At 46.0% G+C, this 144,179-nt stretch overlaps 1 protein-coding gene across 1 annotated transcript; it reads left to right on the forward strand.

Moving 5' to 3' along the window:
* The first annotated feature begins 50,750 nt into the window (after window positions 1–50,750).
* LOC140219556 (ATP-binding cassette subfamily C member 4-like) lies at window positions 50,751–107,485 on the forward strand. Its single transcript, XM_072289448.1, has 5 exons — window positions 50,751–50,811; window positions 51,495–51,661; window positions 57,030–57,196; window positions 96,040–96,234; window positions 107,057–107,485. The coding sequence occupies exons 1-5, from the start codon at window positions 50,751–50,753 to the stop codon at window positions 107,214–107,216; spliced, it is 750 nt and encodes a 249-aa protein (XP_072145549.1). The 3' UTR covers window positions 107,217–107,485.
* The last annotated feature ends 36,694 nt before the right edge of the window (window positions 107,486–144,179 follow it).

Below are 144,179 nucleotides of genomic sequence, written 5' to 3' on the forward strand. Positions count from 1 at the left end.
TCACGAAGGTACGCCTTGCGCTCAGCCTTAACCTTAGGTTGTTAGCGGGGGAAATGAGGTACTTGGAAAAATAATAAACTTGTACATATGTCAATGGCCTCCTGTTAGAATGCATCGTCCCGATGCAGCGAATAACAGAAAATGAACAAATATAACAGCAGAACCCCAGGTCGTAAGAAAATGACAAAGCAGCGACAAAATAAAGTTCCAAAGTTTTTTAGTGCGGGTGAAATTGGCTTGAGGTACACCATGTGTATGACTTCAGGACCCACAAGTCGATGTTGTGATCGCCTAACGCTGTCCGGCACTACCTCACAGTACGGTGAACCAATACGTCAGATGTTTCTCTATGGTCCGAAATAAAGTCAAACTAGCTTTTCACTTAGCCCACGCCGGCGTACTGGAGTTCAAACCCAAACACGGTCGCTGGGCTGGTATTCTTCACAGCTTCGACGAAGACTGTAGTGCCGGCTCTCCGTTGTTTACTGATTTGTGTCAGCTACCAGGCGTCTTGGGCGTGGAGCTGACCCGTGAACCCGCTTGAAGGGCCCCTTGTGCGTCGTTTCTTGCGCCGTCAAATTGTAAGCTATGGTTACGTAGAAAAGGACGGTATCCACGTCCTGTGTTTTTCATTGACGTACATTTATTTATTTATTTATTTATTTATTTATTTATTTATTTATTTATTTATCTGCATACTCTCAAGGCCCGAGAGCATTATAGAGAGGAGAGGATGAGCAAAAGAAATTATTACCAAAACAAATCGGCGACATTTTCTGAAGGCGATGTTGTCTGTGATGGCAGGGACAGAAGCCGGAAGGTGGTTCCAATTATTACTTGTGTGCCACAAAAATGAAGTAGAGTGCATATCAGTAAGACACCATGGAACATCTACTTTAATCGTGTGATTGTTGCGGGATGAAACGTATGATAGATGAACGAATAATCACTGTCTCAGACTGGGTCTCACGTACAAATTTTATGGAAAAGACACAGTCTGGGGCACTTGTAATGTTAAAACTAATGGAATGCTCATTGGCTGGAATGCTTGAATAACGAGAATAATAAGACAAGAAAAAACGAGTAACTCCATTTTGAATAGGACCGAAGAACTTTGCGGGTCGTTATGGGGTGCAGGCTGTCTTTTCGGCTCCCGGAAAATTTAGTGCTATTTATCCGGCGGTCGAAAGGCGAGCAAGTGGAGCAGAACGTGATTCTAATATAAGGTGCAAAGAGAATCATGTTAATAAGTATGTAGGCTGTACTACCAATGTGGTATACTCTTCCCCGCTCAAGTGTGGGCGAGTATACATAGGGTAAATCGGCCGGTACATCAATGTACGACGTAGGGAGCATGAATTGTCCTTGGACAAAAATGATTATGTACATATGTCTCCCCATTACCGACAGTGTAAGTGTAAGCCTCTGCTTAAAGAGATAAGTTTATTTAAGCATACTGAGGTATCCACCAGACTAATCGTGGAAGCATACCACATTAAGTGATAGGATACGTGGTGCATTAGCTGGCCTTCGATCGCGCTTTCTCAGCAATTAATTTACCTAGATAGCTCAGATAACTCAGAGAGCTCAGATAACTGGATACGGTAACAGAAGCCCTGTATGCACGTGGCCTAGGTGTGCGTTCCTCGATCGATCATGTAATCGCCCGTGACGCTTGTATTCCTTAATTTGTATGTTCCACTAAACTTAGCGGTGAGTCAGCGTTCGGCTATGTCCTTTCATTGCGCTGTCGTTTCGTTCGCGCTCTTACCATTATGAGTGCATACCAACTCGTCCAGCTTTCCACTTCAATATAACTTCTAGAGCCTGTGCTCGTAACTAGTTATGAGAATCCGAGATTGTGCACGCTTATTCAAGTTTATGTCAAACAAGAGATTTATAAAATGTAAGCTTATGCGGAAATGAAGCATATCAAATATACCGGCGCAGATGGCCTAGTGGGCGGTTCGCATTTTTGGATATGAAGTCAACGTGCTTGTTCCATGCGAAGTCGCGCGTTAATTCCGTGATATTTATATAAATCGACTAATAATAAATTGGTGATATTCACAGAATAAATATAATTACCGGGGTTAGCAGAATGCCGCCACATTCTCATTACCTTCCATTTGGATGCACTATATTTAGTGGACCATTTTTTACACCACATTGAAACTCTATTAGGATCGGATGGGAGTTTAATGGCATCATTACTGTTAGAGATTATTCGTTATAAAATGCAGTCATCGGCGTGAAGCCGTACAACAGGATTAATCAATGCAGGCAAATTGTTAATATACATAAGAAACAGCAGTGCACCTAAGATTGTACCACGACACACCAGAGGCTACTGAATTTGTCGGGCAATCAAAGCCGTTAGCAGATACCTGTTGTGAGCGGTTAAATAAGAAGCATTCAAAGCTGCCAAGCACGTTAAGGTCAACCTTAAGACTGCTGAATTTAAGGAGGAGTAAGTTATGTGAAACGGTGTCAAGATCTTTAGCCAAACTCAAGAAAAATGCAGTCGACAAATAATTTCTTATCAAGAGCTTGAACAAGATCATTAGTTAGAAAGAACAGCTGTTTCACACGACGAAAACTTCCCAAAAACGTGTTGGCACTCAACAAAAACGGCGTTGTATTCAAGGATTGGCATAAATATAGAGTAAATAACGTGGGCTACAAACTTACAAGGAACACTACTTAAGGATATTAGCCTGTTATTAAGGAGTGAATAACTGTTACCTGATTTCTGGAAGAGAACCACCCTCGCTACCTACCAGTGCTTCGGCAAGGAGCAACACTGCAACAACTGTGGAATTTGGAAAGACTGCGGCAATAATATTATACATGTATTCAACTGTGCTTTTTAAAAATGCAGCACAGTAGCACATTTTCAAGATTTCTATTTAACTTTTACTACCCAACTGGTCGAACACAATAACGTCAATAGAATGAAATCCGAAAGAAGAAATTATCGCTTCTGTATTCGTTGTGGTAGCAAAACTGCACGAGACGGACACGTCATTTAGTACCTCACGGCAGTCGTCTGTACGAACGGTATCACCAGAATGAATACACAACTGGATGTTTTTTTTTGCATGCGTCTCCACTTACAACAATCCAAAATTTACGGGGGTTATTTTGTAGTAGGAATGGTATTGTATGCCTAAAAAATAACACCTTAGCTTAAACAATCGCAATTTTCATATTTATTCTCACGCTAACTTAGAAGCCCAAAGTTCAGCGGTCTCATCTCTGACAAAAACGAAATAATCATTTCCTCTCTTCCGCAAACGTTTGAGCTTTGTGTTAAACCAGGGTTCCCATGAAGGATAACAAATTTCTCTTTTTCGGAATTTATGAGTCTATCATTAACGGAGTTTTTACAGGTCACTGTTCTCATGCACTGTGGGTATATGAAAACCAAGCATGTTGTCCGTGAGACACAAGGGAAGTTCTTTGTTAATAGTGACACAATCGGCGTTCTTGTCAATCAATTTTAAAGACATATTAGGAGGAACACAAGCGTTTAGATAAAGCCAAATAATAAAATAATCATTTAATCCTGGGAAACAAGCTCATGGCAAACAAGATGCGGAGGAATAGTCAGTTGCAGGTCTAAAACATTCGCGGTATTTGGTAGACAAATGTTAGACTGATAAACAAGCTACACGAGAATAAAATTCAGACAAAGTCGAAGGAACAAAGAGCGCTCAAATGAACGTCCGGCTGCAGTGGATGGTTCCACGCACCAGTCAATTGTAGGGAAATTAAGGCCACCTGTCAAAGACAAGGGAGTACGCGGAATCCACGCAAATACACAATTCAAAACACCATAAAGATTAGAAACCTATATAAATGTGGCGTTCTGTAACACACATGAAAAATAACGCCTAGGTGAACAGTATTCACGCACGCCAAACGAATTCAAGAGGAGACGCCAACATCACTGCATCACATTTGAGGCACTCACATACGGCAATAAGAACACCGCCACCGTCGCGTATGTCAGGGTCACATCGACGAAACTTCAGTGATTTATTTGCACTGTAGAATTTCGTGATCAAAAATTTTATCACAGGGCCAGTCCTCGGTGAGGATGACTATATCGGCAGAAAAAGTATCAATAATAGAAGACAACGCGTCATGCTTGTTACAGACACTGCGCACACTAGTGTAAATGAGAGACTAGTTTTACCTGATTCTTACCTTATGTAATTGCTAAGAAGAAGACAGTGGCGAATCATTACTGTTGGAAAGACTAAAAATGAGACTGTCAGCTTTCGCAAGAGTCCGCATGGAAGGCCTCTCACACACGTTTGGTAACAGGACAAACAATGTACTTTCTTTTACATATTGCACCTTCTGTGAAAGCAAAAAGTTTTTTGCTGAATAGTGTTTTCTGTATATCCCACAAGCATCTTGCTGACGTTCATCATCAGCCTGATTACGCCCACTGCAGGGCAAAGGCCTCTCCCATACTTCTCCAACTACCCCGGTCATGTACTAATTGTGGCCATGTTGACCCTCCAAACTTCCTAATCTCATCTGCCCACCTAACTTTCTGTCGCCCCCTGCTACGCTTCCCTTCCCTCGGAATCCAGTCCGTAACCCTTAATGACCATCGGTTATCTTCCCTCCTCATTGCATGTCCTGCCCATGCCCATTTCTTTTTCTTGATTTCAACTAAGATGTCATTAACGCGCGTTTGTTCCCTCACCCAATCTGCTCTTTTCTTATCCCTTAACGTTACACCTATCATTTTTCTTTCCATAGCTCGTTGCGTCGTCCTCAATTTAAGTAGAACCCTTTTCGTAAGCCTCCAGGTTTCTGCCCCGTACGTGAGTACTGGTAAGACACAGCTGTTATACACTTTTCTCTTGAGGGATAATGGCAACCTGCTGTTCATGATCTGCGAATGCCTGCCAAACGCACCCCAGCCCATTCTTATTCTTCTGATTATTTCACTCTCATGATCTGGATCAGCAGTCACTACCTGTCCTAAGTAGATGTGTTCTCTTACCACTTCCAGTGCCTCGCTACCTATCGTAAACTGCTGTTCCCTTCCGAGACTGTTAAACATTACTTTAGTTTTCTGCAGATTCATTTTTAGTCCCACCCTTCTGCTCTGCCTCTCCAGATCAGTGAGCATGCATTGCAGTTGGTCCCCTGAGTTACTAAGCAAGGCAATATCATCAGCGAAGCGCAAGTTACTAAGGTATTCTCCATTTACTCTTATCCCCAATTCTTCCCAATCCAGGTCTCTGAATACCTCCTGTAAACACGCTGTGAATAGCATTGGAGAGATCGTATCTCCCTGCCTGACGCCTTTCTTTATTGGGATTTTGTTGCTTACTTTATGGAGGAGTACAGTGGCTGTGGAGCCGCTATAGATATCTTTCAGTATTTTTACATACGGCTCGTCTACACCCTGATTCCGCAATGCCTCCATGACTGCTGAGGTTTCGACTGAATCAAACGCTTTCTCGTAATCAATGAAAGCTATATATAATGGTTGGTTATATTCCGCACATTTCTCTATCACCTGATTGATAGTGTGAATATGATCTATTGTTGAGTAGCCTTTACGGAATCCTGCCTGGTCCTTTGGTTGACGGAAGTCTAAGGTGTTCCGGATTCTATTTGCAATTACCTTAGTAAATACTTTGTAGGCAACGGACAGTAAGCTGATCGGTCTATAATTTTTCAAGTCTTTGGCGTCGCCTTTCTTATGGATTAGGATTATGTTAGCGTTCTTCCAAGATTCCGGTACGCTCGAGGTCTTGAGGCATTGCGTATAGAGGCTGGCCAGTTTTTCTAGAACAATCTGCCCACCATCCTTCAGCAAATCTGCTGTTACCTGATCCTCCCCAGCTGCCTTCCCCCTTTGCATAGCTCCCAAGGCTTTCTTTACTTCTTCCGGCGTTACTTCTGGGATATCGAATTCCTCTAGATTATTCTCTCTTCCATTATCATCGTGGGTGCCACTCGTACTGTATAAATCTCTATAGACGTTAGCTGACGTTAGCCCTACAGAAATGTTGTCCAACCGAAAGGCCGGAGCCACGAAGCTTTCCCCGCTCATAAAGGGAGCTTCTTTCCGTCTTCAACGAAGCAAAATAAATATGATAGGACGGCATTTAATCGCCACGACAGAACCAGGCCTATGGGCCCGCGATATGGGGTCATCCGACAGGTTGAAGTCTAGATGCTCAGAAAGATACTCCAGGTTTCCGTCATGCTGTCTGTAAGTCATAAAACAACAGGTTGTACCGTCCGGACCGGTCTTCAAGCTCATCTAGTCGACTGTTATTTGCCACGGTTTGTGCCCTCACCGTATCCGTTACCAAGCGCGATCAACAGCAATCGACAGGACCATTCTTGCGGAAGGATTTGTTGATTGCATGGAACATGATTAAGCATCTCAACTAGCTCCGTGGGTGGAGAGTGTGTTTTAGCCGACGGCCCGGCGTGGTTGCTTAGGGTCTACTATAGTGTTGGGCTGCCAAGCACGGAGGTCACGAGATCGAAGCCCAGCTGCGGCGACCGCATTGAGATGAGGGCGAAAGGCAAGAACACCCGTGTAGTTAGATTTAGGTGCACGTTAAAGGAGCCCAGGTGGTCCAAATTACCGGAGTACCCCACTATGGCGTGCCTCATAATCAGATCGTGGTTTTAATTTTTATTTCGTTTTATCCGGCAAAGCTACAATCACCGCAAAGTATATCTTTTTCAGGGCGGAGATATTTCTGAATGCCGCCCTCCAGAAGTAACAATATAATTACACGACTGCAGTCACATGCAGTTTCAAAGCATGCTTGCATACAAGGGAAGAGCACAAAAGCATGAATAGTATACTTTTCATAGAATGACTGCAGGTTACTAACCTCTAAAAGAAAGCAGAATGGATTGCCCGGTGACTGCACTGTGTCGGCTTTCTTTCCACATAAGCGCTGCGGTGAAAACCAGGCTCTAAAATCTCCGTTTTTCGTTGACGTCGTTGACGAGGAAGCCAACGCGCGGTATCGAGGCGCGCCGGAAGCAGAACAAACGCAGTCAATGCCTTCAGCAGCACAAGAGGCACCACGACCATGCATGGAGGGGATGTGGTGCCCAGCGAGGGACTACCAGCGTACGGTAATGTACATAGAACTGTGGATATGTGCACAAAAAAGCAGAACGATTTTCAAGTGGTTGCATTGTTGCGGCTTCATTTCCACTGAAGTACGCTGGTGAAAACTAGGCTTCTAAATCCAGGTCTGTTCACATTGCTGACCAAGAAGCCAACGCGCGGGCGTCTAGGCGTGTCGCAAGCAGAACAAATGGAATCGAGGTGTTCAGCAGCACAAAAGGCATCATGACAGTGCATGACAGTGAGGTGGTGAGGAATCACCGGTTAGCAGTAATGCGCATATAACGGTGAATTGGTGCACAAAAAAGCAGAACTACTTGTTCGGTTGCTGCATTGATGCTGCTTTCTTATTTATGCATTCTATGAGATTGTCTGATTACTACGATGATATAGATCGGAAGCACTGTCTTATATTTTACCTAAGTTGACTTGGACAATTGCGGGTGGCAGGTGGTTGCCGTTCTATGGCTTCTCTGGCTGTACTGCAGGATCGTTCGTGTAAGCTCCGCTGCAAGAGCCATTGATCTCTCGGTGAGAGAGAGAGAGAGAGAGAGCTAAACAAGTTTATTTATCCCATCTTATAGAGAAAGGGGATGCCAGAATAAGGCGAGGGAGTTTATTCTACTCGCGGTAGGCATACCCTAGCATCTCAGCCCACCTCAGGATAGCTTCCTGAAGTTCGGAGTTGTAGCTGCCCACTGCAGCCTCCCACAGCTCCCTACTACTTGAAACTCTACAAAGGTTAGAGAGAGGGGAGTGGTTCTTGCATTGCCACGTAATGAGGTCAAGGTCTCCTCTCCTAGCAGGGCGAAACCTGTGGGCAGAGGTAGGGTATATTCCCGGGTGAATTTTGTAACCTAAGGCAGGAGATAGAAAAGTGCGAGTGCGTAGCATACGTCATAGTACCTCTTGTATGGGCGACGACCGAAGCGTTAAAGGTCGGAGGGTTCGGCGACCTAGACGGTAATGTCCAAAAATGTCGTAGTATGTAAGTAATCTGACATTAGAGGTGAATGCTGGAAGCAGATTATTGGCGTCTGAAGCATCTCCTAGTCCAATGAAAGCTCGAGCATTTAGCTGGGTCCCTTCAGTTCCAACTAGGCCTGTGTGAACAGGTGTCCAGATTAAACTCAGAAGATATGCTGACGGATTATGATATAGAACGGCTAGGGCTGTCCTACAAATCCTATCCGCACCGAAGTTGTGCATGACAGTTTTGTAGTCGCTATGACAGAGTATTTGGGGATTCTTGCGGTGAGTGCCACCGCCGTCTCTTCCGCCTCCTCCGAAGAGGCTATAATGAATGGTCCTGTCGCAACACTGCCAGCGGAGTGAACGACTGATATAGCAAATTTGTGTCCACATGTTTACTCTTCGGCATCGACAGAGACCACATCTTTGTAGTTAAATAACTTTTTCTGCAGGGCTTTACCTTGTTGTTGCCTTCTATATTCGGGATGAACAGGACGCATATTCTTAGGGAGAGGAGGGATATGAGAGTGCTCATGCATTGGGTGGAGAATACTGAATTTCTCATTGGTCCTTGGTGCTGGGGTAATACTTAGGGAGCTTAGGATGTGCCTACCAGTGTGGGTGTTCGATAAGTGTTAGTATTGAGCTGTCAGGTGGGCTTCTGCCAGCTCACTAAAGGTATTCAAGATACTTGTAGCCAAAAGTCTCTCAGTGAAGGCTCTACTTGGCACTGCAAGAGCAAATTTGTAGAGCCTGCGTATAAGGGAGTTAACTTTATTCTCCTCGGCCCTAGTCAACTGGAGATAAGGAAGGAAGAATATGATTTTACTACCGGAAAACGTCTGTACCAGTCTTAGCAATTATGCCTCGCGGAGACCTCCGTGTTTATTGTATACCATTCCTATAAGCCGTGTGGTGTGGCCTACGGTGGCTGTAGCTGTTACAAGTGTGTAAGTATGCAGCCGGTTAGATTATATGTGCATGCCAAGAACAAGGATCTTATCCACTACAGAAACTTGCGTTCCGGTAATGTTAGTCTGAATGTGGGGTGCATCGCGTTTATTTGAGTATAGAAGTAACAGATCATATTTGGCAGCCGAGAACTCGAAGTTCGGGAACCCGGCACTGCATCTGCAGCCTCTTGGAAGCTACCTTGAATGTAGCCATCGAAGCCACCCTGAATCGATAGGGTAATGTTTTCTGTATATAAAGAACATTGGAGATCCAGTATTTGTGCAAGCGTCCCAGCAATAGGCCTCATATCTAGGTTAAATAGAAACCGCGAAAGCACAGATTCCTGAGGAGTGCCAAAGCTACCTAGGGTGATTAATGGAGAGATTTGATCATTGAGACTAATGACAGCTGAGCGACTGGTAAGAAATTCATGGATGTAGTTATAGATTTTTCTACCACAGTTACCAACATTCAATTCACGTAAGATAGATCCATATTCTATTATATTGGATGCACCACGAAGGTCGAGTCCTTAGATCGCTTGGGTATCTTTACTACGTGCAGGAGTAAGAAGGCCATGCTTGAATCTTTGCATGACATCCTGGCAAGAGAGCAACTAGCGGGAATAACTGATTGCCTTCTGCGTATTTATTTAAGCAATTAAGTATGACATGTTCGAGCATTTTGCCCAAGCATGACGTGAGGGAAATATATCTAAGATTAACTATGTCGTATGGTTTGTTTGGTTTGGGAATAATGATTAATTTAGCGGTTTCCCAAGCGTTCGGAAGAGAGCTGCTATCGGAGCAGTGATTATAGTATTCTTTAGGGTAGAGATGTATTTGTGGTCCAGATTTCAGAATAAGTTATTAGTTACACTACCTATAGCAGAAGGAGATGTAGTTTTCAGGGAAGCTAGGGCGTGTCAGACTTCAGTCGACACGCCCTTCAACCTCGCCTGTGTAGTCTGAATTCTCGTGAGTTGGGTTAGGCGGGAAGTGCAATCGTGCGAGCTCCAGGAAAAGATTATGAATATTATCCCTGAGTTTCTGCAATAGTTGAGTGATGTAGTAGCTGCAAGGGATACAGACCCGCCGTGGTTGCTCAGTGGCTATGGTGTTAGGCTGCTGAGCACGAGGTCGCGGGATCGAATCCCGGCCACGGCGGCCGCATTTCGATGGGGGCGAAATGCGAAAACACCCGTGTATTTAGATTTAGGTGCACGTTAAAGAACCCCAGGTGGTCGAAATTTCCGGAGTCCTCCACTACGGCGTGCCTCATAATCAGAAAGTGGTTTTGGCACGTAAAGCCCCATAATTTAATTTTTTTTAAGGGATACAGAAAATTTCACAGCAGTTGCCAAATCCTTTTACTAGTGAGATTACCATGCATTCTCTCACATGCTTTGCCCCATTGTTGATTAACTAGGTGGGTCACATATGCTTTGATGTCATCATCAAATCAAGCTAGACGGATGCGAAGGCTGCTGTTATGGCGGCGTCTTTTCCACCGCTTTAATAGTGATTCCTTCGCATTCCACATATGTAATAGTTTAGCATCGGGTGTTTGAAAGAGAGCATCAGGTGGCATATCTATGATGTCATTGTCCACGTTCGTTTGGAGTTGACAGATCCAATGGTGTAGATCAAGTATAGAATGGGGAGAATTATTTGCGCGACTTTTCCAAAATTTGTCCCAATCCGTAAGTTTAGGAGGTAGAGTGGGAAAGGGCTTGTGAGAGAAAGTAACACAAATTTCAGTGGCGTAGTGATCACTACCACATTTCATTTGAAGGTTTTCCCATTTAGGTAAGTTAACCCGTGAGGCGAGGGTGAAATCTAGTGATGCATCTTTGGAGACATTGTATACTAAGCGGCTTGGTTTGTCGAAGTCATTGTGGAGGGTGAGTTGATGATCCTGAATGTGCGTCCATAAAAGTCGTCCTTAAGGTGTGAATGTAGTGTCACCCGATAGCGGATTTGAAGAGTTAAAATCCCCAACAATGAGGAGCGGGTTTCTCCGAGCTTCTTGTTTAACACGAGAAAAAACAGTAGTGAAACGGTGGTGTGTAGGAGCTGGGGCTGCTGTAAACGTTAAGCTTGTAAGGAGGAGCCTACCTGGTCTTTTCAGGAAGTATGTCTACGAAGTCGTGATCACTGGCGATACCCTCAAATTGGGAACAAGTAATAGTCAAGCGCTTTTGTGCCAGGATCGCGGTATTGCAACGTTCGCATCTTCTGCACTGGAATGCGTTGTATCCAGACAATTTAACGTAACCATGCGTTTCTTGTAAATCAATCACTGTGGGCGGTTGTGTGAGATTGGCTATGTATTGGGGCACGCTGGCCTTCTTTTTCGAAAAGCCCCTACAGTTCCACTATCGCACACTATTTTGCAGCGCTTAGGGGACGTGGCGATGTAGCCGATCGAGTCTTTCAATAATATGATTGAATGTCCAATTAATTTGGTAAGTCGCGCGTCATCCTGGCTAAATTGAACGTTTAAATGGGTACTAAGGTTATGAACGCTAGTCATAACGGATTCAAGCTTGGCTTCTATGGCATGCATGCGTTTCTCAATGGCCTGAAAGCAATTGTTAGAGCTTCGAATGTGTGCAGCAAGTTTACAACTTAGCTTATCGTGTTCCTCCCAAGCGTCTCTAGCGTCATCAATAGATTTGCACTTTCTGGTGGTTATGGTAGTGGGAGGAGAAGTGTCCATGGTTAAAGTGTGATCGCCATTCTCACTGACAGGGGAAGGATTTATACTGGGTTGTTCATCAGTAGATGGTTCAGATAGAGTGCTGGTAGTTGTACATAGAGAACGGGTTTGGAGGTTGACAATTTGCTTACGCAGAACACGATTTCCTCCGTGATAATGCTGTAGGAGGCCATAGATGGGGGCTATAGGATGCTTTGGCTTAGGTAAGCTGTGGGAAGCTGCCGATGCCCAGCTTACCTGAGAAAAGCTTGATTTGTTGTTAGAGGGAGCAGCTGATAAAAGAGGCCAATTCATCTTGCTTTTTCTTAGGTAGAGGTCCCAGCTTCTTCGGCAAAGGAGGAGACTTAGTCTTGGACGGAGGAGGAGGTTTGTCAGCCTTGGGGAGTGACATTTTGAGCTTATATCCAAGTGCACAATTAATGGATCCAACGTCATGACTTCCACTACGCAGTAAACACTTGGGAATGCACACATAATAAGTCGGAGGGTTTACAGTTTAGCATTTATGGCAAACATCCTCAGTGTGCGTAGGGCACAAGTGCAGTTATTGTCCAACTCTGCAACAGCGTGCGCGGTCCTCCATTCTTTGTCGGAAAGGCTTGCACTGGAGCATCGCGATTTCACATTTCACCTAAAAAAGAACTTTCGTTCCCAAGAAAGCCACGAGGACTTCGTCGGAAGTTCTTCCCATTCTTCTGGCTTCTACAAAATGCATGTGTGGGTTGCACTCACGAAGCATGGGTAGAATGCCGTTTTCGTAGATAACTTCTTTCTGGCATACTCTGTCGATGTAGATAATATCCTTGCACGTCTCGGAGTTTGGAACGCTGTGCGACGGGGCTTCGTGCTCTTGGCCGTCGGCCGTGAGCGACTTGATGAAGAGATATTTCGTGAGGTGATCGTAGCTTATCCTAGGGGTTGATGGTAAGGACGTCTTGGCACCGCTCCACAGTGACTCGAAAGCCTGCTGCCGTAGAAAGAAGCTTGGGGAGTTAGAATTGGCAGAAGCGGTAAGCGTGTAAACCTCTGCGAATGCGAAAAATAGCCTTGTATGAGCCTTGGATACCTGAATGAATGACACATACCGAGTCCTGCAACTCGTTATCAGAGTTTGTTTGAGCAGTCACGCCTAACCAGTCCCATATCTACAGGGACACATATTGACGTGAAAGAGCTTCGTCGTAGAGAGGCACGTATGTATACTTTGGCACATAAGCGGTGACGAAAGTTCAACCCATGGTTGAGCGCGGTTAGGGCGGGCACATCAGTCCGATGTGCCTGCCATTCCATCACAGACTATCTAGTGGCCCAACTACGCGTGAAGATGGTTAGATGGGTACATAGATACATTGATACAAGCATAATATGACACAGCAATTAACAGCACCTTTAATACTCCCCGAAGACGCGTGGCGGGCCGATCAAGCTCAAGGCAGAGATTAATCCCAAGATGATTCCCCGCAAGCGATGAAGACGTATCACTTCATGCGATGATGATCATGTGCAGACGATTAACAACTGCCTAAGAAGTGCGCACACTAATTTCCCATGCGCCCGAGCTGCCAGCCGTGCCACAATTTAAAGGAACGGAGGAGGCCTTGTGAAAGGAATCAAACGTGAGACGTGGCCAATCACGGCAGCGTGACATCAGCGGCCAATTGGAAGAACAGCAGGTTGGAGGCCATGAATAACGGGATAAGGCTGTGGCATGATTTTGCATGTTCCTAGGAACCGAAACTGTAACCTGTCGCACAAGCCAGGACTGCGAACTGGTTTCCGGAGTAGCACTTTATCGCCAGGGCGGAAGAACTCTGAGCGTTGAGATGCGTCAAAGAGGTTTTTGAGGCCCTGTTGCCTTGGTTCAGTGTTGGTGCGAGCGAGCTCGTGACAGTGGAGGAGGCGGGATATATATTGTTCACAAGACGATGCAGCTGGAGTGACAGGGGCGTAGAAGAAAGAGGCGTCGACAGAAGAAGTCGGAGAATGGTCATGGACAAAGCAGAATGGCGAGTAACCTGTAGTGCGGTGGAAGGCCGTAGTATATGCAAAATTCACGAATGGCAATATGGCATCCCAGTTTGTATGGTCTCATGGAATGTTTACGGCTATAATGTTGGAGAGCGTGCGATGCAAGCCTTCACTAAGGCCGTTGGTTAGACGGTGGTAACTAGAGGTCGCCGGGTGGGTGGTGCCGGAAGCTCCGAGCAATCAGTATACGATTTGGTACAGGAATGCCTTGTCATGGTCACTCTGGATGACATGAGGCACCCCGGGGCACAGTACTAATGCTTGAAGTATAAATGATGCTACTAGAGAAGCGGACGGCAAAGTCACACAAGCTCTTTCGGCGTATTGTGTCAAGTGGTCGACTGCTGTCGCTTTCGACCGGCTGCTGGTGAGAGTCCAGGGAAGAGGACCATACAGGTCAATATCAAGGACTTTGAATGATGCCGATGGACGCGGGAGTGGTGGCAGATCTCCACTTTGAGCAGATGTCGGGAGCTTTCGGTGCTGACAAAGGTGCAGGAAGTGACGTACCTTGCTACACTAGCGGATACGTCACGCCAGCAGAAGCGACCTTTGATGTGTTCGTACGTTTTCTGGAAACCAAGCTGACCAGCAGACATGTCGTCGTGATAGGCCTTGAGAACATGAGCGCGAAGAGAGCGAGGCAGAAGAGGCACCCAGTGTTGACCGTTAGGCTGATATATATCGCGGTACAGGGTGCAGTTGTCACGCTTGAAAAGCGTCAGCTATCGACGAAGGTGGGCGTTGAGTGCGCGCAAAGCTCCCTGAAGGTGGTCTATGGTGCGTCGACAGTAAGAGTCAGCGAGCTGGTGAGACATGAGCGATACATGGTCATTAGAAGGAATGCGGTCAATAGTAGTAAAGGAAAACACAGGTGTGGTAGGACCGGCCGAAACCTTGTCGCTAAAGAAATTAGCGGAACCATTGCGTGGCGCCGTAGGCAGCGGGCAGCGAGAAAGCACATCTGGTTCCAGGTGCTTTTTACGAAACTTGTAGATAGTAGTGAAATCATATTCTTGCAGCCGATAATCCAGCGACCAAGGCGTTCAGCCAAGTTCTTGAGCGTGGAAAGCCAACATAAGACATGGCGGTCCGTAACGATGGTAAGATGGCGGCTGAGACGCTAAGGTCGAAATTTCTATAGCGGCCAAATGACAGTTGGACACTCCTGCTCAGTGATGGTATAATTTTTACAGTGTTTGCCAGTACATGGCTTGCGTACGCGACGGCCCTCTCACGTAAAGGCATATCTAGCTGTAGGAGAATACCACCTATGCCATGACCACCAGCGTCCGTATGTAGGAGGGTGGGTACTTTTCGTTGAAATGGCAAAGTACTGGCTCAGACGTGAGGGCAATTTTTTAGATTGGTAAGCGCTTGTTCGCACTTGAGAGACCACTCAAAGGAAACACCAGAACTGTAATTTTTGCAAAGGTGCAACTATTAAGGCGAAGTCTAGTATGTATTGACAAAAATTAGAAGCTAGATTAAAGAAACTGCGCTAATCATTGGCGCTTTTAGGTCGAGGGAAGCAAAGAACCGCTGAAACATTCTCAGGATCAGGACTATTGTCGTCCTTGGTCACAATATGACCCAAAACCTTGATTGTCTTCTTGGAAAATTACACTTCTTCGTGTTCAGTTGTAGGCGAGCATTGGCAAGGCAGGTAAGAACATCATCCAGACGTTGCAGGTGTTCAAATAAGACTTCCATTTTACGCGACGCCGAACGGTGTCAATCATGTGTTCGAATGTTGCGGGAGAATTGCAGAGGTCGAATGGCATCACATTCGTATAGCCCATCTCATGTTGAAAACGCTGTTTTTGATCGTCATCATGCATAAGTATCTGCCAGTATTCCAAACGCATATAAAGGCTCGTGAAGTACTCGGCATCCTGCATGGAGTTCATGGCATGATCTATGCGCGGCACAGACGATGCTTTACCATCTTTGCGCATGATCATGTTAAGTGTGTGGTAATATTTGCAGAACTACAAACCTTTCCTTTTTCCGAGCTATAGTGACGGGGAATGGCGAAGGACTAACGCAGGGTTTTATTATCTTCCGTTGCAGCATTTCGTCGACGTTTTCTTCAATGACTTTCCGCTCGGCTAGATATACGCGATATGGTTGACGGCGAACGATGAACCTGACATCTGTCTTCATCCGATGCGTGGTGACGGAAGTCTGTCCCAATGAAGTAAAATACGCATCAAAGGAAGCTACATGCTCTATTAGCAACGCAAGCAACTGTTGGGACTGGGAAGGGGTCAGGTCGGAACTGATTCCAGATGCAAAGGCAGCGAGAGATGCAGAACGTCCTACAGAAGGAGCTACAGAGGAAGCCGTCGCCACTGAAACAACGAGAGAGGCTCTCGTTTAGTGACGCAAGCTAACGTATGGCCCTTGGGAATGAAGGTTTTTACTCGGATCTCGAATTTGTAGTGCATATGAATGCGAAGCCATTGGGAAATTGGACCAGCACTGTTGCAAAGGCTATCTCTCATTGTAGACCGCATGCAGATGGTTGTACGAGAACATCACCACGGGCAATGACAGACGTTATTGCAACATATCGCTTATGGAAAGGGTGAGCTCTGTGTCTTCTCCAGCAAACAAGGGATTGGTGTGTCATCTGCATGACGCGAATAAGCGCTATCGGTCATGTGGAGAACACGTTGTTGACACCAGATGAAAACGGCGGGCGTAGAAATAAAGTCGCGTCCTAATATTACTTTGGGGCACACGAACTCAGCTCTGTTAATTTACATAAACCAAAAGTCAATCAATGCAGACACGAGCCGTGCACATGGCGGACGGTCTAATGGCGTCTGCTTGAGCAGCAAGTAGTGTACATCCATTATAGGGGTTGTAACTTTGCAGAGACGCGAACACAAATCACGGTGAATCATTGGCAAACTAGCACCGGTGCCTACTAATGCTTCCACGTGTACTCCTTCTACTAAAGCAGATATCATGTTATACACACGCACTGGAGGAACATTTGTCCAGTCGCGCAATGCAGCGCTTACTCCTACAGCTGCATAGTTTAGTTTTCCGAGTGATGGTCGGTGAATTAAGAGGCTGGTTGAAGTGGCGACCTAGAGTCATGAAAGGGTGACGGCATGGCAGCGTGGTAGCTAGGAGCCGACTCGGATGCTGCAGCTGGTGATGGAGAGTGGCCCCGACGCAGAGCATAAAAACAACGCTCGAAACCGGTCTCAGCTGAAAGGTCGTCCAGTTCAAGTGTGTCAAATCCGCGACGCTCCGCTTGCTGACGCTTATGACAAACACGTCCGATGCGGCAACAATATCCACATAACTAATAGATAGGTGAAGTCGGAAGCCATTGCAGATAGTAAGATTTGTTAGGTGCGTTGGTAAACATCAACCCAAGTGGGCCAGCGTCGGTTTCGGAGGCGTCAATGGAACCATGGCAGGCGTAACAGCAGGTACGTGCGCGTATGTTGGTTGGGTGCTAGAGGGTCTGTATACGCAGTACCAGCCGTGGACGCCAAATCCTCCGTGATAACGTCACGCAAAATGGTACTGGAGGTGTGGAAAGGAATGGGACATGCGGAGGAGTCAAGAGACTGCAGCTCTTCTCGTATGATTGCGCGGACCATTGTGCGCAACAAGAGATCGGCGGTGCCGTTGTTTTCAAGGGTGTCCGGGGGCAATCGTAAATATTCGAGTTCGTGAAGGCGTTGGCATGTAGTTACAGCATCAGCGACGGTAGCCCGATACTTGATGGCCAATGCATTGAAGGTGACGGTCTCGATACCTTTGAGTATGTGGCATACTGTGTCTGTTTCCGTCATGGAAGCGTTGACGCATTGTCAAAGAGCGAGTACATCATCTATATAGCAGGTTTAGGAGTCACCGAGTAGTTGCTTGCGAGTATAGAATACCTTCGCGATGTCGGAACGAAACGCTGGAGTACCGAAAATTTGTCGCAGCTGCTGTTTAAATGTACTCCAGTCGGTGCAGTCAATCTCGTCCAAAATCTTCGATACGCCCGTAAAATACAAGGAAACATGGCGTAGCTTCAAGACCTCGTCCTAACGGTTAGCAGTACAGACCCGGTCATAGTTGTCACTTCGATCCTCCACATCTTCACCGCGAAGGCCAGCTCAATAGACGGGGATCGCACTGGGGCCTACTGAAAATTTAAGATGGAGACGCAGTGGGAGACGGAGACGAGATTGTATATGTAGAAGAGCCACATGGCACGTTCTGCAGCATGTTGGCGGACCGCTGCCACAAACGGCGACCTGAGCGAAGCTCCAGGAGGTAGAGCGGGGGAGCAGAGGATGGGGGAACAAGGAGCAGGAGCAACTTCCACCATGTGTTTCGTAGCAGTTAACAGGACCTTTAAAAGGCCCCGAAGACGTGGCAGATGGATCACACTCAAGGCTCTGATAAATGTCAAGATGAGTCCTTACAAGCTATGAAGTGAAGAACCCCCATGTAATGATGCTCATGTCATGTGCCGACGATAAAGTTCGTAATAAATTCCTACAACATATATATATATATATATATCTACGTGCGTAGGGTAACCAAAGACTGCTAACACATTGAAACGAAGGCAATCCGCGGCTAAATACGCTTGGGATGAAGTCGGCCTTTCCTTCAAAGTACTAAGTAAGGGTTCTAAGCTTCTATTCCGCTACTGTTGCTAGGCAAAGTCATCTGAATTCCTCGTGTGACGACGAAGATCCGAAGGGTAAAGAGCCCCGTTGCCATCGCGTGGCTCGTACCTAGTTCACTTTATGGCTGCCCCCTACCTGCTGGCGCTGCGTTCGTCGCTGCTGCTCTACGACCCGAATAGACGCCCTTTGCAATATGTGACGGTGCTGGGTACAACAAGAAATCTGGAACTTCGCAATCGGACACTGCAGCCCGTCTTCATTATGGTGGAAGAAGGACCACCACAACCAGTTCCCCGGTGCCTACCATTGTCTGCCCCAGCCCATTGCGTCAACGCGACCCACCCATTTTCAGCGGTACCGAAGACCAAGACGTAGAAGTCTAGCTTGCTGACTACGACAGGGTGAGCAGCGACAACCACTGGGACGATATCAAAAAACTGAATTGCGTACGTGTCGTTTCACTTTAACGGTGTTGCCAACACGTGGCACCACAACCACGAACGTGTTCTGCAGACGTGGATGGCCTTCAAAACTAGTGTGGCGGAGGTATTCGGGCGCCCCGCCATTCGCAAGCTTAGCGCCGAACAACGTTTGCGTGGTCGTGCGCAACAGTGCGGGGAGACATTTACTAGTTATATAAAACATGTTGTCGAGGTCTGCAGCCACACTGATATCACAATGGCTGATGCCGAGAAGATTTACCATATCTTAAAAGGCATTGAAGGCGACGCCTTCCAGATGATGGTGGCTAAAAATCTGGCGACGGTCTCTGAACTCGTCAGTCTCTGTCACAGCTTCGACGAACTACGCCACCAACGCGCATATAATCGCCAGTCTCTTCCTCAGGTCACTTTAATGTTGAGCTTGGCTGTTGCCCCGGATCACACTTCGCTGCTGCTACAGATCAAGGAGTTCGTACGTGAAGAGGTGGCTCGTCAGCGTTCTCTTATTCCACTTACACACGGCCAGTCGAGTTCTCCGTTGGTGGCCGCTCTCAAATATGTCATCAACGAGTAGGTAGCCGAACACATTTCGCCTTCTCTCCAGCAGGCTCCCACTGCCGCTCCCCTCACGTACACCGAAGTCGCTACGAGGCACGCACCGCACACCTACGGTCCCACTCGCCCGCTTTTGCGCCCCTCCCCGTTTCCCCTCCAGCCCAGCCACAATACCATTGTGGCTGGGCTGGAGGGGAAACCTCAATACCATACCTCAATACCATTGACGCACGGAAAACTATCCTCCAATTTGTTTTTATTGTGACCGTGCTGGACACGTGGCACGTAACTGTGGCCTACTTACACTGAACGTCCCCAACAATGTGCGTCCATATGCGCCAGGTCTCCAACAACGCCGCAACTATTGAGACACCTTTGAACCTGCATCTGCCGTCGAGACTGCATTCTCCGCTCGCCGTTCACCCTGTCCTTACCGCCGCTCCCTCTTCCTATTGCACTTCTGGAGGAGCCCTCTGCGCCAGGAAAACTAAAAATCGCTGTTCAGGAGGCGAGAACTGCGGTGCCAGCGAAATGTATAAGGCCTTACACTTTCCCGAAAAATATTATTGAAGTCGCAATAGAAGGAACATCAACGATTTGCTGAAAGTACTCTTGTCGACACCGGCGCTCCACTTTCAGCGATATATGCCCGTATTTGCAGCAAGATATGAAAAGTGACGACGCCGCTTTCTGGACTGTCCCTTGGACTGCCAACGCGCAGCACGTCGAGCAAACCGGTGCGTGCACCGCTCATGTCGTAATTCACGAGGTCCTTTATCTCATAGCATACATCATGTTGCATCATGTTCACGAGATGTCATATTAGGTTGGGTCTTTCTCTTCACACATCATGCTAAAAAGCCCTGCTGCCCATCGCGTGGCTCGTACCCATTTCGCTCTCTGGCTGCACCCTACCTGCTGGTGTTGCGTTTGTCGCTGCTGCTGTACGACCCCAATAAACCCCCTTTACAGAAGGAAGGCGTCGTCGACTTGCTCGTCTTGTGGCGGCAGGTCGATGGGGGCGTGACACTGGCAGTCGGCATCAGATTGGTGTCGTCCGAACTTTCAAGGTGATGTCCGCTTCTTTCATTCTTACGCTGCACCGGGCTAGGCGTCCTGAAGGTTCCTTTATGTTTGCCAGTCAGCACAACGCGCTGCGGTCACTTAGTACGCTCAAGTGTCTGCCATACACACAGGGGCCAAATTTCACACTAGCCCAAATTATGGCAACATTCCTTTTCTGTCGTCAAATAACTTGCTTGCACTTTTGAGGGCGACCGGCTAGCCTTAGCTCCGACTCTTTCAATTCCGCCTTTCCTCTTGACTAGGACGGCACAAAGGTCCAGGCTACTTGTGTAGATATTAATTTCAGTATTTCGGAACTTGACGTCTGATTTTACGAGAAAAGCCAATGGTTCAGCGATGCGTGAAAAGTTCTTGAGAAAGTCCTTTTAGCGGGCACAAAGCCCAAATATTCTACGCATTGCCTAATTGTCGATGAGATGCTAAAACTTTGCAATGACACCGGCCTTTTGTGGCTCGGAGCGTAGTTCATACTTTTGGATTACGTTGCCCAGAAACAACAACTCTTCGTACGCAAAGCGGCACTTCTTCGATTTCAAAGCGACTCCGGATGACCCGTTTCCCTCCATAACAGTTCCAAAGTGTCTCTTGTGCTCACACAAGCTTGTAGAAAAAAAACGATGACGTATTGCAAGTAGGCGAGGCAGCTCTGCCATTTCAAGCCAGCCAACACTGTGGCCATCACGCACTAGAACGTTGCAGGTGCCGAGAAAAAGCCAAATGGCATGACCGTGTATTCTAAGAGGCCTTCTGGCGTAATAAAGACCATCCTTCTTCGGTCCTGCTCGAAGGCTTCAGTTTTCCAGTAGCCAATCTTGACATCCATGGACGAAAATAATTTGCCTTGCAGAGTCGATCGAGTGCGCCACGCATCCATAGGACGGGGTATGCGTCCTTCTTGGTGGCTTTGTTGCGGCAATTTCGACGCTAAACCAGCGTGTTTCGTCATTCTTCGGCATAAAGATCACGAGTGGGTCCCACAGACTTTTGGTTGGCTATACAATCTTGACGCGAAGTATTTTGTCGACTTGTTGCTTTGTGGCCTCTCATTCTCTTGTCGAAACTCGGTACAGGCTGCCTTTCCAGAGTGGTGTTTGGTTTTCCCAGTTCATCATCATCATCATCAGCCTGGTTACGCCCACTGCAGGGCAAAGGCCTCTCCCATACTCCTCCAACTGCCCCGGTCATGTACTAATTGTGGCCATGTTGATCCTCCAAACTTCCTGATCTCATCTGCCCACCGAACTTTCTTTCGCCCCCTGCTACGCTTCCCTTCCCTCGGAATCCAGTCCGTAACCCTTAATGACCATCGGTTATCTTCCCTCCTCATTACATGTCCTGCCCATGCCCATTTCTTTTACTAGATTTCAACTAAGATGTCATTAACGCGCGTTTGTTCCCTCACCCAATCTGCTCTTTTCTTATCCCTTAACGTTTCACCTATCATTCTTCATTCCATAGCTCGTTGCGTCGTCCTCAATTTAAGTAGAATCCTTTTCGTAAGCCTCCAGGTTTCTGCCCCATACGTGAGTACTGGTAGGACACAGCTGTTATACACTTTTCTCTTGAGGGATAATGGCAACCTGCTGTTCATGATCTGCTAATGCCTGCCAAACGCACCCCAGCCCATTCCTTTTCTTCTGATTATTTCACTCTCATGATCCGGATCAGCAGTCACTACCTGTCCTAAGTAGATGTATTTCCTTACCACTTCCAGTGCATCGCTACCTATCGTAAACTGCTGTTCCCGTCCGAGACTGTTAAACATTACTATAGTTTTCTGCAGATTAATTTTTAGTCCCACCTTTCTGCTCTGCCTCTCCAGGTCAGTGAGCATGCATTGCAGTTGGTCCCCTGGGTCACTAAGCAAGGCAATATCATCAGCGAAGCGCAAGTTACTAAGGTATTCTCCATTTACTCTTATCCCCAATTCTTCCCAATCCAGGTCTCTGAATACCTCCTGTAAACACGCTGTGAATAGCATTGGAGAGATCGTATCTTCCTGCCTGACGCCTTTCTTTATTGGGATTTTGTTGCTTTCTTTATGGAGGACTACAGTGGCTGTGGAGCTGCTATAGATATCTTTCAGGATTTTTACATACCGCTCGTCTACACTCTGATTACGCAATGCCTCCATGACTGCTGAGGTTTCGACTGAATCAAACGCTTTCTCGTAATCAATGAAAGCTATATATAATGGTTGGTTATATTCCGCACATTTCTCTATCGCCTGATTGATACTGTGAATATGATCTATGGTTGAGTAGCCTTTACGGAATCCTGCCTGGTCCTTTGGTTGACAGAAGTCTAAGGTGTTCCTGATTCTATTTCCAATTACCTTAGTAAATACTTTGTAGGCAACGGACAGTAAGCTGATCGGTCTATAATTTTTCAAGTCTTTGGCGTCCCCTTTCTTATGGATTAGGATTATGTTAGCGTTCTTCCAAGATTCAGGTACGCTCGAGGTCATGAAGCATTGTGTATACAGGGTGGCCAGTTTTTCTAGAACAATCTGCCCACCGTCCTTCAACAAATCTGCTGTTACCTCATCCTCCCCAGCGGCCTTCCCCCTTTGCATAGCTCCCAAGGCTTTCCTTACTTCTTCCGGCGTACTTGTGGGATTTCCAATTGCTCTACACTATTCTCTCTTCCATTATCATTGTGGGTGCCACTCGTACTGTATAAATCTCTATAGAACTCCTCAGCCACTTGAACTATCTCATCCATATTAGTAATGATATTGCCGGCTTTGTCTCTTAACGCATACATCTGATTCTTGCCAATTCCTAGTTTCTTCTTCACTGCTTTTAGGCTTCCTCCAGGGTTTTCCCAGTTATTATGCGTTATTTTCCAACTGGTGTTTGTCAAATAATGGATGATATCGACAACAGTCCTGGTACTGCTGGATGATTCCTTTAGCTGTTTTTGCGTATTCCTGGGAATACTCGGATTAATGAGGAAACCTGATTTAGGCCTGACCTGTCTTGATCTTCAAGTAGGCTGATGGCGTGGCGACTGAACACCATATCCAGTGGTAACGCTTGCTTGGTGGACAGCGTTATCTACTTGGTCTTTAGATTGATGACTGTGCCCTGTACGCTCAGGAATTTCATGCCAGGAACTACGTCACGCTAACATTTCTCCGGGATTAGAAAGAGGCAGGGTACGACCTGCCTCTTTTGGTGGGTGGTGTTTGGTTTTCCCAGTTATTATGCGTTATTTTCCAACTGGTGTTTGTCAAATAATGAATGATATCAACAACAGTCCTGGTACTGCTGGATGATTCCTTTAGCTGTTTTTGCGTATTCCTGGGAATACTCGGATTAATGAGGAAACCTGATTTAGGCCTGACCTGTCTTGATCATCAAGTAGACTGATGGCGTGGCGGCTGAAAACCATATCCAGTGGTAACACTTGCTTGGTGGACAGCATTATCTACTTGGCCTTTAGATTGATGACTGTGCCCTGTACGCTCAGGAATTCCATGCCAGGAACTACGTCACGCTAACATTTCTCCGGGATAAAAAAGAGGCAGGGTACGACCTATCGCGATCAGTAATTCTGGCCGTCCAGATTCCAATTGGCGTAATGCGGTGTCCTGCGGTCTCAGAAATTGGGGGCCTTCCCAGGCAGCCGTAACTTTCTTCAACTTGTCGGTGAAAGATACACTAATGACGGAGCAGTTAGCTCCTCTCGGGGACTCGGCACTCTGTCGAGATGAACGTTGGGAATGGTGGTTCTTGATATTTCGCTCCATGTCGGTCGCGGTGTCGGATCACGGCTACGTCGCGTCGTCGCGCTCTTAGTACGTTGGGCCGTCACCTCTTGCATAGGCGCCATCGTCTGTCCTTGAGTGATATATGTCGATAGCGGATAGTCGTCGTTACGTCATCATTATGTCTAATGCGGCGTCGGTGTCAACGGCGGAATGTCTTCAGCATTTGGACGAACGGCAGCCACATATCCATAAGTTGCTGTTCCAGATGCAAGCTGGCGGAGTGCCCACGAATGGGCGAGTACGCTTTCGGTACAACGACGGCAAGCATCATCCTGGCGATGGCGAAAGGAATGATCGTCAGGGTTTCCACTGCGTTGCGACTAGGTAGACGGCGATCTCACGAGGTCGCTCCTCCTGCTAGTGCGGAGAGTGTTGAGGGCGAATTTTTGTAGTCCTGTCTCATGGTATAGGCATCACCGCTAGACGTGACTTGAATCTCCACGGTATAGCAGAGTGGGCAATGGACGGGAGCGTGCTGCACAGCTGTCTTTTTCAGCGCGTTGCGTGGACTGATAGTTGTACGGGCTTGCGACAGCGGAGGTGGCTCGCGACGGAACTGCGGCGTTACCAGGCCCTTACCTGAGCACTGAGAAGTAACGCGAAGGCGGGTGGCCGCGTCGTATCGTGTTTCTTTCGGATGCGGCTGCGGCGGTACTGGTACTGGCATTGACTGCTTAGTCTCTTCAGGGATGATGTGGACAATCGAGGCCACTAGAGACTGGGACGAAAAGATCAAACTTAACAGCTCCTTCCGCGCCAACGCTCTGATGATCTAACAAAGGTCGTTGCGGCCAAGAGCTTGAGCGTCGGCATGCATTGTCGTCAGCGCACGACAAGTGTGCGCCTTGTTACACGTCTTCAATGTCTTTTCAGTCTCTGTAGTCTCCAAGGTAAACTTTTGAACTGTAGGTGAGTTCCGATTTGGTTATGTTGATCCATATTTTGGGAACTAAACCATATCAAAGATGAAGAACAGAGGAGAGACGCGGCACACACAACCACTTATTTCAACGCAGGGGCGTCTGCGTCAGCAGGCGTTTGGTGCGTTACGACACCACGTACCCGAGCACACGAGGGTTCGACCCTCCCGCGTGTAGCCGTACGCGGCTTAGCCGTGTCCGGGGAAAGGGGAATCCTGGGGTTTGAGCCGATGCCGGGTGTTCGGACCTTTAAGGTACCCGGGCGGAGGCAACACACCTCTTTGGCCTCTGCTTCACGTAGGCGGCACCCCCGGACTGACCCACCCGGGGGAAATCGGCAGTTGCCTTTTCCTACTTCTCTCTCTCCCTCCAATCTTCATCTTTCTCTTACTTTTCATCTTTCGTGTATTCTCCTAGCTTCCGCTCACTTCCAATTTTTTCCAGGCAGCAAGGGTTAACCTTGTGTGAATAACCAACCTCGGTTATGTCATATTTGGCTATGTGATAACGTACAGCTGGCGTTTGCAGGACCTGTTTTTACAGTCCCTGTAACGTCCCCTTGTAGGGCTGCACGGTGGGTGGCTGGCGTTATTGCCGAAAATTCAATTCCTTTATGGCAACCTCCTTCCCTCCGCTTCCTGATCCCTCTCAGAAAAGAGGGCGCACCGATGAAGTATTCCAGTTTTTTGGTCGGCAAAAAGAATCTTTCGTTTTCACGTGATCCACTCCGAAAAACCAGCTAAACCAGTACGAACAATCTCACCATTCCTTGTTTCTAAGACACTGAGTGAAGTCTTTGGTCCATGTTATAAGGCGTCGAGGATGGCAAGCGGTGATCTCCTCTTGGAGCTCCGCGATCAGAAACATTATGAGAAATTGACAAACTAGTGTCATTTGGGGAAACCCAAGTAATTGTAACCCCGCACCGTACGATGAGCACAAGCCCCGATGTTGTCTCGGACGATGACTTGCTGGAGCTCACTGAGTATCAACTCTTGGAGGGCTTCAGTGACCAGAATGTTATAAATGTTAAAAAAATAAAGATCAGGCGTGACAGCAAAGAAATCAAGATCAAACACCTTATATTGACTTTCGGCTCGAGTATTCTGCCCGAGTCTGTAGAGGCCGGGTACATCAAGCTCCGTGTTAGGCCATATGTGCCAAATCCCCTCAGATGTTTCAAATGCCAACGTTTCGGCCACAGTTCGCAGACCTGCCGAGGCAGTCAAACCTGTGCGAAGTGCCGTGCCCACGAACATACTTCTGAAGCTTGCCAGAACAGTCTCCATTGTCTAAACTGTGAAGGGGAGCACGCCGTATACTCGCGGTCGTGCCCATCCTGGAAAAAAAAGAAAGAAACTGCCACGATCAAAGTAAAGGAAAACATAACTTTGAAGGAGGCACGCAGGCGGGTATCCTACCTGCCAAAAAACACATTGGCCGAAGTGGCGCGTCAGGGGGCTGTGCCACAACGGTCTCCGGCGACTGTCCGACTCACACCCAGTGAGGCGGCAGTGACGCCATCCGCCCCCCTGGCGCCTGCAGCTAGCGCTGCTATGCCAACACAGCAGAAAGGGCCATCTACCTCCGGGCAGGTGACCTCAAAGACCTCGTCCAACATGCCGAGGCTTTCACGCCAAACAAAGCGGTCGGAAGAGCGCGTGCTCAGCGCCTCGCAAGAGGCGATGGACACAACCACCAGCAAGACGGCGCCACCAGCGCCTAAGGAGCGGCGAGGCACTCTCGATCGCTCCAAAAGAGACAAAACTCCCGTCACGGCGCCTGAAAAAGGCCCGTGAGCTAATCCTTATCTCTTAAACACACAGCACCCAACACACTATCATAATGGAAACACAAATACTACAGTGCAATTTACGAGGACTTTCACGTAACCTCGACGAGATTAAAGAACTCTTACACAAACATAATCCAAGGTTGGTGTGTGTTCAAGAGACACATCTGAAACCCACACAGACAAACTTTTTACGTCAGTACATAATCTATCGCAAAGACCGCAACGAGGCTAACGCCTCCGGCGGTGTTGCAATATTTGCGGATAAATCTGTAGCTTCTCAACAGATTGCCCTCCAGACGCCCCTTGAAGCCGTATCGGTTCGGGCAATCCTTTTTAACAAACCGGTGACTGTGTGCTCTTTATACATACCGCCTAACTCTCACCTGAAGAAAACCGATTTCCACACCATAATTAATCAGCTTCCTGACCCCTTCATACTCGTGGGTGATTTTAATGCCCACAACACGATGTGGGGAGATTCGCGATGTGACGCGAGAGGTCAATTAATTGAAATTTTTCTTTTGACCTCTAGTGCCTGCCTTTTTAACAAGGAGCCGACGTATTACAGTGTCCAACACAACACCATATTCAGCAATAGATTTAGCAATCGGTACTTCTTCTCTTCTGCCTCACCTAGAATGGTCCGTGATCAATAAATTGTATGGAAGTGACCACTTCGCTGTGATTTTAAACCTGATAGCTTTGCATGAGAACGCTCCGCATATTCCTCGATGGAAATTAGCATCGGCGGATTGGGAGCACTTTAAGGAATCATCTTATTTATCACCAGATTTTATAAATAATTTTACTATAGATGATGTCATTGCATATTTTACTGCTTTTATTATTGATTTAGCCGAGAAGTTTATTCCACAGACGAATGGTGGTTCACTAAGAAGACGTGTTCCCTGGTTGAATGAAGACTGTAAAGAGGTGTGAAAGAGACAGAACAAGGCATGCGGCGTATTGAGCAGATCGCCTAATGCCGGAAATCTAATTCACTTTAAACAAATTAAATCACAGGGAAGGTGGACCCGACGTCAGGCAAAGAGAGAAAGCTGGGTGAGGTTCCTCTCCGGCAATAATTGACACACGCAGGAGGCAAAAGTGTGGAATGGCTTGAGAAAGCTACAAGGACAACAAACCCATCCGTTGCGTCTGGTGACTGACCAAGGCGATACCTTGCAAAACCAGGCAGACTCTCTTGGGGAACCCTTTGAGCGTGTGTCGAGCTCAATGCACTTTTCTGAATCATTCCTTAAATACAAAGAAATAGAAGAACTTAAGCCATTTGTACGTAAATGCAGATGTGACGAAGCGTATCACCGGACATTCAGTATTGGCGAGTTAAGAGCTGCCTTGATCTCATGCAAGAGCACCGCACCGGGACCTGACCGAGTCATGGATGACATGATCAAAAACTTGCACACTGACACACAAGTTACACTACTCGCACTCGTCAACACTTTTTGGGCTGCTGGATACCTTCCACACACATGGAAAGAAGCAATTGTGGTCCCTGTTTTGAAGCAGGGGAAAGACACATTCCTGGCGGCAAGCTATCGCCCAATAGCTCTTACAAGCTGCATGTGCAAGCTTTTTGAAAAAAATGATTAATCGGAGACTCATGCATTTCCTTGAACTAAACAATTTACTTCATCCCTATCAGTGTGGCTTCAGAGAAGGCCGGTCGACAACAGATCATCTTGTACGAATTGACGGATATATTCGTGATGCATATGTACATAAACAGTTTTTTCTATCAATATTCCGTGACATGGAGAAGGCGTATGAAACAGCATGGCGTTGCGCCATCTTGCGAGACTTGTCGGGAATCGGAATGTGTGGAAATATGTTGAAAATAATTGAAAGCTATTTGTCGAATCGCATCTTCGGCGTGAAAATCGGCAACGTATTGTCCCGGCCTTACATACAAGAAACAGGTGTACCCCAGGGAGGCGTGCTTAGTTGTACGCTCTTTATCGTGAAGATAAACACGCTTCGCGCTTCATTACCACCTGCCATTCTTTATTCCGTCTACGTGGACGACATGCAAATCGGCTTCAAATCCTGTAACCTCGCAGTATGCGAGAGACAGGTGCTGCAGGGCTTGAACAAGGTTTCCAAGTGGGCAGAGAAAAACGGATTTAAAATCAACCCCCACAAAAGTTCTTGTGTTCTTTTTACTAGAAAGAGGGTCCTGGTTCCAGATCCTTGTGTTCAACTGTGTGGACATCAAATACCTATCAACAAAGAACACAAATTTCAAGGTATTATACTTGACTCCAAGCTTACTTTTACTCAGCACATTAAATATCTTAAAGAAAAAGGTGCCATCGTGTATAACTCTGCCGCTCCGAGCGCACTAAAGATTCTAGATCCTGTCTACCATCTAGGTATACGCGTAGCCATTGGCGCTTTCAGAACAAGCCATATTCAAAGCTTATACGCGGAATCAAATGAATGGTCCCTCCATCTACAGAGAACTTATATCAGCCTTACATATTTCCTGAAAATACATTCCAATCATCAACATCCATGTTTTAACACTGTCAACGATATGACATGTACTACACTTTTCCATAACCGTCCCTCTGTAAGACAGCCTTTTTCGCTTCATGTGAGGGAGCTTAGTGATGAAATGCATGTCCCGCTCCTCGAGCTTCGCCTAATGCATCCAACCAAGCTGTTACCACCTTGGGAGTGGCAGTTGATAGAATGTGACATATCCTTTTTAGAAGTAACAAAACACGCACCAGAGATCGAAATCCGAATGTATTTTCTAGAGCTCCAGCACAAGCACTCCTGCGCACAGTTCTACACAGACGCTTCGAAGTCAAATGCCGGGGTGTCCTATGCTGCCGTCGACCCATCCTTCTCCGAGTCTGGTGTACTGCATCCGGAAACAAGTATCTTTACCGCCGAGGCCTACGCATTACTGTCTTTTGTGAAGCATATAAGAAAATCAAAACTTCAAAAATCCGCGGTATATACAGACTCCCTAAGCGTCGCGAAGGCCTTGATGACACTATATAGAAACAAAAATCCAGTACTTAATGAACTCTATTCCGTCTTGTGTAAAGCGTACATATCTAACCTGGATATCATTATATGTTGGGTGCCTGGCCATAGGAGCATCGAGGGTAACCTTCTGGCGGACGAGATGGCCGCGTCAATCGTATCGCGAGCCGCTAACCCTACCGCTGAGGTGCCTGTCACACATCTGAGGCCTTTCTTGCGAAGTAAGCTGCGAGACCACTGGCAATGCATGTGGGACGCGGACATGGATACGAAGCTCTCCACCTGATAAAGCCACAGCTAGGATTCTGGCCCTCTACTGCAAAATCCTGCCGAACAGATGTCCTATTCTGTCGTCTCAGAATAGGACACACATTTGGCACCCATAACTTTTTACTCACAGGAAATGAACCTCCATCCTGTGGCAGATGTGGGGAGAGGCTGACCGTACTCCACGTCCTCCTGGTGTGTCGGTAAGCCGAATCTGAGAGAAAGAGACATTTTGTCCTTAGCATACCGACAGCACATTCCTCTCCATCCTGCAATATTTCTTGGTCCAGAACCGCTTTTTAATACAGACACAGTCCTACGTTTCCTCAGAGATGTGGTCTTACATGTAATTAGTCCCATACATTCGTAGCGCTTCCTCTCTTTAGAGGATGCCGCTGGGATAGTTGTACTGTATAGCACATGCCTCCAGGCCCTTGTGTTTCAAGGGCTCTGGTGAGGCAGTTGTGCTCTATCTAATTTTTGCATCTCACATGTTTTGCATATCATATTCTTCTGCACTCCAGGTAGGGCTCATAGTACTGATCATTAGTCATCACCATAATCTTATTGCAGGTAGAATTTACGCACTTTACAGTGACTGTTTTTAGGCTCCTTTACAGCCTCGTCATATCAACTTCACAGAACTCATCATTGCACCGCGAAATCAATAGCAATGTCTTGGCGCTCTTTGACCATATCTGGCCCTTGCGCCACTAAACAACACATATTCATTCATTCAACCACTTATTTTTTTAAACCCGCCGTGGTTGCTTAGTGGCTATGGCGTTGGGCTGCTGAGCACGAGGTCGCGGGATCGAATGCCGGCCACGGCGGCGGCATTTCGATGGGGACGATATGCGAAAACAGCCGTATACTTAGATTTAGGTGTACGTTAAAGAACCCCAGGTGGTCTAAATTTCCGGAGTCCCCCACTACGGCGTGCGTCATAATCATAAAATGGTTTTGGCATGGACAACCCCATAATTTAATGTTTTTTATTGAGAAAAAAACCTGCCTCAACTGTCTTTGGCGGCTTTCGCATTACTTCGGGTAAAGTTCTTACATCACTCCACACACCAAGAAGCAAATTTTCTTCGGTTCAGACATCTCGCGGGTGGCACAGGGGAAGAACCGAGTTATGTCTGTGAAGATCGGCGTATTCTCATTCGGTAACTGCAGCCGGGTTTCCAGCAGAACTTATAATGGCTTCTGGAAGCGGCTGCGAATGAAGTCCCAAGCTGTTAGAATGGACTCCCAAATCTCGAATCATGTCGCGAATTCTTTCAATGGTGAAGATTGTCTTCAGAGTTTCAGTTGTTGTAGGCTTACATTATTTTTCAAACATCTCCAGCCAGACATTAGGGTCATACCATGGAACTCATGGGATGACATCCCATGGAAGCTACGTGACTCCTTATCTTCTCAAATTAGGATAACTGCTGACGATACTGGGTCCGTCATTGTGGTGTCTGTCTTGGTCACAGTTTTCGAAGTAGTATCAGGCATGAGTTTGCGCCCCGGCTGCAGTTTTCACAGCCTGTGGCAAGCTCGATGGTTCGTGGAAACGTTGATGCTGCCTTCAGGGCTTAGGGTTTACGGTGACTTGCAGTACAGGAATGCAAAAATACGTCCACCAAATGTCATCACCCTCCCCCTACCCCATACTATTGACAACAAACAACCAAATGGCACATCGCAAGTCAGAATGAACTGTTTTTGGACGCCATACACGTAGCACTCAGCATAAGAAAGCAGCGAGCATACTTGTCCATTTTCGATATCTGATCTCCGTTTGGAGCGCGTCGGCTTTTGTGCGTGGCTCGTCAAAGGTTGCAGCCTAATCACGGGTGCTCGCATACCTTCCAGAAAGTACAACACAGTACATGCCGCACAGACAATCTGATTGCAGACTGTTTGGCGAGAATATAGAAAACAGATAGAATCAACGACTCCAACCGAGTAAGTTCCAAATCAAGCGCGGGTGTCTTGCACTGAGTGCTAATTTTAGCTTTTTAGGGGTGAGACTCCACACAGGGGGAAAACTATGAATCAGATACATGTGTCGGTGCTGTTATTCGTTTCATTTCATTCATTGCATTGATATCTAGTTGCACACCTGTTTTTCCTTTGCCATAGAATATTTTTAAAGAAATGTTCGGCTTCTGGAGTCTTCAATATTGCAGTGATATGCCTCGATTGCACCTAACACGCTTTTTTGTAGTACTATCAAGTTTTTATAGTTCATTTTCAAAGTAATTCCTAACAATGAAATGCGATAAGTTATATGCCAGAAATAAAGTGCGTAGTATGAGTAACATTTCAGCCATGTAGAAACAAGAGAACTCAATTGAAATAACCAGCCAACAGTTTTCCTTATTTGTACAGATATTTCAACGATGATTGTATTCTAGACTAAATCCTCCTGTAACCTCAATTTCAGAAGCTTTTGACGTTTAACCCACTCTAATACACTATCCTCAAGAGGAATAGCTACGCTGACTTAACAAACCTAAGAACGGCTATACTTTCGTGAACGCGGGTGACCCGCAAACGTACAGGCGCTTTGGCGCACACGGTGCTGTCGGCCCTCGGATCGCCTACACGCCTACACTGTCCGCATCGCAGACCGTATTAAAGACAGGACTCGTGCGATTGGGCCTTACGCAGCAGCTGCCGGAGTAGAAGGTCCCGTTGTACGCATTAGCTCACTACTTAAATTACCTAGCATGGTATGAGCGCGCAGAGGCATACATTAACACTTCACACTCGATGACCGCGGATGGGGGCTGTCTAAAAGCTCGCGTGAGAAATCGTGGAAGCAGCATCGAGCGAAGCCACTGTGATGCCTAACCGCTTGAACGCCAACTGAGGGGCGAGAACACAGCCGACGCGATGTTCCGAGCGGTCGGCCCACGTACGCTGTACCAACAAAGCAAATCGCTTTCAAGATAAAGCCTGGGAGACCGCGTGCAACAGTACAGTGGGACAGTGTGGTGGTACCCCTGGCAGGCTAATAACATTCAGTGCCGCATAGTGGCACGGTAGTGAGGACGGCGTTCTACACTCGCGGCCAACTTCTTGTGGCTATGAAGGGAAAGCTACGCAAGCAAAGCGCACACAAGTGAGAGTGTTTCTGGAACGAATCCCACGTTTACGTCCACTTTAGTTTAAGCTGGGGAAGAGAAAACATATGCAACTTATTACGAACAGTTAAACAGGACAAAACACACCATTGAATGTAAAAGCTTTCTTATTCTGCGGCTTTTCCATCTGCGTGTAGGCAAACGCGACACCTTTGCACATGGAAGCTGTGCCGCTTGAGCCTCTGTTCCGAGAAACCAATAGCACCGTCAAACGCTGGCGTACTCCTTGGCGCTGTAACACAAGTGCAGAATCTGTGACCCCGTAGCATTGCCTTCATAGCCACAAAAAATTGTGTGCGAGTGTAGCATAGCTTCCTCTGTACTGTTAGCCTTTGAGACGCTGTCGTTAAGACGCCTCTGGTCGCACCGTCTGGCGGTGACAGGCGCTGCACGGCGTTTCTAACGCATTCCTTGAGGAAGGGGCGCTTAAAACACCGCTTGGCGTCAGCGTACGGGTAAGGCACGGTGGTAAGAGGGAGCACACAGTACAACAGAGTGAAATGAGGCGGCACAAATAACCACCTGCCAATGCACGCGGAACGGATTTTCGCTTAATAAGTGGGGTCGGTTTTCATAATATCTGAAGCTAAAGCTTCACTGGCCGCGAACTTGCGATTTCGCCGTGGCGGTGCTCCAAGGAGGCACATGACGTCACAACGTGCGCCTCGCCGCGCATATTTCTCTCTTTCACTCGCTCCCTAGTCACTACTGTGCGTGGGCCACTAGTAGTACCGAGCCACAGGTGTTCCGCGGCTGCGCAGCGCAGCGCCTTTCCGCCGCCGCCGTTTGGTATGACGTCACAGCGCGTTCGTCGTTGCGCTCGCTTCGCCAGCTGCGTCGCATGCCTGATAACGTGTCGGAGGATTGAAAAGGAGAGCTCGCGTGCGCCGCAACCGCCGTTGAGGCGGCAGTATGGACGGCGACAATTCTGATAAGCAGGAGGAGGCCTGGAAACGACATCGGAACAAGATGAAGAGGAAACAAATCGCCCAGGAAACAGACGAACATCACGCCGAACGACTGGCTAAACACCGCAGCATAGCTAGACAACCAGACTAACCTTGACTTGCAGTCAAGATTAACCAAGGCTAACCATGCTGTCTTACCTTTCGCTAGGTATATCCTGGCATAGCCGAGCTAAGCCACTGCCAATTTTTTTTGTTATCCATTCCTAGCTTACATTTAAGCAGCGGAATTTCAGACATATGCGTGCCATACTTTCTGTTCAAAGTGTTAGTTTCAAGGATATGAAGGGCGCTTAACGATTTTTATCCCGTTATTTCTGCACTGTTGTTGCCCTTAATACTACCTTAATGTGCAGACGAAATTTGCCGACTTCGCGGAGCCAGCACGGAACCTTAGGTGCCTTCCTCGTTTGCTTGCTACGCGGCTCCGCATAAACATAGACAATTTCCCGAGCTGGCCTGTTACGCTTGCTTGCAATAATGCCACTGCCAAATGACACGTGTGCACCTTAACACAGGCAAAAACGTTGCATGTTCTGTCAAGCGATAAACCACCCATTTAACCCCACATGCGTGAATAATGTACCACTTCTAGGACTATACATCATACACGCATTCTCTTCCTCATGTTACTGAGCTTCCACATTACTTTAATTCTTTTTGCTCATCATCTTACGATGTGCATTTCATTTATACCCTTCAGGGGGGTCGGTAGGCGTTTGACATAAAATATTTTTGCAATTTTTTCACTCCCGTGAAATAAAAATTTCTAAGATTAGGATGTGCTAGATAAAGCGCAAGAAACTCAAACTCAAGGTAATTTTGCTTTATTCGTGCAAATGTTTATTATAAGATATTGAGCATAGTTTGAATTCGAAACTTTTATATATAGCTGTTTTCGTGATTGCGCCAAGGAATATTTAGAAAACAACGAATTTGTTTAAAGTATTGAAATCCTTTAAAATGTTAACAATGCCACATTTTCATTGAACTAAATAAAACCGATTGAAATTGCAATTTTCTTTAAATAAGTCAACATTAACATCAGAATTCGGAAGCAATTCGCCAAGGCGCCATTTAAAAGCTCAGAAGATGCATTGGACACAGGGCAATAATTCATCAAGCTTTCAGGAAGTTCAAGATATGTGGATGTTATGTTCTTTGTCTGAGCAAAACCAATGTATTCTAAAAGTCACACTTATGTGCTCAGTTGTGAGCCATCGGGCTTAAAATGCACCAGGTGCTTAATGTCCAGCATTATGTAGCCGGTAGTACTTTGAAAAACGCTCCCTGGCAGTGACCAGTGCTCGTGTATATCGTCTCCCTTATCGAGTTTTTAAGAGCTGTTGCTGCGCAGAAGTGTGGAACAACCGGCCCAACACAGTACACTCTAGAGTCACTAGAGCATTTCTTTTCGACTTCTTTCTGAGTAATTGAGTGAGGAAGCAGGAATCTTTACAATCCCTAGTCACCTTCGTTAGCGCTGGCTGACCACGTTGTGGACTGTGATTTGCGTGGGCGTTTACGCAGAATATGGCGTCTTCGTCGCGTTTGATGCGAAACGATGTATCCCTGTAGTATTGACACGTGCACGTATTTGCATTTTTTGTGTCTCCGCTTTGAAACACCTAACAAATGTTATCCGTCAGCGCGTCCGAACTTAGAGGAAGTTAGGATGGATAGTTGGGCGTGTTGGTTAAGCATGATCTGAAGTGAAGGTGCCAAAACGACGGTGGACGAAGAAGGAACACACACGCACACAGGGCGCCTTCAGAGGCACCTACTAGAGAAAGTTTCTCGATGGTTCTTTTTGCTGTCTTTTGCCACCAAACCTTGAGTATTCTGATTTCATGTATGCATGACACGATTGGTGTAGAACTTTCTGGAGGACACGCGGGCATCAGCTATTACTCTGGAACCTTTGATGACGGGTGTATAAAAACCGACGCGCTTCACCCGTTGATCAGATTTTCGACGATCGCCGACTGTGTTCGCCGCGGTCGCCGTTCTTTGAGTGTAGCCTGTTTTTGAGGGCCCAAGTTCGCCCAACGAAACGCTAGTGTCATCGTTTCCAGTTTTGCTGCTTTCTCCACCGTCACTACTATGTTACAATATGAGCCTAGCTTCCGAAAATTACAGCTTTGGTCAGATTATAAACCTTTAGATTTGGCACTTGCATGGTCTACATCGCTCACGTACAAACACATAAGCACCATTGCACTTTGATACGAATATTAAAACGTGAAACACTAAAGTATGGTCTGAACCCACATCCTCAGTTGTAGGTGCAGAAAAAAAAAAGAAATATTGTTTGCAATTCACTAGCTCTTTTGAATAATTTTTATAGGCGGTAGGCAACGTTAGTACGATTTCTGAAGAACTTCTACTGCTTGTTTCCGCGTGCCATTTGGAGAATATATTCTCCATAAAATCAATAATCTTTTTGGAAGAAAATTGATGAAACACTTCATTAAATGCATTACCTACAATAGCTCTTTTAGAGGAAGTTTAACCTCAGGAGTACCAGTCTGTATGCAAGGCACCGATGCGATCGTCTTTCTCTCAAACAGATTTACCGAAGATGAGGGGGTTTCTTCAAAAAAAATAAAAATTTTGAATTTAATGTTGCTTAGAAACAGCGCTATTCAAGCCGCATGTTTTTAATACAAATTTCGAATATTGCGAAATTGTGAAAAACGAAACTACCAACTTTACAACTGCATAACGCAGCAAGAACTACAATTTTACAATTCTGTGTATTGCAACTAACGCCAGGTTTGAATCGAAAAGAGAACTGATGCCTTTTGCAGCCTTCTGTAATAGATCACAATTCTGTGAATAGGAATTTTGAAAACCGTTGTAATGCTACAGGAAATTAAAGGCTGTAATTTGGTTGTTCACATTTTACCGCTTCGCATGCTCTAACAGATGCTGATTAGAAAACTCCAATACCTAGTTTGGTTTCTGAGTTACATATTTACATGTATTTGCAAACCTCGTACATATATTTTATTGTATTTACCGTGTGCCATCGAATTTTACAAAACATTTTACGCTATCAGTAAAGACGCTGCTTTTTGCAGTCATAATAATTATTTTTTATCTCACATGCAAGATATTTCGTTCAAATTCACCAAGTGGTTGTCTCCATAGAACGTATCTGATTTTGACATGTACTTAATCGCAGAAACAGAGTTGGCACTGGCCTGAAGCGTTCTCTTTACGCCTTTCACCTTAGTCATCAAAAAACTGGATGAGCATTTGGCTATTCTTGTTACTTTTACTACTTTCTTTGCCCACCCTGTCTGTGTCTCTTGTGCTGACGTCTATTCTATAATTTTCACTATAGGCAGAACTACGCACTATTGCGAAGTTCAGCACATTAAGACAATGTGTATCAATGGAAAATCCTGGCAACTTCATTCTAATGTGTGCATTTTAACAGAATGGTGCATCCTGGTATCAAAATTCTGAGGAAGGAAAGAAAAGAACGTCTCAGAATTTCAGCACCACGATCCCGTACACACCCGCACTCGACAAGGGAGACTGGCCGTCCAAAGGAAAACTTCATTTTGACGGCTACACAGCATCCTACCTACCCGGAATTTCGCCAGATGTACTGGTCAACGTGTCTTTCAGGGTGGATTCGCGTGAAAAGGCAAGTACATTTTTGCGGCCAATATATTTATGTGTAAGTAGAACTGCTGGTTCGAATAACAATATGTAAACAAGTAAATACGAATGACAATAATATCGATGGATTCTCCCAACACTTCTTCAAAAGCGCAATTTTTTCCACAAGCGGGCTACTTTGACATCTGCGAAAAGTTAGATGAGTTCTATTGTACGAACACAGGTGCGAAACATAGGCATCTGTTTTCCATGTTCTTTTATATTCTGGATATGAGGAATATTACGTTCGACGCCTTTAGCGCAACGACGCCAGGCCTATCCATGTGCATTCCTCGGCTCACGGTAATCCCACCGTTCAGACGGCTGAACTGTGCACCATGCATATCGACTTTAGCTAGTAAACATATCGATCATATTTCAGACACTACGTCAGCGCTGCTGCTGCTACTTCTATCATCTGTAACTGCAGCAGCAGAGACGCAGAGGTGATACAGCAATAACTAGAGCTTCTATTCACACGCGCGCGCGGTGACTTCGTTGACTAGTGACAAGTGTATGCTTAATTATTAACTTACTCGCATTGTTACGGGGATGCTGAGAGTACAGAGAGAGTGTATTTACAATTTATATACAAAATGAGTGTTGGAGGCTGACCACCAACAACACGCATCAACCAGCGTCCCACTATCTTCTTCCCCTCTCTTGTTTTGTGCTTCCGTAACAAGGTGGTGAAGCGCTGTCTCGGTGCATAGTAGCCGAACAATTGCGAGAGAAGTGTGGCTTCAGCCGTGAGACGTGCACAACGTCAACAGGCGTCGCACTTGACGACACATCAAACTGTAGTGGCGCAATCCTGTAATTTACGTCGTTAACTTGATGCAGGACTTCATAAGGCCATGTGTGGCGAGAGAGAAGCTTCTGGGAGAGGCCAAACCGACGACATGGTGACCAAAGGAGCACTCAAGCACCTGGCGCGAACTTAACATCGTGATAGCACTGGTCACAACGCGCTTTTTGTGTATGCTGCGAGGCTAATAAACGAGATCGGGCGACTTGACGTGCCATGTAAGCGCAATTCATGACTTCAGAGCATACTCAGTTGGAACACGTGGCACAGCAGGGAGGACGGCGTCAAAGGGCAGTGTGGGGGTTGTGACCATACAAAAGTTAAAAGGGAGAATATTCTGCGGTGTCATGTCGGGACGAATTGTACGCGAATGTCACGTAAGCCAGCATGGCGTCCCAGTCGCGGTGATCGATAGAGACGTAGATCGACAGCACCTCCGCGATTGTCCGGTTGTGGCGTTCCGTAAGACCGTTCATTTGTGGGTGGTAGGCGATTGACAGCTTGTGCTCAGTGGCACAAGAGCGAAGGAGGTCGTCGACAACTCGAGACAAGTACGAGTGGCCGTGATCTCTAAGAGACAGTCGAGGTGCACCATGGTGGAGAATGACGTCGTGGATGAGAAAATCGGCGGTCTGTAGCGCAACTAGTTCGAAACGCCTCTGTTATCGCGTAGCGTGTCGCGTGATCAGTAGCGACGGCGATCCACTTTATTCCCTCTAGTCGTTGTCGGAAAAGGGCCAAGCAGGTGAAGGTCTACGTGAAAGAACGGTTCAGAGGGAACTTCAATTGAATGGAGTCATCCGACAGGTGGCAGGAGAAGTTTCTTCCGGTGCTGACACAATTCGCAACTTGCTGCATAACGACGCACAGAGCGGTAGATACCCGGCCAGAAGAACCGGCGTCGTACGCGCTCTTATGAGTGCAAAACTCCAAGGTGTCCCGCCGTCGGTGCATCATGAAGGTGTTCGAAAGCGATGGATTGCAGTAGACGAGGAAGGACAAGGAGCGACTCAGGATCATCAGGGTTGATATTGCGGCGGCAGAGGATGCCGTGGTGAAGCCCGAGCATGCGCCACGTGCCGTCAGTGCTGCCAGATTTCACTCAGGCGATGATGGACTGTAACGATTCGCGGCGTTGTTGTTCAGCGCGCATGTCGGTAATTTTAGTAAAATCCATCACGCAGCTTCCCGGATCCTGCGCAGCAGGGTCAGGGGGATCCACGGGTTGACGAGAGAGGCAGTCAGCATGATTGTGCATGCGTACAGACTTGTAATTGTCAAGAAAGAAAAATTCCTGGAACCGCAAAGCCCGGCGACCAAGCCGATCTGTCAACTCCCGGAGGGAAGACAGCCAGCAGAGTGCGCGGTGGTCTGTAACGACCGAAAACGTACGGCCGTACGAATATTGCCGGAACATGGCTAAGCCCAAACTAAAGCCAAGCACTCCCGCTCGGGGATACAGTAATTTCTCTCGGCAGGTGACAGCAGTCGGCTCGCGTATGCTATGACGCACTCGGTACAATTCTGCTGTTGGGCGAGAACAGCAACGATCCCATGGCCGCTTGCGTCAGTGTGGACTTCGGTCGGTGCATATGGATCAAAGTGGGCAAGTATCGGAGGGATGGTCAGAAATGTGATCAGAGCGGAGAACGCCTGAGCTCACTCAGGGCCCCATGAGACTGGCGTGTTCTTCTTTAGAAGATCTGTCAAAGGGGGAGCAACGTCGGCGAAGCTTTCACGATACGGCTAAAGTAAGAACACAAGACGACGAAGCAGAGCACGTCAGAAGAAGAACGTCGCACAGGGAAACTGCGTACGGTGCGACCATTTTCCGAATCTGGTCGGACACCGGATGCGTCAACAAGGTGTCCTAACATGGTAATTTGACGGTGTGCGAAGTGACACTTCGTGGAGTTCAGTTGGAGGCTGGCTTTTCGGAAGACCGCATGAATGGCAGTGAGTCGGGTAACGTGGCTGCCGAACGTGGGAGAAAAGCAATAACATCGTCAAGGTAACAGAGACAGGTCGTCCATTTGTGGCCTCAAACAAGAGAGTCCATCATGCGTTCAAATGTCACAGAAACATTGCATAGGCCAAAGGGCCTATGCAATGCCAATGCGAGAACTTTGAACTTATATAAGCCATCCGGCGTGATGAAGGCCGTCTTCTCGCGGTCAATTTCATCAACTGAAATTTTCCAGTAGGCGGATCAAAGATCGACGGATGACAAGTATTTTGCTCCGTGCAAGCAGTCCAAATCGTTATCGATGCGTGGTAGTGGGTAGACGTCTTTTTGGGTGATCTTGTTTAAATGGCGATAATCGACGCAAAGACGCCAAGTGCCATTTTTTATCACACGGACGATAGGCGAAGCCTAAGGGTTGGTTGATGGTTTTATGACTCCTTTGCGGAGCGTTTTGTCCACTTCTGATTGGATGACTCTACGTTCAGCATGCGATACACGGTAGAGACGCCGACGAGTAGGGTTCGAGTCTCCAGTGTTGATACGGTGGTGAAAAATAGAACTTTGTCCTAAAGTCCTGTCGCCGAAATCAAATATGTCACGGTAGGATTCGAGGAGGAGACGTATGTCCGTTGCCTGTGCAGAGATGAGATCAGATGCAATCATCTTCGCGAAGTCATCCGTTAGGGAACCAGAGTTGTGAGCTGTAATTGACGCTAAGAAACCACTTTCCGCAACCAAACTTTCAAAGTCAGATTTGGAAGTATTAGAAGCGCTAGCCAAGAACATGCCGGCTGGAAGCACTTGAGGGCACAGGCTGAAATTCAGAAGCGGAAGAACGGCACCGTTATAAGTCATCGTCACCAGCGTATGCGGAAGAGCAACGTTCCAGCTCAAAAGCACGTCGATGATTAGGAGAAGGGCATATTCACCGTCAGGAATCTGTGTCTGTGCGGTCAAGGCGAAGTAAGTAATTGCCTCAGGGGAACATACGCACATCCTGAAGCGAACACAAGTGCGGTGGAGCGATGCTCGGAGCATCGGCGACGTGAGGCAGTTCCAACTGAAGAACGCCGGTTGTGCATTTGAAGAAAGCGGAATCATTGGATAAAAAGTGCAATCCAAGGATAGCGTCGTGAGGGCAGTGGTCGATCACAGGAAAGAGAACAGAAGTAGGGCGGCCGGCTATACTTAAACGTGCAGTACACATTCCAAGAACAACGAGCACGCCCCGTCGGCCACACGAAGTACTCGGGCAGCTGCTGGGGTGAGGACCTTTAAACGTCTACGTAGGCTAGCACTCATCGCAGACACTTGGGCTCCAGTGTCGAAGAGGGCTTGGATAGGTACGCCCTCTATTTTAACATCAATTACACTTCTCTTTGTGGCTACAGATAGAGGAGTGGCTGCAGTAGTAGGCAATGCAGCCCCACCTCCGAGGGCTGCATTTCTTAGTTTTCCAAAAGGGTGCGGCCAAATGCCACAGGGGACGAAAGGCGACGTGCCTGCGGCAAACGGGAGCATTGGTGACGCATTTGCGGTGAACGACAGTGCTGTTCGCGCGGCGATGGTGAGCGACTGTACCACGTGTTCCTAGCCGAGTTGTTGGCGCTTTTAGACACGCGGTGAGCGAAACATTGCGGTTATTTCCAAATAAACGGCTCACGTTGGTCGGCGTGCGAGGTGTTGAGGGCCACGAGCTGCGAGAGTATCGGGCGACATGACCACTGCGGCGACATGTGAAACATATCATCTGGTCATTCTCATTCTCCACTCAGTCGGGTTGCGATAACGTGAAGAGAAGCGTCGGGGTGGAGCGAAAATAGTAGAAGGGCGTTCGTTAACTCTGGGATTGGCGACAGCACAGGCAGAATGTAAACCAATGTTTTCAAGTTCCTGGTGAACGATAGCTTATACGCGGAGAACGGAAAAAGTGGTAGCATCAGGGCTGTGCGAACGGAAAGGTGCGGGCGCCATCGCATCAAGTTCACGTTGAACGATTGGCACCACGTCCTCTGATGGCGACGCATGCGGCTGTGCGGGTTGACCTTCACACGTCGACGTTGCGGCAGTATTCGGAAGTATGGCGAATGGTTGCAAGACGCGGCGTCTTTTGACCTGCTCGAATTGTCTGCACTCTTTAATGATGGCATCAACTGCAGAGCAGCTTTTGCACATGAGCAGATTATACGCGGAGAACGGAAAAAGTGGTAGCATCAGGGCTATGCAAACGGAAAGGTGCGGGCGCCATCGCATCAAGTTCACGTTGAACGATTGGCACCACGTCCTCTGATGGCGACGCATGCGGCTGTGCGGGTTGAACTTCACACGTCGACGTTGCGGCAGTATTGCGAAGTATGGCGAATGGTTGCAAGACGCGGCGTCTTTTGACCTGCTCGAATTGTCTGCACTCTTTAATGATGGCATCAACTGCAGAGCAGCTTTTGCACATGAGCAGATTATACGCGGAGAACGGAAAAAGTGGTAGCATCAGGGCTATGCAAACGGAAAGGTGCGGGCGCCATCGCATCAAGTTCACGTTGAACGATTGGCACCACGTCCTCTGATGGCGACGCATGCGGCTGTGCGGGTTGACCTTCACACGTCGACGTTGCGGCAGTATTCGGAAGTATGGCGAATGGTTGCAAGACGCGGCGTCTTTTGACCTGCTCGAATTGTCTGCACTCTTTAATGATGGCATCAACTGCAGAGCAGCTTTTGCACATGAGCAGATTATACGCGGAGAACGGAAAAAGTGGTAGCATCAGGGCTATGCAAACGGAAAGGTGCGGGCGCCATCGCATCAAGTTCACGTTGAACGATTGGCACCACGTCCTCTGATGGCGACGCATGCGGCTGTGCGGGTTGAACTTCACACGTCGACGTTGCGGCAGTATTGCGAAGTATGGCGAATGGTTGCAAGACGCGGCGTCTTTTGACCTGCTCGAATTGTCTGCACTCTTTAATGATGGCATCAACTGCAGAGCAGCTTTTGCACATGAGCAGATTAGACGCGGAGAACGGAAAAAGTGGTAGCATCAGGGCTATGCAAACGGAAAGGTGCGGGCGCCATCGCATCAAGTTCACGTTGAACGATTGGCACCACGTCCTCTGATGGCGACGCATGCGGCTGTGCGGGTTGAACTTCACACGTCGACGTTGCGGCAGTATTGCGAAGTATGGCGAATGGTTGCAAGACGCGGCGTCTTTTGACCTGCTCGAATTGTCTGCACTCTTTAATGATGGCATCAACTGCAGAGCAGCTTTTGCACATGAGCAGATTAGACGCGGAGAACGGAAAAAGTGGTAGCATCAGGGCTATGCAAACGGAAAGGTGCGGGCGCCATCGCATCAAGTTCACGTTGAACGATTGGCACCACGTCCTCTGATGGCGACGCATGCGGCTGTGCGGGTTGAACTTCACACGTCGACGTTGCGGCAGTATTGCGAAGTATGGCGAATGGTTGCAAGACGCGGCGTCTTTTGACCTGCTCGAATTGTCTGCACTCTTTAATGATGGCATCAACTGCAGAGCAGCTTTTGCACATGAGCAGATTAGACGCGGAGAACGGAAAAAGTGGTAGCATCAGGGCTATGCAAACGGAAAGGTGCGGGCGCCATCGCATCAAGTTCACGTTGAACGATTGGCACCACGTCCTCTGATGGCGACGCATGCGGCTGTGCGGGTTGAACTTCACACGTCGACGTTGCGGCAGTATTGCGAAGTATGGCGAATGGTTGCAAGACGCGGCGTCTTTTGACCTGCTCGAATTGTCTGCACTCTTTAATGATGGCATCAACTGCAGAGCAGCTTTTGCACATGAGCAGATTAGACGCGTCGTCAGCAATGTCCTTAACCACGTGCCCGACCTTTTCAGCTTTTGCCATGTCGTGATCGGGTTTACGACAAACTGGCAGCACGTCCTGGATTTACGAGACACAGGACTCCGTGGGGGATTAGGCACAGGACGCCAGTCCCTGCATTGGGGCAATTTTTGTCCCGCTGGTTTGCCAAGCAACTCCGTCAACTTCTCTTTGCATTGGCCCAGCTGGTTAGCTCCTCTTCGTGGTTTTCGTACCATACCTTTGCTGTGCCTCTTAGGCAGAACAACAGGGTAGCTAGCATAAGCGTAAGGTCCCATCCGTTGATTCCACTCACGCGTTCGTACATGGCCACCTAATCTTCAACCTCAGTGCCATCTGTCCCGCTGAAAGTTCCAGGTTTCTTGCGTTGCACAACCCCAACCGAAGGTGACAGCGACGTAGCTGGCGACATTGACGTAGGAGGCTGTAACCACGTCGATCCCGCGTGCTCACGATCATTCATGGTGCAGACGCTGATGCGACGTCCCATGCGGAGCTCCGTTTCCAGCCGTGGTACCCCGAAGCTCTCACCGATATGTTACGGGGATGTCGGGAGTGTAGAAAAAGTGTATTTACAATATACATACCAAATTAGTCCGAGTAGTTAAGATGGCTGACCAAGAACAACACGCCGCAGCCAGCGTCCCACGGTCTTCTTCCTCTGTCTTCTTTCATCCTTGCGCAACAGTATTATAGTCTTCTTGAGGTGACTTGACGGCATTCATTCGGAGAAGTCATGCCAATTTATAGTTATCAAGATCACTACAATTTTTGCCAGCATCACGCCGTGCGGAATTATTTGAAACAAATGTCTCCAGTTACGACGTGTGCCCATTAATAAGGTGCGCAGCAGAAATAAGGCAAAGGCAGAATGAAAATAAAGCAATTGAGAGATCGCATTTGTGAACGAGAGCACAAGTGAACACGTGCTGCACTTCGCACAGCTGCGTTTCGTTGCTCAGGCGTGAGGGGCACACCTTTGCCTTATGCAGACTGCACTTTCCCTAACTGCAATAACATCGTCTAAATTTCTCCTCTCATAAGGGCGCGAGCTTTTTCCGTACTTGTCATGACTGATGTATGCTATTTGGCATCCGAACAAGGAAATATTGCCATCGTGAACTTCATTCATTATAGCTGGAAGGTGCAAGCTGTTGTCGTATGCTACTACACTCCGAGCTTATTTCAAAGGCGCGCTGATCTAACATTGCGTAGCGCCTTTATAGGCGGTGCATTACTCGTATAGATCGAATTAGGGGCCGCACCCACTTTTTGGGGAAGCCCAACAATGCTGACGCCAGCTTACCTATGATCATCAGCTATTGCCTGGAGCGCTTCTTTGTCACGGCGAGGAACCGCAAAGCCGACGTTTAGGCAAGTTGGTGGCAAAAAGTCTTAGAACTTCAGAAGCAGCAGAGAGCCCGCGCAACAAAATTGGAGAGCAGAAGATCTGGTGAAACACTTGTGTATTTCAGCGGGCGCTATAAATTTCGCGGAGTGTCGCTTTGACTGCTGTTCAGATACTCACATTTTTCAGCTTTTATTCCCCGTAATCTCATACGTCTGATCGAGCATCTTTACAAAGCTTGGGTCTTGTGTGAGAGTAGAAATACTACAATGGGTTACACGGATTGATTTATGTGCATAAAAAATGAAAGAATTACTTGCCACGAAAAATAGAATTTTCAAAAATTCAGTTCTGCTCTTAGGTAAAAGTAGATATGATTAAATGATATTGAGATGAATGAAATCTATCCTGGAGATCTAGCCACTCGTCGCCTTCCAGCCTAGCAAACGGTGCATTTTAGATAGACGTACAACTTTCGTTAATACATATGTTCATTTAACATGTTCATTTATTGTTCATTGGTGCACATGTCCGTTTTGATAATAGTCATCAATGATGATGTTCAATAATTGATTTGTTTAGCGCTATTTAATGAGAAGAGTTGGTTGCTCGAACATTTCATTGATCTTTACGACCTGTTATCATGGCACGAAAAGGAAGCATGCAGCATTATGAACGGATTGCCTCAAATACCAAAAATCAGTGGCCTTTTACTCCGCAAAGAAGGATCACCAGCGATACTGTGCATGTGGGCCCTTTAATGGTGAACAGCAAGCCGCGGCGGGTTGTCCCGGGGTTGCACTATCTTCAGGATCAGCCCACGTATGGGGATTGCTCAACGCTTGCTTAACCTTCGCCGTGGATTTTCCCGGCATTTCACTCTCTTCGGGATCGGCCCATGTATGGGGAGTTTTGTGCTACGAACGGACATGATCCTGGGCGAACTACCCTGAACAGCTTCGCTACGAAAATTACGAAATGGGCGAAAGCTAGGACGGCAAGGGACGACGACAGGGCTGAGTTTTGGCTCTTTTCCTAATGTTTTTAAAATGGCGGAGTTCATGAAATGTGGATACAGTGCTCTATGAACCTATGTATAGTTTCATTTAGAATTCGACGTAATATTTTTAATATGGATGAGCAATGTCGACGACCATGCGACGAAAACCAGCATATCTGTCTGAAGCGGTCGCGGGAATGGAACAACATTTAGGTGTTATAGAGCAACCTGTAGTCAAAATGAAATACTTCAGCACTGCAATAACGTAGCTAACAAGAAGAAAATCATGGGCTGGATTTACAAACTATTCTTACGCTAAAAGAGTTCGTGTCAGCCACATGTGATGTAGGTTATATTATTAGCGAAGGTGATCAGCTAATAAAAAAGAGCGCTTACGAACGAAAAGCTTTGTGAATTCTGCCTCACTTTCTTACTCAGAAATGCCCAAGTCTAGAGTCATGGCCTGCTGAAATTTATGCGAACTTCATTTTAAATAATTAATAACAAATAAGAACAGAAAGCTTTTCTAGGTTCGCATTAAAAATATAAGTACTTTTCCAATTTAAAATTTTAAACACTTGGGCTCACTTAAAAAAAATATAGGGCTTTACCAGCCAAAACATCTTTCTGATTAGAGGCACGTCGTAGTAGAGGACTCCAGAAATTTGGACCACCTGGGGTTCATAAACGTGCACCTAAATCTAAGTACACGGGTGTTTTCGCATTTCGACTTCATCGAAATGCGGCCGTCGTGGCCGGGTTTCGATCCCGCGACCTCAGGCTCAACTGCCTAACACCATAGCCACTGAGCAACCACGGCGTGTGGGGCTCACTTGACATGCTGGTCTACATGAAAATGCACGATAACTTATTCAGAAACACTTCGATGACATACTGGGTCATTTTTACACATACTGCAATCCAATACTCATGAGGAGTAACAAAATGCTCGGATGTAAAGAAATAAGTCTTGTTTTACGAGCCGATTGTTCAATGCTGCGGTGGTAGAGGAGCCGCTTCCTAATGGCGACCGTGGTCCCATTTACAGGTTGGCGTTGTTGGGCGCACCGGAGCAGGAAAATCGTCGCTTATGATGGCACTGCTCCGTGTCCTGATACCCTCTGCTGGATCTATATTCATCGATGGAGTCGACATTCAATCGGTCCCGCTTCGGACTTTGCGGTCGGTCATCACGGTTATACCACAGGCAAGGAAAGAAATGACTTTTTCTTTGCCACTTTCACCAGCGCTGCACCGTATGCGGGCCGCGACCAAAGTTTGACTTCTATGGAGGGCTTATGATACAACTGGCACATAGTCATATGGCGAAAAATACACATATTTTGTTGTCAACCACGACACACGGCATAATTAATCGTTGTTTCCAGTAGCATTATTTACGTATGGCTGGTGGCATCTTTTCTTGGAAACAGAAAAGAAAGGGACGCGACTTCGAAATAACTGTGTGAAATTTACGACTTCAAATGCGCGAATCCGCAAAGCGCTCATTATTTATTCGAACTCGCGACTTTGCCATACTTTCACAAGCAGATAACACACGGAAGCGGCTCAAAAGCGGCGCTATTGTTTTGTGTGTTGCGCACGTTCATAAAGATTTCCTCACACGGCAGCGCATCGGGAGTAAGCTTCGATCAAGATTTTTGGGTGAATGATTTTCAAATGATTTTCTCGCAGCTACATAACAGACTGGTAGAAATAAGATGCCGCTCATAACCATCAATGAAGCAGCTCTTATAGGCAATATGTAACCAAGGCATGGCGGGACAATCTGTTGACATGCTGCGAGCCCGATTCAGAATATCTGTATGAGGTACAGAAATCTTGTCCATTCTAACGGTGTAATTAGCAACGTTTTCGCCCTTCTCATACTTCAAAAGTGAAAATGGTGTCTTTTCCGATAATTTACGGCATCAGGTGATATCTACGAAAGCCGAGTATGGTCAGCAATGACCCTCGTGGTATTTCAATTCTGAAGACAGGCGCGAGTGTGATGACGCCAAGCAAATGCCAGACTAATTTTTCGCAAGCAAGAGATCCAACGTATCGACTAAAGCGAGGTTCGCGTTTGCCTGGAGAAGTCCGTCCTGGTTCTCTATATTATTGAGTTGTGCAGCCCTGAATTACACTTCTATGGGAGATGCCGCTGCCAATTTATTCTCTATAAGAACAATGAATCAACATTTATTCACAAATATATTAGCATCACCGAGGAATACACTTGTGTAAAAATTTGGTTTCGCAGATTATGAAACTGCGTCTAACATGGTAATCATTCATCTCTTCAAGGACCTTTAGCTTAAAATATATAACTTGAACTTCTTGATCTTCGGCCACGCGAACGTATAAGGGAAACCACAGAATACTACAGCTTCCAAAAAGCACGTTCAGCCATTATCAGCGCCTTCAACTACCACTGCCAGAAATCACGTCCAAAAATCCAGGAACAGAGGCGCGCGAGAGGCCTAGCGCCCTTTCCTGGTGGGTATCTCCTTGGCGCTGCATAATTGAACGAACGCCGCAGTTTACAAATAAAATATATCGAAAAAATGTGTTCATAAATATGTTTGTACGGTTGCTGGAAGAGTATTGATTCGGAACACCTCTGGAAAGTTGGACAGAGTACTCTGTCAAAAGCGATCAAGGCCGCTGAGTGCTTTGGTTTAACGGGACGTAATTGAAATGTTCAGGCTGCTGAGGAAGGTACAGCGATACCATTACATCAGCAAAGCTTTCCTAAAATATTCCCAACGGATCATTTTCCAATTTCAGTGAAATTTTAGTTGATAACTATATTTTTTCTTATCACTATTCGTTTTATACCTGCGGTGCCCATTCACTTACGCAGCGCTAAGCGGACGCCCACATCGAGAGGACGCCCCGCCTCTCGCGCGCCTCATGTCGCATTGTTCCAACGGCAATCTTCCGTGGCACTTCGTCTATAATGCATCTGCATTTGCAGGAGACTGAGCTTCCATATGGGGTGTACTCATTTTATAACAAAGCCTCTCAACTATGGTTATCACTTTGAGCAAAAGGCTGATAACTAGAAATAATTGTTCCAGTACGTAGCCGTAGCTCATAGGAAACACGCAGATGAAACATAGTTGATGCGGGCAAGTTTAAATATACGCGTAACAACAGTTCTCAACGAAGGTCAGCCAGAAGAAACATAGTATTTTATAAATCGGCTGTATTGGCTTGAGGATCAGTCTAACCGCACAGCACAGTCAACATACGCCAGCTCAAAGCAATGCGAAGTAGAGAACTACTTGCATCTCTAACACAACACAACATAGCGTAATACAAACTATTTTAGAAATTCCGAACTATCAATCTTCCCTAAATCTTCGATGTAGAGTTTGTTTTATACTCTCCGACGTCTTCTTATGATTCTCGGCGGAAAATCGCATTTTGTGGAGAAATCTAATGATCTTCAAAAGAACAGGTGCCAAGGAGTCCAAGGACACCATTCTGTACCAGGTGGGCCCGTTTTTCGGCCGTCAATCGTTCCTTCCTCTCGCTACGCGTGGCGGGAGATCTACACCTAACTAGAACGCCTCGACACCTCGAACGGCTCCGCCGCAGCGGTGGCTGAGAGAGCTCGGCCTACCGACGGAGATACCCAGGCCCTGCTCCATAATGGAAGTCGTGAGCGTGGAAGGCGAAGAAATGCAACCGGAGGAGTTCGGAAAAGAATCAGGTTGGTGCGAAGTTAGAAGAGGCACAAAGAAGCGATGCAGCGATGGGGCCGGATTGGCGGGACACGAGCAGCAGGGAAGAACCTTCGTCGGGGAAGCAAAAAATAAAATCAAATGGAAGAACGAACGCAAGGTGCGACAAATCATCAAAGCAAGTTGGCTGCCTAACCTGCCAAAAGAAGACTACAGGGTTATCGTGCGTCCACGTGGTGGACTTAAGGTATCAGACTACAAGCTGGATCGCATTTACTACTGTCTGCGCAACGCTGTCGGGGTCGGCCGAGAGACAGCGGAGGAAGACAGCATATGCATAAACAGCGAACAAAATATAGTGGTGCTCAGCACGCCTTCCGAGGACCGGGCCAGGAAATATGGGGCTATCAATAAGCTACGCCTTGGAGAACAAGAATTTGAAGCAAGTGCTTACAGAGCAGCTCCTGATAATACATCCAAGGGTCTCATCAGAGGAATATCCCAGGAGGAGAGTCCAGAGGACATAGTGACCAGTCTGGTCACGCCACGCAATCCTGGAGTCTTGCACGCCAAGAGAATGGGTAACACAGAAAACGTGATCATTTTATTTGAAGGTTTTCACGTCCCAAGATATGTGAGGTATGGAGCGATGCTTATCTAATGCTCCTTGTATAAAAACACATCGACATATGCTATGGATGCGGAAGAACAGGGCACAGGGCTGACGTGTGCCCCAACACTGAAGACAAGATTTGCCGGGGGTGTGGGTGCAAGAACCCACAGCAGGATCACAACTGCGACGCGGAGTGCCAACTGTGCGTCAAAGACCACCTCACGGGAGACAAGAAGTGCCAAGCAAGGTACAAGATACCGTACCTGGTCAGGAGACGCCGCCGGGAGCGACGGAGGAGGGAAGAAGTAGAGGCCGAAGAGGAAGAGTGCTACTACCACAACTACAAAGAAAACAGAGGGAGCAACAACAATAATCATAAGACTGTAGCGAGCAAGCAGCCCTCAACCGACAGAGAAGAAACAAGCAGGAAAAACTATGGAAGACACCGCTCCGGTTCCTTCCCGAAACTGCCAGGGGAAGCCGGTCGCGAACCCTCCAGGTCCAGGTCCAGGACCAGATCGGGGACGAGATCAAGGTCGAGGTCCGGTTCGAGAACTAATCGAGGTGGAGACGGGAGCAAAGCACAGGTGAGCTGGGCAAGCGCGGTCTCCGGCACTGCTACTCAATGGCGTAAAGTTAAGGGGTCCGCCCTAGAACAGGAAATGACACACATTAGAAACATGTTAGAACAGATTACTCGAGAGGATGCAACGCTTAAAGATGAGATCAAGCAGCTTAGGGCAGAAAACGCGAAACTTCAGCAACAAAAGAATGGCAACGCACCCTCCGCCAGTACGACGTCGACGCGTAGTCGGGCTCCAACGCCCGTTCCCACGCAAGCGAACGGAGAAGCTCCACCACACAAAAGGAGGCCGCAAGAAACGGCTGAAGAAAAGAGTGTCTTTGCAATCAGCGAGGTTATGGGAACGTTTAAAGGAATGTTCGATGGGTTACAGCAACAAATCACAAACATGTATGTAGAGATTAAACAACGATTCGATGGATTAGAGAATAGAGTAGCGGCACTAGAAAGCACACCAAAGGATATTAGGCCGGCAGGCGCAGGACCGGTTAAAAGAAAACCGTATAGCAGGCCAAATGCGGTAGAAAATAGCAAGGCCACCGGGGAAGAACAGATAAATCAACATGGCGCCGCGTAACCAATACGCGATTTGGCAATGGAACTGCCGCGGGTATCGTCGCAAGCGAGGAAACCTGCAGCAGTTCGTAACAAGTAAGGAGGCGTTAGATGTAATCGCCCTGCAGGAAACCGGGGGGATCGCAAAATTATCGGGGTATAAATCGTACAGTGCTTCTGGCGAGAAGGCAACCGTCACGACGCTGATACACAGAAACCTCTCGGCTGTCGAGCACGATACCGGTGTGCGCGGCATAGACCACGTCCTGATTGAAATAATCCCCTCCTGTAAAGAAGAGGGAAGTCTATTTATTCTGAACATATATAGTCCATCCCGGCACAAGCCCAAATTCGGCCCACTCTTCCGCAATGTGTTGAGCGTAGCGCACAAGCAGGCACTAGTCGTGGTCGGCGATTTTAACACGCCACACGCGGCTTGGGGATACAGCATAGAGAACATTAAGGGCCGAAGCCTATGGGAAGACGCTCAGCACGAAGGACTAACGCTCATAACTGACCCTCATGCACCAACCAGAATAGGAAACAGCGTAACCAACGACACGACACCAGATCTCACATTTACGAAGAATGTAGCAGTTTCTCAATGGACAAACATGCAGGAAAGCTTAGGTAGTGACCACTACATCGTCGTCACATCGGTACAAGCAGGCCCAAGGAAAAAGAGGGGGACAGAACTGAAGCTAGTAGAATGGGACTCTTTCCGCAAAATCTGACAAGATGATGCGGAAGACACTATAACGGACATTGAGAAATGGGCAGAGAAACTGCAAGAAAACATTAAACGAGCCACCAAAACTGTTCCGGAGGAGGCAGGTATAGAGGAGATCGATAGCAGATTATTGCACATGTGGGAAGCGAAAGGTAGCATGCTGCAAAGATGGAAAAAGCAAAAACATAATCGGAAATTAGGGAAGAGAATTGTGGACTTAAACAAGGAAATCGAGATATATGCAAATAGGTTAACCCAACAGAAGTGGGAAGCCACGTGCGACTTGATGGAAAGGCAGATAGGAATGTCCAAGACTTGGAACATTCTCCGATGCCTCTTGGACCCCGGAAGTACAAAAACCATACAAAGACGCAATCTACAGAAGGTTATACACAGCTACAACGGTACAGAAGAAGAGCTCTTTCGAGAGCTCCAAAAGATGTCCGTTGGAGATGCGGATAGAGAACAACTTCCGGATTACCTAGGTAACGAGAATCCTGATCTTGATACCCCTATTACGGAGGCAGAAGTCAGATATTAACTTACCAGGCTCAACTCGAAATCTGCACCAGGGCCTGATGGGATAAGCAACAACACACTCAGGAGCCTCGACGATGTATTCATCCGAGCTCTCACGGACTACATAAATAACTGCTGGGAGCAAGGCAGCATTCCAAGTCAATGGAAAGCAGCCCAAATCATTTTTATACCAAAGCCTGGAAAGAAACCACAACTGACGTACTTAAGGCCCGTATCACTGACATCCTGCGTCGGTAAACTAATGGAACATGTGGTTCTCACACGTCTCACGAGATACATGGATGATGGAGCACTTTACCCACATACCATGGTTGGATTTCGACCAATGTTATCGACGCAGGATATTATGCTCAAACTAAAACATCAGACCATAGATGCGGGTGAGAAAAGTGTAGACGCTAAGGCAATACTAGGGCTCGATCTAACTAAGGCCTTTGACACCGTCACGCACAAGGCCATACTACAAAATCTCCAAAAGCTGGATGTAGGACGTAAAAGATACGCGTACATCAAAGATTTCTTGACAGATCGTACCGCAAAGATTTCAATTGGAGAATCCAAATCTGATGCGCTCAGGCTAGGTAATAGGGGTACCCTGCAGGGTTCAGTCCTATCTCCCTTTCTATTCAACGTGGCGATGATCGGTCTTCCTGCGAAACTCGAAAAGATAGAAGGACTCGGACACAGCCTCTACGCGGACGACATCACCCTTTGGGTGGCGGGTGGAAGCGATGGGCATGTGGAAGAGATCCTTCCAACAGCAGTAAACACGGTGGAAGACTACATCAATGACAAGGGACTGAGACGCTCCTCGCAAAAATCAGAACTTCTGATCTATAGGCCCACATGCCGGGGTCGAAAAAGCATTAGGGACAGGCCGGGCATTGTGGTCACAGTAGAAGGCACCACGATACCGATAGTGGAGAGCCTGAGAATACTGGGACTCCGCATATCCGAAAACGGCCATAACGGAGAAACCATTAGACTACTTGACAATAGTGTCACGTGGTAGTGGCGTTCAAGAACACAGTAGCAATACTGTGATTAAGGAAACGGGCGTTTTATTGGGCGAACCTGTGCCCACAAAAAGAGGCTACACTTATAGCACAACGATAGCGGCGAACACGGTCGGCGATCGTCGAAAATCTGATCAGCGAGTCAAGCGCGTCGGCTTTTATACAGCAGTCGTCGAATGTTCCCGACTAATCGGTCGGACCCGCGTACCTTCCACAAAGTTCTACACCATTCGCATCACGCGATGAAATCAGATAACATAACGTTCGGTGACAACAGACAGCCGGGTAGAAGCATCGATAACTTTCCAGAAACTTCGGATACATGCAGGCGCGTCCCGCGCTGTGCGATTACATTTGTTAGGTGGCGAAACGTGGTCGCCCGATAAAGATAAGTACACGTGTCAATAGTGTTCAACAAACAATCAGACTAATAAACCGGATATCCAACAGGCACTATGGCATGAAAGAGCACAATCTCATCCGATTAGTAGAAACATTCGTAATCAGTCGTATTGTATATGTGGTTCCTTACCTCAAGCTCTACGCTGCGGAGAAAGCCAAGATAGACTGCATTATTAGAAGGGCGTTTAAGCAAGCCTTGGGACTTCCGGCAAATACGTCAAACGAGAAATTCTTGGCGCTCGGCGTGCACAACACATTAGACGAACTTATTGAGGCCCAGAGAGTAGCGCAGTATGAAAGGTTACACAGAGTTTGACGGGGAGACACATCTTAGATGACATCGGAATAACCTACGAAGCACAGCACGGAGTGCGGAGAGACATCCCAAGGAAAATAAGGGAACATCTATCAATACCCCCAATCCCCAGAAACATGCAGCCGGAGTTTCACCAAGATCGAAGAAACGCACGAGCAAGAGCTCTCCACAAAAGATTCCGTAGTGCCAGGGACGTGGTCTATCTGGACGCGGCGGAGTACGCAAATGGACAGAGTATGTCGATAGTTGCTACGAGCCTAGAGGGTGACTGCAGAGTTAGTGGGACGGTAAAAACATGGAGGGCAGAGGTGGCGGAGGAAGCTGCCTTAGCACTGGCAATAGCCTCCACGGAAGCTAACATCGTAGTAAGCGACTGCAGGACAGCCGTCAGGAACTATGCAAACGGAAGAATCTCACCGGAAGCACTGAGAATTTTAAACAACTTTCCTGAAGATCGCGACATTCACATTATATGGGCACCCGCACACTCCTCCCTTCCCGGGAACGAAATAGCGCACAACCTGGCTCGAGAGCTGACAGGCCGAGCAGGTGACACGCAACAAATACTGGGAACTGAGAGAGACCGGATGACCAGCTTTAACGAGATCACCAAACACTATAAATTGGGAAGGGCCCATTTCCCCCCGGCACGCTCCTCGTTAAATAGACGGCAAGCGACAGCATGGCGCCTCTTACAAACAGATACATATCCGAACCCGGTGGCCTACCACCGCTACTACCCGGACCTTTACACGGATAGATGTAGATTCTGTGAAGAAAGGGCGGACCTACAACATATGGTTTGGGCTTGTTCTCGTACACCCATACAGAATAACATAATTAAGACCAGAGAGCAGTGGGAGACCGCGTTGCTCAGCTGTGCACCGGAAGGCCAATTCAAGGCAATCCAGCAGGCCGAAGATGCCGCCAGGGCCCAAGAGCTCGAGGCCATTTAGGTAGAGGCCTAGGTCTCAAATCTGCTGTGCACAAATAAAGTTTATTCCTTCTTCTCCTCCTCTCCGACGTAAGACTTTGATGATGATGACGATGATGATGTGGCGGCATCCGCTTTGAAACAGGGCGTTGACAAATAGTCAGCTAGCCTGCTTGATTTAATAAGGTATGCTGTACATGTTTTTCTATTTAGCATTGCGGCATCATGGTTGTAGAGAATCGACATCCACTAGCAGTTTATTTTGAAACCTCAATCTGTTGTGGCGAATCAGTCGATTATCCGTTGTATGGATAGGTTTAACTTCCTGCTGCTAAACGTCTTGCCCTGGCGGCTACATTCCGGGGGGAGGGTGGAAGATTTGATGCAAAAGTGTCAGAGACAAGTGTATATTTTTTTGATAACTCAGAGGATCAATGTCATTCCGCAGCGTTTTGACAGCTGTTGTACTATTTTGTGACAATATATTAAATCATTTGGCCGTTCAGTGACTTCGCACCCTTGGATGTGCTTCGTTTTTGTGATCTTTCGTTCTCCTAGGACCCATGCTTGATGCGAGGACCGCTGCGGGAAGTCCTGGATCCCACGTGCACTTGCTCCGACGAGGAAGTCAGGCAGGCGTTGGTGAAGGTCCACCTGGCGGACCTAGTCGCACAACATCCGAACAACATATTCATGGAAATGGGTGAAGGCGGCAGCAACCTCAGGTATTGAGCCACCTTGCTTTCCTCTCACGTACGCAAAATACATTGCTGGAACATTCAGGGCTACCTTTAAAGCACAGTCGCTGGTACACAAAGGACTAGGCTCCGTATTGTTCCCGGACTCGCCAATCAATAGCACTTTTTTTCTGCGCTTAGGCTCTCACTGCAGTAGCTCCGCGGCTATGTTGTTGCACTTGCAGAGAAAAATTCAAGCTCCTGTGCTGTTTGTGCGTTATTTTTGTTGCAAAACGTCCTTAAAGTAAATAAGGTCTCAGCGGAAGTGGCAGTGCACTTACGGCGTCTATCAGAGTGGGAATGAAGCGCGCTCCGATTAAAGAACAAGGAAACAAAGAAGCGGAGTCCACTGACATGATCGCCCATTATGCACCTGTAGTTGAGGCCATCGCCTATACCGCGCCTACAAGCGCAACCACGCTCGCCCGTTCGTCGCACCTCCATCCAAAGGACTGATGGACACATGGCGACATATTTGGCGAAGAAAGAGACGGTGAAGGAGAGAAATTACTGACTAGGTTTGGCTTGCTCCCCCCTTGTAGCAAAATCACCACCGCAGCCGCCACATTAGACACCGACTATCTGTCATTTTGAAACTAATTAGGAAAAAGAAAGCTGCAGTAGAAATTGTGCATATGGATCCAAGGCAAGGTCACCAGCACCTTTGGGTGCATCAGTGTGGTATGTCATCGCACAGCACACTGTTGCACGTGCGGTTCACACGCAGCAGGCGTGCGGTTCACACGCACGTGCGGTTCACACGCAACGGGTGGCTCGGCCTCCCTCGGAGGCCGGAGCCGCCCACAAGGTGCTGGTCGACAATGTTGTCTACCACCAACCGACGACGAAAGGTGCGCTCGCTTCACATAGCACCTCCGCCGAGGGCAGAGAGACCTACGAAAGCAGCCATGGAAGCCAAATGGTGAAAGAACGCGTGGCTATTGACACTGTCGCACGCATGACAGTAAACTTCGCTACGCCCATCCGCACACGGAGTATCGCTGTCTATCTAGCTTTTACGTCGCATAAGCGTTCAGCGCTTCTCCACGGATTCTACTGCGCTGATAAAACTAGACGATGCTTCCGACCAAGTACGGAGTTCAAACTCAAGTCAGAATACTGTTCAGAACCACACACAAATAACAGAACGTTCACTATACGAGCTGGTTTAGAAACAAATCGGTTTAGGTTGCCGATATTTCCACGCAATCGCACATTATTCGCAACCGGCAATGCACATATCGTCCGAGGACAGGGTGGGGTGTTGGTATCCAGGAGGGGGCAGGCACCGCTCGGTAAACACGAGAATGCGGCCTCAAAGTAAAAAGCGAACTGCGACTTAAGTTTAACAGCGCGTTAAAATTCCGATCGAATTTAGCATATTGTAGAACGTCGGCCTATTTCAGCACACACCGCACTACGAAGGCTTCTCTCGACCTTCTCCATAACCTCTCTCCTGGAACAGCTCGTTCCAAGTTGTGGCTGCAGATTTCCTAATTTCGTCATGCCATTCAATTTTCTGAACTCGCCGACAGTGCGTTCTTTCTCTTAAAATGCAATCTTTATCTCTAATGGAACACCATTTTGTGCACTACGAAATACGTTGCCTGGTGCAGTTCCACCTTTTCTTCCTAATGTCAACAAGAATATCGGCTACCCCTGTCAGCTCTGTGATAAACACCGCTCTCTTCCTGTCTCTTAGCGTTATGCCTAACACTTCTGCTATATTCGCTCGTTTCGTGGTCCTTAACTTGTTCCCGAACTCCTTTATTCACCTCCAAGTTAACCTCCCCCGTATGATACCCTACTAGAAAATCCTATTCGTTTTTAAACAGGTTTCATCAAATAGGGTTATGGAACGGCACCCCGTTTGAACCTGTTCCGTCCTGACCTGTTTAAATCCTGTTTAATCCTGACCCGTTTATATCCTGCTTAGTCCTGTTTAATCCTCACCCGTTTAATCCTGCCCTGTGTAACCCAGACCTGTTTGGCCCTGTTCAGACCTATTTTTTGCTACATTCGTACCAGGTCCTTTCAGAATAGATTGATGTCGCTGAATATAATTTACTCTTTAAACGTGTTTTGTACGTTTGTGTATTTGCGATCAGCATTGAAGACAAGTATGTCTTCATTATGTTTGCTCCAAGAATGCCATTTTGACATGTACGTTTGCCTGGTACATTGCTTGATAAAAGATTAACACAATTTTCGGCATAAATTGATTAGCACTACCAACAGTGATGTGATACATCACGAACGAGTTATGTATGACCCACGAGTACGTTCTCTATGTGAGACATGCAAGAAAATACACCCTGAAAAAAACTGTACCTCATTTTCATATTTACTAAAAGTATGTAAATGTAATTCTTGCAAGTCGAGTACATGCTTGATTACTTGTACTCGTCTTACTGCAGTGTTATATTGCTGCAATGGTTTGTTCACAAATCTACAGTAAAGGGTTATTTTGGGGTGGAAAATGTCAGGCAAAGTGTTGGCATGTACTTGTAAGTGAAAGAGATATGTATAGTTTGTGTAGGTATTTCTGAACACCCACTTGAGCTTTCATTGAGCCTGAAGTCCTCCGGTTTCAGCAAAAGCATGCCAAACATGTCACAAGCACTCTTTATTGGACCTTCTTATGGTACTTCGATGCACCCAGTCTGCGGAGAGACGACCGCTGGAATGTGTTGTTTGGGTGAGAGCGAGCAGGGCACCTCAAAAAGTCGAGCCAATAATGTATCTTCACTGATGCAACAGGTTAACACATAGGCAAATTCTTCGTTTATGTTCACCCAGATAAGCAAGGCTCAGCATTACGTACATAGGAGATAATGAACAAATCATATTGAAAAATATGTGGTTTATTGCAATGCCTATGTTTCAAGGGAACATGGATTACTGTGGGAGAAAAAGCTTTCATAATTAGCAGGCAACTGGAACAAGTGTTATAGGAAAAAAATGGACACATTGCTTGATTAACAATAACTACTAGTATTGAAGCAACAGAATACAAGCATGAAATAACTTTAAAACAACACCGACAGGTTGAGATAATAAATATTCAGAAAAAAAAACCCTTCAGCCAGCAAAGTAAATACCGTAGTGTACTGGCTTTGGCATTGCGCTGCTCAGGCAGAGGGCGTGGTATCGAATCCCGGCCACAATGTTTGCATTTAGATGGCAGGGAAATGCAAAAACCCCTTTGTAAGGTCCATTGGGTACACGTTAAAAAAGACTACGAATCCTGTCAGCTTGAAGTTATAAAAACCGAGGGAAATTTCGAGATAAGCAAACTCACAAAAGTAGAAGGCCCTGGCCTTGCGAAGACCATATAAAGCCTTACATGGTTGGTGACAGCAGCCACTAAAGTTCTTGCAACAGCTAAATATAGCTCAAGCGGTATTTTCCGGGAGATCACTTTTGCAAGGTATTGTAGAATTTGGCACCCGACATGTTGAGCATCTACGGGCAACATCAATTCTTGCACAGATCATAGCAAACACTGTTGCACACAGGTATTGACACGTCTAAAGCCTATAGTCTCACAAAATATCGCGGAACTGCTAGTATGACTAAAAAGAAAAGTAGTCAGCATGTCAATCAACAGTCAACTGTACTCACGTAGCGCCTTTGATACATGAGCTATTTTTTGTGAAATGTATATATCCCTCGACAACTGTTCTAAGAACACGCACGTGATAAAGGTTTTTAGACATGTAGACGATTTTGTAGTCGTTTTGGACAAACAGTGTTCTTCAATTGACGATGATGAAATCAGCGCTGTTTTAAAGCTTTTTAAACTTGAGGGTAAGTGCCTATGTTTTACCCATGAGATTCCGTTGCAGAACGTGCTTCACTTTTTAGTTTTAAATATGACGTTTTTAAAACAACGTGTTTGTTGGTACTACTCACCATGTTATAAAAATGGGCTGTTACCATACGATTCCGCCCACTCGAAAATTGTAAAACGAGGCATTGCGACAACCTGCCTGGGGTCTGCGTTTAAGGTATGTGTGTTCATAGGATCAAGACGAGTTCTGAAAATCAGATCGAGCGCCTTTAAAGAGCCGGCGACCCTCGCTAGGTGTTGACGTCAGTGGCGGAAACATTGCTCTGTAAGCTGAAACGCAACAGAAAGCCTAAGGAAGGCGATGAGGTTGAGCATAGTGCTCAAAAAAAGGCACAAGTGGTCCTGTACCTTCACAGGGTTAGCCACAGTTTCAAGAAAGTGGCGAACCAGGTATGCAGTACCTATGGTCTTCTCTGCCCGAACAGGATGGCTCATCTGTGCCCCCGAATCACGGGTGGCGCTACGAACGGGTGTACAGTACAGCATTAAAGGAATTAAATTATGGGGTTTTACGTGCCAAAACCACTTTCTGATTATGAGGCGCGCCGTAGTGGAGGACTACGGAAATTTTGACAACCCGGGGTTCCTTTACGTGCTCCTAAATCTAAGTACACGAGTGTTTTCCTATTTCGCCCCCTTCGAAATGCGGCCGCCGTGGCCGGGATTCGATCCCGCGACCTCGTGCTCAGCAGCCCAACACCATAGCCACTGAGCTACCACGGCGGGTTACAGTACAGCTTGTTAGAGGTCACGTGCATTGCTCCACTAGAGTGGTTTGCCTGATTCCGCTCAGCTTGGGCAAGTGCTACATTGCGCAATCTGGGCACTGCGTCAACGACGGAATGAGAGAACATGCAAATATTTTAAAGAAAGGTACGACTGCACACCTGTCTGCACATTGCAGGTCTTGTCACGACTGTGAACCACGGTGTTTTTATGTCAGGATCCCAGGCAGAAGCAAAAACATAACTCCACGTGAACTGTTAGAGGCCGTCCATGTCCAGACCACTGGTCTAGCTTGCCTAAGTCAAACTTCTGTTACGCTTTATGGTTCGAAATTAAGATTGCTCAGCACATAAAAACTGATGACAATGCCTTCGGCTGATTGACGTGATGTGTTTGCGCAGGTGCATTTCTGTGTATATATAAGATGCTCTGCTTTCGGGATAAACAGTTGTAAGTGTAGCGCTCATATTTCCTTTTCTTTCGCCTGTGTCTTCTTTTTTCGAGTTGCTTGCGCTATAAAGCAGCACACAAATTCTCACAGTGCCACTACGGTCTCCTAGAATGGGCTACAGCGTGCACAACCTAGCTTCAGAAACTGTGACATTTTTCTCCTCATAAGAATTGAAGATTTAGCTGCGTTTTGCAAATTACAGAAGAAACTTCTGTTTGAAAGAAATGTACCACATTTCAATATATTTAAAGCAGCCGAGTAGTCGCTTACACTTACAGAAAGTCACATAATACGGCATCGTATTTGTTGTCATGCTTTTGCCACAGGTCATTGTCATGCTTTTGCCAAAGGTCATTATCCGCTATTTGTCAAGTGTCAAAAAAACAAATCCTTGTCTAATGAGAAAAACAGTGCTCGTTTCAGACAATATGAGACGCGATTTTCCCATCAGCGAGGCTATCTCGATTTACGTTCTGAATGGTTTTCTCCCTTTAAGAGAAAATTGGTTTCATGACCTCAATGGAAAAAGAAAAGAAAGCTCCTGATGGGGCTCAGTATGGTGCGACATCAAAATCTTAGCAAGTGCCTATTCAGCTTGCACGTATCCCAGAAGCTCGCTAATGGCATAAAGCTCCCTTTGTGCCACAATGGTGTGTCTACGACAAAAGGAGCTAAGGCCAGAAGTTAGGCAGTCACACACATTTTAATCGTCAAATTAAAGCGTGTTATGACCTTTGTTTGCCACTTTTAATAGCATGGTTGACACAACACGCTATAATATTATTTTTAAGAAAGCATGTCTTGACCATGGCGTGCCTAACCAATTTTGTTAGGTGAGGAAACATTACTTCTGGGGCCCTATAATGTAACAGTATTACAATGTGTTTTTATTCCGATCTCCTGACGTCAGATGTGCGTACCCGCCGACGCAAGCATTGGGCGGTCACCCGCAGGGTTGTCTGAACAGACCAATCAAACGCTCTCCTCGTTCATAGGAGGTCACCTTTGTTTGCCACTTTTAATAGCATGGTTGACACCACACGCTATAATATTATTTTTTAGAAAGCATGTCTTGACCATGGCGTGCCTAACCACTTTTGTTAGGTGAGGAAATATTACTTCTGGGGCCCTATAACGTAAAACTATTCCAATATGTTTTTATTCCGATCTCCTGACGTCAGATGTGCGCACCCGCCGACGCAAGCATCGGGCGGTCACCCGCAAGGTTGTCTGAACAGACCAATCAAACACTCTCCTCGTTCATAGGAGGTCACATTTGTTTGCTTGAAAAACGAATAACATTGCCCGCACTAAGTGGCTTGTCTTATATAATTGGCTCACAAGAGGCGAGGAGCACGCTCAAGTGGAGAGGAATTCAATAGGGCCGAGCCACTGCACTGAAAATCGATAATCGGATGAAGAGGGTGGTGCCGGCGTCTGCGATTGGTCGGCTTTCCGTTACTTAGCTTGCGGTGGCTAGTGGACAATCGCGGCGGCATGCAATGGAAGCGTAACAATGACGCTAAAACGGATCCTCAGCAAATAGGAGTTGGAAGAACGAGGTAGTAAACGTGCCGAAAGTGCTAGAAAACATTACACGGCCACGCAAAAAGTTTCATTACACGCAAATAAGCCCATCCTCCCCGGCAGTTGCGAGTAGCCAACGCCTGAGGGATCGGTGGCAGCCATCGTTTATTCCTTTTGGCACGGGGCAGCCTGTGGCTATTCAGAAGAAAATTCAGTTTTCTTCGGCATATTAATGCATCTCTATTGCGTACACGTCACTTTGACGCGGTGAGTTTTTGCGGTTTTATGACGTCGCATAAGAGGCAGGTGAAGTAGGCGCAGCCCGAAATCTTTTGACCAATAGTCGAGGGCTAATGTTGAAGAGGCGTCGAATCAGAAATAACTATTTTTCTTCTGTTCGGTCAAATCATGAATAATCCGTGTGTACACGTTATATAAGATGGAGAGCTATCGCGGTTTTCGTGAAGTCGCGTGACGGACAGGTGAAATGGGGGTGGTCTAAAAATTTTTTGACCAATTGCGAAGGGCTGATTGCAGAATTGGAATAGAAAAGTTTGGAATAGCTTTAAGTTATAGCGCCCCTGGGCCGTTTTAGGGATCTGGTTACACATTATTCACAGCACAATACGTTGTTCCCCTAAGTATGTCACAGACAAATGCATATTTTAGGTTGACCATATTAACATGCGCGCAATGTACAGCATTCCTTCAAGGGTACCACTATTTATTCAGGCATACATAGGCGAAGTTCAGCAGTCAACCTTATAACCACGCCTCTATAAGTCATGCATATTGGCAATTTGACAGAATAATGAGAAGGGAAGGTGAGAGAGATGCCCCTGTTTTAAGAAAAGAAATAGCAGAGTTGAAGCTTTCATCATCATGATCATCATCAGCCTGGTTACTCCCACTGCAGGGCAAAGGCCTCTCCCATACTTCTCCAACTACCCCGGTCATGTACTAATTGTGGCCGTGTTGTCCCTGCAAACTTCTTAATGTCATCCGCCCATCTAACTTTCTGCCACCCCCTGCTACGCTTCCCTTCCCTTGGAATCCAGTCCGTAACCCTTAATGACCATCGGTTATCTTCCCTCCTTATTACATGTCCTGTCCATGCCCATTTCGTTTTCTTGATTTCAACCAAGATGTCATTACCTCGCGTTTGTTCCCTCACCCAATCCTCTCTTTTCTTATCCCTTAACGTTACACCCATCATTCTTTCCATAGCTCGTTCTGTCGTCCTTAATTTAAGCAGAACTCTTTTTGTCAGCCTCCAGGTTTCTGCCCCATACGTGAGTACTGGTAACTTTTCTCTTGATGGATAGTGACAACCTGTTGTTCATGATTTCAGAATTTCAGTTTTTTATTTCAGTCTTATGATCCAGATTCGTGGTCGCTACCTGCCCTAAGTAGATGTATTCCCTTACCACTTTCAGTGCCTCGCTACCTATCGTAAACTGCTGTTCTTTTCCGAGACTGTTAGACATTACTTTAGTTTTCTGCAGATTAATTTTCAGACCCACCCTTCTGCTTTTCCTCTCCAGGTTAGTGAGCATGCATTGCGATTGGTCTCCTGAGTTACTAAGCAAGGCAATATCATCAGCGAATCTCAAATTGCTAAGGTATTCTCCATCAACTTTTATCACCAATTCTACCCACTCCAAGTCTTTGAATACCTCCTGTAAACACGCTGTGAATAGCATTGGAGAGATCGTATCTCCCTGTCTGACGCCTTTCTTTATTGGGATTTTTTTGCTTTCTTTATGGAGAACTACGGTGGCTGTGGAGCCACTATAGATATCTTTCAGTACATTTACATATGGCTCATCTACACCCTGATTATGCATGTCCATGCATCCATGACTGCTGAGGTTTCGACTGAATTCTTATTCTGCGTCATATGCAAAAGGGTTGAGCATGCGAAGCTTTCGGTTACATTCTCACTTGCGACCCCTGCAACAGGCTGACTGACAGGCATAACTAGCTGAGGGTGGGACCACATTTTCGTAACCTGAACTTTTTTTTGTACATCTGAAGAGATCAGCCGCAAGCTCTATGCTGCGCTGCACTCGAGAAGCATTATAAACTGGCAACATTTGAATGTTAGGCTGCATGGTTTGTTGCACGCTTCTGGAATTTACTGATTTATTGTACACGTATTTCATAGGCTCCATTTGGAGTGTTCCCTGAGCTGGCATGAAAACAAATTCTGAACTAACAAGGAGAACATTCAACAGAACAAGTCAGAAAAAAGAAAAAATAGAACACTCTCATCATGGGACTAAGTAAGTGGCAGCGTGCTTATAAAAAAACTCAATTGGAAATGTTTCACTACTGGTAGCGCTTTAGGAGATGGAATGTGGAAATCCAAGCTTTATACACTTTTAAGCCACCTTTCGTGGCTTTTTGTTTTGAGGTGCCTTTCTCTGTAGTATTATAGGAATGAATACCCCCCTCCAAAAAACAAAGGCATGTAATACACAATAGGGAACACTTAGGAAAATGTAATTAAGAACGTAGAGTCTGTGTGGGCTCAGATGTAAGAAGTCTACATGAAAGCATAATAATAAAGGTGGGCAAAGCTTTTCTGCTTTTGTCGGCCAACCTGTAGCAAGACATACAGGTAAAAGGACATGCATGCCTCACAGCACAGTCCCTAAATATATCTGTCACAATACAGTGAGTAGGTATACCATGCATATCTACAATAGCCCCTAATTATAGTTAACTCAGAGGGGACTACCTATGAAATTTGATCAAACTGGAGGTGGTAATTCTAGCTGTACGATTCAAGTAGACCGATAAGGGACATTATCAATATGGCATGTACAGCGAGAGTGTTGTACATTATTGTTGTACATTATGTCATTCCTGCCAACCTGTGAACATATTTTGTAAAAATGCTGCAGACACTAAATTGTTTGTTGGGAACACAGCACACATTTTTTAAAGCTTGCTCTTAGCACCCACATTGTCGCATACACACACATTATTAATAAAGGGAAAATCAGACATCCACCCGTTCGTAGCAGTTGGTACAACGGAAACCCGTACGGGTTCCTCGAAAGGAAAACCTTACAGTTGAAGAAAAAATCGTACTGGTCTGGGACTCGTACCCGGAACCACCGTTTTTGCGGGGCGACTGCTCTACCATCTGAGCTATCCAGGCGGCTAGCAGATGGCAGGGCGAAGTCGAATTTGTCGACAACACGAAGCAAAGGCAAGGGTCTGACGTAATAGTGCAGCGGAAACCCGCAAGGTGAAGAGAAGTAAATAATGAAGGGAAACAATTACGCCAAACCATTCCCTTTGCTTCGTGTTGTCAACACATTCGACATCGCACTGCCACCTGCTAGCCGCCTGCTTAGCTCAGATGGTAGAGCCGCTGCCCCGGAAAGGTGGTAGTCCTCGGTTCGAGTCCCGGACCAGGGCGAATTTTTCTTGAACTACGACGCTTTTTCTTTCGAGGAACCCTTATGGGATTCCTTTATGGCGATTGCTACGAATGGGTGGATGTGTGATTTTCCCTTTAATAATTATTTCTCTCCACCTTGTGGGTTTCCTCAGAGTCATTACGTCACACAAACATTATCAACCATTATTTAACTTAACGTGCAGCACAAAAAGCAGCAGCGAACTTGAAACCAGTAACTGACAACATTGTTTGTCTGATTACAGATCTTTTTCAGTGTGTTTGCTGCTGCCTCTTTAGGCTGCTTCAGGAATTTATCTGACCAAGCTTCCCTATAGCAAGTGCCCCTTTGATGTTCCCGTTAGAGATATTGCGTTGCTAATAATAGAGCAGTACAAGTACCAATACAAATAATTTTTACATGCATTTTAACAATGTCACGCCACCTATCTCTTAATAGCTTTTAAACATCTTAACCAACACAACTTCATTCTGTTTTTGAAGTGGCATTCATAAAATTGTAAAATGAGCCCACAAATGTAAACACACGAAAAATTCAGAAGAGTTTCCAAATATGGAATGATAGCAACAAAATCTCCAGCTCGTGTAAGTGGCAGCGACTGCTTTGTACACACCTTGTCGCACCATGCCAATCAGATACTTTGCCGTGCTGTTGAGGCTGGAGAAGTGCCGCAGGTGCATATGTGGAAGTGCCTCTGTTTCACAAAATCTTGACATCCCTAAACAATAAGGAATGTTTAATTTATTGTAATTCCTGCTGAAACTGCAAACTTGTGATATCACAAGATCACGTTACATTTTGAAAAGTCTCGTACCACCATTTAGATGAAGCTGCATCTGGTTGTGCAAATATGTGATTGTTATATCAAACGCGGTTATATAACACGTAAATTGAACTGCAGCAAACATGAATCAGCTATGAAAAGCTTCACACAAACGTACACATGTATAAAGTGATATGTGAATTGTACTGTCAAGAAAATTCCTTAGGACATGAAAAGCATTCGAAAACCTAATTCGTTTATGCGGCGGAACAAAGCACTGTCCCAAAGGACGATGTGCTCAAAATTACAACAGTCCACCTGTTTTTCTGGAGAGACAATACAGAAAAGAGAAAGATTTTTTGATTAAAAAGAAACGTCGCTGTTGTGATTTCGGCTTCTCTTCAAGATCGGAACCCTTTACAAACACACGAAAACACACAGGACACTAATACACGCCATCTGACGACCCTCTATAAACAGAAGAATTTGCATACAGCCTAAAAATGTGGCCATTCGTCGACAGAGCAATCGGGTGCTATCTCGCGGAGCTGTTAGCTGTGAAGACACATCGGCGTACTACTTCTAAAAATTCCTATACCATTTCTCAATGATAAATTATGTACACAAGCAGTAACTTTCCTTCCTAGAATTTTTGTGCCTATTTATATCAAAGAACCACCCGCGCTAGCGTGCTTCATAGAAGAAAGCAAAAAATCCATAGATAAAGCTGTTGGCACTATCAATACGTTTTAGGGCAATTTTCATGCAACTTTTTGCTAAATATGTACTGCGACATGAATAACGAACATTTGAAAAGCACATTTATAATTGTTGTTGCTTTACTAATCTGGATTCGGTTGTTTTACGGATCTTGCGATCCGTACAAAAACGCACACTTTACGAACCATAGACTAGAAGAATGCGCGCAAGCGCCGGACTTGCCTTTCTAGGCCTACTCGGGAAACGTTCCTTTTAGTGTCACAGGTGACGCGGAATCGACTGCACCGACGGTCCTGCATCGATTGCACCGACGGTCCTGCGACGGTCCTGCACTGACGACAGGACGTAATAGCACAACTTTCACGAAATTCTTCCGTACAGTGTGATACGATGTGAGAGTGCCAGAGGAGGAGGTCCTTAAGACAGAGGCTTTTCACGAGCCCGGAACAAAGAAAGCGTGAAGGGTAATATCTACAATATTCAACATAGGCGCCTCGCACGAAAGATATTGCGAGCTACATTACGCAGTCCCAGGGGTTTTGTGATTCTCAATGCATACAAAATGCACCACAATATCTCTCGGCACAGCGTACAGGCGATTAAACAACCACATCGACCGGCGTCAATGCAGCGCGCACTCACATGTAGCGACAGCTGAAGACGGGATCACCGAAGGTCACCATGCTTTCAGTGATCTGATGGATGGTGACGGCGTTGTATTTTGATGTTATGCGAGTCGTACAACGTCTTGTACGGCAGGTTTCAGCAACATTGCTTTTAAGAGAGAGGACAGCGATCTGCGTAGCGGCCGTATAGACGTGTCAGGAACGGGAATCAGTTTGGAATTCGCAGCATATCGTGTTTGGTCTGTGAATGTTCCAAGGTATTCCTGTTCTTCTGAGGCGTAATTAACGACACATTTGGAGTACAGCAGTGTCATAGACGCATTGTGTCGCCTTGTTTTTTGTGCATCGTTCTTCGGGTGTGTACTGTTTATGAGTAGTGCCCTCCATGTATCGGACGTTGCTGTCACGGTGGCTTGATTTCTTGCTTTATTGTGAACGTGTTGCTGATCTACGGGTGTCACACGGCGCACTTTTGATCATGATCAGGCGCGATCCTGATCGAATTTCTCGTTTGTGATTAGCTCCTTTGCGCATGCTGCGCGCGGGAGCCAATAGCAGTCGAAAATTACGATTCGGATCGCGCTTGATCGCGATCGAAATGTTCGTGTGACACTGGTATAAGAACGTCCGTAGTGCCTATCGCGGGCGCTTTCGTACACGTCTTGCGTTGCTTGCATGTGTGTACGTGTGTACTCGACCGCGTACTGTATGCGTTGTTAGTGTGTCAGAGCTTTTTAAATGTCTGCGTGTTAATAAAGCACACGGCTAGCGAAATCGCTTTGTTTGTGTTGATGTGTGCGTACATGCAGCTTGATTTCAAAGCTACAATGCCAGCCATTGATCAAGTGATTACTGTAGAGCTTGAGAATGGTCCCAATTTAGCACTAGGGGCTAAAGTGTCAGGATATAGAAAAAAAGTTCTGCCCCAGTTCTGTTTAAGCATTAAACTGGTATGCATAATGCCATCCAGTATGGTTGCCACAAAGCTCCAGATTAAACCAGCTTTCGTGCCAAACAGGCGCCCCTCTATGGTGCCAGTGCGTCCAGTATAAACCAGTTTAGTTGCAAACAGGGCGCCTGTTAAGACCTATTATTGTGTAAACTGGTCGTGCCTACACCTGTTTGCATGCCAAATGAGACCCCGTCAGACCTGTTCGTGTGTAAACTGGTCGTGCCTAAACCTGTTTGCATGCCAAACAGGGCCCCGTTCAGACCTGTTCGTGTGCAAACTTGTCCTGTTTATACCTGTTTGTTGCTGAACAGGTCCCTGTTAAACCCAGTTCAAACCTGTATAACCCAGTTTTAATTTAAGTAGGATACAAGGCACACATTGTTGCAACGATAGCATATTTGGTGGTATCGGCGGTATGTGCTCCGACACATTTCGTTGTCCTGTAATTTCGTTCCGATGAAAAGGGCCTGCGCTGCGCTCTAGACGCGCTGAAACCTGCGCTGACTCTAGACGCTCACTGGCGATCATGAATTCTTGTTTCCTTTCCAGGCTATTGAACATCGCCGTTGTCCTTGGCCTATTATTCTTCAGCGCTACTGTTACATTTTCTCGGTTAAAGTGCAGAAACATTTTTTTGATAATTATCTCTATTTTTGCTGAGCACGACAATGTCATCTGCAAACCGAGGCTGATTGAGATATTCGCTGTTGATCCTCACTCCTAAGCCTTCCCGGTCTAATAGCTTCAATTTTTCATGTAAGCATACAGTAATTAGCACTGTCGAGATTCTCTCCTTCTTCAACTCATTCATGATAAATATTTTTCCACTTCTAAAGAATTACAAGTTGTGAAGCCGGAACTATCACAAATGCTGAGTTGAAGTGAGTCTGAGGAGCTGCGCACAGGTACACGTTAGGTAAACGTAAATTTGTTTTCGGTCGTCACCCGAGTGCTACAAGCACCACGGCCTTGATGTGAAGTTCGTTTAGACCTTCACTGCAATCATTACCGTATGCACTCATTCCTCTTAATAGAAACAAATGTCATAGCTTCGCCAAATTGTCCAGATTGAATGATCGAGCTCTTTGCCGCCAGTAGAGCACATAAAACCACATGATTCGTGCGGTGCAAATACTTTGCTGATATGAGGCGTTTTGGTGGCCACGTTCAAAGTCGAGCATGCTTCACGATGTTCACTACGCGATACCAGGCCACTCTGGCTGCCTTTCGCATGCCGCCCTGTTGACTTTACCACTCCGCAGTAGGGGCGGAGGACCCTAAGCTGGCCGCCGGTTGGCAGAAAACTGTTGCGCCAAATTCACAAACCTCTGTGAAAGCTTTCCTAAGTGAGAGAAGAAGATAGAACAACACGCGATGCGACTTAAAGACGTGAGTGACGTCATTTACCCATGACTGATGTTAGTCTGGCGTTCAGAATAAGCCTCTCCAGCTAAGAAAACAAAATCTGCCGTGTGTTGTCGCTTTTATTTCTCATCTGCTATTCTCATGGCCGTGGCCGTGTTACTCGCTGTGCGCTTGCAAATGAAAAATAACGTAGTGACTGCTTTATGTGCTGCATACTGCCCATTTTTTTTTTACCAGAACGACGTGTCTCCGGTGATATATCTCACTGTGGCTGTAGAAATAAACGTGTGCGCGGGAGTGCTTGTCGCTGTGTGAGCGTGTGTTTTCCCAGGGCCTATGGACTTGACGCAACCAAAGCCTTACATATTGCTTAACTGTTAATTATTTAATACCTTAAGAGTGAATCTTCTATGCATTACTACATAAAGAGCCTGAATGAGGGAAATATTATGCGTCCTGACAAGCACGGGTAAGTGCCGCGGTATGCCGCGGAACCCTGAAGGGTGTAGTTCATTTTACACCGAAGGCACGCTAACAATTTAGTGCAATGAAAGTTGCGCGTCATTTAACATTCTATATATTGGATCGCAGGCGCGTGTGGGAAGACACACTGCTGACCTATTGCACGATGCTGCATGGCGGCATAGATCTTTGTGGTCCATTTGAATAGAGAGGTATCGTATATACTAACCCGACAGATTTTGTCTTCTCAAAAGTTCCTACCACACAGAACAATATGCTTTTGCTTTTATTTAATACAATTCGTTACAAGACGATTCATACGATAATTTATCGCTCCGTTAATTAAATCTTTTTTTACACCACCACGCTTGTTTCAGCTAGGAACTTTCACAACGATGCTGGTGCGTGTTTTCTTCGGCATCATTGGGTATTTTCGATCATCGTATTGACTTCCCGCTTCGTACTGTAGGATTCTCGTTTGTCTTACTCACATGTCCGCTCACACCGCGAGCTGCAAGATGAGCAACACCGTGGGTACATACACTACGTCATTTCGACTTAGTGCTGAATTGAAACTATGAACAAAATAATTGCAGGCTAAGGCGAGCAGTACGGCAGTTGACACGATTCGTCCAACAGCAACAAGTTTTGGTAATTAGAAACGTTCAGTCGTTTTTTCGTTGTTTCATCTCGAATGGAGTTGTGGCTTGTGTCCTATCGGCTGTAGAATCCTGTTACAAGGAATACACGCTATATATATAAAAGGTGCAGTCGACCACTTCTTGAACAGTACCGTGCGGGGGCGCCGACTGGCCGGCCGTTGAGCGCTTTCTAACATCGCAAGGTGACGAGATCAGCAAGAGTAGCGCATGTGCAGAAAGTTCACTGGAAGCCGCTATCCTTTAGCTGAACTGTTAGCGAATTTGTATAGTTTCCGTTTGTTTGTTTTGTTTGATTGTTTGTTTTGTATCGCTTAACCATTGTTAGAGACTTGATCTCTCATCTTCCCCAGCTACCATTTGTATAATTTCTTGGTACTCCTCTTTTGCTACTTCACAGAGTCGTTTTGTTTCCTTTATCACGGTATTTATATGGTTATTTGTTATTTCATTTTTTTTTTTACTCACTAACAATGTATAATTTCTTTTTACTCATTTCTTTTTTCCCCGCAGGGGCGTCTGCGTCAGCAGGCGTTTGGTGTGTTGCGACACCACGGACCCGAGCACACGAGGGTTGGACCCTCCCGCGTGTCGCCGTGCGCGGCTTAGCCGTGTCCGGGGAAAGGGGGATCCTGGAGGTTGAGTCGATGCCGGGTGTTCGGACCTTTAAGGCCCCCCGGCGGAGGCAACACACCTCTTTGGCCTCTGCTTCACGTAGACGGCACCCCCGGACTGACCCACCCGGGGGAAATCGGTAGTTGCCTTTTCCTGTCCTTCTCTCCAATCTTCGTCTTTCTCTCTAACTTTTGATCTTTCCTGTCTTCTCTTCATTTCTTTTTTACTTCCGCTCTTCCCGGCAGCAAGGGTTAACCATGTGTGCTGCAATCAACCTTGGTTGTACATATCTGGTTATAGCGGAAACGTACAGTTGGCGTCCGCAGGACTTGTTTCTTTATAAGGCCTGTGGCGTCCCCTTGTTGGGCTCCATGGTGGGCGGCTGCCGTTACTGCCGAAAACTGAACATTCCCTTATGGACTATTCCTTTCCAAAACTCCCTGATCGCCCTCAGAAGCGAGGGCGCACCGAAGAAGTATTTAAATTTTTTGGCCGACACACTGAAAACTTTCCCCGCTATCAAGTCATTCATTCTGAAAAACCCGGACAGACAACGAGAATGATCTCGCCTTTCCTGGTTTCCAAATGTCTAACGCAAACAATTGGCCCAGGCTATAATGCATCTAGGCTAGCAAGTGGCGACCTCCTCTTGGAACTGCATGACAAAAACCAGTACCAAAAACTAAGTAACCTAGTGTCTATTGGGGACAATCCTGTTTCAGTAACCCCACACCGCACCATGAACACCATCCGTGGTGTGATCTCTGAGGACGACCTAATGAACCTGACCGAGGCTGAACTTTTGGAAGAATGGAAGGACCAAAATATTATCAACGTAAAACGAATTAGAATCAGGCGCGACGGGAAAGAAATCGATACCAAACACCTAATTCTCACGTTTGGCTCCAGTATATTACCAGAAACAATAAAAGCAGGTTATATTAAGATCCGAGTAAGGCAGTACATTCCTAACCCTCTCCGTTGCTTCAAGTGCCAAAGATTCGGCCACAGCTCGCAAAACTGCCGAGGCCGATTGACCTGTGCTAAGTGCAGTGCACACGAACACCCCACTGAATCCTGTGATAAACCTCTACACTGTGTAAACTGCGATGGGGACCACGCGGCATACTCGCGGTCTTGTCCATCCTGGAAAAAAGAGAAAGAAATCGTAGCAATTAAAGTAAAGGAGAACCTTTCATTCAAAGAAGCGCGTAGGCGGGTGTCCAACCTGCCAAACAGCTTTGCCGAGGTGGTGCGTCAGGGGGCAGCGCCACAACGGCTTCCGGCAGCTGTCCGACCCACAATCAGTGAGTCGGCAGTTATGCCACCTGCCCCCGCGGCGGTTGCAGCTAGCGCTGCTCCGTCACCCCAGCAGAAGGTGCCTTCCACCTCCGGGCAGGTGCCCCAAAAGGCCTCGTCCAACGTGCCGAGGCCTTCTCGTCAAACAAAGCGCTCGGAAGAGCGCGTGTCCAGCGCCTCGCAAGAGGCGATGGACACAACGACCAGCCAGACGGCGCCACCAGCGCCTAAGGAGCGGCGAGGTACTCTCGACCGCTCCAAAAGAGACAAAACTCCCGTCACGGCGCCTGAACAAGGCCCGTGAGCTAACCTCAGTCTCTTAAACACACAGCACCCTACACATATAGCATAATGGATACACAAATACTACAATGGAATGTGAGAGGACTTCTCCATAACCTCGACGACATTAGAGAACTCCTACGCAAACACAATCCCAAGTTGCTGTGTGTTCAGGAGACACACCTAAAACTAACGCAGGCTAACTTTCTAAGGCAATATGCCACTTTTCGCAAAGATCGCGATGATGCACTCACCTCCTCGGGGGGTGTAGCCATAATAGTCGATCAGGGTGTTGCATGTAAGCAATTAAGTCTCCGGACTCCCCTCGAGGCAGTTGCAGTACAAGCTGTGCTATTTGGTAAGCTAATAACGGTTAGTTCGATTTACGTCTCCCCATCTTGTCACCTTACTAAAACAGACTTTGAAAGCTTCATCGATGAACTTCCTCCACCATATATAGTCGTTGGTGATTTAAATGCACATAGCCCCCTGTGGGGCGACACGCGTTCCGATGCACGTGGACGCCTGATAGAAAACTTTCTATTTTCCTCAGGTGCATGTTTACTGAATAAAAAAGAACCGACGTACTACAATGTTACACATCAAACGTACTCGTCCATTGACTTAAGCATAGCTTCCAGCTCACTATTTCCGTACCTGGAGTGGTCTTTTCTCAAGAACCCCTATGGGAGTGACCACTTCCCAATTACATTAAATCTAACAAAATCAGATACATGCTCGCCCCATTTCCCTCGATGGAACGTCGAAGCAGCAAACTGGGAACTGTTTCGAGAACTCACATATTTAGGCGAGGATGATATTTCTGATTTTAATATAGATGATGCTGTGGCATACCTAACTGGTTTTATTATTGACGCTGCAACAAAATGCATTAAACAATTTAACGGACTGTCAAAGAAACGCCGCATCCCTTGGTGGAATGACGAATGCCGACAAGCACGCAAAAATCAAAACAAAGCTTGGGGATTGCTTCGCAATTCTCCAACAGCTGAAAATCTTATTAACTTTAAACAGGTCAAATCACAAGGCAGGAGAACACGTCGACGTGCAAAGAGAGAGAGCTGGGAGCGGTACATATCAGGGATAAATTCTTACAAAGACGAGGCAAAGGTGTGGAATAGGGTAAATAAACTAAAAGGCCGGGAGACGAACCCCCTGCCCTTATTAAGTACCCAAGGAGATGGCCTGGAAGACCAGGCAGACTGCCTGGGTGAACACTTTGCCTATATCTCCAGTGCATCTCATTACACGCAATCATTCATCAAGTTCAAAGAACGTGCAGAGCGACAGCCCCTTGATCGGAAATGTGGCCATTATGAAGAGTACAACCGCCCGTTTAGTTTAGCTGAGCTCAAAAATTCTCTTGCTTGTTGTAACAGCTCAGCACCAGGTGGTGACCGTATCATATATGAAATGGTCAAGTATCTGCACCCTGAAACACAGAAAGCACTCCTCTCACTTTTTAATCTCATGTGGGCCGCTGGATATATTCCATCTTCTTGGAAAGAAGCTATAATAGTACCCATACTCAAACAAGGTAAGGACCCGTCCGTACCTTGTAGTTATAGACCTATCGCTTTGACAAGCTGTTTCTGCAAGCTCTTTGAAAAGATGATAAACCGACGCCTAATCTATATCCTTGAGAGCAATGGACTACTAGATCCTCACCAGTGTGGTTTCAGGGAAGGCAGATCGACCGTAGATCACCTTGTCCGCATTGAGGCAAATATAAGGGATGCCTTCATACACAAACAGTTTTTTCTCTCCGTATTTCTTGATTTGGAGAAAGCATACGACACCACATGGCGCTTCGGCATTATTCGAGACCTTTCCGCTATGGGTATCCGCGGGAGTATGTTAAGTATAATTGAAAGTTACCTTTCTAACCACACATTTCGTGTCAGGGTGGGCCATGCCTTGTCAAGGTCTTTCACCCAGGAAACTGGGGTTCCACAAGGCGGTGTGCTAAGCTGCACACTCTTTATTGTGAAAATAAATTCTTTGGGCATGGCTATCCCACGAACAATGTCATACTCTGTATATGTAGATGATGTGCAGCTTGGTTTCAAATCGTGCAATTTAACTATCTGCGAACGACATGTCCAGCATGCCCTAAATAAAGTGGCAAAATGGGCTGAAGAAAACGGTTTTAGATTGAGCCCACAGAAAAGTACATGCGTCCTTTTCACGAATAAGAGAGGAATAGTATCATGTCCTGCTATTGAGCTGTCTGGTAGCAGATTACCGGTACGCGCCGAGCGAAAGTTTCTCGGCATTATATTAGACTCTAAACTGACATTCATCCCGCATATTAAATACTTGAAGGCTAAGTGCCTCAAGACAATGAACTTATTGAAACTTCTATCAAGTACAACATGGGGCAGTGACAGGAAATGTCTTTTGAACTTGTATAGGTGTCTTGTTGGCTCACGTCTTGACTACGGCGCTATAGTATATCAGTCCGCTACACCAAGTGCTTTAAAGATGCTGGATCCTGTCCATCATTTAGGAATCCGCCTCGCGACCGGAGCCTTCAGGACAAGCCCCGTACAAAGCCTTTATGCAGAAGCAAATGTATGGTCACTCCATCTTCAGAGATCATATAGCAGTTTTACATATTTCCTCAAAGCAATTTCAAACCCTGAACACCCCTCTTATACATGCGTAAACGATATGACCGATGCCATGCTCTTCAATAACCGACCTGCAGCGAGAAGACCGTTCTCTTTGCGTGCAAGGAACCTTAGTGAGGAAATGGGTGTTCCGGTGCTTGAATATTGTCTTATGTCTCCAGCGAAACTGTTGCCACCATGGCAGTGGCAGCTGATAGAGTGTGACACATCCTTTGTAGAGATCACTAAACATGCGCCAGAGACACATATTAAAATGCATTTCTTAGAACTACAGTACAAGTACTCGTGCACAGAGTTTTACACTGACGCTTCTAAGTCGCATGCCGGGGTGTCCTATGCAGCCATTGGTCCATCTTTCTCTGAATCCGGTGTACTGCACACTGAAACAAGTATATTTACGGCTGAGGCCCACGCACTATTGTCGGCTGTGAAACATATAAGAAAATCAAATCTTCAAAAGACAATTATATTCACAGACTCATTAAGCGTCGTAAAAGCATTGAAGTCACTCTGTAAACACAAAAACCCTGTACTTACTGAGCTATACTCCATTCTCTGTAGAGCGTATATGTCTGACCAGCATGTCATTATATGCTGGGTACCTGGCCATAGAGGCATCGAGGGGAATGTACTAGCTGACGAAATGGCTACATCACTCACCTCGCAAGCAATTATTCCTACGGCTGCTGTACCTGTTACAGATCTGAAGCCTCTCTTACGGAAGAATCTGCGAAGCCACTGGCAACGCTTATGGGACATTGAAACTAAGAATAAGCTTCACTTGATTAAGCCAAAGTTAGGTTTCTGGCCCCCGAAAACGAAAACACGACGTACTGATGTCCTATTCTGTCGACTCAGGATAGGACACACCTATGGCACCCACAACTTTTTACTGACAGGAAATGAGCCTCCAACGTGTGGTAGATGTGGTGAGAGGCTGACCGTTCTCCACGTACTACTGCAGTGTCGGGAATCCGAAGCTGAGAGAAAGAGACATTTTCCTCTTGTATATCGTCAGCACACCCCTCTCCATCCAGCAATGTTTCTTGGTGAAGAAGCGTTCTTTGACACCACAGCAGTCATAGCTTTCCTGAAAGATGTAGACTTGCAAGTTTTTAGCCCCATAAATTCATAGCACATCCTCTTTTTAGAGGATGCCGCTGTGATGGTTGTATTGTAAAGCACATGCCTCCAGGCCCTTGCATCCCAAGGGCTCTGTTAAGGCAGTAGTGCTTATTGCAAAACGTTTCTCTGTGAGATATGTCACTATCGGATCATTATCTTACAATGTGTATTTCGTGTTCATTGTGCAGCCCATTAATCATTGGCATAATTTTATCTTCTGTAAGTTTTATGTACTTTAGAGCAACTGTTTTTAGGCCCCTATACAGCCACCGTAGCATCTGCCTTTCGTTATTCATAGCTCCATTGCTAACTCATTAGCACCGGCCTGGTGCTCTTTGGCCATAATTGGCCCTTGCGCCACAAAACACCACATTCATCATCATCATTTCTTTTTTGCTAATTCCCTGTATCCTCCCCTCACGCAATACTCCTTCGGGGCCCTGTGAGGTAACTGAATAAATAAATAAATGTCTCTGATAAGCCGGGGAGCTCGCACAGAGTCGATCGTGCCAGCGGCTGCGTCCTGCTCCTGCAAAGAGCCTAGCAGACGAAACTTCTGCTTCCAGTGAACTTGGTGCGCATGCGACACTCTTGCTGATCTCGTTTGCTTATAATAATAATAATAATAATAATAATAATAATAATAATAATAATAATAATAGTGGTGGTGGTGGTGGTGGTGATGATGATGATGATGATGATGACGCACATATACCGGGATGCGTCGACTGAGGTAAAACGCACATCAGCTTCGTTGCTCGTCCTTCACAGAGTGGAAAGGCTGATGAATTTTGTATTTGGGCAGTGCGATATTTTCAGCATAAGTAGGAAAATGTGTAGGAGACTACTCTTCCTAGTCTTATAAATTAGGCGCATGAAATTGCAGATCCTAACCGCGGCATAATACCGCGAATCGCATTGCTAAGAGCAGGCGAAATTACAAAGAGTAGGCATCACGAACCATTCAATACATTGTGATCAATATTCCTGTGGTTCAACATCTTCTGGTCATATCCTCTTGGAGGATCTCAGGGAAAAAATCGAATAAACCATACATTAGTACGAAGAAAAAAGTAACTAGATCGTTGTATGTTTGTGAAGGCCTGAAGAGGTGCAGTTTGTAGCGCCGAAATTCAAGCTCCCTATTGAAGAAATGGTGCACGTTACACGAGGTGTTACTGCTGCAGTGCAATAGTTAAAGTCCCTCATTTCCTATCTTACAGGGCATCAGACGATGTACATAGGATCAACCTGGATATATCTTGAAAATCATAGGTGAACAAGTCAATAAAATGCTTGTTCTGATCATCATCATCATCATCATCACCTGATTACGCCCACTGCAGGGCAAAGGCCTCTCCCATACTTCTCCAACTACCCCGGTCATGTACTAATTGTGGCCATGTTGACCCTCCAAACTTCCTAATCTCATCTGCCCACCTAACTTTCTGTCGCCCCCTGCTACGCTTTCCTTCCCTCGGAATCCAGTCCGTAACCCTTAATGACCATCGGTTATCTTCCCTCCTCATTACATGTCCTGCCCATGCCCATTTCTTTTTCTTGATTTCAACTAAGATGTCATTAACGCGCGTTTGTTCCCTCACCCAATCTGCTCTTTTCTTATCCCTTAACGTTACACCTATCATTTTTCTTTCCATAGCTCGTTGCGTCGTCCTCAATTTAAGTAGAACCCTTTTCGTAAGCCTCCAGGTTTCTGCCCCGTACGTGAGCACTGGTAAGACACAGCTGTTATACACTTTTCTCTTGAGGGATAATGGCAACCTGCTGTTCATGATCTGCGAATGCCTGCCAAACGCACCCCAGCCCATTCTTATTCTTCTGATTATTTCACTCTCATGATCTGGATCAGTAGTCACTACCTGTCCTAAGTAGATGTATTCTCTTACCACTTCCAGTGCCTCGCTACCTATCGTAAACTGCTGTTCCCTTCCGAGACTGTTAAACATTACTTTAGTTTTCTGCAGATTCATTTTTAGTCCCACCCTTCTGCTCTGCCTCTCCAGATCAGTGAGCATGCATTGCAGTTGGTCCCCTGAGTTACTAAGCAAGGCAATATCATCAGCGAAGCGCAAGTTACTAAGGTATTCTCCATTTACTCTTATCCCCAATTCTTCCCAATCCAGGTCTCTGAATACCTCCTGTAAACACGCTGTGAATAGCATTGGAGAGATCGTATCTCCCTGCCTGACGCCTTTCTTTATTGGGATTTTGTTGCTTTTTTTTATGGAGGAGTACAGTGGCTGTGGAGCCGCTATAGATATCTTTCAGTATTTTTACATACGGCTCGTCTACACCCTGATTCCGCAATGCCTCCATGACTGCTGAGGTTTCGACTGAATCAAATGCTTTCTCATAATCAATGAAAGCTACATATAATGGTTGGTTATATTCCGCACATTTCTCTATCACCTGATTGATAGTGTGAATATGATCTATTGTTGAGTAGCCTTTACGGAATCCTGCCTGGTCCTTTGGTTGACGGAAGTCTAAGGTGTTCCGGATTCTATTTGCAATTACCTTAGTAAATACTTTGTAGGCAACGGACAGTAAGCTGATCGGTCTATAATTTTTCAAGTCTTTGGCGTCGCCTTTCTTATGGATTAGGATTATGTTAGCGTTCTTCCAAGATTCCGGTACGCTCGAGGTCTTGAGGCATTGCGTATAGAGGCTGGCCAGTTTTTCTAGAACAATCTGCCCACCATCCTTCAGCAAATCTGCTGTTACCTGATCCTCCCCAGCTGCCTTCCCCCTTTGTATAGCTCCCAAGGCGTTCTTTACTTCTTCCGGCGTTACTTCTGGGATATCGAATTCCTCTAGATTATTCTCTCTTCCATTATCATCGTGGGTGCCACTCGTACTGTATAAATCTCTATAGAACTCCTCAGCCACTTGAACTATCTCATCCATATTAGTAATGATATTGCCGGCTTTGTCTCTTAAGGCATACATCTGATTCTTGCCAATTCCTAGTTTCTTCTTCACTGCTTTTAGGCTTCCTCCGTTCCTGAGAGCTTGTTCAATTCTATCCATGTTATACTTCCTTATGTCAGCTGTCTTACGCTTGTTGATTAACTTCGAAAGTTCTGCCAGTTCTATTCTAGCTGTAGGGTTAGAGGCTTTCATACATTGGCGTTTCTTGATCAGATCTTTCGTCTCCTGCGATAGCTTACTGGTATCCTGTCTAACGGAGTTACCACCGACTTCTATTGCACACTCCTTAATGATGCCCACAAGATTGTCGTTCATTGCTTCAACACTAAGATCCTCTTCGTGACTTAAAGCCGAATACCTGTTCTGTAGCTTGATCTGGAATTCTTCTATTTTCCCTCTTAGCGCTAACTCATTGATCGGCTTCTTATGTACCAGTTTCCTCCGTTCCCTCCTCAGGTCTAGGCTAATTCGAGTTCTTACCATCCTGTGGTCACTGCAGCGCACCTTACCGAGCACGTCCACATCTTGTATGATGCCAGGGTTAGCGCAGAGTATGAAATCTATTTCATTTCTAGTCTCGCCGTTCGGGCTCCTCCATGTCCACTTTCGGTTTTTCCGCTTGCGGAAGAAGGTATTCATTATCCTCATATTATTCTGTTCTGCAAACTCTACTAATACCTCCCCCCTGCTATTCCTAGTGCCTATGCCATATTCCCCCACTGCCTTGTCTCCAGCATGCTTCTTGCCTACCTTGGCATTGAAATCGCCCATCAGTATAGTGTATTTTGTTTTCACTCTACCCATCGCCGATTCCACGTCTTCGTAGAAGCTTTCGACTTCCTGGTCATCATGACTGGATGTAGGGGCGTAGACCTGTACAACCTTCATTTTGTACCTCTTATTAAGTTTCACAACAAGACATGCCACCCTCTCGTTAATGCTATAGAATTCCTGTATGTTACCAGCTATATTCTTATTAATCAGGAATCCGACTCCTAGTTCTCGTCTCTCCGCTAAGCCCCGGTAGCACAGGACGTGTCCGCTCCTTAACACTGTATATGCTTCTTTTGGCCTCCTTACTTCACTGAGCCCTATTATATCCCATTTACTGCCCTCTAATTCTTCGAATAGCACTGCTAGACTCGCCTCACTAGATAATGTTCTTGCGTTAAACGTTGCCAGGTTCATATTCCAATGGCGGCCTGTCCGGAGCCAGGGATTCTTAGCACCCTCTGCAGCGTCGCAGGTCTGACCGCCGCCGTGGTCAGTTGCTTCGCAGCTGCTGGGGACTGAGGGCCGGGGTTTGATTGTTGTGTTCATATAGGAGGTTGTGGCCAAGTACTGCACCAGGGTGGCCAATCCTGCTCTGGTGAGGGAGTGTGTTACCGGTTCTGGTCACCGGCATCAGGCCACACTCCAGGCCTGTTTATGCAATTTTATCAACACGCGGATTTTTTTTTTTTTAATCCGGTGGAAAATTGCGCGGCACCGGGATTCGAACCACGGACCTCTTGCACGCGAGGCGGGTGTTCTACCTCTACGCCACCGCTGCACACTGATAACTTCTGATAACTGATAACTTTATGTTCTGTTCTGATAACTTTATGATAATACAGTCAAATTGATCGTATCTTGATGGTACCTAAAAGCATACTTTGCCTGTAGTCGTGATGCCCCAGGAGCCCCAGAAGGCGTAATGGGTTGGTTGGTTCTTTGGCATATTTATTTATTTATTTATTTATTAGTATTACCTTCAGGGCCAGAGGCATTACAGAGGGGAGTGGAAGATACGGAAAAAGACACTATACAGGTTTTTCTTTTGCTAATACAATGTTAGCTAAAACGATGAGATAATTGCGGGAAGCAACAAAAATTCAAGCAATTGACCGATAACAAATATAATTACATAGTTGGTTAGTTACATTGCAATACACGTGTGTTTAAAACATTATGAAACTGGGAATATTGAACAGTGGACGTGACTGCTCCAGGAAGGTGGTTCCAGTCCTGTGAGGTGCGGAGTACAAATGATTGATAACATGTTTGCATTAAGCACGACATTATTCCCACCTTTTGTGCATGATCGAAACGAGGGGAAATGTATGATGGAGGAAGAATAAGGTCGTTGTGTAGGGCGGGACTGTAGTATATCTTGTGGAAGAGACATAGGCGAGAAAACTTGCGGCGACAGGCGAGTGACGCAAGCTGTAGGAACTCTTTCATTAAAGTAATACTGGCAGTATGACTGTAGTTTCCTAGAATGAAGCGGACAGAGTTATTTTGGACAAGCTCAAGGGCAGAGGTTAATATAGCAGTTCTGGGGTCCCAGATTGAAGAGGCATATTCGAGTTTACTTCGGACTAAAGATTTGTAAAAGAGGAGTTTTAAAGAAACAGCAGCAGATGAAAAATTGCGCCGGATGTAACCTAACAAGGGCTTTGCATTGCTAATTTTTTTGCTAATATGAAGAGACCAAGAAGGACAGGAAGTTATGTGCACACCCAAGTAGCAATAGGATGTTACGGATTCGAGAGCGGAATTCTCGAGCAAGTAGGAAATGGGGCAAGAAGTTGTACGAGAGATACATTTTGTAGTGTTGAGTTCCATCAGCCAGACTTTACACCAGTTAGATATACAGTCGATATCGTTTTGAAGGATCGCAACATCATTTTGGTCAATAATTTCTCGGAAGACTACACAATCGTCGGCGAATAAGTGAATGTTAGAGGTCACGCATTGCGGCAAATCATTAATATAAATGAGAAACAGGAGATGGCAGAGCACTGAACCTTGGGGCACGCCAGAATGAACTGGCTTCAACGGGGAATTGTAAGTGTTAGCAGACACGAATTGTGAGCGTCCGGTTAGAAAATATTCGATCCAGAAGAGAAGTTTCCTATCAATGTTCAATTTGCCTAATTTAAAGAGAAGTAAACTTTGGCAAACCTTTTCAAAGGCTCTTGCGAAATCTAGGAAGACACAGTCAGCTATAGAACGACGATCAATAATTGTATGTAGCTTGTGTGTAAAGGAGGCCAACTGTGTTTCGCAGGAAAGAGATCGGCGGAAACAATGTTGAGCCTTCGAAAAGAAGGAGTTGGCATCAAGGAAATTAACAATGTTTGTGTAAAGAACATGTTCGAGGATTTTTCACGGGATACTAGTTAGTGAAATCGGGTGGTAGTTCAGGGGTGAATTTTTACTTCCAGATTTATGAACTGGAACCACCTTTCCGACTTTCCAGTCGGATGGCAGTGTGGATTCATCAATTGATTGTTGGAATATTTTGGATAGCATAATACTAGAATATATTTTGGTACTTTTTAAGAATTTCGCATTGATAAGGTCATTTCCTGGGCTTGGGGACACTTTCTATGATTCGATAATTTTTTCGATGCCAAGGGGTTGTATAATTACTGGATACCTTGTTAGAGAATCAAAACACTGCACGTTGGGAAGTGTTGTAGACGAGGTTATAACAAAATTACGGCAAAATACATCATTTAATACCACAGAGCAGTCGGCAACTGGAATCGCATCAACAGAAGAGTCAAGTAACGTGATTTCGCTATTACGGTCGGGGTGAATGGTTCGCCAAAACTTTTTTGGGTCATTACTGAGCATAGCAGGCAGAGTATTTTGTAGGAAATTATTACGACAACATTTCAATGTGCAGACGTAAGCATTATTCGCTTTCACATATGCATCCCACCGCTGCTCGCAGGGAGAATGCTTGGCAGAGCGATAGAGCCGCTTTTTTTGGTTACAAAGTCGTTTTAAATTCGAGTTATACCAAAGAGCTGTTGTATGCGAAGAAATAGTGCGCATAGGTACGTGCTTGTACCGCAAACTAGACATTAAAGTGCGGCCAGCCGCATCAAAAGTTGTCTGTGGAAGAGGTAAAGAAACAAGATTTTCTGCTTAGTTACACCGACTGGATAATTCAAATTTAGCATTTTTATGTTACTTTCAAGTACACATCTACCAAGGAGAGTGTCAGCTTGGCAAGCAGTCACAATTTTTCACAAGCACACGCAATATAAAGCTGTTGCTATAGTATGCGTAGAGGTCACTCAAGGCTGAGTTGCTAACGTCAAGCGACGACCTTGAAGGCTGTCTGAGTTCCCTGTCTGTCCGGAGTTCCGGAGTTCTGTCGAGAACAACTTGTGGGTAGGTTTCTACTACATTGCTTTAAGGTCAATAAGGGGTAGATATAATTGTCTTCGATGCAGATCCTTCTTATTCGTTTCGCTTGTCCGATAAATATTCTCCGCCTGCAGTGTCGAGGCTGATGACTGTTGTAGTCAAAATATTGCTGGCTGTCCGTATGCTTCCAGTCTTTCATTTTCTATTGAGACCGTCGTGTCAAAGAAGTGGATTTGACCAGGAGAAGGTTAGCAGTAAACCTATACTCGGCTAAAAGAGCTTGAATTGGCTAATTAGCTCGGTTAACGTGCTTGTGCCGCGTTCCCTTGTTATAAATATGTCGTCAACGTAACTCTCATAGGTGTGGGGTTTTAAAAGGCAAACTTTTAAAATGCCCATTTCAAGCTGCTCCATGAACATGTTCGCCTATGTGGGAGCGAATGATGTTCCCATGCTAGTGCCGAAAGTTTGCACGTAGTGAATAGAATCGAATTTGAAATAGTTGAGCGTGAGAACTAACCTAAGGCATGACAGGTTAACTTCAGAAGCCTGCGCTTGAGGATTGACTGCGAGAAATTTAAATACGGCTTCAATTCCTTTACCGATGGGTATGTTGGTGCAAAAGCCAGAAATATCCAAAGTAGCTAGAATAACGCGGTAGGAAAGGATTTGGTCGGCGTTTATGACATCGATATTTCGAAGTAAGAGCGGCGTGTTTTGAATAAAAGATGGGATGGTAGTGGAAATGTTTGACAGGTGGTGATTTATGAATTTATATAGTAACTCGGTAGGTTTGTTGTTATTAGACATTATAGGCCGACCTGGGATTTCTGCTCTAAATATTTCTTCTATAGGAGCCTTCTGTATTTTAGGAAGAAGATAAAAGCGGCGTGCTCAATAGTTCTTGCTCATCGTGAAGCGATATTCAGATTGTGTGATTACTTGCCCGGACAGGAGGTCTGCTGTTGTGTTTCGCACAATATTGCTGTAGTCTGAGGTTGGGTTAGAGGCCGGATTTCTGCAATGGGTGTGGTGACTTGGTTTCGAGGCCTCGTTCTCGTACTTTCCTGTAGGCCAGATTACGATACTGCTGCCTTTGTCTGCTGGTTTTATTGCAATATCATTTCTTTGTGCGAGTTCTTTAAGGATTTCGTGCAGTGCGGCTGGTAAATGTTTGCGTTTCGGCAATGCTGCGTTGACTCTAGAATTCTTTTGACATAGACTTTACGTATAAATGAAAGTCCGGGCACTGTTCGGCTTCCGGTGTCCACGTGATCACGTGATAGGTGGTCTAAGAGAGTCTCTATTCTGCTTTCCTACGTCTGGTCTATCGAAAATGAACTTGATGCGCGTGGGTCTTAAAAGCTCTGGTATACCCTTGCGGAGTTCGTGTTCGTTTACTGTGTTCCTCGTGGGACAAGACGTTAGCCACGGCTCAGGAGATCAACTTTATCGGGCCTTATGCTCTGGGATATGCCTACTACAGTGCTCCAGTGCCCTGGATACTCGCTTGTAGGAGTTTTTGTGTAGCTATGTGCCGTAGGGGCTACATTTGTTTTCTTGGGTGGATAGGCAGCTCTACTAATGGTCTAAGAGAGTCTCTAATCTGCTTTCCTACGTCTGGCCTATCGAAAATGAACTTGATGCGCGTGGGTCTTAAAAGCTCTGGTATAACCTTGCGGAGTTCGAGTTCGTTTACTGTGTTCCTCGTGGGACAAGACGTTAGCCACGGCTCAGGAGATCAACTTTATCGGGCCTTATGCTCTGGGATATGCCTACTACAGTGCTCCAGTGCCCTGGATACTCGCTTGTATGACTTTTTGTGTAGCTATGTGCCGTAGGGGCTACATTTGTTTTCTTGGGTGGATAGGCAGCTCTACTAATGGTCTAAGAGAGTCTCTATTCTGCTTTCCTACGTCTGGCCTATCGAAAATGAAGTTGATGCGCGTGGGTCTTAAAAGCTCTGGTATACCCTTGCGGAGTTCGTGTTCGTTTACTGTGTTCCTCGTGGGACAAAACGTTAGCCACGGCTCAGGAGATCAACTTTATCAGGCCTTATGCTCTGGGATATGCCTACTACAGTGCTCCAGTGCCCTGGATACTCGCTTGTAGGACTTTTTGTGTAACTATGTGCTGTAGGGGCTACATTTGGTTTCTTGGGTGGATAGGCAGCTCTACTAATGGTCTAAGAGAGTCTCTATTCTGCTTTCCTACGTCTGTTCTATCGAAAATTAACTTGATGCGCGTGGGTCTTAAAAGCTCTGGTATACCCTTGCGGAGTTCGTGTTCGTTTACTGTGTTCCTCGTGGGACAAAACGTTAGCCACGTCTCAGGAGATCAACTTTATCGGGCCTTATGCTCTGGGATATGCCTACTACAGTGCTCCAGTGCCCTGGATACTCGCTTGTAGTACTTTTTGTGTAGCTATGTGCTGTAGGGGCTACATTTGTTTTCTTGGGTAGATAGGCAGCTCTACTACCTTTGTGCTGGTGTTTGTCTACTAGGTTTTCCTTCCTAGCTTCAACTCATTATCGAAGTACTCTTTTTTTTGGTTGATTAGTAATTATCGTAAGTTGTTCATTGCAGTGTTCTTCGAGAATATAAATTAAAGAAAACGATACATATTCTAGGACGGCACTCCACTTCAGCAAGAGCCTGGTGGGAAAAGAGCCGAGGCCACTTCCAACCACAACTGTAATACCTTATGGTATTTTCCTCTTTTTAATGAAGCTAGTGTCAGCTTTGAGGGGAAATCTCTAATTTCTATATTTGACAGCGTGCTTACGGGAGTGGCGGAAAGAGCGAGCTTTGTTGTTGCGTGTGCTATCCGTAGTGCGCGGTAGTAATTTCTGTTAGGTTCGGGCAGAGCTCTGGGCCGAAGCATCTTTAGGTGGTGTCTTTTTACGCTATATTCTCTTGTCCACGCCTGCACCAATGTCTGTCTGTGTATCTGTGTGCTTATTAATGTATGGAGCTGTTTTCGTGAAGGCTTCGCGGGTGGTTCTGGGATTCCGCATGAGCGCGTGTTGTTCAGGTGGTGTTGGTTCCGCCTCCACCGTCTTTGTAGATGATTCTTGGGTTCTGCGTTTGATGGAACGTACATACGAGCTGGTGTTGAAGATTTCAGGCGTGTGTTTCTGTGTTGTAGCTAACTGGGGTGGGGTGGCTTTACTGGTGGCATTGGTTGCGTCGATTAAAATGAGTTCGTGAAACTGTACTTGATGATGTTAGCAATTGCTTTTGGCGCCCAGGTCCAGCACCTAGGTCCTCTGCTTCCCTTGCCTGTATACCGTTTCCGAGGATTGGGAAACAGGCCCCGTACATCTGCTAGCCACAGAGTTAGTATACTTTGCTAGCTGCCTCGTGCGCTGTGCCAATGCCGTTGCGCGCCCGTGGTCTTCTTTTAATGTGACGTATCCTCCGAGTCAAGTCGCTTTCCTGTATCTCGTGGGCTCAACTGGCTGAGCCTCGGTGTGTTCTACCTGCGCTCAAAGAAGAGCGCAAAGGGCTGGCCAAGCTGAAGTCGCAGTTGTAAAATCTGGTGATTGCATTCTACCATTTAACAGTAGCTCAAGTGGTAATTTTGCTCTCATCGTGGAGAGGACTTTAACATTTCTTTTTGTCAAAGACCGTTTGTCCCAATTCGCTGGTATTGAAAAGGTAATCAACTCTCTCAAAGTGTCTTCTGCTTGTTTAGATAGCATCAGCAAAAATTTTATAAAAACTAAGAAATGGTAAGCTCCTTTCTTCAGTAAAAGTTTCAACAATCATTCTATCATGGTTCCTTACCTTCGGCCTGGAAGATTGGGAAGGTGGTTCCTTTTCATAAATCTGGTAACACGTTCTGTCCGCTTCGCTACCGTCCAATTTCATTAACAAGAATTTCCTTCTAAAATTATGGGGCATATACTGTATTCTAACACATTTAACTTCTCAGATTGAAATAATCTCTTCACCAATGCTCAATACGGTTTCCACTCATCCTACTGACGTGACACAAGCCTATACTTTTCACACATTGATATTACGCCGTGCCGGATAGAAGTTACCAAGCTGTGTGCATGTATCTAGGGTTCGCCAAGCTATTCGATAAAGTCTTATGGTCAGAGTCTCAGCAACAAGCCTAGATCATAAACTACGAAAATTGATAGAATATTTTCTTACCAATTGACTTCAGTGAGTCACGATGAGCGGTTGCGATTCTTAACCAACATTTTCCATCTGTGTACCTCATGACTTAATTTTAAGTATATTCTTTTTTGAATATATATGTATGATTTAACAAGTTGTCTTTCTTCTAATTCTCACCTTTACGCGGACGATTGCATTTACACCGAAGCATTAGAATTGAGTACGGTGAACATATATTACAATAAGACTTATTTTCTATATTGCGTTGGTGCGACAAGTGGCCTATGTAATTAAACATTGATGATGTCAAATTAATGCATCTTTGGTCGCACAAACGAACTATGCCCGGTTTATAAGCCTAAAGGTACTACGCTTGAACAATTTTCGTGATATCGGTATCTCGGAATTGATATAACATCTCATCTGCATAAAAAACTGACATCACCGTAATAATTATTAAGGCAAATCGAATGCTAATATCCATACATTGAAATTTCAGTAAATCTCCTGCAAAACTAAAAATAGCTTTTTTGTAAAACCTTTCTGTGCCCAGATTTAGAATATGTCGCTGTTGTTTGTGATCCTGAACATGATAACCCTATTAAGGCACCTAAACTGATGAAGAACAACATCACTCGTTTCATACTAGTCAGTTGGTTCCGTATTTATTTATTTATTTACTTATTTAAATATACCTTACAGGCCCCTAGAGACATTGCATGAGGAGGAAAGTACACTCAAATTTTATAATATACAATAATTTGATTGGTATCTTGCAGAGCGTTCTTGCGTTAGACCGGACTTTCTCCGGCGAAATTCATTGTGGATATCAAAGACAGAATCAATATCCTCCGATGCCTTCGCTTGCTACGTTGATTTACGCAATGATTGCTGAAAAGTAACCGCATGGGCTTGTGGGGGATATACTGTATTAGAGTGACTGGTGCGGGCAATGCGATGTGCTTTTTTTGTGTACGGGTTGTCAAAAGGCAAGGAATGGAAGAATTTATGAAAAAGGTTAAGACGGGCTATTCTCCGGCGTGAGGCTAGAGAGGGTAGGTTTATTTCAGCTTTTGGTGCCGAGATGCTTGAATTGTATGAATAAGTTGACAGGATAAATCGTGTCGCGCGGTTCTGAACTGATTCGAGGGCTTCAATAAGGTTATTGAGGTGGGGGTCAAAAATAGCTTCGGCATACTCAAGCTTGGGCCGCACAAAAGTTAGAAAAGCAAATTGTTTAATAGAGGGAGGAGCGAGGAAAAGGTTACGGCGTAGATAGCCTAGAGTACGATTAGCAGAGTTTATTATGTGGTTAACATGACAGGTCCAAGTTAAGTCACGCGAGATGTACACACCAAGATATTTGAATGAGTCTGTTGTTGCAATCTGCGTGTTATTGATGCTCGGCATACCTCAGCATGCATCGCCCCTAGTAAACTTCCGAAAACTTGCATGGCTGCCTGCTGATAAGTCTTCGTGGAGGGAATACAATAAGCGGTGACTTGAAGCTTTAATAATGAAATGACACTGACTGTACCTCTTCACCTCTTTCAATTGGTGACGTATTGGTTCCAAAAATTGCATCAACTACGTTTTACCCCTCGAGATGTAGTCGCGCTTCCATCGCACGACAATAATTGATGTCGCATATCACTAGCTTGTAATCGCATTGCAGCCTCGCCTTCAGGCCTTGTAAATTAACCTTGGCGAAAGAATGCCGCAGAGTGGGAGGAGGAACAAAAACGTGGGTTCAGAGGGGAGGCTGAAGCACAGCGCGCCAAGCGTCAGGTAGATCCTGCTATGCGACAGCCAGATGTTGAGGAAAAATGGTGCAAGCATAATGCACATGGCGGATTACCGTGAGAAGCAGCTGAGATAAAGCAAAAGAAACGGAAAGAGGAGGCTTGCTATTGTTTAATGCGAACGTACTTTCGTCTGATCAACCAAATAATCGAAAAAAAAAAATTTCAAATTAATTTGTGGACCACTGCAGATATTGCGGCTGACAGTCACGCATCATATTTCTGATTTCCCGTATTATGACTGAAGAACAGAAGAAAACAATTACGCGAGACATAATGTGACGAAGACTGCTGACTGAAATATTTGAGGACACAATAACTGTTTTTTCCAGCATCAGCCGCGCCCTAATATAAAAGTGAAAGAATACTTTTTAAAGATAATTTTATCCAATAATATAGACAATAAGCACAGAAAGATGTTTTACCGGTCCCAAAAAATGAGGGTGAGATAGGCAGGATGCGTGTCATACCTTAGTGCTGTACCAGCTTTTTTTTTTTTTTTTTGCGAATTGGTTGAATATCGCTGGGGTACCCGGCACAGTGAAAAGCGGCACAAATTTCTGTGGTCTTAATTTGGTGTTGTTTGACGCAAGAACACCGTTTTAGGAATTCAAGGATATGCCGATTTACTTGTAAACAAGGAAAAAGCTTACCGTAAATTTGTGCGCGAGGCCAATAGCACCCAGATGCGCAAACAACAAGTATGCTCACATTAAAGCGAATCTATTTTGGCAGGAAAGCGTCATCGGATATGCCCGAATAGATCAACAAAGGCACAATAACAAGCAAACGAATTATTTTTATATAATTTATCTATTTTGTTATAGTATACTGCTGTCCTTAAGGACCATGCATGTGGGAAATTGTTTGTACAATTGCGCAGTTTTTGGCACCAATGAAGCGGCACGGCACACAAGCACACAAACTGGATAATATTGTCACGTGGTCGTGACGTCAAAGAGCACAGTAACCAAACTGTGAAAGGCAAAAGCTAGCTTTTATTGGGCGAACCTGTGCCCACAAAACAGGCTACATTTAAAGCACAACGAGAGCGGCGAACACAGTCGGCGATCGTCGTAAATCTGATCAGCGGGTCAAGTGCGCCGGCTTTTCTAGAGCAGTCGTCGAATGTTCCAGACTAATCGTTTGGACCCGCGTGCCTTCCACAAAGTTCTACACCATTCGCGTTACGCGATGAAATCAGATAACACTAGGTTCGGCGACAACAGACAGCCGGGTAGAAGCATCGATAACTTTCCAGAAACGTCGGATACATGCAGGCGCGTCCCTCGCTGTGCGATTACAGTTGTTAAGCGGCGAAACGTGGTCGCCCGATAAATTTAAGTACACGTGTCAATACAAAGCAAACATATTAGTGTAACTAGAACCACTAAAGCAAACCAGTGCAACTTGCCCAGAGAAAAAAATACCGCTCATAGGAAGGTAAAAAAATAAATACAGCTCACGATCGAGTTCAATACACATAACAGCAGGAAGATGCAAAAATAAAGGAACTCTCCCCCGAAAAACATCTGGTGTACAAATTCAACATATTGCAAATTATGAAATAACAGTGCATCAATAAAAGGTGTAGAATCCAACAAATTGAAAACGCTAAAATACTAATAAATCAAGTAGCGCCTTTTCAGAAGCACTTGCACATTCTGATGAAACCAATTTGTCAGGCAGGTAATTCCAATCAGTAGCAGTTCGCAGAAGAAATGAGTACTTGAAAAGGTTTGTGCGCGTTTGATACGGAAGTAGACTGTAACGATGCCGATTTCGCGACATGCGAGACAAGAAGGGCTGAATATATGTGCGGGCATTCACATGCAGTTTCTTGTGATAAAGCAAAAATAAAAATTTCAGTCTCGCTATTCTCCTTCGGGGCCGTAATGTTAGCATCATATTTACCAGCATTATGAATGGCGGTAAATCTGTTTATAATTGGTAAATATAAAGTGTACTGCCCGCCGCTGGATCATATCGAGCCTATGCTTGTCCTTTTAATAGTGGTGATACCGAACTATGCTCGCCTGTCCAACTTCAAGCAAAGCAAAGTTTTGTTGGCAACAAGTTTTGCATGGGATGGTGTTTCTTTTTTATTTTGTGTCTAAGTAAGCCAAGTTTCTGAGTAGCTGTTGTAGAAATGTTTTCAATGTGGGAGGACCACTTAATGTTGTCAGTGATTGTCAATCCCAAATATTTGTATTCAGTGGCTTCTGTTACGGTGTTGATATTAATTTTATACGTCAATAAAGCATTTTTTTCATTTACTAGTTAGGCGTAGCAACACAGTTTCCTCCGAGTTCCAGGACACAGACGATCTTGTGCACCATTCGTGAATTTTCGCTAGGCTGCAGTTCAATAAAATCTGGTCGTCTCGGGATGTCACTTTTTTGCAAATCAAACAATAATCAGCTAACAACCTAATTTGAGCATCAGGGCACACAGCAGTAGTAATATCGTTCACACACATGAGAAAAAGAATGGGTCCCAAGACGCTTGCTTGAGGCACGCGAGACGTAACTGTCAAACGCGTGGACGAGTACCCATCGACATCCACAAACTACGTTTGGTTGGCCCACCACTGTTTGATCCAATTGATAATAAAAGACGGTAGGTCAAATATGTGAAGTTATTAAGAAGTTCACTAGCGCATACACGATCAAAAGCTTTGCTGAAATTGAAAAAGACTAGGTCAATCTGTCCGGCCGAATCAAGGGTTGAAGCGACTTCATGAATCGCAGTAGCAAGCTTTGTGATTGTTAAAAAGTTATAGCGATCTCAACGCTGGTGATTAGATATAGATATATTACGTTCAAGGAATTCGGTTATGAAATGTACGAGAATGTGTTCAAGTATTTTGCCGCACGATGAAGTCAGGAATATTGGGCGAAACTTTTCTTTTCGTAGGCGCTCTACTTATTTCGTGCACTGCCACTACAGGTAAATAAAAAGAGCAATTTTGAGTTGAATTCAATGGTAAATTGCACGAATTCGCACTAATGCAAAGTAATGAAAAACAGGTAATAATAGGAGAGGGAGCTTAAGAACCCACAAAGGAAGTAATAAAAAAAGCCCCAGGTTGGCCTACTATCACGAATTTTGTGTGTTTGCTCGAGCGTAGTTTAATCGTTGTTACATTATGACTATATTGAGTATAAACAGAAACCAAAGAGCTCGTCTACCCACTCTTTATAAATTAGCTAGCCTTTGTTGGCTCGAATATAAAGCAATGCTTTGAAATCCTCTGCGTAACACAAATATCCTGGCGCTGCTGTTTTAGAGCGAAATTTAAAAGAGTGGAAGCTTGATCTTCCTTTTTTCTTCTACAGAATATCTGTAATGCTCGTTACTTTCAGAAATGAAGAGATATATAAACTCAAGGCGTTCTGTACTAGTATAAATAGACGAGTTTCCCCTTTATCGACACTTATAGGGCAAACGTGTGTGCAGGCTTCTCATGCACATCTAAGTGTCTTTCTATCATTCTGCAGAAGCGACGGTTTGTTTAAGTAAGCAGCACAAAAAGTAATAGATATGGAACGGTTCTAGTGTGAGGTTTGCGGTTTCGCCCTCATACCAGTGAATAATGACACAAGCACTGATGCTTGGGTTGTAACAGCAGTACTCGGCACGCACAACTAATTTCTACGAACGCACGCCGCGAAAAGGCATCTTGAGCCCCGATCCTGGCCTGAAATCTGGGGCACTTGGCACATTTAATGGCTGGCGCTCTCTCTCGGTGGCCCACTACTCGGCGTTCCATAACTTTTATGGGCAGCATGGTTAATAATCCAATCTCTCGGAAAAACGCAGTTACCTACTATTGCTTGATTGATATATAAGCAAATACTTAAAGCAAACCTTATTCGGCAGAATTTTCATTATATGAGAATGAAGGTTTAGGTTTCTCGGCCGATTGATAACTTTGATGTGTCACCGAATAAAATGAGAACACTGCGCAAGAATAAAGAGTTTACTACGACCTAGATTATATCGACCAAAGATGCTCGCAAATAAGTTGTTCCCGGGTATTTAAAATAAAGCCTTTTTCATACCTACGTCTGTATTTAAGAGTGAGAAAGCTTCAATCTATTCCATTGCAATGCCCTTGCGGTTACGAAGCGCCGATCGCAGGACACTGAAAAAGGGCGCAGACGTATGCCGCAATTCGTGACACGATCTTGTGGGAGTAATTGTTCCATGATGTGCGCATCAGCCGGATTGGGTGCTTTAATTAGGGCCCTCACTACGTGAACGTGTTCTCTCTATGTGCCCCAGTGCCGGACAGAGACAGCTGGTGTGTCTGGCAAGGGCCCTGCTGCGAAAACCGCGGATTCTGGTCCTGGACGAAGCCACGTCGCACATGGACGGCGACACGGACAGGCTGATACAGAGGACATTGCGAGAGGGCTTCAGCGAGTGCACGATGCTCACCATCGCGCATAGACTGGACACCGTGCTTGACCACGACAAGTATGCAGCGCTGACCCTACACGTCTTATTGCTCACAATAGGTCGCAATAGATAGCAAGGAAGCACGTAGGTAAAAAAAATACGTGGTATTTTGCATAAGTCGGGCAAAAAAGTGAAAAATCTACGTGTGCGTGACGAGAATTCAACCAACTTAGTTTTGTTTGCTGTCCTCTTTAGCATCTTATAGTGTTTCGTAGTATGTGCTGAGATACTAAATAACGAATGTTAATTATACATATTGAAAGCATTGATTTAAATGCAAAATCATCAATGTAGGGGTGGTCGAGCACTAATGAGAAAGAGCCAATTTTTTTTCCTCAGATGATAGCTGCCGAGATATAAATATTTTTGGGATGCAAATCAAGCGTACAAGGTTTCGAAATTTATTACTTGACTACGCGTTCACGAGCAGCGACATTAGTGCCCTGAAACATGCTACCAACGATACATCGACACTGTGTGGCGTTCTCAGTCAGTTCTCAGTGTGGCGTTCTCTGTTCACACTCAGTCCGTGATCAGTTGCACGGTCCCGACTGGGAAACCAAGACACCATAGTTAATTGTAACCGAATTCATTGTCCCGGATTATACAGAGCCGTTGCTGTGCTATTGTCAGCAGCAACGGAAACGCCGCGCCACTGTATTGGGATGACGTGATCGGTCAACGCGCTAGGGCTTGTCTACTGCTGCTACGACAGCATTGACATCGCTTGATGGTCCTCACAGCACGTGACGTTGGTGGAGAGTGATTGAGAACTCGCTGAACCTAATGCGTTTTTCTAACGTTTAAAACACCACTGAGCAACCCGAAGCAACCATTATTGACTTAGCATAAGAGAGTTGCAAGTACAATTCGAGCAAAATTTAGTAATTGTATGCAACTCGTTCGGGGTTCTTCACAAAAGGGTATAATCTGCCTAATAATGCTTAGAACGTGGTTAACATACTGTCGCGTGTATAGAACAACTTAGGATATGTAGGTACGAACAGCGAACGTTCACAGAGACGTAAGACAGCCCATTGAGGCTGTGTAAACTTTTTGTTGTCTTCAGGACCGTCGTCGTTCACTTACCCTCGTCGTAACACAACCGCCGGTAAAAAAAGAGCGATGCCGGTGCGTCAAAACGGACCATCAGGTGGAGCATGGTAAGGTTTTGGGCAGGCGACATGAAAGACATCAAGTGAAGGAGGAGAGATGACACAGCTGACATCGGTCACTTGACGTAGGACGCTGGAGCGGCCTGTGTAGCAAGGAAGGTGTTTTTTCGAAGGACCCGAATCGACAGGAAAGGGACCAAATTATCACAAGAGAAGCTGGTGAAAAGCGTACGTCATGGTGCCGTTGATTGCAAACCCGCTTTTGATTTTCTTGTTATGGCAACCAACAAGTACGGGCAAGCTGCCTCGCGTGGTCAGCATGGGCAAGGGCCTCGCGGGCATACTTGCTCCTAGAGGCACTAGCAGAGGGAAGTACAGCCTCCAAGGGCAATGCAGGGTCGCGACCGAAAAAAACTGGTAAAACGCCGAACAATCGGCATTTCGTGTCGTGAAGAATTGTAAGCAAACGTGACGACGAGTAGTGCAATGACCCAGTTACGCTGGTCTGGCAAAAGGTACTTAGACAGCATGTCGATGATGGTTCAATCGCTCAATCAGGCCATTGGTCTGAGGATGGTACGGCGCAATGAACATGTACTCGGTTCAGGAAGACCTCAAAATGTCGGCAATGACTAGGTGGAGGATCGTACGACCACAGTCGTACTATTCCGTGGGACACCATGCACTAAAATGGTGTTGCGGACGGGTGAATCCGCGACGTCACTTGCAGAGGGAATCGGAAGCGCTCGGGTAATGGCATAGCGCTTGGCGTAATACTGGGGCGCATGAATCCACCTGATGCTGGAGTTAGACTCGCGAAAAATACCCAGCAGATATAACACTATTCGCAAGAATGGCTAAGTTGTGATGCCGAGGGACTCAAGAGCCCCAGTAGGAAGGTATCGCTGGTTTTTTCGATGCTGATAGCGCTCGCACGCCGCAACGTATCGGCTTACATATACGGGAATGGTCGGGCCAATCAAAGCGACGGCGGACACGGTCGTAGCTTGGAGTTAAAGTAAGATGGCCTGCAAGTGGTGAGTAATGAAGCTCATGGAGAATGACTGAACGAAGGTGTCGTTGACGACACAGAGAAGTGCAGGACCAAGGACGTGAAAATGACGCTGGTACAAAACGTCACCGTTGAGCAGGAACGACCCTATGAATGGGTAAGTAGGCTTCGATTCAACTCGCTCATTGAAGGTCCGTAAAGTTCCGTCACGGCTTTGTTGATTTTCTGTGTTCAGAAGCTGGTTGCTGGAGAGGACACAGGCGGAAGCACCCGTGTCATTGGCGTCGTACGTGTCTGCGGGGTGACGGTGCAAGCAGTGTGCTGGCGCCCCAACATGTAGATCATCCGAGTCTCCCTGTGGAGACATTAAGTGGTGAAAGTCAACACAGAGTGTGATAGTCGGTAACAATACAAAAGGACTAGCCATATGGGCAGGGACAGAATTTCAAAACCGCCCATACAAAAGTCACAAACGGTCTCTCAATAACAGAGTAGCTTTACTCCAAAGCTGGCAAAAGGCGGCTGGCGCCCGAAATAACCAGGTTACGACCATGCTAAACTTTCGCCCAAACAGTACCAATTGCAGGGCCACTTGCATGGTTGCGCATCTGTCCTCATCATCATCATCAGCCCATTTTATGTCCACTGCCGGAGGAAGTCCTCTACTCGCGATCTCTAATTACCCCTGTCCTGCGCCGACCGATTCAATCTAGCACCCGAAAATTTCATAATTTCGTCGCACCACCTAGGGTTACGTCGCCCTCTACTGCGCTCCCCTTCTCTTGGTACCCATTATGTCACCCTAATGGTCCAACGTTTATCTACTCTACGCATTACATGACCTGCCCAGTGTCATTTATTTTCTCTTCATGTCAATTAGAATGTCCTATTTACCGTTTGCCCTCTGATCCAAACCGATCTCTTCCTGTCTCTTAAAGTTATGGTTAGCATTCTCTATTCCATCGCTCTTTGTGCAGTCCTTAACTTGTTCTCCAGCTTCTTTGTCAGTCTCCAAGTCTCTGCCCCGTATGCCAGCACCAGTGGACTGCCCTGATTGTATACCTTCCTTTTCAATGATAATGGTAAGCTTCCGGTCAGGAGCTCGCGGTGTCTGCCGTATGTGATCCAACCCATTTTTATTCTTCGTTCTTACGGTCCGGGTTCCCGGTGATTAGCCGACCTAGGTAAATGCAGTCCTTCACATACTCTAGAGGCGATCCTGAATTCTTGTTCCCTTGCCCGTTATCCTTCACAATCTTTGTCTTCTGCATATTAATCTTCAGCCCCACAATTACACTGTCCCCGGTAATGTCCTCCATCATTTGTTGTAACTCGTAGGTATCTTCCTAGTTTTCTTGTGTAGAATTAGAGCGGCTGTGGAATATGTGCAGATATGTTCCAAGGTATTTACGTAAGCGGTCTGTACTCCTTGATTACGCAATGCTTCTATGACTGCTGGTACTTCTACTAAATGAAATGACCTTTTTTATTCTATGAAAGCCACATTGAGAGGCTCATGGTACTCTGCGTATTTCTCGATAACCTGAGTAATGACAATAATGACGATAACCTGAATAATGAATCCCTTCCTGAAGCCCGCCTGTTCCCTGGGTTGAGTAAAGTCTAGTGTTGCCTTTATCCTATTGGAGATTATTTTGGTAAATATTTTATATAATACTGGCAGTAACCTAACAGGCCAATAATTTCTCAGTTCTTTAATGTCTACCTTTTTGAGGATTAGTATAATGTTTGAATTCTTCCAGTATTCTGGGACTCTTGCAGTTGATAGACGCTTCGTAGAAAGAATCACCAGTTTTCCAAGCAATATGTCTCCTACTATCTCTAAATAAACCGACTGTTATTCTATCTTCTCCTGCCGCTTTTCCCCGTTTCATGTCCTGCAAGGCCCTTCTGACCTCATCACTAGTTTTACGAGGAGTTTCTGTATCCTGTTCGTTATCGCTTTGAATGGAGTTCTCCTGAGTCCACTTGGTACCTTACAGGTCAGTACAGAATTATTCCGCTTCATTTATTATACCTTCGAGATTGCTGATGATATTACGCTGCTTATCTTTCAATGCATACATGTTGGTTTGTCCTTTGCTAAGTTTCCTTCTCACTGATTTCAGGCTGCGCCCATTTTTGACGGCTTCCTCAGTCTTTCTCCCGTTATAATTTCAAATATCCCTTACTTTCGCCCTGTTGATCAGTCTTGACAGTTCCACGAATTCTATCTTATCCCTTGAATTGGACACTTTCATGCTTTTTCCTTTCTTTATTAAGTCCTTTGTTACTTGGGAGAGCATGCCTACTAGTTGCCTTGGTGCCTTGGTGCCTTGCCTCCTACTTCAGTTGCTGCCACTGAAGCCATCCTCATTACGGTTTCATGCATTACCTGTATGTCCTCATCATCATCTCTCTGTTCTAACGCTGCAAATTTGTTTGCAAATGCCAGCCTAAATTTCACTGCTTTTCTCCTTACTGCCTCTAAGTTGACCTGTTTCTTCTTGACCAATTTTATTCTTTCTCTCTTCAAATTGAGTTGAATCCTAGCCGTCACTAACCTATGGTCACAGCACTTTACCCTACCTATCATTTCTACATACTGCACTATACAGGGATCGGCAGAACGTATGAAGTCAATTTATTCCTTGTTTCACCAATAAGACTTTTCCAGGTCCACTTCCTGTTGCTACGTTTCCTGAAAAAGGGGTTCATTATACTCAGCTTATTCCTTTCTCCGAATTTTACCAGTACCTCTCATCAAGCGTTTCTAGAATCGACGCGATAGGTGCCAATTTTTTGTTCACCCACCAGCTTTTTTCCCACTTTTGTATTGAATTCACCCGTTACTACTGTATACCGTGTTTGAACTTTCCTCATCGCTAATTCAACATCTTCATAAAACTGATCTAATTGCTCACTGTCGTGACTGGATGCTGCAGCGTAGGCTTGTACTACCTTTACTCTATACCTCTTAAGTTTGATTACGACTATTGCTACCCTCTCATAAAAGCTGGAAAATTCGTCAATGTTGCCCGTTATGTCCTTATGGATTAAGAATCCCACTCCGTATTGCTTTTTATCAGGGAGACCTTTATAGCATATTACATGGCTGTTATTCAGCAAGTATAAGCCTCGCTAGTTCTTCTAATCTCACAAAGGCCGATGATATCCCAAAGAATGTCTCATAGTTCCTCAAACAGTACACCTACGCTATCCTAACTCGACAGAGTTCGGCAATTAAAGTTGACAGCGTCAGTTTCCATTGGCGGCTTGTCCGGGTCCAGATATAATTAGCACCCTCTGATGCGTTAAAGGTGTGACCGCCGCATTGGACAGCTGTCCTGGATCTGCTGGGGACTGAGGGCCGTGAGTTAACTGTAGATATCATTGGGCAGGTTGTGGTCAAATACTGCACCAGGGAGGCCAATTCCTGTTCTGGTGAGGCAGTGTCTTTGTTAAAGCTTTGTGCCATTCTAATTTGGTTGTGTCTGGATTAGTACAGCTCCACTCGCTCTCGACATATTTCGCCATTGTCAGACGCCACGCCAAGCCTGCAGCTGAAGAGTCGAAGTGGCCGAGTACCGGTGGGGTGTCGAGTAAAGTTGTGAGACAAGAGAAGGCGGTAGCTTGAGAGGAACCCTACGAAATCGGTACACATGTTTTCAGAGGTGTGTGAGATGCCTTGCTAAGGTGGCTACTTTTAACAAAGGGAAAGAAACAGCAAAGTCCCACGACGTTGCCGACATGTCAGTTTTATGAGGCACAGGAAAGTCTTTGACGGCACGAATTATTTCCGGTTCATGTCGGATTCCAGAAGCATCAACTAGATGTCCATGTACACGATCGTCCACTTCCAATTTGAACACGGCTCCGGGCGGCGGCGAGGCCGGCGCTCCGCGGAGCGCAACTCGTGGCCGCCCGGAGCCGTGTTCAAATTGGAAGGGGACGACCGTGTACAGTTATCTGATGATGGCGAAAATTGTATTTTTTAATTGAGCTGCAGGTAAGCCTTTCAAAAAATACCAGGAATGGCTAAGAGTCGTTGATGGTGTGCGCTGATGGTAGGTGAGAATACTGTAACGCCATTGAGTAATCGTACATAAGTCGAGCATTTAAAGTCTTAAATAGTTCATCATGTGATCGAAGGTGGCCGAAGTCACAGTTTCGCCCGAAAGGGCGTAACCCTAAATTAATATTGTCCGTTCGTTATTACAGAAGTTCTCTTTTGACGATCGAAAACACAAGAATATAACAATACACTGACAGAAGGTCCATAGAGAACCCACCGTGGTTGCTTAGTTTCTATGGTGTAGGGATGCTAAGCACGAGGTCGCGGGATCAAACCCCGGCCACGGCAGCCGCATTTTTATGGGGGCAAAATGGTAACACACCCATGTATTAGATTTAGGGGCACGTTAAAGAACCCCAGGTGGGCCAAATTTTCGGGGTCCCTCACTACGGCTTGTCTCATCATGAGAAAATGGTTTTGGCGCGTAAAACCCAATAATACTTTTAAGGTCGATTGATGGATGGCTGTGCACCATAGAGACAACCAACGGCGTCATGTATAAGGGGCAGTGGGTAGACATTCTTCTTTGTGATGTGATTGAAGTGGCGATAGTAGACGCATAATGTCCACGTGCTGTCCTTCTTTTTCACTAAGGCAAATGGTGACTTGACGATGACTCAGTATTGTTTGGTAGCATCTTGTCCATTTCTACCTTGATTGCTTGCCACTCCAACGCTGAAACTCGCTAAGTAGTCTGTGCATTGACTGAGCATCTCCGGTCTCGATACGGTGTTTCACAAAAGTTGTGTGGTCCAAGGACCGCCTATTTAGGTCAAAAATATCTCTATAATATATAAAAAGTGACTGAGAGCTTTAGCTTCACCAGGCAAGATATCTGGAGTAATAGGTTTCGCAAAGGCCTTGTTAGAATAGATGGCAGACTTGCAAGGCTCACGAGAGTCATCGACGGCAAACGTCTCAATGCAGCGGTCCGTTAAGGAAGAGGGAGAGAAAGAGACGCAAGGCAAGGAAAGGCAGGGTGTTAACCAGTTTAGGTACCGACTGGCTGTCCTATGCTGCGAAAAGGATAACTGGAATAAGAGATAAAAAAAAAGAAACAACTGTAAAAATAAGTTACAGTTTCACCCGAGAGCGAAGCATCGGTAGTGATAGGAAATTATTGGATAGCTATACAAAGTAAGGTTAGTATTTTTATCGGCCGCATAAACTTGTAAACAAAGGCAGACTAACTAAATTGTCATTATAACGCCACGCTCGCAAAAGCAAACATGAACACATCTTACTCGATGGTCATGGAAATTTCCTGACGAATCTCTGGTGTTAGGGAACGCGGAAGCTGCAGCGAACGAGGTGGCCTGTGTACTATTTATCACTTCAAAGCAAACTGTGCGCTGAGCACACACAACATGCACAAAGCCACGAGCCGTCAACGCTCCTGGACTCTAACCTCTAGCAGATCGCTCTCAAGATACGACCGGGCGACCGCGTAAAGTAGCTACATACACAGTTGCAGCGGGAGTAGAACGACGCCTCTCTCTCTTCCCCCTCCCCTTCTGCCTCTCTATGTTGGTTGCCTCGCGCACGACGGAGGCTGGTGCACTTCCTCCCCTCTTTTGTCTCGTTCGCGCGGGCGAGATTGAGCCGCGATTGTCGACTCCTCTCGCACGCCTTCACTCACACATACAGCGTAGGGCGCACGGCGATGGTGTCAGCACCTTTGGACTTTCTATGGGACCTCACGGCGACGCCGATGGCGGAAATACGCATGTTGGGCTATCGGAATAATAAGGGAAAAAATCGACACAATAACGCGATAGTACGCTCTACGACTTTCAAAGTACATCGCACTATTCACAAGCCCTTAAGAATTCGAGCAGAGCGCTTAAGGTGTTCAGTGCCGAAACAAGTCGGGAACAATGTCCTACAACTTTTTACTCTGTGAAGGGGCGATCGTGTAGTTTTTTGAATGCCGTCGTGAGCAATTTCCATGACACATTCATCACTTTTCACGGACATTGATCAGTTAAAGAACTGATTGTGGCTAGTAATATTCCCGTTGGCGGCACTTGCACTGTGAAGCCACAATTCACCACCGGAAAGCAAGTGCAGTTGTGGGTGACCGTTGGTACGGTATGAGGGACTGTGACGTAGTGCGAGAAAGCAGCGGCAGTAATTGATGCAAAGTAATTTCCTTCTTGAACTCGCATGAGCCAGTTAGATATACGTCAGGACGTGCGGTGGCACATGAAGAAAGTCAGTCAGGCTTGCGCGAATCTCGGGTGGCGCAATCAATGAGCAGAAAATACTCAGAGATGATATCAAACCGGCGGCATTGCCTTATGACGGCGTCGGCAGAGAAAGGTTGCTAAAAAGCAGGAAATTGCATGAGTCATCCGCAATTCCTTTGAGGATATGTCATACTTTGTCGGACACTGCCATAGACGTGTCCGTTTTGCGACAAGGGGCGAGAACGTCTTGAACGTGGGAGATGTATGACTCGGTAGCACTGTGGGCGCGGAAAGGAAGCTGCTTTTTTCTGGCTAGCTGCCGACCAGAGGTATTGCCAAAAAGGTTGGACAGCTTCTGCTTGAACAGCTCCGAATTATTAAGTTCCTCTTCATGTATTCGGAGCCGAAAACGCGGAGTTGTTGCAACGTTGAAAATAGAATAAGCTCAAATCATAGTGGGGTCCCACCTGTTCCCCTTACTGACACGTTCGTGCATGCGTAGCCATTCTTCTACGTGCGGACCATCACGACCAGAAAATCAGCCGGGGTCATCGGGATGTGGAAGCGCAACCTATTGCTAGCGCTAGGCAGCATCGAATATCGCGACCTTGGATACTTTCTTAGATAGTCTTTGGGTATATCGCATCTTTATCATGATAAGTATGGCATGATATGTATCAATATCTCTTTTTCCGATACATAAAAGAATGAATCGTGTATCTTAAGGTACAAGACACTGCTATCGCAACATTAGCGTGCGAAACTAAAAATACTGGCTGAATTCCACTTCTTAAGCTGTTACTGATGCCACAACGCCAAAAGAATATAACTAAACGCAGCGACATTATTTTTTATTTCCGTCAGAGCCCTCTAGCGAGGGCAGGCGATGAGATCAGGATGGTATAAGTAGAATATGAAAGGTCATCGCAGCTTTATGTGCTCTCTGTATGCATGATGCGTCAGCAAATGTTGCTCCCAGTGTTAGTGATGCTGTACACGTGTCCGGTAATTCGATACTGCGTAAACTGTAATACGTTTTCGGTAAAACGATAAAACTCAACAGCGGTGTTTGCACCATGGTGAAAATGCTTCTTATCGACATTCTTGTAATGAGATTGCGACCCGCTAGTTGGTTGGGAAGCAGAGCAGTGACTCCCATTAATTAGAAAAGCGACAAGGAAAGACCGCTGACAGCGCAGCGTATAAAGAGCTTTCATGTTAATCAGCTACAGCAACCCCAATGTACTGTTTCGGAATGAAAATATCATACTTTGAGCTAGAGAGACAAAGATATTGAGATACTGGCAGACATTTCATTCAAGTGAAACAGAGCTGGTCGGAATTAACAAATTTCCAAGCAAACATATTTTTGCGTGCGCGCTTGCTGTTGCATTAGAAAGATCTGTACTAAGATATTCACGAATGTGTCGAACTATGTCATGTCACAAACGAACAGTATTGTATCGGATACACCAGTTGCGGTAGTATCTTCTATATGTATCTCAAATAGTTGTTCCCCGATTATCTTGCGTTGCATCAAATTCAAGTTCAAGTTTATTCATCAACGATGTCAGTTTTACGAAGAATCGTATGCAAATTTAGCACTACACAGGGACTCCCAAAGTTAGAAACTGTCAGGGCGACTCCCATACATGAACAAAAAAAAAACGAAAAGAACGATACCATTGGAAAGTATTTTTGCCCAGCCCTGCGTACCGGGTCTGGATAGCAGACGGTGCAACGCAGCTCCGTTGCTGCGAAGAGGATGGGGACCCCGTACGTCCACCAAATGTCACTTTAGATAAAGTGGAGATAAATGGTTTTCAAACGTACCTACGATATTTGAAACATAACGGGAAAAGAAGCCCTTAATGTAATGGGGTTTTCATAAGTTATTACCGGTAATAAATATATTTCTTCAAACGGATGGCACCTATGGATAAACTAGGGATGAGTTACCCGTAAGAGAGTAAAATTAAAAAGAGCTGATGCTCAGAACCGAAATGCGCAAATAATAAATGTAACGCGATTCTTACCGGATGATTCGTAACTTCACACCTGGACATTTTAATGAATCGTTATTATTGTGCAGGCATGGTCAGATTTGGTTGTTTTATAGTAAGTGAACCGCAAAGCCGGTTTACGAAGACCATATTTATTTGTCAGGAGTTTTAATGGTCCCTATATTGTTTACCAATCGAGAATAAATTCTATTTCCATAGGCAAACGTTGGTATCGATGTTGGAAGTGATCGCTTTCCTTTTTTTCTTAGTTCTGACCATGTGTTTGTTTTCAGTTTGTGCAAATCATATTTGCAGTAAATATAGGCCAACTACTCAAGTAAAGGGTAGGCAGCCTTAACGTTGTTCACAAGATCATTAGCACCTGCACTGTACACCGTATTACTGGCGTAATAGCACGAATCACGCGTCTTTACATTTTTGCGCAGGATCCTAGTCATGGATGGAGGCCACGTCGCCGAGTTTGGACCCACACTTGAGCTTGCATCAAATCCGTGTTCTCGTTTTCACACCATGTTGAATAGAGCAGGACTTACAGCGGAAGATGTTCGCTTTGTTTCGGAGCCGGCGAACACGGCTCACATGTAAGTCTGCTGACTGAGGCAAGATGTGAGCCCTCATACCGGCAAGAAATGATAACTGCAATTAACAAAACGATGAGTTATGCAAAAACCTCTCTGTACACATTCACACCGTTGTCAGATTTTCAGCCTAATAACGCGAAGAAATAAGCATGAACCATGCATTTAAAAAAGTCAGCACCATTCCACTCTGTGGAGGTGCATGACCAGCGAAGCTATGTACAGTGATCACTATATTGCGTGCATGGTGATTACTACATTGATAGAATAAAAACACGTACCTGTGACTTCTTGATTCTACTGTCTCTCAATTTATTTGGTTACCATAGTGATCATCGCTTTATACTCATCATGGTAGAGGGCCATGGGCTGAACGACGGTGCCGGGAATATTTTTAGCAAACGTAATGTCTATGCATGACCGATGACCCGTTGTTGGTACATTGACATATGTATAACAGGTGTATGTGCATAGTATATTTACATGTGTGTGCCGAACCTATACAGCCTATTCTGTTCGGTAGGCGCATGCGTGACAAGAGGATATATATATATATATATATATATATATATATATATATATATATATATATATATATATATATATATATATATATGCACTCTCCTTCCTTTCATTAAACAGTTGTGAGTAGCGCTTGTCCTTGTCTGTCTTCCTTGGGTCCGTGGTTTTATTCGCGCTAAGCTACTACTTCAAATACTATACAGCAAGAACGACACAAACCATTTTCCGCCTGGTCACGTCAGATTGATGTTTAAATCGCCTACAATGACGATGTACGCAGAGTCTATAGGAGTGATCGAACCGAGCACGCAAATCCGAAACGTGTTAGTCGCCTTCTTGGACGTAGATGGTGGGATGTACACCGTTGCAATGACGGCCCCATCTTCGGTCTGGAGGCTCATTTTCAACGGCCCGCTGCTTTTCTTCGTCGGACGGAAGGAGGCTACGCGGTGGTGCAGGCCCGTCGACCAACACGCGCTCGGCGTTAGCGGTTTTCCGCCACCTTTGCACCCATTCCCTCTTGTGCTCATGTTGTCGCTCTTGGAGGGCACGCTGTTCTTTCTCGTTGCGCAAAGTACGCGTCCTACCCATAGCACGGCCAGAACGCAACTGCTGATAACGTCGCTAGGTGACGTTGAGGTCATAGTAAAGGGGCGCACTTATTGGAATTTTACGTAATATCTCGCCCTCAAGATTGCTGACCTGGCTCTACCTCGGAGCCGATTGAGCAGAGCTATATCGATTTCTTCGTCTACCCGAGCCTCCTCTACGCACACAGAAAAACAGGGGCACGTCGCCATATACAGCTTCGTGGTAGAAGCGATGTATACTGCGTACATGTGCACAGCACGGACAGCCAAAACGGCGCAAATGTTCAAATAGTTTTCTTTCTGGTCCTTGGAGGGTGTCTTTCTGCCTGAATATGCCTAGCCAATAAGCCTAAATTGTGTCGCTATCAATGAAAATTGCATAATATTGCCGCTAGGTGTCACGAGCCAGCGCTGAAAAAGAAGTTGGGACTGGAACCAGCGCTCAGCAAGAGACGGGCGCTGGAGTAGAAGAAGTAGAAGCTGAGGACGCCGGCTTGAATTTATTGTACGCCATCTTGTACAACTGTCTGCCTCGCCGACGCCAGGCACACCTTACATTGTCTTTTCGTGACAAAACTGGTGGAGGCGCGGCGTACGGTTCATCCGATGCCACAAACCCCTCCTGGTAGCAGGAGTACCAGCCCTATACTAGTGGACACCCCTGTTCACCGGGCAAGCAGGAGAATCCGAGGATTGCCTCCGGAGCTTGATCCTCTCTCCGCAACAACATCGACGCCCGCACACACCGGTATGGAAGGAACATCGACGTCCCTACCGACCACTAGGCAAGGTACGGCCACAACGGCAACTCAGTATCTGCTGCAGAATCTCCGAGTGCCGAAAGTGTTCCACGGGGATATCTTCGAGGATGTAGAAGACTGGCTAGCCCAATTTGAGCGTGTTGCCGAGATAAACGAATGGAGCGACGCGGCGAAGTTAAGGAACGTGTATTTCAGCTTGGAGGACGGTGCCCGCACTTGGTACGAGAACCGAGAAGGGCTCATCAAATCGTGGCTCGAGTTCCGTCGTGCCTTGCTAGAGACCTACACCAATGCTGATCGCCGCGAACGAGCCGAACGGGCGCTCCAATGCCGCATTCATCTGCCCAACGAGAGCGTGACGTCGTACGTCGAGGATATGACGTGCCTCTTCCGTCGGGTGGACCCAACCATGTCCGAGAAAAAGAAGCTGCGCCATCTAATGCGGGGAGTTAAGGAACAGCTATTATCTGGCCTTGTTCGAAGCCCACCGAAGACCGTGGCTGAATTCTTAACCGAAGCCACCGCGATGGAAAAGATGTTACACCAGCGCTCAGCTTTCTATGAAACGCAATTGAACGCAACTTCACCTTCGGACCAGCACTCAGCTCCGTATACAGGCACGCGAACGCTGCTTCACTGACGGACGCGATGGCCTTTGGAAACGTGGACGTTCTCCGAGACCTTATCCGCTCTGTGGTGCGTGATGAGCTTCAACGGCTCACCTGCCCGCCTCAGCCCACGCTAAGTTCTATTTCTGCCCTTGTGAGGAACGAAGTACAGCAAGCGATCCAACGTCCCGTTCCAAGCAGCAATGCACCGCCTGTGACAGCACAGTTGCAGCGGCCGTCGTATGCGGAAGTTTTAAGGCGGGTCCCTGTCCCCGCTCCGACCCATTTCGACCCCACCACATCTTACGCCGCGTCATACGCCCCGCCGCTCCCATCAGTGCAACCGATTCAACGTATGGAGGATTGGCGCCCGCTCGAAAGGTAGTCTGACGTCTGGCGTACCCCGGACAGAAGGCCTCTGTGCTATCATTGTGGAGAAGCCGGTCACGTATACCGCGAGTGCCCATACCGCCGCCTCGGACTGGAAGGTTTTGCCGCGGATTCACCAAGGCCCAGATATGGCGAAAGGCCTAGGGCGATTGAAGAATACTTGACCCAGCAGAGCATGCCACTGTTCCCGCGGCGGCAGTCGCGCTCGCCTTCCCGCAGGCGTTCTTCCCCCGCTCCTAGAAGCCCCCCAATGGCAGCGCAGGGACGATCACCAAGCCCTCGCCGGGAAAACTAAGAACAGCGACCTTCGGGGGCAAGGCCGCTGATAATCGCCCTTCCGAAGACCTCCCATCGACGCGAGCATGGTCTATTCAGCACGATTCAGCGACGACAGCAGCCGAACTCAGCGACAGACTCTCGCTAGACATACCTGTTGTGCTCGACGGCCGCCGCGTAAGTGCGTTATTGGACACGGGGGTCGACTACTCAATCTTGTGCGGAAAACTAGCGAAGGAACTTAGAAAAGTCATCACGCCTTGGTCTGGAACGCAAATTCGTATTGCTGGCGGGCACATCGTAACACCGTTGGGCATGTGCACGATCAGAGTACAAATTCGTGGGTCCACGTTTCCAGCCAGCTGCCTTATACTCCGCGATTGTTCTCGGGACCTCATCTTGGGCGTCGACTTTCTGCGAGAGTATGGTTCCATTATAGACCTCCGGGAGCGCACAGTGACTTTTTCCACAGAAAGAGCAGCGAACAACCGCGACAATTGCCGACGTAACGCGCTTCGAGTTCACGCCGACAGTGTAACTGAACCACCACGCGCAAGTGTCATGGTAATGGTCGTATGCCACGATCTGCGTGACGGCGAAGCTGTTGCAGAGGGCAATTTCCTCTCTTATGCTTACTCATGGTGTATGTGCAGCCCGCAGTCTCATTATGCTTCGAGGTGGACTTTCGGCGCTCCTCGTGAGGAATTTCAGACAGGAACATCGGCACCTATTTCGTCGTACTACTACCGCTTTCGCTGAGCCAATAGCCGACGTTGCTGAATGCTTTGCGTCTATGACGAAGGAGAACCCAGCTCAGACACTCAGCAATATCGACATCAATTCAGACCTTTCGGAGGAGAAGCAGAAAGCGCTGCGCGAGTTGCTCTTTCGGTTCAAGGAGTGCTTCGCATCTTCATCTAAGGTACGCCAGACGCCCATCACGAGGCACCGAATAATTCTCGTCCCATACGACCACTGCCTTATCGCGTATCGGCGAAAGAGCGCAACATTATTAATGCACAAGTGAAAGAAATGCTCGACGATGCCGTCATACAACCATCCCAAAGCCCTTGTTCATCGCCGGTGGTCCTCGTCAACAAGAAAGACGGCACGCTTAGGTTCTGCGTTGACTACAGAAAGTTGAATAACGTCACAAAAAAAGACATTTATCGGCTTCCGCCGATCGATGATTCGTTAGATCGACTGCGGCGAGCCAGGTATTTTTCATCCATAGGTCTGAAGAGCGGATACTGGCAAATCGAAGTTGACAAACGAGATCGCGAAAAAACTGCCTTTGTTACCCCTGATGGACTGCACGAATTTAAAGTACTTCCATTCGGCCTGTGTTCTATACCGGCCACATTCCAGCGAATGATGGACACTGTTCTGACGGGTCTGAAGTGGCACTGCTGTTTAGTATACTTAGATGACATCGTCGTGTTTGCGGCGACCTTCGAAGAACATCTGAAGCGTTTAGAGGCTTTACTTGAGGCGCTCCGCTCCGCTAATCTCACACTAGAGCCAGAAAAGTGTCACTTCGGTTACGAAGAGCTGAAGTTTCTCGGGCATGTCGTGAACGCCTATGGCATCCAGCCTGACCCAGACAAAACATCTGCTGTCGCTGCTTTTCCGACTCCTCGTGACGAGAAAGCAGTACGCCGCTTTCTGGGTCTGTGTGCGTACTATCGTCGCTTCATCGCTAATTTCTCGCGCATCGCCGAACCACTCATACGCCTCACGCGAGAAGACACACCCTTCGTTTGGACGGATGAGCAGGACGCAGCTTTCACCGAGTTACGGCAACGCCTGCAGGAATCACCCGTCCTCGCTCACATTGACGAGGACGTTGACACCGAGGTACATACCGATGCAAATAACATCGGTCTTGGCGCTCTACTCGTTCAACACCAGGAAGACGTCGAGCGAGTCATCGCTTACGCCAGTCGCACACTTTCACGAGCCGAAATCAACTACTCCACCTCCGGGAAAGAGTGTCTAGCGGTTGTGTGGGCCATCATGAAATTTCGGCCTTATCTCTACGGTCGCCCTTTCAAGGTGGTGACAGACCACCATTCCCTGTGTTGGTTAGCCAACTTACGAGACCCATCCGGGCGACTCGCTCGATGGAGTCTCCGTCTGCAGGAGTTCGATGTTACCATCGTATACAAATCGGGCCGCAAACACGAAGATGCTGACGCGTTGTCGCGCGCTCCCATCAAAACTTGTGATAAGGACATGGACGAAGACGGCGCATTCCTTGGGGCCCTCACCGCATCTGACTTGATAATACGGCAGCACGAGGACGCCGCAATACGCCCTGTCATCGATCACCTAGAAGGCAAGAATGCTGCAATCCCACGACACATTTCTCGCAGTCTTTCGACCTTCTGCCTGCGAAAGGGTGTCCTCTACAAAAAAAAACTCGAGTGCCAGCGACAAAGAGTATCTATTGGTCGTACCTGCCACCCTTCGTGATGACATTCTCCTAGCCTGCCATGATGAGCCCACGTCTGGACACTTGGAATTTTCACGCACTCTTGCAAGAGTACGCCAGACGTACTACTGGCCCAGACTTTCTACCACGGTGAAGCGTTACGTGCAAAGCTGCCGTGAGTGTCAACGCAGGAAGTCGCCGTCTTTGAAGCCCGGGGGGTTACTCCAACCCATCGCACCACCTAGCGCGCCGTTTGATCAAATCGGCATGGATCATCTGGGACCCTTTCCCTTGTCAGCCAGCGGAAACAAGTGGATTATTGTCGCCACGGACTATCTAACATGCTACGCCGAGACGAAAGCTGTACAGCGTGCCACGGCCTACGAAGTTGCCCAGTTTTTTATCGATTACGTAGTCCTCAGACATCGTGCCCCATCACATGTCATCACCGACAGAGGCACTGCCTTTACAGCCCAACTGATAGAGGACATATTCGAGCTGAGCTGTACACAACATCGCAAGGCGACTGCCTATCATCCGCAGACCAACGGACTGACGGAACGGCTCAACAAAACCATAGCTGACATGCTGTCTATGTATGTGGACGTCCAGCATAAAACATGGGATCAAGTCCTGCCGTACGTTACATTCGCGCACAACACGGCTATTCAGGAAACCACACGATTTACACCGTTCCGTCTTGTCTACGGGCGCGAGGTCCAGACCATGCTAGACGCTATGCTCCCGCACGACACCGACGCATCACTCACTGCCGACGCCGAGCAACTTACTCAACACGCAGAGGAAGCTCGTCAACTCACGCGCATACACATCGCGAAGCAGCAGAGTACAGACGCACGACGCTACAACCTTCGACATCGGCAAGTCGAGTACCAGCCAGGTGACCAAGTCTGGGTGTGGACTTCAGTCCGTCGCCAGGGGTTGTCTGAAAAGCTCCTTAGTAGATACTTTGGAGCCTAAAAAGTGATACGCCGCGTTAGTGAACTACGAGGTCGCTCCCAACGGTGCCGCGTCGCCTCGGCATCGACAGCACCACTCGGAGATAGTGCATGTCATTTGCCTAAAAGCGTATATCCCGCGTTAAGGCGACGCCAATCCGATCTCATAAGACTTCCACACTTCCTCTTCCTAGTTTAGTAAGCATCGGGTCGATGCCTTTCTTTTGGCGGGGGAATAATGCCGCTAGGTGTCACGCGCCAGCGCTGAAAAAGAAGTTGGGACTGGAACGCGCGCTCAGCAAGAGACGGGCGCTGGAGTAGAAGTAGAAGCTGAGGACGCCGGCTTGAATTTATTGTACGCCATCTTGTACAACTGTCTGCCTCGCCGACGCCAGGCACACCTTACATTGTCTTTTCGTGACAATATTTTACATTACTACAAGCAATAAAATCTGGGTATCAGTGGCACAAGAAGAAGCAGCACACTCGTAGCTTGATGGATATGACGTAGAGTTTACATGGCGATTAGTCGAAATTCTTCCTCATTGGAATTGTCCACTGAAATACCGACCCCTAAAAATAAGTAAATCATTTGGCGTTCTACTGGCTGAGCAACGTTGGGCTCTCCAGCAGGCCCACGATGCGGGTGGCAGGCTAGGCCTGTCGGTCCCGACGTGGGAGCGGCGCGCGACGTGCTAATACGCGTTCTGCAGGACTGTAAAATAAAAGTTACTCAATCAATCAATCAATCAATCAATCAATCAATCAATCAATCAATCAATCAATCAATCAATCAATCAATCAATCAATCAATTTAGCGTTCTAGACATGCCTCAGTTTCGTTCATTTATTGGTGTATTTATGCCTAGCACCCTGCCAGAATCTACAAAATAAGACACTTATTAACAGTAAAAAAATAAACATCTGTTATATATATGTACTGTGCCTCTGCGCTATGCACCCGCCATAGTGGCTCAGTGGCCGTCACGCTGTGCTAAGTTTATAGTTCACTTTTTCAAACGCGTCGGCTGTAGTTACTCAAGGAGACATGAAAAAATGAGGATCAGCAGAGCTGTATATACGATTATAAATAGGCTCATAGTGTAATGACTCAAAATAAGACACAGCCGGCCATGAAGTTCGTCCTTGACAATGTTTTAGCTTTTTTGTAAATTGCATGCACAATGATTTTCATATTTTTAGCCTTGTTTTGTTTACATTTTGGATTTATTATTTCGTCACAAAGGTGACTATCACTTTATGATCACTATGATATTGTGGGGTTTCTGGCTCTCGCGGCGTTTTTCGGGCTCTCGCGGTGGTTGTGTGGAGCCATTGCGTTGTGTTCCCGGGGGCTCCGTGTCCCTCTCCTCCTTGCCTGGACGGGGTGGCAGCGGGTCATAAAACACTGTCACTCTGCTGTCATCCCGCCCACGGGAAGGTCAACAGGCTTTCCCCATTGGCCGACATCTTGGCGGGATTCGGGCCCTGCTTGCGGGCACTCCGGGTAAGCGCGCGCAAGACGGGCGCCCGGGGAGACCACATCGGGGCATCTGAAGGTGCGTACGTGTTCCTTTCTGCCGGCGGCGGCCACCTTTGTCCGCCGCCGGCCGATGGTTACTTCGGCTCGTCGGGGTCCCGGCCTCGGCGGGCGCGCGCGCACTCTTCCGTCGTCTCGATGTCCTGAGGCAGCGTCTGCCGATTGTGCCCCAGTCTGTTCGTCTGTCGTTTCTCTCTATTTCCCTTTTCTCTGCTGTGGGGCGCACGATGGCAGGCGCTGACCGAAGGATAGGCAACTTCTTACTGCTGGGGTTCTTTGTTCCTCGTTTCTTTGTTCTCTCTCTGTCGCGGTGCGCCATTAGCGGCCACCGGCGACCATTCGGCCATGCTTTGTGTAATTAGATTCATATTCGGACGTGACGTTAAAACGTGTTTTTGTATTGACTCCCAGTTTAATAAATGTTCTTTCTGGCTTCTAGAGAGCTTTACCTAGGGTCTCCCTTGCTGCGCGCGTGGTCTCGCCTACCCCTAAGCTGTGGGGACGGCGGGGCGCGTACGCGCGCAGCTGCGCGTCGGCATACGGAGCGGGCCGGAGCAGGCGCGGGCGCGCGGTGCCCTGCACGCATGGCGGCTCGGAGTGCTCGAACCCGCGGTGGTCGTCCGGCGCGCGCGGAATCGGAGCGTGCGCGCCGTGAGCGTCGCGGGTGAAGACCACAATATACAGCCAGTGGGTCTGTGGCTACACTGGAAAGGTTCTTGGCCAATGTGAGGCCTGTACACAACCGACGACGTATCTCGGGCCCACTGACGCTTGTTTAACATTGAATGCCGAATCATTCGAGGAAAAATGCAAGGCCCCATAAAGTTTCTAAGTAGATACCCTAGACAAAAACGTGGCGCTAGTGTCTACGGGGGCTATCATGAGCGTTGCCTCAACCTACATGGCAATGATGGGAAGTACAGGCTTCGGATTGACTTCGATCTATAGACTAGCGGCGTCTGCTTGCGGTGCAGTAAAAGAAGTTATACTCATATATTATCGCGTAAAATCTCATTTAATTCTGCAGTATCTTATATAATGCACAACACATTACATACGCTTTGTATGACTTCGAGATTGAAGCACGGTTTGCCACAAGGCCACACAATGGTATCCACTCTTCTGCAATTCTGTTCCCGATTTAGCGCCAGAGGATGTATTAATATTTACTTGACAACAGTAATAACAACCGTGTATGTTCTTATATAAAAATACTTATCAAGTATTTGTGTAAAAACATTTTGCGTTTGTCAGAAAGTGTTGTGCCTTTGAGAGGAATGCTACAAGTGTCGTCTGCTAAAATGCCTGCTTGCTGCGAACGCGATATTTTTCTCGCAAAGGTCAGGCACTTGCAAACTCTCTCCCTCCTTCGAATGGCTGCGTCGGCTGTCACGATTGCTGAACGTCTTCAAGTACTTTCAAGCACATCTGCTGCAGTGCAACCTAGGACGCTTGTGGCCTCGAATGAGTATGCTTCAATATATTTTATATTGACGTAACCCTTCTGAAGCCACCGCCAGCAGCTGCTATGGCATGCCTTTGTACTTACCGATTTTGCGACAGCAGACTACAGACAGGAAGCAGTAACCTTTACTACCACAAGTAAGTTTGTCTTTCAAAGTCTTATAACACACATTTCAATGAGCACATGAACAAGCAATCCGCAATGAAGCCCAGAATAAAGTGTGATTGTCAAGCCACTGGAAGTACAACTGTCTATGTCTTGTATCAGTAGTGCCTTCCTTTTGCTCTTCTGAAGTTTCATAAAGCACGTAACACTACAGAACCAACCTAACACACTTAACAAACTAAGGTCAAAACGGTCAAAACACGTTCTTTCAACGTTTGCTGTGCCGTCGTTTTCTCGTCAGGGCTTCGACACCACACCGCGCACAAACATCGGCCCAGCCTCTCGCCAAGCGCGCTATTGCCACTTCGAGAAACAGAACAAAGGCAGAGAGATTTGCGTCGCACCATTTCACTGTGGGTTATAGCAGTTGTGCTTGCACCGAAACCAAAATTGCCGAAAAATTCCTGTAGACTAGTTCGCCAGTCAACAAACTACCGCTCCATAGCCTGTACTTTCCACCATTCCCATGATGGTTGAACGATCGCAGTGCCAGATTTCCCTCTAGTTATGATAGTGTCAAACAGACACGTCTATGTTCAAATCACCCGCAATTACGATGGGAGCGAAGTCGGCAGTGGTGATCCAAGCAAAGGTGCATATGCATGGCGTTTCGGGCGCGACCTGTCTCTCTATTTATCTATCTAGCTTTAATTTGTATCTCTTTCACATGCATGCAAAGTACATAGGACAAGGGTACAGACAAAAAGCAACAATATCGACTTGGCTAAGTTTGTGTTCGCCACTGATTGTGTTCCCAGCAGGTACAAAAGTGTGTATTATTACAAGACGTGAACATGTATACAATTACGTAGCATTTAACATAGAAAACATAGAACATAGAAACATACCATAACATCGAACATAACAGAACATAGAACATAACATAGAAAGTTCCATGACCTTTGGCACAGCAGCAAGTGCCGACATGTATGAAGAAACATGTATTTATACAAGAGACAGAAAAACACCTAAATACAGAAGATCAATGACTTTTATCTTAGCAGGAACATCAATAAAAATATATCGATGAATACATCACTGTGGAATTGAAGGTTTAAAATTACATTGATAAGAAAAAATAACAATATAAATACGCATACGCGCACATGCAAATAATAGCGTGAACCGCAAGTTTGAACACATGACTGAAAGCATAATAAATCTCGTTATTAATGAAGATAGTTCAAAAATAATGTCAACCCATCGCTCAGCATTTAGTTCCCGTAGTTTCTTCCTAAATGTGGAATGCGCCAAGTTTTTCTCTGACGTGTTCTGTAGTTGCGTACATTTAACGTTTGTTATGACAGGTGCTTGGAAATTAACATTGCTTTTTCTACCTTTCAAGAACCTTTTACTAAAATTGTAATGTGGAGTGATTTTATCATCCTTGTATCTAATGAAAAAAGGCGGATCAGTGACCTAGTCCAATGAAGAATTTGAGATCTCATGGACGGCAATCTTTTGTAATGAAAATCTATCTATCCATCTATCTATCTATCTATCTATCTATCTATCTATCTATCTATCTATCTATCTATCTATCTATCTATCTATCTATCTATCTATCTATCTATCTATCTATCTATCTATCTATCTATCTAACCGTTTTCCCGCTAACCTATGGGTCAGTCTATGGTCGAATGGTTGGAAGCACCGCCCGCTGTTCTAAGGAAACAGTCTCCGAAACCAACTGCAGCGTCAAAGTGGGTCACTTGGTATGTGGTATGTGTACCTATGTCCCGCTCATCGAAGGACCTCTTTCACGCCGAGATGTATCACTGTGGGTGTGGAACTGGGTGTAAGGCATTGGAGATCTACCGATCTTCTATTCCGAGGTGGAACAATTGGTATGTGTCATTTCGTAGTCACCACTCTTTTACGAACCTCTTCGCTGCCATTTTTGCTGACTCTGTATGGGCCAGTTGGTGTGTGGCACTCATCAGCGAACCTGTCTCACGCCTAATTGGGTCGTTGCGTAGGTACCACTGGGTATGTGCTGCTCTTCAATCAACACCTTGGACGCCAACCAGGGTAACTGTGTGCCGCTTAGCATGTGCCGCTGTTCATCACGAAAATAATTTTAAAACATTTATCCGCAACTCTGGTGCCATTGAAACTACGTCCCATATATTCAAGAAAATATGTCTGAGTGAATATATGCATAAACGTCACAGACTGACTTGCCGCGGTGCCGCGGAATGACGCAGTTTGCCCAGTGAGAAGAGCGGGAGGTGAAGGCGGCTGCACAGACGACTAATACGTAAGACGTCTCTGCGGTGGTCATACGGTGTGTCGTTAGGAAGGTTAAATGATAATCGCATTTTCCTCGGCATTCGTCATGGGTCGGGTTCTGCATGGATTTTTTTGTTATTTCTCAGAAATAGTTCGGGTTTCTTGAACGGCAAACTTGTGCAGCTCGCTCAACTAAGCGCCTCGACGTGGTAGCCGAACTACAAGAGTACCTAAACGTTGACAATAATGAACATGATGATATGAGCATCCCCTCGGAATGATGGTTTGGAACGCTTCATCGTTTTCGATCTTTTTATACTTCGGCATAAAATAAAGAGAACTTGGGTTAGGGTGGCTTTTAGCTACGAAGTATTACTTCCGTATTCTCAGACACGACTTCACTCAACGCTTCTCCTCGACTCAGCCAAGTCGAGGCGACGGGGGTTCCTTCACTCAAGGCGCCGTTGCGTTTGATGAACACTACTCCACCTTTCCTCCACCGAGGAACGCCTTGAAAATGCGCCCTCTACTCGAGTGAAGTGCACCGACCCAGAAAGGCGTGTGATATTGACACTATATTTAAAGGCCCAGATAGAAACTACAATTATTTAGGACAAATGTGTGCTTCCGTTAATTCGTCTTGCTAATAAACGATTACATCGCGCAATGCACAACTTTACCTCGGCAGCACTCCCACTGAGCATTCGAATGATAGATAAAGCGTGAGCTGTGTTTGATGTCTCCCAAAGTCACAGCTCGACAGCTGAGAGCATGGCGCACGGCTAAAAAGCAAGAAAATTTGCGCCGTCATTTGTCCGCTGCTCTTCGTTACCTAGTGCGTCATTGGTGGCTCACGTTGGGGTTGTTAATCGCGGTTATTATGGGTGTTTTTATTCGTGTGTGTATGATGACCGATCCGGATTGACTTTGAAGGTGGCCACAGATTGAACGGCCGTTTGACAGCTTTGTTTACCTTCAAGACCGAATGGTGGTGAAAGGTTGCTGAAAGCAGCAACAGGAGTGAAAGTATGGGTGAGTGAATCATTTTTGCATTGAAGCACGTTATGTAGATGCGGTTCTTGTGAAGCTGCCGTGGCGCTGTCGATAAAACGTTTCTGATTTGCTCGAGCTTGGCTGACTTCAGTTGTTCATGGTGTGGGCATTAGCACCTGGAATATATTCGAGACAGCATAAGCTTGATCAAGACAAATGTTTTTTGCTAATTGGAGCTTGGGGGAGATTCGGCACGACAATCTGTTACAGGTTCGCCATTTGTTAAACAAATATGCAGTATCTACCGATCGGCGCCTGTGTCCAGCTATCATTCCAGTATCGTGCATGAAATCTTTTTGTTACGGAGAAGTAGTTATTGTAAACGTGTGGCAGAATGGACATGGTTGAGTTCGCAGCACCGCTAGGGCGAGAAAAGCGTTTTTGAGTCCTGTACTTGGTCTTAGAAGCCGTGTTGGTTAGTCGTTTTGTTCAAATTATAGCACGTATGGTGAAAAAAACCCGCATTGGTGATTTCACTTCCAGTGCTTCCTCACTTCACATACACGCTACGCAATGCTTTACTGGTCCGAAAATTCACTTGTAAATAGTTCATCACCAGCATTAGTTTATTATCGCATTAGCTTTTGAAATGTGCTATGTGGTAGCATATGATGCACGTTCAATATACTGCGTTTTCGAGTTCACGCAATGGTGACATTTTTGTTGTCCTGTGTGTTTTCCTTCCGTTGTTAAGGTAGAATAAATGTACTTACCACGCGAACGCCCTGTGTACATAAATGTTTTGACATTCTCTTGCTCGATATAAGATTTGAAACGACCAGTTGATCAAAAATCCAACGTCTCTGCTGCACAGTAAAGCTTCTGGCAGAACTGAAACATCATTAGGTACGGTGCCTGCTTGTTCAAACTGTACCAGCTCCCTTCCCTGAAGGAACCTAGCTCCTGCAGAAGTACATGGCTAACCTACCCGGTGATTATTCTATGCTTATTTTCATAGAGTTTGTTATATAATATTGATGCTATGTCTCCCCACATCGACAAAATGGCAAAATGGCCACCGCGCTATTTCAAATCACAAACATGAAACGGTCACACAATAATGAAGTCACATTCATATTTTATTATTCTTCAACTGTCATCTAAAATTCTCTTGGAGAGCATATATGCAAGATTATGACGTGCCAAGACATCAGTTGCGCATGCATGTGTTGCGATTCCAATGTCAACATTTTACTGCCCACAATCCGTGATGCAGTGATTTTGTAGCATTTGTAACCAGTACTTTAGTATTTAGTGGGATGCTGAGGCTATATTAGCATGGGCAAGTGTACATTAAGAAATATGCCATTATTTTGATGGTTGATCTCAGCTTGTCAGAAGTAAGGGTAGTGATCCACTCCATACTTTATTTTGCAGCATCATCATTGCTACAGTCTGCATCTGTTACAGTCTGCATATTTTGGGATCCCACAAGACACGTGGCTATCCTGAGTTTTGTTCCTTGGTCAAGGGCTGCCATTCTGCAAGTTCCATGGAAGCTAGTTGTCATTCGTATCCAATAGAAGCAATTCATTATTATAGCTCTCATAATTCATCGTAAGCTAAAGCTAGAACCAGTGCAGAAACAGCATATATTCTGCAAGGATGTACCATTACATTTCATACGGTGCCTTCACCCGGCAGGAGGTACTGTCTAAAATGCCGATGGTGTTTTATCCTAGAATACATTTCTAAGTAGTACTACTGCTTATGTTTATAGGATAAGAGTTCGCGCTATCTTTTTATGCTATAAAATTACAAAACGACGAGTATAACAGTAATTTGTTGTTTAAAAATGGTGCTTGGACTGATCAGAAATCTTAAGACGGACATACAGTTTTAATAAAGATGGCTGAAGAAAAGAGACCTGGGTGAAAAATAAAAGACTTCAGCTACGATGTGTCTACGAAGGTAAATGCATGCAGTCAAACTGCTTTTAGAGGTGATGTTTGAGCTGATAGGATGTCAGTTGCGACATGACAGATGTCACATAGGACAGCGGTCTTAGCCAGAATAGTGCAACTATTGTGGCCAACGAAACACATTAACGGGAGCTGTTCACTTGCACACTAATGCAAGAGCAGCACACACCGAAGACGTGGAAATGCAGTTGGTCTGCGTGCTTGCTTAGACAGCCTGGTTCCTGCATAATACAATGGCTTGGTGATAAACATAAAATGATGCTAAGACGCATGAAAAGAAGCTTAGGCACTGTTTCTTTTATTTAATTTTCGTACTATGTCATTATATTCGTTTAAGGCTATTGTATTCTAGAACGCAATTCTTCTTACAGTAATGAGCTCATACTGTTTTTATTTATATTTGCAAATAAACATTTTTCAACTGGTCTGGCGTTTGCGCAGCCAGAAACTGGTCTGGCGTTTGCGCAGCCAGACCGATATCTAATAACAGTAATCTAATACAGTAATCTGTATTCCAGTAATCTGGAATCTAATAATTCCATTATGCACCTTCTCGAGAGCTGGAAAGTTCGGAACAAATGTATGAGAGATATATTTGCTACGAATTGCTAGCAATGTCTGTATTAGGAGATGTCACTGCAGGGCTACAGCTTTTTCACCACAATAAAAAATATGATGTGCAAAGACTATACTATCTTGCATTTATGTAGTGTTTGTTATTCAACAGAAATGTTCCATTCACCAGTATACACATGCAGGCTCATTTCTGAATGATGTTTCCTGGTTATTCACTTCCTCGTTGGGCTCGCATGTTCGTAGGCATAAGATAATTAAACTGCACGTTTTGAAACAGGGCTCGCGTAATTATTTATATGAATTTCTGAAAGTCCCGAAAATTTTCGTGCCAATCGTGGAAGGCTGGCTGCAGAATTGGAATACAAAAGTTTGGAATAGTTTTACGTAATAGTACCTGGGGTTGACTGGCGACCCGACTGTAGCTCGGGCGCGGAGATGGGACGCAGGCGACCTGGCAGTACGTGAAGCTGGAGGTGGCGCTCTGGCCATGCAGCTGGGAGCAAACTCGGGCCTGTAGCCCGACTGCTCGCGCTCTGCCTGCGGGCGCTGGAGTTCGCCGGCCTGAGGCAGCAGTCTGTGGTTGGCTAGAGCTGCGGCGCCTGGGAACGGGTAGGAAGGCGGCACCGGCCGGGTGCAGTCCTCGAGGCTCGAGCCCGGAGCCCGCCAGTCCGCCTTCAGCTACCGGTCCTGTGGCCAACCTTCATCCTTTCGTCGCTTCCTGGAGATTCCCCTTTTCTGCCAGTATACCTCGCTTTTCTGCCGCACTGGCCGAATTGTCTTTGCCAGATTGGTAACCTTCGGAGTTCCATGTTCATTGACGATTAATCGTTCAGGTAACCACGCTGCTTAAGATGGGATGGCAGCTAAAAACCTGTCAAAACGAGTATTTCCAAATTTACTACCCAGTCACACTTCAATTACCGGAGAATCTTGCTCCAAATTTCGTGCCGAAATGAACACTATACGTGGCTGAAACGTATCACCAATGTTACCTACCGCCTATACGAATTGGCAAGTGACAACTACCCTTGAAAAAAAAGCAACTAGAAACATACGAAAACTTATTTTCGTTTTTGCGATCGATGCTACGGTTTTTCAAAGTTTGAATACTGCTAAAATTCTGTTGCTGAACGTTGGCTGTGGTGCGCTGGCTTATGGATCAACAATTCTCCTCTTCGTGATTGAAATTCTGTGAATTTTGCATGTGATTAGATTTGTTTTCCCTTACTTACAAAGGAGACAGTAATGCCTCATTTCTTGTCAAACTTGAAGAGAAATAACATGTTGTAATAAAACTAGCGCGCTACCTTGCGTCAACAACGTGGTGAAGTCGCACTCGCAAACTCGGTAGGTAACCTAAAGGTAATAGTAAAAGGGAGGAATAATTTTCAAGAGGAATGCTAGTGAATGATGTGGCAAATTATGAACCTAGTGATTTCTTAGCTTGGTGATCCAGAACTTAACGCTTGAACGTGATTTGTAGAAAATGTTGCATTTGCCGACAAAAGGAGCAATATTTTAGCATTCAGCAAAATGTGTATGTAGAGAGAGATTTTCCAATTTGTTGAAATTGGTATGAAGAATTTACTGAACCAAAGCAATTACATTTTTTTATGCAGGGTTATATATGAAATATATTTTTCATGCCAAAGTGCCCTGTTATGGTGATGTCAATGTCGAGAAATTTAATGTAAGCTAAATACCTAGGATTGTGATTTTTTAATGCTGACAGCGCGGTGAGTTGCAATTGATGAATTCTTTGCATAGGCGCGGAAAACAACCGCAATCCTGCAAGGAACGACAATGGATGAGCGCTGTCACACACCTGAAGTTTCTTAGCGAAAACACAGAAAAATTTTGCTGACGATTACAACCCTTTGTGATGCGAAATATGGTGCGCAGCTCTATATGTGTTTTCATTTCGCGTGTTCATATTTTGAATTAACAAAATCTAGGTAAATGGTTTTTATTAGAAAGAGAACGCTGTGTCCAGCGCAGCTTCCGTGGACAATCTATCGGTGCGGCACATTGGAAATGGAGCGATGTGTGGCATGACTGCCTAGCTATTCGGAAGATCGTGGCAGGCTGCGCGTAGGTGACGCGTAGGCGCAATCCGCAACAGCCACTGCAGGTAGACCTCCGACCATGCCGTCATTCGTTTCCACACAGGCAACGCGCGCTACTCTGGCGCCATATTGAAGCCATCGCCACCGCGCAGCCCATCATAAGAGACATTGCCATTTGCTTCTCATGCTAGCATTCCACCAATGACAAATGATGTCGTAGGCAAATTGTGCAACCAACGTCAGCGGTGATAACACCCAAGGAAGCTTCACATCGATCTTATTCCTAGCCACGGACACCAGCAGCTCACGCTGCTGACGATGTAGCCCTCTCTACATCACGCCACCCTGCCCCCGACCCCTCGAAAGCGCAGATGAGAGAGCCCACGTGGCTGCCGATGCAGTGGCCACCGCCAACACAACGCATGCGCAGGTCTTCTCTCCTCCGCTTCCACTTTCCACCTCATGCTTTCACTTTAGCCTTGTACTCCACTTTCCTCCTCGCACTCTCTTTTTTCATCTCACACTGCGCTCCGCGTTCGCTTTCATAGTTTGCTGTGCTCGTTCGCTCGGTTACAAGGTACGACACCAAGGCACGCCGACGCTCAGCGTAGGAACTGGCGCCTAAAACTTGGGCACCAGTCCACGCTGGGGAGGTGGTTAGATAGCGAAGCTGTAAAAGACACCTAGAACAATTGCTCATTGTTAAGTCTTGAAATTAGGCACATGGCGACATTACATGCACTCTATGTAATCATTAGCGAAGCAGGCTTCAATAGGCTGTGACGTGGCTAGAGCTACTACTTAGTGCACCTACAAAGAGTACGCAGAGACAAACGAAATGCACTTAACCTGGAACCCGCAGCATCACAAAAGGATCTGCTGAATCAAACTCTGCGTCGACAAATATCTTGAACGTAAAATGCGCACCATTCAAACGAGTGATCAAAATGTAGCTTCGTCGCTGGACCGCGTTTTCAGCATCATGACATTCATCGTCGTCCTGTCGCGCTTGGTCATTGCGCAGAGCATCCACGAGACGATGTTCATTAGTTGTACAAGCACGACGCCGTTGTTCGCAATCTCGTCTCTGTTCTCTTCGCCGCTCCTCGTACGCACGCTGCTCTTCAGAATTTCTCACTCTACCTGGCTTTACCGTGGCAATGTCACAAAATAATAGTAACGGCTTACTAGGTGGGCCATATATGCGTAATGTAGTGACGTCACATCCTGTGTTACAAACTTTGCTATTATAAATCTGCCCTTTATATTTCGTATAAGTATTGACGTTACACCCACCGTTAAAAGCGGATGTCGTTATCAATAATTGTGTGTTCACCAACTTCTTATCATCCATTATGTTCACACGAGATCTAGTCCCAGCTTCCATTTATTGAAAGGACCTTTTTATGGGGACGTGTGTCAATTAAAATTGTTTTGCGACTAATTCAACTGTGCGGTCTACGCGAAACGAAGTCTGAGAGTGACGAATATGTTCCGTTACCTCCACAACTACCTTGTAGCAGAAGCAGCAACCGCCATTGCCGCACTACCAACGACTGAAGCGTGTTATGAGAGTCTCATCCAGCTGCTAAACTCGAGGTCCAGGGACAGGAGCTGCTTTTTCATTTTTAGCAGCACATCAGAGCGCTCCGCGAACTGAAGCCCGTGAAGTCTCCATCGGATACGAGGGAGTTGCGCAGGCTGTACGACTAGTCCAGCTGAATGTCCGTGGCGACATCCTAGACATTCCAACTAACAGTTTTGCAGCGATGCGCTACAAAACTCTGCTTCAATTCTTGTCATAACAAATTGTTGTGGGATTCCGCCGCCATATGTGCTTCCAGGGTGACACACAATGCCTGTAGACTTCTGCTTCAGTCGAGACAACCATAGCACCTTGCAAGAAACTCGAGCACCTATTGCGATATACACAGATAGAGCTCGAAACAAGAAAGCAGTGTCCACCATCAGTGTTCTCCTGCATAGGCGGCGGGTACAACGGAAAGGATGTGCAGTCGTCATTGGTCCTGCATGCATCGGAAGAATCGATGCAAATCCGCAAGGAATGTTTCTTTTGCAAATCTACAAAGCATTATTCTGGGACATGCAGCGCTACCTTGAACAGAGAAAGAAGACCGGCTGGCTAAAGATATGTGGTGCTAGCGATGTACTATAAAGGAATACCGCGCAAGCGAATGCCCCCTAAAGTTTTTCTGCGCGACATGCAGGTACGTTTCAATGATGTGCGACAAAGCGCATCGTGCAAGTCACATAACGTCGTCTCTGATTCTACCCAGCCAATGAAGACAGGCCTTCTGCAGACCGCTGTCATTACAATCTGTCAACTTGATGAGACCATTTTTTACAGCCTTTCGAGTCTTCGATCGTCCGTTTAAATGAGACGTCGTATTTCAGAGACATCTTCGACGAAAGCAGTCAAGGTACGTTCATTAAGGAGGACTTCATGGCGGCGCAGTTGGTAATAAAGATTATTAGAGAAGCATGTCCAGCGGTGAACACGTTTGCGTCAGACAACCCTTCTCGTGTGAAAAATTGCAGTGTCGTTGTTGTTTGTCAATTTTGTGACAACAAGCACGTCATTGAAGCGATACCCATGCGAGCGTTTTTCCACGACATTCCTGCCATGGCTATGGAATTTTTCTCTGCAGGCAAATACACGAACGGAGTTACCGGCTAGGGGACGATCGAACCGTAACGCGAGGATGTGGCGAGAAAGGCATAAGCCCGCTCATTGGATCTGATCAACTGAGGAACATTCTGAGCGAAGACACCATGCACACCACGGAAGTGTAACGATTGCTGGCCGTGAATACCACTCTCGGCTGCACGCTACAAGGTCCTGTCACAAAAAAGAGCTTCATAAACGGAATATCCGAAGTGATGATCTGCGTCCTGCGATTGCAAGCTACAAAAACTAAAGGTTCATTATAAAATATGAAGATGCCAAATAAACAGACACACACAAGAGAAGAGAACGGGGCAGGGCGCCCGTTCTCTTCTGCAAAGAAAAAACTAAAAAAACTATAGGATTAGAGTAAAGCACACATCAATCTTTTGGTCACTAGATATAATGAAAATTGCGCCAAAGGTAGCAATTCGTGGGCACGCATACGCGTAAAATTGCAAAGATTGTAAAGCGGTAGCAAGAAGCGGTCCCGTTTAAAGACTGGATATCGAGCAGCTACTAGACAACTGCTGCGTTACGCTCAATCATTTAGGAAATTTGGTTGAGTGCATCTCAAAGCCGTAAGGATGGCTATAGAGATACAATTAGTAAATACTTTGCGATTCGTCAGTACATTGTATTCGACCATGCTAAAATATTACTTGACAAGGAATCGACAGATATCCCTGCGTACAACACGCCGCACAATACGGTTATTTGTGAGGACTCACTCACAACAACGCGGCGCGTGTTTTTTGACGCATCCTCTCACGCCAAACGAGAGATATCTCTGAAAAATTGCGCCGCAACTGGGCCGAACCTAGTCCCGGACTTACTTGAGGTTCTCCTTCGCTTCAGATAATACCTAATGTCCATAACAGCAGGCATCGAGAAGGTGTTTCTGCAAATTGAGATATGAAAATGGCACCGGGACCTGCTCACATTTCTGCAGTTTGACAAAAGTTATCCATTGCTTTCAACGAAAAAGCGGTAGATGTTAGGCGTATGATGAGAGTACCCTTTGGATTTGGACAGCAACTTCATTCAAGCTTACGACTACTACGCATAATCACTTGAATACGACAGTTCATCCCGAGAAAAGGGTCGTAGGACTGAAATCAATTTACGTCAATGACCTCTTATTTGGAGCGAATGACCTAAAAGCAGCGACGACTTACACCCACACACACACACACACACACACAGACACACACACACACAAACACACACACACACACGCACGCACGCAGTACGCACACACACACACACACACACACACACACACACACACGCTCACACACACAGTTACAAGTGCACGGAAGAGCTGACGGATGCTGCTGCAATGTCTTTAAGGCAATGGAGCTCAAACTGTAAATCACTCGAAAGCATGTTCGACTCCAACGATGCTCTTACCCCAATAGGCAATATGAAGACTATGCATCTAAAGAGAATGCTCCGGGTGTCTAGGTCTAAAGCAACAGATGCCATCTTTTACAACCCGGAGGACATCTTTACTTTCGTGGAAGAGGTAAAAGACAATGGGTGTTTTCTCCTCCAGAGAGTGTCAAGGACCTACGACCCATGAGAATTCCAAGCACCGCATTTTGTGCGAGGAAAGATGCTGTTTCAGCAGTTGCGGGTTTCAAAGGTCGGATGGGACGAAGACCTTCCTGATCACATTGCGGCGAAATAGCACAGCTGGAGGAAGAAGTTTATTCACCTGCCGCAAATCCACGTCCCCCGTCACCTCACGAACGGTGTAGGAGAATCGCATGACATTTAGCTACGTGTTTTCGTCGACTTAAGCACAAAAGCGTGTGGAGCTTGTGCATGCATACCTTTGTGTAGATTTAAACGGGAATATGGCTAGCGCTCCATTAATGCTTTGTTTAGTGCAAAACAAGTGACACAAGAAAGATGACAGGGCATGGCGCCTTGTCCTGTCGTCTTTCTTGTGTCTGCTGTTTTGCGCTAAACAAAGTATTAATGGATTCGCACCAACTAGCCCGCCAGCGCATTGGGCTAGCACTCTGATTGTAACCAACTAAAGTATAACGACATTAAAGTTTCTATCTTTGATTCCACTAGTGTTAATGAGTACGTTAACCGGAAGCAGGCTATTAAATTATATAGTGAAAACGTGCGGCGTTCTCATGCCAACAGCCAAATGTTTTCTGTGGACTGATGCAACCATAGTGCTGGGATAGTTGGAGCGAGTGCCTTCGACTTTAACGTCTTTGTGAAGAACCGAGTCAAAGAAATAGCGTCTAATACTTTGGAAGGTAGCTGGAAGCAATGCCGAGGGGAAACAATTCCTGCGGATATACTAACCTGAGCTGTTTCCTTGGATGCACTGGCGTCTGATGTAGACTTGTGGCAAGGATCAGCTTGGCTGAGTTGGACTCAGAAAAATAGCCAACTATGAAGTATTCACAGCCCGAATCAACGACATCATTTATATCACAGCAACAAAACCAACGCCCTCTACCCTACGAACCGCAGTGCAGTTAGCCCCACTGCTGGACGCCACGAAGTTCTCTCACTGCACAAGCTTCGCCATGTAACAGCATGAGCGCAGTGCTTTCTCTCCAACGTTAAGTGCAAGATTAAATAGTTCGATTCATATCTGCTGCAGAAATATTGGCAACTGAAAGATACCAGATCCGGCAAGTTTAATCTGAATCGTTTTTCGAAGAGAGGAGTTGGCTGCTAGAAATACAAGTTTCGCCCAGTTTTTCATCGGTAGCACAACTATGCCCTTTTCTCGACAATAATGGGCTTCCATGAATCGGAGAACGGATACAAATTATCACAGACAGCCAGGGAGGTGAAGCATTCATTGCTACTTACAAGTCGGCTTCGTTTCACCGAGCTGCCTTTTGCGGATGCCCATCGTTGAGTCATGAAAGATGGAATAACGACGATGATACACAAAGCACGTGAACCATTCTGGGCCTAAGAGACCGACATGCGGCTAACAAAGCAAGTCAACGATCCCTGTTATACGTCCGCTTTCGCACGAAACATATTGTGGCGCCCAAACCCTCGCTTCCAGTCTTCCGAGTCGAAAGGCCAGAACCTTTCAAGAATGCAGGACTTGATTTCGCTGGACCATAGCATGCGAGGTGATCTCAGAGCTGGGATAGGAAAATGTATATCGTTCTTTTCACATGTGTAGTAACAAGAGCATTGCATTTCGAACTGGTCTGAGATATGTCTTCACCTGCATTCCTCTTGGTATTCCGGCGTTTCATTGCAAGAAGAAGACTTCCACGTATCAATTACTTGTACAGAGTCTTAACTTTTAAGAAAATGCCGCAGGAGCTGCAAGAAGTATGGAAAGTACTAAGACAAGATCACTTCCAGGCTTACATTGCGAACGAAAGAATTCAGTGAAAGGTCATCGTGCAAATCGTCCCATGGTGGGGAGACAGGAGGGAACGGTTGGTCGCAACCGTAAAAACTAGACTTTGCAATGTTTTAGGCCTAAGCTGTCTGTCCGCACGCTTTCAGCTATTATGACTGAGATTGAAGCGGCGCTCAGTTCACGGCCACTAACGTATCCTGATACACAGGCAGCCGAGCGTCCAGCCGTCACCTCAGCACATTTCCTAGTGGGCCAGCAACGTACGACGTTTCCAGAACACACAGTTTGTAAGACCGAGTAACCAGTCACGATGGAACTGGCAATCAGCGGCGATTTCCACATCTACAATAAATGACTAATAACTTCTGGAAGCTATAGAAACATGAATAATCAATAAACCTACCATAGGCTAATGCCTCACCCACGCATCCCTTAAGAAATTTAAAGATCGGCGACGTCGTAATTGTTGACATTGCTAACCCGCCCAAGTTAATCTGGCCACTCGCCCTGCTTCAGGAGGTGTACATTGGTGCTGACAAATTTGTGCGCGCATGCTTCATCTTACTACAGGAAGGCAAAGTCTACAAGAGGCTAGTGCAGAGCTACATCGTCTAGAACAACATGTTAACACATTTTGTGCCCCGGAAGATGTCACAGATTACCGCAAGATGAAGGATGGATCGTGAGCTGCTGCGCAGGTGACACCTTCAACATCATGATGTAAGCTTTTATGTTATTTTTCTCGCCTATGAAGGGTCCGATCGGTGTCTCCTGTCTCCGTCTATTCCGGCGGAGCTACCTATAAGGGGTCGGCGTTCCGCAACATAGGTTTCTCCCCATTACGTTTTACAGAACATATTTATTTTTAGGTGAATGTACTTTCAGGAAAAAAAGTGCCCAAGACGCGCAGCCGTCATCTCGGTTTTACTGCTGCGCTATCCGCCGGGATCAGCCGTGCTAACATCGGCGTTCAAGAAGTGCATATGTGACCCATAGTTTCCTGTGATGTTGACTGGAGATGATAGCGTGGCGGAGCATGGCTGATAACGTAGCGATGCAATTTGGTCGGCGCTCACACGTCCTCGCCACTGTTAACGATAGTACATACCCTTTATTGAAAATGTCAAAAAGGCGGCTCCTAGCAGCTGCAGCAGGGGACCTTGAGAAAATTGTCTGGTCCACACATTCACATAGCTGAAAAGGTAAAACACGTTTCACAGTGATAATAATAAGCTGCATACTATGTAGGCAAATATCTGCTACAATTCAGACGTCAAGTCCTTTAGATCACAGGGGCAATTCGATTTTCTTCCACCACACATCTTCCACTCTTTCCTGGTGACAGGTATTCTTGACTCTACATGCCTTACGAGAATAAGCTTGCTGCTGTTAGAACAAATAGTAATGCTGCATTTCTTTCCTAATTAAAGCAGCAAAAAGAAGGGATAACAGCAGAATGCAACAAAGCCGTTACATATATGTTAGAAGAATACGAAAGTGGATCAACACACCTCGAAGAAGAGACGTCGGTGTAGGCAACATTTCGGCCAAGGTACTTGTCATCAGCTCAGTAGCTGTTTTCCTTGGCAGCACTTTTGTGTGTGCATAGTTCACTCGCCGCCACCCTCATTGGAGAAGGAAAAAGCTGTTTAATATATTAGGTGAAGACGAAGTGTTAGAATAAATGCAAGAATGGTGTCTTCAGCAGACACTCTGATCCAGGGGGTAGGACAACTGCTGTCAGTTCTTACAAAGGGTACAGTTGACCAATACGAAATAAGGTCTACACATGTAACTAAGCGTTATTGCAGTAGGCTTAGTCATCCCACAAACGACATAGCAAATAAGATAAACTGTTTGGACACTAGGAAATCAAGCAATAAAAAATTTAAAGAAAAGCACTTCCTATCAAGATGGGATTGGTTAAGATCACTGTAAATGGCAAATCAAGGCAGATTATGAATACTAATTTTGTCGAAAGCTGATGAAAAAAATTATTCACCAATTATTAACCAAATAAGTACAGCAAAATTAAACTGGGCATGATCATACACGGGTTCCGACAACGTTCAAGGGCGCAGTATTTGAAGACATCGAAGATTGTATTGCCAAAATTCGAGCAAGTGGCCGCCTCGAACCGCTGAAACAACGCGGCCTAACTGAGACATGTTAACTTCTACCTGGAGCAAGATGTCCCAAACCATTGCAGGGACATATGCCCATAGTGTGGCGCAAAACTCACCCTTTATCATATCATGTGGGATTGTAGCAAAAACAAAACATTCCACAATAAAGAAAATCCGAGTGCTCAGCAGTTGGAGAGTGTGCTCTCCAGTGGCATCCCATGCCTCCAACGGGGGCTGGTACACCATGCCCGACGAGCAACCATGCTCAGTGGTGCCCTGGCATAGGTGCGCCAACCCTGCAAGACGGGCGTCGTCATCCACAAGAAGATGGAAGTACGCGATCTCACCGCAGAATGACTCTGTACATTACAGCAGTAAAGTGTATCCTATCCTATCTTATCTACCTGGAGGAATGGGCGCGGTCTTTGTTCTTTTGGGCTCGACCCACTCTCACCCTCAACCCACTACTTACATGGGGCATTATCCCCCTTATTATCACCACCTACATTAGCATCACCTAGAGCTGAACAGGACGACCGGGTTTCTCTCAATAGAGCAGTGACTAATGACGGTTGCGCCGTTAGTGCTTTAGTGGACACCGGCGCAGACTACTCGATACTAAGTGGGAAAATGGCAACGCAGCTGAAGAAAGTAATTACGCCTTGATGTAACTCGAATATTCGGACAGCTGGCGGCCGGGTCGTTACCCAGTGGGTGCCTGCACGTCTAGAGTTGAAATTCAAGGATCTACATTTGTAGCGTGTTGCCTTGTCTTACGCGAATGCTCCCGCTACCTGATTTTTGGCGTGTACTTCCTGCAGGAGTATGGCGCTAATAATAATATTCAAGAGAGTCGTATCACCTTCTCAGCCGACCGAGCAATCGACGTGCAGGACGATCAACGGCATACCGACGTACTTGATTTTTCTGGAGACAGTGTAACGCTTCCTCCGCGAGCCAGTGTCCTCGTCGACGTCACATGCTGTAGCTTACGCGATGGCGAAGCGGTGGCTGATACTAATTTGGAAGACCTCCTGAAGCATGGTGCTTGTGTGGCTAGAAGTGTTATACAGCATTGGGATGGCCAGTCTCAATTGCTTGTTACCAACTTTAGCGACGAGCACCGATATATTTTCCGTGGCATGTGATAGCGTTTGCAGACGAAGTAGCGAACATTAACAACTGTTTCACTTCGGAAGTAGCGGAGACAGCAGACACGTCACTGGACCATATCGACAACGATTTTGAACTGTACACCGATAGGCAGAGAGCTCTGCGAAAACTTTTGCATGAATTCTGGACCTGCTTTGCGAGTTCTTGAAAGGTAGGCTAGGCTCCCATCAGTAGACACAGTATTATCACGTTGGAGGACGCACGCCCGATACACCAACAGCCTTACCACATGTGGGCAAAAGAACGCGAAGCCATACGTACGCACGTCCGTGAGATGCTTGATGACGGCATCGTCGAACCTTCCAACAGCCTGTGGTCATCTCCGGTCGTTCTTCTCAAAAAGACAGAACGCTCGGCTTCTGTGCCGACTTCCGGAAGCTTAACAACGTGACTAAAACGGACGCGCATTCACTGCCGCGTATCAACGATTCGTTTCTCTCAATTTAAAAAGTGACCACTGGCAAATCGAGGCAGACGAACGAGACTGCGAGAAAAAAGCCTTTGTGACTCCAGATGCTTTCTACGAAATTGGGGTCCTTCCTTTTGGCTTGTGTTTAGTCCGGGCTGCGAATGATGGACACCGTCCTCACTGGACTGAAGTGGCATACTTGTCTTGCATACCTTGATGATGCAGTCGCGTTTTCTCAAATGTTCGAGCAGCATCTTTGCCGCCTGTGGTGTTTGCTAGAAGCCATCCGATCAGCAGACCTCACATTTAACCCTGTAAGGTGCCACTTCGGTTACGAAGAGCACAAGTTCTTGGGTCATGCAGTAAGCGGCAAAGGGGTCCGACCCGATCAAGACAAGCTTTCCGCTGAGGCCGCATTTTCAGCTCCTGCTGAGAAGACGGCCATCCGGCGCTTCCTGGATTTGTGCGCCTACTATCGTCGGTTTATTAAGGAATTTTCGAAGATAGCGGAACCTCTGACTCGCCTTACAAAGGACGCCACTTGCCTGGCATAATGAGAAACAGGCAGCTTTTGCTGAATTACTACAGCGCTTACAGTCTGGACCCGTTCTTGCACATTTTGACGATGATGCCGATACAGAGGTGCATACCGACGCAAGTAGCAATGGCCTTGGCGCAGTGCTCCTCCAGCGTCAATATGGAGTGGAAAGAGTTATGGCATTTGCCAGCCGCTCACTGGCCAGCGCCGAGCTGAATTACTCGACTACGGAGAAAGAGTGCCTCACCGTCGGGCGAGCTATTATCAAGGTTCGCCCTACCAGTGCCGTACAAAGAAATTTCGTTCGGGAGGGAGGGGGGCTGACATTGCAGCTCGGCCTCCTCCTTAAGAAGCTTTAGCTCGGGTGCTCGTCTAAATACATGTAAATGCGTTTTTCTCGGCAACCACTACACCAAATTTGACCAGATTTATTGCATTTAAAATAAAAACATAAATTCTACTCACTTTTCGTTTCGATTTTTCATTTAGGTTGTCAGTTCTTTATTAAAAATTAACAAAAATCGGAAATTTTCAGGAAACGAAATTATCAAGTTTAACACTCTGTAACTCAACAATTAAAATATATCATCGCAGTTCTGTGAATAGCACTGATTAGTACATCTACAGCGGAAAAAATTGGTATGTTACACATGAATCTCAAAAATATTTGTATTATGGAAATATGGCTTTTGCATAACCATTGTACACAACGTAACCATTTCACGTAAAATACAAATTGACATATCAAATTTGTCCGCTTTGACTGCTATAATAGATGTCGTTTACAGAACGGCAATATCTGTTCTTGATGCAGAGCTAATTGCTTTAAACGTCGTGCTTCTAGTCTTTTTTTCGAACTTTCGAATTTTTCAAGATTATTAAACAGAGTTCAGACCCTAAATCGTAATTCCGCTTCGAACAGACACTATAATTTACCTTTCTGTCTGAAGTGCAACAAATTTCAAGAAGAGCGACCGAGGAGTTATCTCAGAAAAGTGTTCCTGCGTTTTACATGTACTTGAATGGGCCGCGTCGGAGTTAGGTGCGAGCTAAATCTTCCTTTTAAACAATTTGTCGAGGTTTCACATAGACGAATAATAACTGCATTGTCATTGGCGAAGATGCTGAAAACGAATTCTTGAACGCTACACACTTTCAAAGCAAGTAAAATATGTATTTCTTCATAAATAAATGTACTCGTATGTGTCAAAAATTATGCCCAGAATACCTGATCTCAACGCTTCCATGTTTTTGCCTATCTAATAAGCAAAGAAAATATCACACGAACTTTAGAACTCTATCAGTTCGAAACCAGCAAAGCAGTGCATGTAACTGATATGCAAAATGTAAAGGCCATGAAATGAACAAGTTGATGACAAACGTCTTATTGAAACTTTGTCATTCAATAACCTTGTTCACATTCTTGTAGATATGCAACGGCCAGTGAAAAATCTGAATGACGCAGTCATTTGTTCGAATGTATTACGCAGCAGCAGTCGTGTGTACGGTCGTGTGGCGTAATTGCATCGAAATTATAGTCGCAACAGAGAGCACGTATAAAAAGCGGGAGTTCTGCAAATTATACGAGGGCGAGTCAAATGAAAATGAGCCGGTGGGAATGCATGACAAACGGGGTACTTTATTTAAAAGTAGTCTTCATGAGCATTTAAACATTTTTCCCATTGACTAGCGAGTCGCGTGATTCCCGTCTCATAAAGCTCTTTGGGTTGCTGTTTCAAAAAGCCTGCAACTGACTCTTTCACGTCATAGTCCGACTCGAATCTGGTTCCCTTGAGCTGTTTTATCATCTGCCCCAACATGTGAAAACCACATGGCGACAGATCTGAGCTGTGTGGTGGATGTTGCAGCGTTTCCCACTTGAACTTTGCCAGTTTTATATTAACCACATCAGCGACGTGGGGACGGTCATTGTCGTGGAACGAGATGACCCAATTCGTCAATTTTCCACGTCGTTTGTTCTTGATTGAGACTCGCAGCCGTTCCGTCGTTTCAAATATCGGAAATAATTGAGAGTCTCTCAAGATTTAGCTAATTCTATCAGTAATGGCCCCTGACGATCGAAAAAGAAACTCAACAACACCTTTCCGGCGGTAATGACGGCCTTTGCGTTCTCTGGGGGTGGTGAGTTCAAATGTTTCCACTGTAAGCTTTGCCGTCGTGTTTCATGCTCGTAGTAGTGGCACCATAGTTTGTCCTCGATTACAGTTGCAGACAAGAAGTCTTCACCCTCATTATGATACCGGATGAGATGAGTCAAGGCAGCGCTGAACTTCTCCGTCTTCTGGCGGTGGTTCAAAATCTTGGGCATCGATTGCGCACGCAAGATCCGATAACCGAGATGTTCATGAATTATGGTGTGTACCGAACCGTGACTGATGTCCACACGCTCCGCCAGTTCATCGATGCTTATTCTCCGTTCTTGTCTCATCAGATCATCAAATTTGTAATTTTGTTGGGGGTAATTGCACGATGGCTCTGGCCCGGTCTTGGACCGTCTTTGCAAATTTCACGTCCTTCTTTGAACGGTTTACTCCAGCGCTTCACAGTGGCCAATGAAATGAAATGTTCAACGAACGCGGCAGCCATACGGTGGGTAATTTAATTCTTTATAGGAAACAGCTTCTGCTGTCAAAAACCTCACGGCACCACGCTGCTCAACTTCTGGAGCATCCATTACGTCACGCAAACATGTTCAACCCAGTGTATGAGAACATTTATCCTCACACCTGCATGTCTCTTTTGTAAATGAGAGCTGTCTGTGTGCTACGCGCATGCCTCGCAGATAATAAACCGAACCAATATTGCGCGGGGTAGGCAGGCTAACTTTCATTTCAATCGCCCCCGTACATTATAAATGCGAAGATACAATTGAATATATCTACAAATGCGAAGACACAGCTTGATAAAGGGCAAAAAAGTGTCACTAGGAACTAAGTTCACTGCACGTATACACAAAACCTGGCAACAAGATATTTAGGTATACGCATACGCATCCAATAAATCTACCTAAGAAAAAGTCACTGTAAATAATGCGTCAGACAAGGTAAATGAACATGTTGCGCAATCACAGATTCCCAGAATCCTAGATCTCGCCCCCATTTCATCCACTCTCCCTGATGTATCACGCGTGACGGAAGGCGGTGCGCTTGCTCCCCGCATTTCTCCTTGGCGCACACAACACTTAGCCACCATCGTCGGCTCACTCATTCCACCTCCCCTCAAAGTCAAAGTAGAAAAAAAATGGGAACGTAGTTATCTTGGCTGGCTTCAGTGTATGCTTTGGTGTAGGTGAAAAAAAATTTATATTTATTTTATGTTACATGACGGCACGAATGAACCACCACAACGCTTCGTCTCATCGGACCTTGCTGCGTGTTTGTCAACTTGATAGATTTATTTATTGATTGATTCTTTATTGCTTTAACTTGCCTGATAAAGTGTTGATTAGGCTTGTTTTGTTGTATGTTCCGATGTAAGGCTTTAGAAAAGTCAATGCCTCTTCGGGGTTAAATGTTTATAACTACATTAAACCCAGAAAGTTCCGCAATGGAATATCTAAAGCACAACTTTGGAAATGTCAATGGACCTTTCGCATCAAAAGTTTATGAGAATTTATACCCATAAAGTTTCGGAATTGACATCCATGCACTCCGTAGATTCCGCGGCCTCCGCAATATGCCGCGATGAGGCCGTTTGCCGTCAAAACGCCCTTGAAGTTTGGTGCTCGGATGGGGCTCCTTGCTTTATGCGACTCCGGGTGCTTAGGCGTTGCCACGAAATCCAGCTCCAGTTCGCAATTTCGTGGTGAAATGTCTTTTCGAGCGTGAAAAGGACATTCTAGACAAAATCCAGAATAATTTTCGCCGCCGGAAGTTGCTTTGGTCGGCCGTGCATTGACAGCACGACAAAATTTCGGGAGAGGCTGGAGCCCCATGGGCCCCCCCTCCCCCCCCCCCCCCAGGCTACGCCTCTGCCCCCTACCTCTATGGTCGTCCCTTCAAAGTAGGGACGGACCACTTCGCCCTCTCTTGGTTGGCAAACATGCGCGACCCTTCAGAGCGACTGGCATGGTGTAGCTTGCGGATACAGGAATTTGACGTCACTATCATTTATAAGTCTGGCCGTAAGCACGAAGAAGCTCATACAGTGTTGCACGCACCCATTGCTCCTATCAGTCAGGAAACACAGAATGACGACTGCCTCCTGGGAATTTGACGACATATGGAATTAAATAACGGCTTTTTGGAATTAAGCGATTATAATTGTAATCTTGGAATTTTGGAAGAACGCTAACATAATCCTAATCCATATGAAAGGGGACGTCAAAGACTTCAAAAATGATAGGCCGATCAGCTTACTGCCCGTTGCCTTCAAAGTATTTACTAAGGTAATCGCAAACAGAATCAGGAACACCTTAGACTTCTGACAACCAATGGGCCAGGCAGGAATCCGTAAACGCTACTCACAATAGACCACATTCACACTATCAATCAGGTAATAAATGTGCGGAATATAACTAACCGTTATATATATAGCTTTCATAGACTACGGGAAAACTTCTGATTCAGTCGAAACCTCAGCAGTCACGGAGGCATTACTGAATCAATTTGTTGACGAGCCGTATGAAAAAATACTGAAAGATATCTATAGCGGCTCCACAGCCACCGTAATGCTCCATAAAGAAAGCAGCAAAATGCCAATAAAGAAAGGCGTCAGGCAGGGAGATACGATGGCTCCAATGCTATTCACAGCGTGTTTACAGGAGATATTCAGAGACCTGGATTTGGGAGAATTAGGATAAGAGGTAATGGAGAATACCTTAGTTACTTGCGATTCGCTGATGATATTGCCTTGCTTAGTAACTCTGGGGACCATTTGCAATGCATGCTCACTGACCTGCAGAGGCGAAGTAATGTTTAACAGTCTCGGACGAGAATAGTAGTTTACGATAGGGAGCGAGGCACTGGAAGTGGTAAGGGAATACATCTACTTTGGGCAGGTAGTGACTGCGGATCCGGACATGAGACAGAAAGAAATGAGAAGAATAAGAAAGTGTTGGGGTGCGTTTGGCATGCATTCTCAGATCATGCACAACAGGTTGCCATTATCCCTCAAGAGAAAAGCGTAAGACAGCTGTGTCTTACTAGTACTCTCGTATGGGGCACAAACCTGGAGGCTTACGAAAAGGATTCTATTTAAATTGATGACAACGCAATGAGCTATGGAAAGAAGCATGATGGGTGTAACGTTAAGGGATAAGGAAAGAGAAGATTGGACGAGGGAACAAACACGGGTTAAGGCTATCTTAGTTGAAATCAAGAAAAAGAAATGGGCAAGGGCAGGACATGTAATGAGCAGGGAGGATAACCGATGGTCATTAAGGGTTACGGAGTGGATTCCAAGGGAAGGGAAGCGTAGCAGGGGGCGGCAGAAAGTTAGGTGGGCGGGTGAGATTAAGAAGTTTGCTGGGACAACATGACCCCAATTAGTGCATGACCGAGGTAGTTGGAGAAGTATGGGAGAGGCCTTTGCCCAGCAGTGGGCGTAACTAGGCTGATGATGATGATGGTGATGAAGAGAGAAAGAGTAACCTTGGTCGAGAAAAAACAGGCCAACCTAGACGCAGTAAAGGTAAAGGCGGGCCAATTCATGTTGGAACGCTGTGATGACATAGAGGATATAAGTGAAACCGTAATTATGCTGGCTTCGGAAACAGCAGGTAAAGTGGGCGGTAAGGCACCGACACAAGCAGCATGTAAGCTCTCCGAAGTAACAAAGGACCTAATAAAGAAACGAAACAGATGAAAGTGTGCCACTCGAGAGATGAGATAGAATTCTTAGAACAGTCAAAACTGGCCAAGGCGAAAATAAGTGATGTTCAAAATTATAACGTGAGAAAGACTGAGGAAGCCGTAATGAATGGACACAGCCTGAAATAAGCGAGAAGGAAACTTGGCATAGGGCAAACCAAGATGTATACTTTAAAAGATAAGCAGGGTAATACCATCGGCAATTTGGAAGGTATAGTAAAAGCAGCAGAAGGATTTGATGCTAGCCTGTAGAGTACCCAGAGGAGCCTCGATACCTCCATTGCAAGCAGCAATAAGACGTTGCAGAGACTTCTATAACTAGCAACGATGTCAGAGAGCCTTGCAAAACATCAAACTGGGGAAAGTGGCTGGAGAAGAAGAAATAAAAGATGGAGGAGACCTAATGATTGAAAACGGGCGGGTCTCTATACGAAGGGTCTATCGAGTTCAAGGGTACAAGAAAACTGGGAGAATGCAACCATTATGCTAATCCACAAGAACGTTAAAGAATCAAAAATTTATAGGCGCATTAGTTTACTCCAAAATATAATCACCAATAAAATAAGGACAACACTGAACGTTAGTCAACCAAGGGAACAGACAGGTTTCAGGAACGGATACTCTACACTGAATCCAGTGTAGCAGGTAATCCGTGGAGTATAAAGAGCCTTTTTTTGTGGCTATTCATATGTGGAGGAGGAAAGATAACCGATGGTCATTAAGGGTTACGAACTGAACTCGAAGAAAAGGGAAGCGTGGGAGGAGGCGGCAGAAGCTTAGGTAGGCGAATGAGATCAAGAAGCTTGCAGGGACAACATGGCCACAATTATCACATGACAGGGGTAGTTGGTGAAGTATGGGAGAGCCCTTTGCCCAGCAGTGGGCGTAGCCAGGCTGATGATTATAATGTAGTTTTAATAAACTACGAAAAGGCATTTCATTCAGTTGAGATACCAACAGGCATAGAGGTATTATGTAATCAAGGAGTACACGTTGCGAACATCAATATCTTGGCAAATATCTCCAAAGATTCCACAGCTACCTTAATTCTACGCGAGAAGAGTAGGAAAATACCCACAAAAAAAGAGTCAGACAAGAAAACGCAATCTCCGCAATGCTATTCATTGCGTGATTCGAAGAAGTATTGAAGCTATTAAACTGGGAAGGCTTAGCAGTAAGGATCGACAGTGAATATCTCAGCAACCTTCGGTTTGCCGAATACATTTTTCTTTTAAGCAACACTGGAGACTAGTTACAAAAACTATACAGGCACTATACAGTAAGAGAGAGATTGGGACAGTAGGGTTCAAAAAAATAAGCAGAAGACAAAGATAATCGTGAATAGCCGGGCAAGGAAACGAGATTTCAGTATATCCAGTCACCGTATAGAGCTTGTGAAGGAGTACGTTCAGCTAGGTCAAATAATTACAGGGAACCCTGAGCATGAGAAGGAAATTCACAGAAAAATAAAAAAATGGTTTGGAGCGCATATGGCAGACATTGTCAGCTCCTTACTGGAAACTTATCATTATCATTGAAAAAAGAAGATGTAAAATCAGTGCATTTTACCGGTGGTGACATATGGGGCTGAACCTTGGAGGCTCACAAAGGAGCTTGCAAAAAAGTTAAGGACCGCGCAAAGAGCGATGGAACGAAGAATGCTAGGCATAACGTTAATGAGACAGACAGAGAGCAAACGGGTATACGTATATTCTAATTGAAATTAGGGGGCAGAAGCCTGGCAGGCCATGTAATGCGCAGGTTAGATAATCGGTTGATGATTAGGCTTACAGCATTGGTGCCAAAAGGAGGGAAGCGCATTCGAAGACGGCAGAAGACTAGGTGGGGCGATGAAATTAGGAAATTCGCGAGCGCTAGTTAAAATCGGTTGGTGCAGGACAGTGGATATAAAATAGGCTTATGATGGTGATGATTATGACCCCAGCATAGCGAAATAAATTAGCAATTGTTTTCACGCCACAGCTAAACAGCACTCTCTTGGGTAAAAATAGGCTTTGATGAAATTAGTGAAAACTGCTTCTTTCTCTATTTTATTAAGTAATACAAGAGAGGTAGTAAGAATTCCCATTGTTCTCGGTTAAATGAACGGGGCAACGACTTCATATTTTTGGGGGGAGTAAGGCACGTTCCGTCAGACGTTCGTACAAAATTTCATTCCGCTCGGTTAATTACAGCTTCATGATATGGTTATGCTGAATTTTTCCGGCGCCTTAAAAGAACGAGACGTGCCACTGTCTTTCAGTCGGGAGGAAATGGAATTAAAGTGCGCATACATCGCAAAGTATGTGCAGGCAAAGTAATTTAACCTTGTGTTAATATTACTAGGAATTGAAACTCCAACTGTAACAACTTGACATAAACAGCTTCGCTAGAAATATTGCTGGATTTTCTGAAGTCGTACACAAATTGTGCATGTGTCAGATTGCCAGGGCTTATCTTGATAATACTTCGGCCGTATATGAAGAATTATTATAGAAGAACCGAACGTCTGTAAGGCTACTTGCAGCATACCGTTTTGCAGTATTCCGGTGCACAGTGAAGTAGCGTCTTCCAAATTGTTTTTTCTAGCTGGTATATGATTCCAGATGTAGGCAGTGATTTTTCGCCAATCAAACGTTCTTTTAAATAACATTCCTCCCTTCTCCCTTTCTTTTCTTCTCTTCATTCCTATGCTCTTTGCAAACATATCCTACAAAGAAATATGAAATTCTAACTCGAACTTAAGAGAAGCTTTAGCTTTGGGCTTCTCGTCGACATACATGCGAATGGAGAAATTGTCTTTCTCGGCAACCACAGCACGAAATCTGATAAGGTTTCTTCATTTTAAAGAAGAGCCAAAACCTACTGATTATTGGTAGCGGATTCTTAATTTATTCCGTCAACCTTTTATTAAAGCTCGTTGAAAATCTCAAATCTAGACAAAATGGAACTCTCAAGCTTACAACTGTAATGTGCCACTAAATATATCACAATTCTGTAAATTGCATCTAATAGCACGTCTACAGCAGATAAAATCGATGTATAATACATGGCTCTCCCATTTAGTGCTGATAAGGTAGTTGGATGTTTTTCAAAACCCATTTAAACAATATAACAAAGCCACGTAAGATATGAAATGATGCACCAAATTCGTTTACTTTAGATGCTCTAACGCATACAGTTTACAGTACTGTGATATCTGTTCTTAGTGCTGAGCTACGAATTTGTAAACTTCCTGCTTCCACTTTTTCTTAGAACTTTCCAATAACGAAAATTTCGTA

Source organism: Dermacentor andersoni, chromosome 7 (genome assembly GCF_023375885.2).
Source record: "Dermacentor andersoni chromosome 7, qqDerAnde1_hic_scaffold, whole genome shotgun sequence".
NCBI lineage: Eukaryota > Metazoa > Arthropoda > Arachnida > Ixodida > Ixodidae > Dermacentor > Dermacentor andersoni.

Excerpts from the sequence above, each read along its gene's own strand:
- LOC140219556 (XM_072289448.1), top strand. The coding sequence starts at position 50,751 with ATGGAAGTCGTGAGCGTGGAAGGCGAAGAAATGCAACCGGAGGAGTTC. Across the intron at positions 51,662-57,029 it reads GGTACAAGATACCGTACCTG|GACCCATGCTTGATGCGAGG; the intron begins GTCAGGAGACGC and ends TCGTTCTCCTAG. Across the intron at positions 96,235-107,056 it reads ACCGTGCTTGACCACGACAA|GATCCTAGTCATGGATGGAG; the intron begins GTATGCAGCGCT and ends ATTTTTGCGCAG.